Below are 144,179 nucleotides of genomic sequence, written 5' to 3'. Positions count from 1 at the left end.
ACAGAGTTAACAAAAATAAAAGAAATACAATAAGGTATTCAGCCCTATTCCGACTTCCGTCGTAATCTCAAATTTTTAGGCAACCCCAAAAAACCTATACCCAAATACGATATTAGTTAAAAAATTTGTACAATTTTGCAAGTTGAATGAATTTGGGGATTCATACAATTTTCCGATTTCGATGGAAGTCGTAATAGGACAGATTTTCAGTTAATGAACCAAAAAAAAAGAATTTTAACACAGACATTTTCTTGTTGTTGAAAAATTGATATTTTAAAATTCTGGTCTAAATTGAAAATATTCTAAAATTAGCGCAGTGGAAGTTACTTTCAGCACCCGCATATGAGATGTGACTCCTAATTATTATTTTTTTTTGATTTTTGATAAAAACTAGTAATAAAAGCTTTAATAATTGTATTCGTATCTACATGGTTTATTGATTAATAAGGCGGTTAGTTTTATAATGTAAGTGGTGTAGTATGTCATTGTAAAATGTTTTTGTTTTTGTTGTATTTTAAAAATCTAAGTACTTTAAGTTTGAGTTTATTTTTTAATTCTTAAATCGAATTGAACATCATTTTATTGCTTTTCTTTTTTTTTAAATGTTAAATTTAATGAAATAAGTACATTTACAAAATTTTAAATATACAAAAGGAGCACTTAAGGCAGTTTTGCTTGTGTGAGCTCTTCTTCTAGATTGATTGATTGTTTTATTTTATTTTTATTCAATTTAATGAACGTTTACTTTTGTTTGTATGTTGTATAACGGTATGACGTATATGAGGCATGTTTGTCCGGAATGTTGTTATTAAAAAATACAAATTCGTTTTGCTATGCCTTAGAAAATAAAAAAAATATATATTATTCTTAAATTTTATTGCTTAGCTGCTCCCAGTTCTTTAAAGATGTTGAAGATTACTTTGACTTTTAGTTTTTTACTGTTTCGCAGCACCACGACTGAAAAGAAGTTATTTTTATTAACTTTGAAATGTTAGTTTTGTATAAGTTGAATGTTATGTAATATGTTTTTTTTTCTTTAGTGTATGCTAAGAATGAAATTATATTTACATAAAGATAAATTTACAATGTTTTTGTGTTGTTTGTCTTTTGTCCAATAAGTTTTTTATTAAAAACTAAAAATATTCGACCGTTTTTAGCTTGAATAATTCATTATTATGAAAAATATTAAGCTTTTAAGCTACGAACGCAGTTAGTTAAAAAAAATTTAAGACAGCTATTGAAATAACCGTTGCAATATTTTTGAAGCTTACGTATTAAAAATAAATACAGAAAACGGTTTTAAAAACAGACTGCAACCTGCAGATGCATAATACCGCCCTCAATTTTGTTTTGGAAACAGATATTATATTTAGTATGTACCGTATTTCCAACTATTTAGAAAAAAAATTTAAAATACTGAAATGTGAGTTCAATTTGAATTTAAAAAAAAAAAATAAACAAAGAAATTATATAATATTAGTAGAATGGATGTGTCCAAAATCAGTTTTGTCAGCTATACCGTTGTGTTCATAAAAATAGCAGTGCTGGTCACATTTTATTAGATTGTCAATTATTTTAAGAACGGAAATTCTTACAAAAAAATTAACATGTTGCTTGCATCTAACGGTCTATCGTTTTCATATTAGAGACTTTTAGCTTGAAGTTATACTCTACTTCTCCCGGTGAACACACATTATTTTAAACTCTCTGGATATAGAGTGTTCAAAAAAATAGCAGTGCTCTTGATTTTATAAGTAAAAAGTGTTAAAAATTATTTTTTTTTATTTTTCGGTAAGTAAATATTTTACTATATAAAGTTTTGAGTATTTGTAACATACTAGAATATGCAAAATTAATAAATATTAGCTCAAAAATAAACGATGGGCCGGTCAAGACACTGCACCGAAGAAAATCGAAAACTGAGTTTAGAAGAAAAAACCTACCAAAATATTCGAGACATCTAAGGCAGCTCAGCAAAAATTTGCAGTAATGCCTTAAAATGGCAAAATAAACCGAAAAACCGAGGCCCAAAAAGGATGAATACTTAAAGAACTGACAGAAAAATTATTCAGCTAACAAAACAGAACCCTTCCATAGGCTCTAGGAAAATAAGAAATGGACTTCAACTGTCTGTTAGTGCTTTTAGAAGCAAGGTTACCAGCCAGTCCACGCAAGGTATCATTCTTGACGAAAAGGCATGTGGCAAAGAGAATGGAGTTTGTTAAAGCGCATAGAGATTGGGCAAAATGCAGGAATGTGTGGAGCGCTGAAAGCAAAGTCGTCGTTTTTGGGTCCAAAGGTCGTCGAGAAAATGTGAGGAGACCCTAAAATGCAGCATACGATCCATTGTACACTATAAAAACTGTGAAACATGGTTTAAGAAAAATCATATTACGGGGTCGGGTCTATTTAACCGATGGGAGGTATAAGGCATGCAACCAAGTATGTGAAAATTCTCGAGGAGGTTATGTTACCCTATGCTGAAGAGAAAATGGCGTTGGTTTGGGTATACCAACAAGACTATGACCCAAAGCACACGTCAAAAAAGTCAAAATCGTGGTTTTCGCAGAAAAAGTTACCCGTTATGGACTGGCCCGCTCAATCTCTCGACCTTAACCCCATCGCAAATTTGTGGGGCGATGTTAACCCTAGAAAGATAACCATATTTCGTAGACCATAAGTGATACACATGATTTATACGATTCGACGTAGGTTATCTTTCTAGGGTTAAGAACGCAGTTCATAAAGCAAAACCCAAGAATTCGAAAAAATTGTGGGAAGCAGTGCGTGATTCTTGGAACGCAATACCATTCGAAAGGTGTCAGGTTTTAGTGGACTCGTTGCCACGTTGATGCGAAGCATCATAAAACACAATGGTTATGCAACAAAAGAACCAATTGTAAGCTAACATTATTTGTATACTTTCAACTTATAACAGTTTTTCTTACTTCTTACTTAATAGATCTAGTAGAACTTTGTCATGCACTGCTATTTTTATGAACAGCCATATATTTAGAAAACGGTTTTTATTGTGACAAAGCTAACAAAAAAAAACGATAATACTTGTTTTCTGTTATTACGAATAAAATATTTTAGTATGCTTTTAGAAGTTTAATGAAATATATATTATAACCTTAATATTGAAGGCCTTTTTGCTTTATTTGGAGAGCACTGCTATTTTTATGAACACAACTCTATATTTGAAATATACAGAATTTGATTGTAGGTTAATAGATCTCAAAAATTTTGAGTTGGCATTCTCTAAAAACAAAGCATCACACTTATTTTAAGACTTTTGAAAGTTGAATATTATATTTGTTTTAGCTCTAGTAGACTTAAGTTTAAAGCTTGTTAATACTTAAAGTATCGAAGTGGATATTATTCATTGTCTAAACAATAAAATGTCTGATCTGACTTTTATTTAATAACTTGTTTTGTCTTTTTTATATTAAGCCTGTTATTTGCAGTTTTATGGAATTATGGGAATTTGAAAATGTAGCTTTTAATTAATAAAATTAATCTACTCTAAGTCTAGGTTAATTTCAACATAAGAAATGTCGTTGAAAAGCACGTAAATAAAACAAAATCCGTTTTCTAAGAATTCTGTTTCTAGTGGATATGCATTAATTTTCTAATTTATTAAATAATTTATTGCTCAAATAAAAAATAGTTATATTTTTTTAGTAAAGTATCGCGTTTTTAACTACATTTGCGGTTTGAACAAGAAAGCTGGGAAAGATATTTGTGGTCTGAGATTTTATTCGAAATGCCTAAAAATAAGCATGCTATAATTTAAAAATAAAACTATTCTACCAAGAACAAAGTATATGTACAAAAACTTTTTTCACACTTAAGAAATGAATTTTAATTGAAAGACAAAAACAATAGTTAACATAAAGTAAAATAAAACAAAATCCAATTGAGTTTTTTAAAAATAGTTTCTTTGTTTTTTTTTTTATATAATATTAATAAGTTTATTTATATATATTTTGTTTTGTTTTTAAATAATAATATATATAATAAAAAAGAATTATAAAAAATAGTAATAAACAAATAATAAAATTACAGAAAAAAATTAAAGTAAAATAAAGTAAAACAATATTAGCAGCGAAATAAAAAAAAATCTTCTTTCAAAAAATAAAAACGAATGTTATATCTTCAACATCAAGGAATTATTATTATTAAATTATAATATTTAAGTTCAGAAGATTTATATATTTAAATTTGTTTTTATTTTTTTTTTGTATCGTTTCGTTTTATTTTAATTTAATGAGAAATCACTTATATAACGATATATTATTAAACTAAACAAATTTAAGAATTAAACAAAAAGTTTATTGTGAAAACGAAAAATGTTTTATTCAAAGTAAATGGAATTATTGTTATTTCGATTAAAATACGTTTTGTTTTTTAAATGAACTCGTGGATGTGTGTTTGTATATGATAATAACTATTTATGTTTTATTTGTTTTAACTGCGATAATCAACAATTACACATTCTCCTTTTTTTTCTTATTTATTATTCAGTAATTATGTCTACACGCTTTGTTGACTTTTTAAATAATTAACAAAATTTTAATTAAATTTAAAGAAGATGTATTATAATGATATGATATATTAGAATTTTTTTCCATTGTGTAAAATTAAATTAATTATATATATATGCAATTTATTATTAGTACTGAATTTGTTGTTGAATTTTTATTTTTTTAGTTTTGTTTGTATAAAAATATAATATATTTATATAATATTTATTTAATTTTGTTAAAAAAATTTCGATAATCACTGTTTTAATGATGAATTAGCTGGAAGTGTTGCTGATCTTTGTACATTGACTGCAAATGGCTTGTAATTGGAACGAGTTGATTGGCTGATAAATGGTTGTGATGATTTATAATAGGCATTGGTTTTGATTTAGATTTTGATTTTGATTACGCGCAAACAATAAGGTGGATAGTTGATATGTTAATTAAATTTAAGAACAGAGATTACCATATCCACATTTTTTTGTTTGGTTATCATTTTGATTGCGAAAAGTTAAAGCATGAAATAAAGAAAGTTTTAAATGGTTTTATTTAGTTTTGTTTGATAAATTTTTAATAGAAGAAATTTATTAGAATGATTTATTTATAATGGGAAATTATTCATGTTAAAAAAAGTTAATGTACAATTAAATAAGTATGACATATAAAACGAATACATATTGTAAGGGAAATACATGATAAAACCTATGTACACTTATTGACATCGTGATCAAAAATTGTTAGAACTTTTTGTAAAGAATGATTGTCTAGGGATTTAAAAGTTAATTGTTGATTTTTTCAAAAAATATTTTGTGAGTTATATTGTAAATAAATGTACTGTCCGTGAATTAAAGTTCGTGACTGCAAGATCTTCATTTTTTTGACTATAATATTATATTATATATGTTATTAATAACATATTCAAATAAATGTTTGAATTGATGTATTTTGAGTACAAAAGGATACAACCTCAAGATATAGAGATATATACTAAACAATATTTAACTTATTGACCTTTAAGAAACCACGAAATGTACGCACAAGAAATTTTAAATCAGGTCGTAATATCACATGCGGGGTAAGTAATAACGACCAACTTATAAATTTCAGTCTTTAACATTAAGTATTCAATGACAATACTTAACGAGTTATGTTTGAGATTTAATCTTGTGTTTCCCCTAACCAAATTGGCAAGCATTTTATTAATTAAAACCATTCAAACTAAGTTACAATTCTATTGAAATTATATTCTTCTTTATTTAATTGTTTTAGGATTGTCTTTTTTTTTATTAATTTTATTAAATTATATTTAGTATCTTACCTTGGTGAAATTTTACTACCATCTCCCGAACAATTATTGTTTGTTGATGAATTCGCTTTATACCCACTCTTTTGGATACGTTTTGACAAACGAGTAACCCAAAGATGCTGCTCATCTGGCGTTACAGCTAGCAATAACATTTCTCTAGCACTAAGAGGATCGTGATGTAATTTACATGGGGCCAATGGATCATTGTTATCTACATGTTCCTTATGGATTTTATTGCGGCATCTATTTTAGAGGGAATAAAAGCACATAATTTTAATTTTGTTTAAATAAGCAACAATAACATTTAACATTGATTTAAAAAAAAAAAACAAACAAAAATTTACCTTTTGCATTCGTAGGCCGCCGGCGGCTTGAACATATGCCAAAGCGGTTTTGGACAAACTTCGCAAGCAGTTGGCATATGGTATGTAATATGGACAAATTCATGACCTAAGAAAATTAAATTATGTAATGTAATTTTATAGTAAAATAATAATTATTTAGTTGCCTTACCCTTGTATAGGATGGTCCCAGGTCGCTCATCCCCAGATCCTCCTCTTAACACACTGATATCTAAATTTTGTTCTTCAGGGCGTCTAGCCTCACCTTCACCAGCGTATAATAGTTGAAATATTCGAGGAATTTCTTTGGCATCCGCACGAATGACATCCCCTTGTGTCACGGAACGTACATGAAATACTTTGCTATAAATGAATTTAAGCATTAATTTAATTTGATAATCATTCAGATGAAATTCGTAACACGAATGGCAAAAAAAAGTGTCATGGCTCTCATTCAAACAAAACTATTTGTCCCAAAGTTTGGAGTTCGGAAAAAGTGGCATTTTTGCTTTCGATATTTTAGTTACAATCAAAGATATGATATTTTTCTTTGCCATACAATATGTACGTTTTTTTCGTCGGGAGCTGTGATAAAGCCCAAGTGTATATTGTAAAATTTACCTTAAGTCTAATATAAGCACAGGATCAATTGTATTCTGTTTGTCTATTTCGGAATTGTAGAATATTATTTTTCTCGATGATACAATAACGAACTGCCGCTTCCATCCATGTCGGCGAATGTTTTGTTTATTTGGCACACTTAACCAGCCTTCAAAGACTGAATCCTATTAAAGTAAAAATGTTTTTAGTTAAATTAAAAAAGGGAAAAAATGTATTCAAATCATTACAATGTGCATAGTGTATTTATATAAATTGTTGGAACTAATTCCATGTTTATTATGATCCGTTGCTACTGAATTTCACTCGAAATAATTTTACTGGGTTCCATTTGCCTCATTTTCTTTGTTTGACTGATTAGCTTTTGATTTGCGTTTCTTGAGTTTTAATTTGTACCCAATAAGAATTTTAAAATATTTGATTATCCCTATAAACTCCTTTTATATTTTTGAAGTACATACGAGTACAACCGTGCATTTGATACCACTTATATTTTTCAAGCACGACTTTAAAGCAGTATCGCATAATCTCTTCTATTGAATTACAAAACTTTCTTCAGAACCAAATACATTATTGGATTGACTTCTTATTTGGTAATGCTACACTGCTTGTTTGAGGTGAAAGGCGCAGGGTAAAAAATAACCTTTAGTTAAATTATTTACCAACTTAAGGCAGTTTAAAGTCCCTGCATTGTTCCATAATACGGGCTTACCATTTATTAGAACAGATTTTGATTGTGGCTTCAAATTTCTTTATAGTAACATTTATCTTATGACATTTTAAAAGGTTCAATAAATACTTACATAACTGGATGATAGCGTAAATAGCCATAAGAGGGACTTAAGTGTTCATAAAAACTATAATAACCTTCTTTAAACATTCGAAAATTATGAATAGCTATAGAATAGAATTGTGAGTAGCTTATGTCGACAAAAAAGAAATCCGTAAACTATGTTAAATGTTACATTTTCTAAGTCCACATAAGCTATTTTAATTCTTAAAAGCTTAAAAACAACATACATATCTGTTATTAGCCGTTTAAATGTTTCTCAACAAAAAAATATATATAAACATTTTTTTAGTCTCACAGACAGTTTTTAGAAATCACCAAACATGCCTTAAGAATCTCAAAACTTTATCTGACCATACTGAAATGAATGATAGAAATTGACTTAAACTGTTGAAACTTATTGGGACAGAATCATGGCAAAATACAAAGGTCTAATCTATATTTTATTATGTGTTTTAGGTTTAATGGAGATAAGATTAGAAGTTGACATGTCTGACATCATTTCATTATATGTGACCCGGCCTATCAAAAGGTGGAATTGGCTCAAAAAAACAAAATTATTTTCACTTTTGAAAATTTAGAATGAAACAACAACAACTTGTGTGTGCTACCACCAAGTTCATAGGCTGGATTTTTTTTCACTTTTGTTTTTGATAGTTTTTGAGACGTTCTTGGTGAAAACCAGAAAGTCCATACTTGCTTAGAAGTGTACTAAAAATGAAGAGAAAGAACAAAACAAATAAAAGAAAAATAGCTGACACGAATTCAAAAATCCCAAAGTAGCAACGTGAAGCAATTAACTAGTGGGATTTTTATGGGTAAATTCAGATTTCCTTAAAAAATTGATTTTTTTTGTGGCAAATGAAACACAATTTTTTTATAAATTGTATTAGTATTAAATCTTAATCTGCCCAAAATCCACATCTACAGATTTTGTCTTAAATCAAAATAAAATCTAAGATATTTTGTTAGGCTCTTTTGGTCTTTTTGTTTTTGGAAATCAAATAAAAAACTTATTTCATTCTTTCCCAAAGTTTCGCAAGTGTTCCTTACTTCTTCAGGGGTGTCTTTATTCAATATATTTTGCCTCAGTAGCTACCTTTTAATATTAATTAATTGAGATAAATAATATGTTTTTATCTTTAACGTCTTCAACTTAAATTATAATTGTACGCATTGTAAATCTACCAAAATGAATTAATAAATACAATACAATACAATATTTTTGTATTAAATCACATTAATTTTATTAATTTTACTACCATTACTGCATCCTTCCAACGACGGCACTGACACAAAATTGAAAATAAGATAACAAAAAGAATATGAAAAAAGAGGCTGGGATGCGAAACACACTGATAACTTCCCATCCCGTTTGTCGATTTGTCTTGTTTAAAAGTTTGTCTATATGTACTCGTATTAATTTTTACCAAATTTGCGTACTATTTTTTGTAGATTTTATTTTTTATGAAAAAACGGACTGTTGGATTTTTATATAAAAATTACTGAATATCGAAAACAATATTTTCTGTGAAATAAAATAAGTTCGAAGCCAATATTTTTAAATTTTTAAAAAGATATTTGAGTCGAAAGTAAATTTTTACCAAGTTTTAGTATTGTTTTTTTTTTTAGTTTTATTTTTTGTAAAAAAAACTGTCAATTCGATTTTTTTCAAAATTTTACTGAATGTTGAAAACAATATTGCTTATAAGAAAAAATAAGTTAGAAGCTATATCTCAAAGTTTGGAAAAGATATTTGAGTCGATGTTGAAAATAATGAACTGCAATTTATTGAATATTTGAATTTGGCAATGCTCTCGCTCGAAATATTATTCACTTAGTTTTAAACTTTTGCTTTATTACTTTCTAACTTTTGCTAACATTTCTTATAAGATAAAATAAGTTTGGAGCCTAAATTTCAAGTTTTTGAAAAGATATTTGAATCAATATTCAATTTTTACCAACTTTGAGTAATGTTTTTTTTAGATTTTTATTTTTCTTATAAAAAAAACTGTCAATTCGATTTTTCCCAAAATTTTATCAGATGTCAAAAACATTATTCTTCGTTGCACAAAATTGTTTTGGAGATGAAATCATATTTAAGTCGTAAAATTTAGGAGGTGACAAATTTTTTTTCAGTTCTTTTGATTTATAAAAAAACCAGTTAAATGGATTTTTTTCAAAAATTCAAAAATTACACTGGTCAACACTGCTTTTGTCACACGAACTTTGATAGATTTTGTTTTGTCAATCTAGTCTCATTATTAAATCACAATTGTCAAGTGTCAATTAGCCACAGTTTTGTTGTGATACGGTATAACTCAAAACTTGTACTACGCAGCAAATTAACAGAAGCGCTTCCAAGTAAACCGTTTTAAAAATATTTGTGGTTGCATTTTAACACCTTTTTGTTTTAGCATTTTTTTGTTATTAACCCTGTGAACATGTCGAGGAAGTGTAACAATGATCCTATCTATTTATGTTATGTTTGCGGAGAACTGACATTCAAAAAACAAAGACGAAACTTTACAAATCTTGTGTTGGAGTGTTATCACCAATGTTTTGGTTTTTCTGTCGCCCATCAAGACAAATCCTGGGCTCCTTATGTCTGTTGCATAACGTGTGTGAAAAATTCAACCGACTGTAAGAAAGGCGCACGACCTATGCCGTTTGCAGTACCCATGATATGGACTGAATAGCGAGATCACGTTTCGGATTGCTATTTTTGTCCCACTGACATAAACGGTATAAAATACAAGAACAAAAATACTGTTATTTACCCTAACTTATCTTCGTCTACAAGACCAGTCTCTAATTGTAAAAAATTGCCAGAACTATTACTAGTTGAAACTACGTCTGTTGAGAAGGACCATTAACACCCGTTCACTTCAGGTAAATGTGTTGACGAGGACGGTGACTTTCAGTTTAAAGGAATCGCAAGCGTGCCACATTTCATAACTCAAGGAGACTTAAATGATTTAGTTCGGAATCTTAATTTGTCCCAAAAACAATCAGAGCTATTAGGATCTCGTCTAAAAACAAAGCGATTTAGAAAAATCTGCATGGAAGGCTTTTAAAAATGTTGTTGCAAATTTGTTGGGTAACCACAAGAGTGACAGCTACAGGGATTTGGTTAGCGAGCTGTTAATGACATACTAAGCATTGGCAATTTAGTGCCTGTCGGCGACGAGCACGATGGGAGGTTCCATCAACGAATTTTGAACATGGAAAAGCGGTACTAGGGCAAATGGAACCCAAATATGTTAGCGGATTACTGCTGGGCAATTAAAAGGGACCAACTAGAAGCGAAACATGGAAGAAAATCTATGATTTATTAAATCATTTATAAAAAAATACAGTTTTGATTAACAAGATCTGTGTTATTTCGCAATATTTTAAATTACTCAATAAAATAAAATCTTTGGCCAACAAATTTTTTTTAACTACATATTTATTTTTTCTTATGATCACCAGCTAAAGCAAAAAATATCAAAAAAGTCCGTGTGGCAAAAAAAAGTAAAAATTTGCTGACCAGTGTTATACTTCTTTGATATCGCGTTACAATATATTATATAAAATTTATTTCAAGTCTCTAGCGTTTTTGGTTCGTAAGATATTTAGGGTTACCCAAAATTTTCAAAACAACAATGCACTTCACATGGTGCCCTTAAGGGGGTCATCCCATGTGATGGGTTCAAAAAATCGATTTTTTTTTTCATAAATTGCTAGTTTAATATGTGTAGAATACGGTAGTAAAGGGATTTTTCAGAATTCGAAGTCGTTTTAAAGATACAGCAGTTAGAATAAGCAGCTGTTCAGAGCACTGAGTTGGCAGTCGACATTGTGTACGGTCGGCTTTATACCATATGAATATATGTATGTACGTTCATACAGTTTCTATAGGCTTAAACAGGAATTTCTATAGTTGTTAAATATTTTACCTTTATTAAATATTTTAAGTTATTTATTAAGTTATTTTAGTCTTGGTTCAACGTCGAAGAGTGCAACAACTCAAAATTACTCTTTTTCATAATGAGTGGACGTAAAGGAAGTACGAGTGGAAATGTTCATCCTAGTCGTAGTAAAAAAAGAAATTTTTTGTGGAAATCGTTTTACCATCCAAAATGAAACGGAATTTACTTCAGCTTCGGCAAAAAAAAAACTCAAAAATGGCATGAACATGGAGGTTCCCATCGCTTCGAATTTCGCGTATTGCATTTTGGAGTTTGTTTCTATGTTTGCTGCGATTTCTGAAAAGGTTATATGCAAAACTTGTAAAAGCGATGTATTTATTTCCCTATCAAGTTTTCGAGGGTTAGGTTTCAAAATTAAATTATCGTGTGAGTGTGAAAAACAGACAGTTATAAACTCGGGCCCGTTGATTGAGAATGCGTTTGAAGTTAATCGCCGATTTGCATTTGTGATGCGATTATTAGGAGTTGGTCACGAAGGAATAAATCTTTTCTGCAGCTTAATGGACATGTGTTCATATATTGCCACATCTTCACTGTGTGAAACTTTATTATCATTCGCTGTCACGGAAGAAAAAACTTTAAATGAAGAAGCAGAAAAACCAAAGGATGAATTGACTGTGTCTGGTGATAGTACCTGGAAGAAAAGAGGCTTTTTATCTCTATTTGGAGCTTCTACATTGATTGTACACGGGGAAAGTCTTAGATGTTATGGTAATAAGTAGTTTTTGTGGTGCATGTAATAAGTGTAAAAGTAAAAACAGCGGATCCTTTAGAGTACGAAATGTGGTATGAAACGCATGTAGATGAATGCACCATAAACCATACCGGAAGTTTCGGTAAAATGGAAATAAGTGCTATCACGCAAATGTTTTTGAAATCTATGGAAAAATATGGGGTAAAGTATATTACATACATCGGCGATGGTGACAGTAAAACTTACAAAGGGATCCTAGACGCTAAACTGTATGGAGATATTGTAGTAATAAAAAAAGAATGTGTGGGTCACGTAGAAAAGAGGATGGGAACACGACTTCGGGCTGTTAAAAAAGATAAAACAAATAAAGGAATCGGTGGAAAAGGACCAGGTAAACTTACTGATAAATTTATTCAGGAAATAACGAAATTCTGGGGATTAGGTATTCGACGTCATCCAGACTCGCTTGAAAACCCTCAACACCAATTTTGTCCAGAAGGCGCAGACAGTTGGTGTAAATGGCGTCAAGCTGAAGCTAAGAATGAGATCGACCAATTACATCATGATAAACCACCTTTAATACTAGAAGTACAAGTTGCTATCAAACCCGTTTTCGAAGATTTATCGAAAGATGAGCTATTAATTCGTTGTTTAGGAGCAGAGACACAAAACAATAACGAATCTTTCAATTCGTTGATTTGGACTTTTGTTCCTAAGCATCTCCATTCTGGCTCCAAGATAGTTGAAATTGCTAGCAACTTATCACTTATTATCTTTAATGAAGGTTTTGGAGGTATTTCGAAAGTAATGTCGGTTATGGAATACCCTATAGGCCACGAAGCCCATACTTATGTTGAGAGACGTGATGAAAAGCGAATCTCACGTTCTGAACGGCGCGTAGGTGATGCGGTTAAACAAGCCAGAATTGATTCAAGAGCTGAACAATATGCTTTAAAAGAGTTTCAAGAAGAAGAGGAAGGAATACTCTATGGACCCGGCATCGCCGATTGAAAGGTAAGTTGATATTTTCATAGTTAAGAGGACTTGAAACTTTAAGTTTCAAGTTTTTCTCAAAATTGTGTTTTTAAAACTTTCCTCCATCGTATCTCAAAAACGGCTTAACCGAATCACTTGAAATTTGATGGGTTGGATTCAGCATATGTAAACCCATGGAATGAACTATCCACAAGCAAAAATTCCAAATATTTCGATTTTTTTATAGCATAAAAACAAAACAAAAAAAACGCAAAATTTCTCCTAAAAGTCCAATTTTTGGTATATTTATTTGATTATAGTTCATTCCATGCATTTAGGCTCACAGATTAAAACGCTGTTTACTTTTTTTGTTTAAAATAAGCCAATCAGCCGGAATCGTGGAGGAAGTGCGAGCCCATTTTTTCGTGGTGGAGTTGTTCACACCGGTGTAACTCGTGTTCTTTAAAATATTTTTAATTCAAATTTTATATTTATACTGTCGAACTATGTTAATAAATGATAATAAACTTAATAAAGTTGTATCTATTTACTGGTCGTAAAAAAAATCCTAAAAATTCCTTAAAATACAGGACGTCACATGGGATGATCTCCTTAAACAACGAGATACACTAGATAACGAATGAGATGGAAGGAGAACAACTACCGATAAACTGACGAAATGCATTGTTTATCTTTAACAACTGATTAATCCAAATTTTATGTTTTTATCTTGCATATTCGTTAGAATAAGAGTAAAAAGATATTTTTTACGGTGAAGAAATTAATTGCACAAGTTTAACAAGTTCTTTCGAAGTACCTACTTTTTATTAATTTATTTTTTAAGTTCGAGAAGTAATAGAACATTCAGAATTTCCCTCCCATAGAATATTCACTGCCTGTGAATTTGATTCCTTTCTTTTATTTTTATTAAAACAAAAAAACGATAACAAACTTAAGTGATTTTTGCTTTAAACTTTTTTTCCATCTTATTTCAAAGGTAAACACTTTAATGCACTAAGAACCACAACTTTTGAGTTATAAAAAAAAAATCAAAATCTTACATTTATTTTTATTCCATAAAACAGCACATTGTTATAAATTAAAATTAAAAATTAAAATTAAAGCACAAACTTAACAATTTTGTTTCTTTTTTTTTTGTGGTGTAAATAAATAAATAAATAAATAATAAATTAACTATAAATAATTTATTTTTTTTTGTTGCCCACCATATTCTTTAAAATACCAAATACATAAATATTAATAACATATGAATAAATGAAAAATTTAAATATCTAACAGTAAGCTCCATTAATTGAATTTCCAGAGCATTAATATTTGTCATATCGGTTCGGCAAGCATAGAAAAAACGTCTTAAAATTGTCAAAGCAGCAAAGGCTTCTTCGCGGGTATGTTGAATTAATGCCATATTATTTTCATTGGTAAAAAGAATTTCATTATAATCACTACTCAATTCACTTTCAGCGTCATTATCATCATCATCATTATTATCATTAGCTTGGTAATTTAGGGCATCTTGTTCATGTACAACTTCACCGTCACCATCACCATCACCGTCACATTCAGGAGTGGAATCACAATCCTCGACACAATCATCATAATATTCGTCTTCAATTGAAATCTCCCTCTTCTTGATTACTTCCATCCCAGGAAGTTTAGGAACATTCTGAGGAAATGCTTTTTTTAAATAATTTTTGATTGTTTCGTTTTAGAAGGGTTAACAAACTCTGGTGACACAATCATTAAAGCCTCAAGACTGTTAATACATTTTATTTAAATTTGTTTTACTTTTTTTTTGGCAAATTCAATCAAAGCGATGAGAATGTTCCTCTGTCGGTGCAGTGTGAATTTACAGAAGAAGAGAACGCACAGACAGAAAGCGGAGCGAAGTTTTACGAAAACGTGAACAATTGTTTTCTTTTTGTAATTTTTTTTATTTTAGTGCGCATAGCAAGCAGATAGATGTTATAGATGACGCGAGTGAATGTTTTTATTTTTTTTTGTAGTAGTAGTAGTGTATTATTTAACATTTTCATTTTCTGAAAAATTACAAAAACATAGTTCTGTTGTTGTTGTTGTATTCAAATTGTGTGTACTTACAGGTAGGTATTCATTTATAAGTTTAAGTTTTTTTTTAATGAAAGAATGGCGCAAAAGTTGATTTGAAGTTACAACTTTAAGTTTACATACCGTTAGCGAGATAAAAATCACCGAGACTCAACCGACTCAAATTCGACCGTTTTTTCTTTTTGCACGAACACGATATTTAAATATTTGTATTTAAATTCAGGCCAGTGTTGATCTTTTTAAGGTGCCGCTTGAAATTTCAAAAGCAACATTGTATTTGCTTGTATTATCATTAAGCTGAGGAGGACAGCTCTGCTTTCTGTCGATGCGCATTGATAACACTGCCTAATAAGAGTTTTGTTATAAATTTTTTTTGTTACAGATTTTCAGCACATACTTCGAAATCCAACAAGTTAATAATCTGAATGATATCTTTTATTTGATTTGTATTTTGTCATATATTTTATAAAGCTTTCTAAATAGCTAGGTTTAGAAATTACAGCTGTGTGCAGAGCACATCCTTTTGGAAAGTATATTAAGACAAATTTGACTTTATAAGTTTTATTACTACGCTCTCTAAGGTTCCTATCTGAACCATTGGGAGGTCAATTTCGAACATATTGAATGTTATTCAATGCATATTTTTACAACAATCCTTAATTAAAAATATTCAATGAAGGCTTTCTGCAGACTACATTCATACTGCTTAGTCCGACTTTAGTGCAGCTTATGCTGAGTTTGGTGTAAGCAATGTTAACTTGAATAGACCACCACATACGAAGTAAAATCTGCGGGGTTTTGTCGCTTAAAACAAGCTTCTTTGTCAGTACTAAGTTATTGCAGAAAAGAAAGTTGTCATATAAAAAGTATCAGTGATTTTCCTATGACGAGCTCTTTTTGCAGACATAGTTCTGTTGTGATAACCTGAATAAAAACAATTCAATCGTGGTCTTAACTTTATTTGAATTCCTTTTATCTTAAGCTGGGCAGTGCATTGCAACAAAAGACACGTCTTTCCTATGGCATTACAATTATATCATTCACATTATTAAATCGTTTGAAGATTTTGAAGCAGCAGTTATTTTTGTTCTGTACAAAAGTTTTTCTTTTTGAAAAGCATTAACAAAGCATTTCTAGCACTTTCAAAACGGATTTTAGGATAAATAAAGAGCACACACTTTATACAAATACACACTATTAGATTAGTTTCATTTCAATAGCATAAATGCAACACGTAAAGGATAAATTATTTAAAATATATTTTTTGTGGTTCCAAGCTTGCTCATTGCATTTTTTTTAGAGCTTCTTGTCCGCTAAAATAGGGCTGCATTTCTATGCTTTAAACACGAGGAAGGGGATGGATTACACAAACAAATTTGCTTTTGCTCAGTGCACATAATATTTAAGAAAAAAAAGGTTATAATTTAACTTACTTGATTATCCTCAGGATCATTATCGGCAGATGAAAGCGAGGCTGTTTCATTTAGTTTCGATTGCAATTGTTCGATCTCCGTTGCTTTACAGTCGATTTCCATTTGCAGCTTAGTTCGTGCCTGGAAGCAACAAACAAAGCAAGAGTTTATCAAAAACCAAAATAAGAATAATTATAAAATTTAAATTAAAATCTCACATGACTTTCTTCAATGAGTTGACTTTGAAGGTCTTGGAATTTGAGCAGCAATTGATTGTATTTATCACGCTCCTGAGTAAGTTCTTGTTGCAGGCGTCTACTCTCTTTTTCTTTTTTACGTAAATCAGCTGATGAGCGAACTTTTGCTTTTTGTTTGCCTACAAATTTAACAAAAATTAATAAAACAATAAAATAACTGTTGCTTTCAATTTTCAATTCAATTTAAAAAAAGAGTAAACTTACTCTGCAAATCAGTATCCTTGCGATTCATCACTTCGGCTAGTTTATTAACAGCCACTTGTTTAAGTAACATCTCAGTCTTCCATTTTTCTTTAAGTTTAACAATTTCGTTGTCTTTGTCGGCCTTAACTTGTATCATCTCTTCCTGCATAATTTTATTCTGTTGCAGCAATTCCTCGCACTCATCTATTTTCTTGTTGAGTTTCTTCAAGAATTCAACTTCAGTTTCTTTGATAGCCACCAGGGCAGCTTCTTTAGCTGCAATTTCGTTACGATGCTTCGTCATGAAATCTTTAAGTTCAAGCTCCTTGATTGTTTTCTCTTTTTCTAGATCGGCCACAGTTTCTTCAGCAATTGATCTTGCGAGTGCTTCTGAATCGGCTCGCGCTACAGCAACTTGAACTTGATGTTTAAGCGATACACGCTCTTCCTTCAGTTCTTGAATTTCCCGACATCGTTCGTTGATCTCCTCGCGATGTTCATTACTCTGGGTCTTGTAGAGACGAGAGAAATATTGTTCGGCCTCTAGTTGATCTTGTAGTTCCTTCATTGAAAGAATATCTTTATTGTGAGCATTTTTGATCTGAACGATATCCTCTTCGAACTTTCGCTTTGTCTCTCGCAACTGATTTATTTCCTTCTGCAGTTGTCCTTCGCGAGATTTGAGTTGAGCAACTTCGGAGTTCTGTAAATTCAATTCCGACACGAGATTGTTCTTTTTGCTTTGTTCTTGGTCCAGTTGGCTCTGCAGGACCATTGCCTTCTCGGACTCTTGTCGCCATTCTCCTTCGAGTTTTTGCAGCCTCTGTTGTATTTGCCTATAGTCCACAGAGAGCATTGTTATTTGACGCTCCTTCTCTTGCGAACTATGGTCGGACTTAATGCGTGCCGACTTTTCTTCGTTGAGTTTTGTTTGCAGAGCTTTAACTTCCTGCATATTTGCCTCTTCACGACTCAGCATTCGAGATTTCTCTGTTTCTTGATGAGCCTTCACTTCTTGTTGATACCTCCCTTGTGCGGCTTTCAGCTCTAGGTCTAAGCTGGCATTGGACTTTTCTAGGTCCGAGATCTTCTCATTCAGAGTCTGATTATCCACGATGGCTTGTTGCTCCCGATTAAGGCAGCGATCTAGGTCAGTGGATACAGTTTGTAGTTTACTTTCCAGCTCTTTTTGTATCTCTTTTATTTGTGTGCGGGCATTTTTCTCTTGAATAAGTCGTGTTTGTAGCTCGGCTACTTCCTGTTGCAGGTTGTCACGTTGAATTTGAAGGTTTGATAAAAGAGCCTGTAGCTGATTCACCTTTTGTTCGACCTCCGTTTTCGCCAGACGCAGCTCTGCCGCTTGTTTCTTTAGTTTCTGGCTGTTTTCCGTTTCACTTTTAAGATTTTCTTGCATGTCAGCCAGCTGCTTTTCAAGTGTATTAATTTTATCGTTGTGGTGTTGATTATTGTTCATTTCACGTGTACGGATCTTATGCTCATCGTCGAGATTCTTTTGGGTTTCGGCAAGTAGAGCTTCGGTCTTCTTGCGTAATTCCATTTCTTGTTCCACCTTTTGCATGGCCATCTTGTAGTTATGTTTACGAATAGCCAAATCCTTCTCATAATCGCTTACTAAAACTTGCAATTCGGCTTCTCGTTTGGTAATAACTTCAATTTGCTGACGCAAAGCCGTGTCTTGCTTCTCTAGCGTATCGGAATGATTGCGTTCGCGTTCCAGCAACGCCTCGAGTCGCTTAAGTTCATTGGAGTTAGATGGGCGATGGCGGTGAATATTGTTGTTTGTAACGGCACTTTTTGTGTCTACAGTATCTGTACCCAGAAGTTGATAGTCACCACTGTACGTGAAACCAACAAATGGCAGGTGGTTTCCATCGAAGGTTTTGGGCACAGGAAACACTTCTTCTGGGCTTTCGTCACGTTCGATATCTTCAAAATTGCGCGTGTCATCATCACTACTAAGCTCCGGCACAACGGGTGGCACAGATTCTCTAATATTTTCAAAAGTCCACGTGTCGTTCTGAAAAAACGGATGTGTTTTGATTTCATCAATACCATGACGACCCAACCGATGCAATCGATCAGTTAGAAAACCACGTATCAACGACTTGGCATTTTCGCTTATTTCAACTTCAGATGGAAATGAGAGGGAATTTTTGTGGTCCATAATCTTGCCGTAGGTGCCGACTAGACTATCTGCATAAAATGGAGTATCGCCAACCAGCATTTCGTACAGAAAAATTCCCACCGACCACCAATCACATTCGCGCCCGTACTCATTGTCAACCCCTTGTGACTGCAACACTTCAGGACTGATGTAATCGGGAGTGCCAACTGCATTGCTTGACACCACCAAGCCATCTGGTCCCATTCGCATACACGTTCCAAAATCAGCTAGCTTTAAGTGACCATTTTTGTCTAAAAGCATATTGTCTGGTTTCACATCTCTATGCACAAAACCCATGTTATGGATTGTGTCCACAGCCAGGGCCACTTCCATTGTATAGAAAATTGCCCATTTTTCGGGAATTTCGTATAGGGACATTAGACTGACTATATCACCGCCAGGCATGTAGTCCATCACCATGTAAAGATACTTGGTATCTTGAAATGCATAATGCAATTGCACAATCCACTCGGAGTTGGCGTGCGCCATGATGTGACGCTCCTCCCAGAAAAATGCCGAATCTGGCCGTTTCATCATGTCAAATTTTGATAGACGCTTCATAGCATAAACTTGCTTAGAGGATTTATGTCGAACAAGTTGCACTTCGCCAAATGCTCCCGCACCGATGAGCTTGATGAAATGAAAATCGTCTACATTCATTCGCAGTTCAGCTATCTCTTTTGCAAGTCCTTTATCTAAAGGTAACAAAAATGAAAGGCATGTGGATGGGTTGTAGAAACTATTACAAAATACTTACATCGTGATGCATACGATTCTATGTTTTTAAGGATCTTAAGCGAATCGTGGTCACAATCTGCAACCAGAGCTGTGACCGTATCCAATAAGCAGTCGACATTCGCATGGCTAAACGGATCGCGCATTCTCTCCTCCAGCTGCGCCGCTCTGAAAAAGAATTTTAATTTTAGTTTTTGCAGACGGTCAAAAAGATCTTATTAAATATATATCTTTCTAGCACAAACTAATACACCAAGGAAAGCTAAAAATGAAAAATTGTTTGTTGTTCATAACTTTTAGAGGAGATGTTTGTACAGGGAAGAGTGTTGAAGTTGTACAAAAAAAAAATGGTAAAACATCTTGCATTAAAAGTGAGAGGCCTATTCTATTGGCGATAAAGGATCAGCTGCCAGAGTGCAGGATCGCTTGCAAGTTTCCAGGGTGCAAATGTGAGTAATAAAGGACAGCAGGTGTTCTTGAGTTATTGCATCAGCAAGTATAGAAGAGAATTTCGTGGATTGAAGGATGTAGATACTATGGTGTACCTAAATGGCTATGGACAGCTGATTCACGAGGAGCTAAGACACCACTACACTCCTACGGCAGAAATGGCGATCTCAAGGCAACCTAGCCTGAGATCCAATTAGCGCTGTAGTGCGCCCCACTACACTCCTTACAAGTACCAAAAAACCTTTTAGTTACAAAAAATGAAAATTCTAAACCTGAACCAAACAAAGGCTTTTTCAAATTTATTAATTTATTAGATAGTAAGACATCTTATTTACTCCCTAATAGAATTGTAATTATTTATTCAAATACCACAATCAAAAAATTGTTTTCATTGAATCGTCTTCGTCATTGCCCGTAATGATTGTCTTTTGTTTTTCTTCGATTTGCATCTCGACGTCGTCGTCGGCCGTCGATCGTCGTCAATACCGCCATCTGGGTGGAAATTCCCATAAAGATCAAACATTCAAAGCATTCCTTGATCACAACGATCCAGTTGGCGACACAATATCTACGCAAAGTAAAATCAAATATTAATCACATCCATTCAATTTTTTATTTTTGTTATGTGTTTTATTTATTGTTGTTGTTGTTGCTGTTGTTTTGTTTTTTTCCTTATTTTTATTATTCAAATGAAAATAAAGTACTAGAGATCATTGCCAAATATCAGGAATTTTTATAGATACAACAGTTCAATAGCACCACAAATAAAAAGCTTGGACGCTTTGAAAACAACAATTAAATGTGATCTAGACGCTCAACAAGAACGACCCATCATTTCGGGTAGAGTATTTCTATGTAGGTAATAGAAATACTCTACTCTCTGAGGTCGCGGTTTCTTTTTTCGCGTACTCTTGTCTTCCTAATTACATCATTTGAATTCCAACGAATTCCACCTTGCGTCTGACGCCGCGCCGTCTTCGTATCCATCGATGTTTTTAGATATTGGGATATTTGATTTAGAGCTCTTACGAGCTTCCTAATGTTATTGAGAGTGGCATGGCAAGCCAATTGTAATAATAATAAAGCAATATGACGTACATTAAAACTAATAGATATGTGAATACAATATTAACCGCTTGATTTCCAACTAGCTGTTGATCATTTTTTGGGGGTTGGCGAGAAGTAGGAAGGGAATTGGGAATGTGTAAGACGTTAATATTGTTTTTTCGTTTTAGTTTGAAATTATTTAAATTGAAAAACGGCTAAACAAACTTAAATATTCCACCTACACAAAAAAATAAGCACGAGATAGCGTCACAACTTTTTTTCTTTATTGAGGATGACTTGTTTAAAAAAAAAACTTAAACGAAGGGTTTACAGTCTGGGGCTGATGTCATTTCTTGGCAAGCAAAACAAATTAAAAATATATATTATTAATACATTTTTATTTACATTATTATTCTGATTATGGTTTTTTACGTTTGTTTAGCTTTACATGAATCACTCAAATCATTTTTGAAGATTCAAAAATGTCAATTAGAGTGAAAATAAGCTTTTTATACACTCATAAATACAAATTAAAACGCAAATAAAATTTGAATTGCTAAAAGTGCATTCAAAAACATATTTTTTTTAAATTTCCATTAAGAAAGTGTTTCAAGGTATGTAAATTCATGAAACCTGCTATAATCGTTCTTCAACGATAGGCTTTGTTTATATTAGGATTTCTGTGGACAACTAATTAGAAACATTACTTGCTTCTAATTTCCACATTCACTTTATCAAGTGTGATTAGAATAGCGGTATACAAAACGGTGTAATGCAAGCGTTATTGGATAATTCTTTGAAAAAGCATCATTTGTGCATAAGTTTTTGCAAAGTACACAATAAAATCAAGGCAGAGTGTAAAAAATGTTCGAACGATGATTTAAATATTTGATCCACTATTTGACTAGAAACCATCAAACAACCGGTGGAACTATTGCTACAAAAGCAATACTGCCGGGCATTGAGAAAACACTTTCTTCTAGATATTTCTTCAAAAAAAAATCAAATGGGGTGGCGCAACAGTCCGTTGTGAACCAGGGCCTAGTGACTTACAACTCTCAACCATTCCTGTGTGCGAGTACTGTTGTCAGGAATAGAAGGGACCTACAATTTTATGCCGAATCCGAACGGCTAGTTTTTTTGAGAAGCACTTTTTCATGACAAGAATTACTCTTGAAGGATTTGTCAATTCCTCGCAAGAGGCAGTACCCGCGAAAATTATTTTTTTTAAATTAAGGTGGCACAGGCAGTGATTGAACCCAAGACCCCTTGCATGACTGTCCAACGCACTAACCATCATGCCAAGGGTACTACTAGATATTTCTTAAGCTGATGAATTATCAGCGTTTCCATGACTTCGGAAAAGAGACATGAGTGTAATTGGACGATAGTCAAAGAAGGAGAGGGTTAAACATATTTAAATGACAGACTGGAAAACCCCTGCTTTCCCTCCATTCGCAGACGTGTGGGATAGAAAAGGTACAAACAACTTATCAGCGTTGAAAAACACCTCTTCAAAACAATAGCAGGGATACTATCCGGCCAAGTGAATTTGTGTATGCCAAGTATGACTCACAATTAACATCGTGAGTCTTTATTTAAACAGAATATCAAAAACTCATTTAAGAATTTCCATATACTCAAGTAGTCTTATATAATGTGTTTAAAACCTGACGTGTTAGAATTATTTCTTTGAAGTTAGATTCGAACTAAGTTCATCAAAACCCTTCGATAAATTATAACTTGATTGCCGGCATCAAAAACTTGTAAACCAGTATAATTATTGCTCAATTAAAGTTCAATCGGTTCGAAATAACAACGCCTATCAAAAATGGAACGCGTTTTCCCAGACTACACCTATCTAAAGTAATGAACAAAAACCCAAATTAAATGTTTCCAAAACAAAATTAACGCTCTCTTTAGATTACATACTCGACGTACATACATATTCTTTGTATTGTTTTTTGTGTTAATTTGTAATTTAGCTTACTCTTGCCAAAAGAAAAAAAAAACATAACAAAAACGAAGCAACAACAACAATACCAAAAAATGTGAACCTATATATTCTTTTTATTTTGTTGTCTTTAATGGATTACTTCTTGGTTATAGACTATAGGAGTATAGTGGGAAAAGAATTTATCCGTAGTTATTTTTGGGATCGCGCATTAGATTTCATTGAGTGGTCTTGAATTTTGTTGACTTGGGTGTTTTTTTTTAACTTAATTTTTGTTCGTTGGTAATTCGTTTCCGAATGAAAAAATATCACAGGTCATAGATTTTATAGAGAAGAGATACAGACAAACAATTTCAGGAAGTCAAATTGGCATTAAACACATGTTTGGCATTTTGTGTTTTTCTTTAAAGGTGTCACTGGTTCCAGAAATAGAAATAGAAAAATTTGGGTTCAACATTATATTTATTTGGCATTTTAATTTTATTATGGGTTATTAAAAGAGCAGCCAAAAATATATTTTAAGCTTTTTATAGTTCGAAAATTTTAAATATAAATTTTCTAAATAAAAATTAAATGAGTAATCCATTTCCTGTTCAATTTAAAAAAAATGGATTCTTTCATGAGGTTTAAAATCATACTTGTGGAACTTTCAGAAGTTTCAATTTAAAACAATGGATTCTTTCATGAGGTTTAAAATCATACTTGTGGAACTTTTAAGTTTTGGTTTTAAATTTATATACGGAATTGCTTTTAAAGAATTTGTTAACTATAAGAAAAAAATTCAAAATATGTTTTAAATAGATGGCTGTAAGTTGAGCAGGTTGGGGGATTGTTTTTTGCTTAGGAGGTGTGTCTGAGTCGAGGTTTAGTGGAGTTAGTTATATTTTGTTTCGCACAGAGGTGGGATAAATCGGCGTTGATATTAAGCTGTTTATATTTTTGCTGTGATGGTGACAAAGGCTCCAGTCGTGGCTTTTAAAAAAGATGTCTTTCTTTTTTTTTTAAAAATAAACACACACTCAAGGGGATATTACTACCCTTATTATGGAGAGGCACAGTGTGAGCACTAGGAAGAGGAGAGAGGGTTTAAAAGGAGATGTCGGTGCACTTTGGTTTTGAATTCCTGAATATTGCAATGACTAGGAAAGACAGAGTGTGGTAAGGTATTCCACATTCGCGTAGTACGGCTAAAGAACGAATCTCTGTATTTGACAGTACGGCCGAAGTTAGGCTCGAGGGTATACCGATGAGCATTCCTAGAAGCGCGAGTATTACGGTTGAACTGTTTAAGGGGAGGAATGCAACTAGAGCATAAGCCATTAAAATAACGGTAAAAAAGGGTCAGACAAGAGACCTTACGACGACGTTCAAGCGAAGTAAATGAACTTATGATGATATTATCATCTATCAATTTAAATGATCTTCGTTCAATACTATCCAAGAGGCTTGAGTAAGTTGCAGGAGCACCAGGAAACCCAAACACCTTTCGGCATTTTTGGCGATATCGCGTATGTGATTATTCCACAAGAGGTGGTTGGTGACACACATACCGAGAATATCGAGGTGTTCAGTCTCATTGATGCAAGTGCCATCCATGGATAATGGCAAAGGGGGTATATCTCACTTTAACGATACAAGACAGCATTGGGTTTTCGAAGCATTAAATTCCATGCGGTTTTTTAATCCCCATTGAACAATGCTGTTGAGGTCGGAATTTAATGAGCTTATCACATAATGAGTTCTACATGCGAAGAAGAGGGATGTGAGTATGAAAAGCTAAGAGTACTATCGTCAGCGAAACAATGTATTGGATTAGATGATACAGACAAGAGATCATTAATAAAAATAAGAAAGAGTGTTGGAGATAAAACAGAGCCCTGGGGCACACCAGCATTTATTTTATGGTTTTCAGACTTGAATCCATCCAATACTACTTGCATTGACCTTTCAAAAGTAAATTACTAATCCAAGGAAGGAGGGATTCATGAAAACCTAAAGCACGCATTTTCGATAAGAGAGCCTGCTGCCAAACCCTATCAAATGCATATCAAGTGCAATAATCTTACTTTCTCCAAAACTATGTAAAGATTTGTTCCACTGTTCGGTGAGATGAACCGTGAGATCACCAGTGGACCTATTGCTACGAAGCCGTATTGTCGGTCATTAAGAAGCTTTCGAACTTCGAGATATTTCTTGAGCTGACAATTAATCAGCGTTTCCATGACCTTGGAAAGAAGGGACGTAAGTGCAATCGGTCGGTAGTTAGAGGGTGAGGAAGACTCGCCTTTTTTGGGAATAGGCTGGACAAATGCCGTTTTCCATTTGCTAAAAACGAGACCTGAGGAGTATGACAGATGAAAAAGCTTACGCAGTTGTTTTTCCAGCGATGAAGAACACCTCTTCAGAATAATAGCGGGGATACCATCCGGACCAGCAGATTTATGTATGTTAAGATCTTTTAGTGCGAAAAAAGATTGGGCCCATAGAATCATTAACTCGCTCAAGTACAGGCGGACTCATAACACTCACTGGCAGCGTAGAATTGGCGGCGAACTGCAAAGCAAAGAGATTAGCTTCGTCTAAAGAGCTAACAAAAGGAGTGTCATTGACAACGAGCGTAGGAACCGAAGAAGAGGAAGAAATCCTCATGTTTTTTATAAATGACCAAGAATTTGTAACTGCCTTTGGGACATTGCAGTATTTTTTGCCGTAACTTTTGGTCATGTAAAAATTTGGTCCGTCGAATATGGGCGTTGCAGGGCTTCCTGGCTTGTTTGAAATTTTTCCGGCTTTTTCAGTAGGGTTAGCTTTATAGCAACGGAAACTAACCTCATTGGCCCTAATAACCTCTTTACAGCTCGCATCAAACCAAGCGTTTTCCTTGATGAGATCAGTCTTAGTAAAGATTTTGGATGTGAATACAGGAGCTTTTATGGCCGAGTTTGCACAACTGTTGTTCATTTCCGCACTGACAGGAGTCAACATTAGTTTATTTTTTAAACTTTTATGAGCTGATATTTTTTTACTGATATTAATTTTGTGTTTTTGTTCGTGTTTTGTTTCTGGTTCGAGTCTTCCTTTTAAAGTTATTGTGTTTTCAATTTTATATTTCCGGCTATTTAAATGGTTACAATGAAATCTCCCTTTCGCAGTAAGAGAAGGTCATAGTATTTGTTTCCAATAAAGGGAATTGTCGTCCGTCAAAAGAAAAAATTAAAAACGTAAAATTTTAAAGTGCTTTAGTTTTACTTTACAAAAATCATTTCAAGGCCCACGGTCATGGGAAATTGTCTGCTGAAGAGGATTGTCCGTCTATAATAGGTGTTCGATTATAAAGCTTTTTATTGTATATTGTACTATTTTATCAATACATTTTTCAAAACGTTCTCACCATTTTTCACCAAATCGTTGTCCACGAAATTTATTGTTCGTGTTTTAGCAATAACAAATTCTGCATACCATTCTGAATTGACTGTTCTACCTTTGTCAAGTGGAAAGATGACCGCATGTCTTGTTATGGCGAGGAAACAAGCGAGATTTTGTTTGGAAGTGGTTCAAACACGAACATAACTTTTGTTGGATTTAATTGATCTTGGAATATACATAAAACTGAACTAATTTGTTTGATTTGAGCGAACCCCTTTCTTTTTATATTTCATCCATGTTTTTTTTAACTATAACTGATTTTGGACAACTCTCACGAACTTCTTAATTAAGCGAAGGATCGAGTCTCACGAACTTCTTTATTGAGCGAAGGGAGTCCAGTATTGAAATTGTTATCAAATACCAAAACAACTTTAGGATAGTTTTTCTAAAAAAATTACTATTTTTTTTTCTATTCTTACTGAGAAAACCTTTTCTAAAAGTTAATTTTAAAATGAATAAAAAAATGCAAAAAACGTGAATTAGTTTAATTCAAATTCTTAAACAATATTTTTTGTTGAAATATTTGAATATAATTTTGCGAATTTACTAAAGTAATAACAGGTTCAAAGTCAGAATACTACGGCTCATGATAGAGGCCGTGGGTAGTGCACACTTTGACCAGTTTAATAGTCCATTGTGATACCACATTAATCCTTGAGGTTTTCTTCGTAGCTCCATGAAAACAGTTGGAGTCTCTTACGAAACGTGAAAGACTGATTATGTTATTACAACTGAAATCGTTCAGATTGTTTTAGAAGAATTCTCCAAGGTAAGTCTTACGTTTTTATGCTAGCAGGGAATGTACAAGGGTGTTGAAGAGCTGTTTCCTCCTCTTCCTCATCATCTTCTACAAGTCATTTCACAAAACACCTAGTTGGGTGGCGTGCTTGCCTATTAGACAGTGCCCAGTTATAACACCGATTAAGCTTATATGCGATCGGCTTTCTGACTTCTTTTATCGCCAAAAGTTGCACCTGGAACACGCTTCAATGTTACATGCTTCCACCAAACCTGTTTTTAAAAATTAAAGTGAAATCTCATTCAAAACAGTCCTATCAACGTTATTTTTTCATCTCTTTGCCCTTTCTTAGATTTTAGCTTATTTTTTATTTTCTAAATGTTTCAAAACTAAAACAAAACAAACTAATAATTATTGGGGTAATTTTTGAGCATTTTCGACCTCGAATTTGGAAGCTTATTGTTAGCTAGGATTTTCTGGTAAATTTGTTTTACTTGAAATAGCAAAAGAAAAACTAAAAACTTGTTAACACTCTTAATAACCCTCTGCTTCTGACTTTTTCCGGGGAACTAAATTTTATCTCTGTTAAGCATACAAAAACCCAAACTTCAAGATTATTGATAATAAAAAAAAGGAATCTGCATCAAGTATCATTATAAGTATGGTTAAGAAAATATAAAAACTATCCAAATTACTTTAGACCTTCATTCATGCTTAATTTCCAACCCATCCTCCCAGACTATTATGTTTCTGTAAATGACTCAACTTTATAAAACTCAACTTAGTCATAAAATTAACATACTTGGTTCTATAAAAACATTTAAGTAAATAATAATGAAATAAATTAAAACAATTATATTTTGCCAAACTATCAGCCCACAGTTGAAAAATAACAACAATACAAATAATGCAGTACCTATAAAGAGCACAACCAAAGAAATGCCATTTTCATATTTCTTATTCTTTGAGGTTTCATTATTATTTTTTCCTTTTGGACATTTTCCAACTTTATTTACGTTTTCGGGGAGAACATTTTTGGTTCAATTCAATATAAATATTAATAATTTTTTGTCCCAAAAGCATCATCATCGTCATCATCGGGAAGAAAGGCACTCCGGTCGGTCGGCCGGCCAGGCCATACGCTGTAGCTCATGTAGGTTGACGGAATGTGTATTATTGCAAAATTATGGCATTGATGTTTGTTCAAATTTGAAAAACAAGACATCAGTGTTTTATTTTGGGTCAAAAGTTTTGAACAAATCTTTTATGAACGTTTAAATGAATTCTATGGATATTTAAAAGCTATTTAAAAATAATAAATGCAACACACGGGGAATACGAAGGAGCAGCAACGTCTAATGATCATAAATTATATGGCGCCATATTGAAAGGGAAAAATGAATTAAATGTTTTCGAAAAATTAGAACGTAGTCTGGAAATATGAATAAGACTGTACTCGTAAAGTAACATTTTATTACAATTTAGTAGTTTAAATAACGTTTCGATATCTTCTTTCAACGTTATGAACTACTCTGAATACCAGCAGTGAGATCGTCTGTGCAGGGGAGGGCTAGTTGAGGTTTTTTGTATGGTGTTAAGAAAGAATTGAAGAATGTAATTTTGTAAATGTAATGAACAGAGAAATAATCAAAATTGGCAGCAAAGGAGGAAAAATGTTTATAATACCAATATACTTAAACTGCAACAAATGGATGGATGATTTCACCAGCTTATATAACTTCTTGTTGGAATTAGAGAAGGAAAATATTATGCTTATGGGAGACTTCAATGGTAGGGTTGGAGACAACCCAATAATTATTAACGAAGAGAGACAAATAGAATTAAAGGCACAAATGATTAAAAAAATCGACGGAAATGGCAAAAAAATAATAGAAATGTGTGAAACCATCGGACTAAAAGTACTAAACAGTCGCTCAAAAAGTGATAAAGAAGGAAGTTTAACTTTTATTAGGGGTGCTGCGTGCTCAACGATAAATTACTGCTTCATTAAAGGGAAATGGCTTGAGTGTGTCGATGATTTTAAGGTGCATGATTTAACTCATTCAGATCACCAACCAATATCTTCAAATATGATATACAGCTCTGATGATGGCAACACCATCGATCGCAGTTATCTATTACCAAAGCTGCAATGGAGAGAACAAATAAAAGAGAGATACAGATCAAACCTAGATGAAAAACTTATGCTAGTAAATCAGAGACTGATCGAAACCGTCAACGGAACAGACGAGTTAACAACCTGTATAGTCACAGCCGCAAAACCACTCATCTCGAGACAAAGGGTAAACAGCCTTGATATGATTGGAAATGCGAAGCAGCCAGAAAAAAGTCGTTCGCATTCTTAAGGATACTGAACAAAACTGGAACCATAAACATGAAAAAGCAAATAAAAAGTACAAAACGCTGTGTGAACAAAAACAAAAGCATACACTCTCACACTAGCATTGAAACTAAAGGATGTTAATGAAAGCAGATCCTTCTGGAAGATCATGAAGACAATAAACGGCACAACTCTTGGGCAGAATATTAAATTTGATGCTTCATGTTAGCAACCAGTTTCGAGAAACTCCTGAACAACAATCTCAACGAAAACGAACTTCACTTTGCGCTGCCATTTTTAGAAGTAGAAGAGCTAGATCGCTCAATAACTGCACAAGATGTAAGCAGAGTCATTTCCCGCTGCAACACTAACAAAGCTCCTGGTGAAGACCGTATTCCATCAGAATTCTTCATAAATTCAACCGAAACTTTTCTAGAAGAGCTTACAAAGGCTTACAACTCTATTTTTAATTTTGAAAATGCACCGGGAAGCTTCAAGAAAAATATAATATTTCCTTTACTAAAGAAGGGTGACCCAAAAGATCTAAGCAATTACAGAGGAATCTCGTTCCTCAATACAGTGACCCAAATATTTACTGGGATTATGTTGGAGAGACTGACGAACTGGATCGGAGACAACGATCTACTCAGTGAGCTCCCAGCGGGTTTCCGAAAAGACTACTCCACCGTGGACAATATTTTTTCCCTTATTGGCATTGCGCAGTCGTTCCTGTATAGAGGAAATAAACTTTACGCATTCTTCGTTGACTTTAAGGCTGCCTTCGACTCGATAGATAGGAAAGCTCTATTTTTTAAATTGAGTAACCTAGGGACGTCAACGAAAATGCTCAAGGTATTGCAAAATCAGTATGAGGATAATCTTACGGCGGTATGGGATGGAAACGCTTTGTCTAGTTTGTTTCAGACGAAAACAGGAGTCAATCAGGGATGCCTTCTGAGCCCAATACTCTTCTCAATTTTTCTTGATGATCTCAAAGATTCCCTACCTGGTGTTATAATGTTTTATGGTCTTGCAATAAAACTGATATTATATGCTGATGACAACATGATCAACAAACTACAGCAATATTGCTACTTATGGAATCTTCAACTCAATACGAGCAAATCGAAAATCATGATTTTTCGCAACGGACGAGGACGATTTGTTGGAAACGAAAAATGGACTTGCAACAATGAAGATCTCGAAATAGTCAAGGAGCATAAATATCTTAGTGTACTCATCAAAATCGATTAATCAAAACGCGCGATTAACAGTACCTGGAATAGAGTGTTGAGCAAGGGGAATATCCCTCCGAGCTCGAAGTATAAGATTTGTGATGCAGTTATGAGATCCATTTCAACAGAAATTTCCAGATTTCTATACCTACCAGATCTTTTTGGGATGATAGGACATTCTTGGAGGATGAGTCAATCCATTTTTACACAGATGGCTCAAAAACCAAAGAAGGAGTTGGTGGAGGTGTGTACTGTGAACGACTGAAATTAAGTCTCTCATTCCGCCTTCCCAATCATTGTAGCGTGTTCCAGGCGGAACTTTTGGCGATTAAGGAAGTGTTGTCTTGGCTCAAAGAAAACGTGATATCAACATCTGATATCCGTATTTTCTCTGACAGCCAGGCCGCTATCAAATCTCTGGACTCTGTCTCTACAAACTCTATAACAGTCCATAACTGTCGATCATCTCGTGCTTAGTTTCCACAGAAAGGAATAGTGAATTAAAAATTACTGATCATGAAACAATAATAGTGAAATTGAAATCGAAAGAAAAAAATAAAGTTAAATTGCCACAAAAAACCTTTAAGTTCATGAAGTACAACAAAGATGCGTTTATAAATGACATCAGACAAAGTCAGTTAAGAAACATATGTTTTCCACTCGTTGATGTACATTATTTAAGTAATCTTTTTTCAAGTGATATGTTAAGAATCGTAAATAACTATGTCGAGACAAAAGTGGTTAACGAAAACTCGGTAGAGTGGTTTAATGATAATTTGAGAAACTTAAAAAGAGAAAAGATAGCTTGTTACCATAGAGCCTTACTAACAGAAGAAATTAGTGATTGGGAGTCTTATAAGCGGACGCGAAATCGGTATAAAAAAGAATTAGTAAAAAGCAAAGGACTTTTCGTTCAAAATAAAATTCTTATGCAATCGGACCAAAAAGCTATGTGGAGAACCTTAAAAAAATACGTGTTGGGATCAACAAGAGTTGAAATTGAAGAGAACATTATTTTTAATGGAGTAGTGATTAATAATTCAAAAGTGATCGCGGATGAATTCAATACTTTTTTTATTAATAGTGTATCAGAAATAAATCAGTCAATTGAGGTTATTCAATATGTTAATCAAATTGATGAATATCCGTATCGCTTTAAATTCAGTCCTGTGAACAATTCTGATTTATCTGAAGTATTGACATCAATGAAACAGAAAAAAGATTTTAATTATATGAGTCCAAAGATGTTTTTGGATGCATTTGGAGAAATAGAGGACGTTCTTACGGAAATTGTAAATAAATCTTTACTCTCAGGATGTTTTCCAAGCTCATGGAAGGAATCGTTGGTCTCACCAATACAAAAAGTGAAGGGCTCAAGGCGGTGTGAAGAATATCGACCAGTAAACGCATTGCCATTGTACGAAAAACTTATAGAAAAAATTGTTAAAATTCAACTGCAAAAATACATAGACAACAAAAATATCTTAATCGAAAGTCAGTTTGGATTTAGAAGTCACCATTCCTGTGAATCTGCATTAAACTATGTTCTCATAAATTGGAAAGAGGATATGGCAGCAGGATCTACCATTATTGCAGTGTTCTTGGACCTAAAGCGGGCTTTTGAAACGATCGACAGAGGTATATTAATACAAAAGTTGAAGCAGTATGGTATCCGAGAAAAAGAAATTCAGTGGTTTAAATCATACCTTGAACAGAGAACTCAGAGAACATCAGTGAATGGGAAACTTTCGGAGATAACTCAAACGCTTTTGGGAGTGCCTCAGGGCTCAATACTTGGGCCAGTTTTGTTCCTACTATACATAAATGATGTATGCAAAGTTTTGAAGCATTGTAAAATAGTCATGTTTGCCGATGATGCCCTAATATACATCGTGGGTAGAGATGTGTCAGCTTTAACTCAGCAACTACAAGAAGATCTCGACAGCATAAGCATCTGGTTCAAAGCTAACAAGCTGAAGACAAATGTTCAAAAAACGAAGGCGATGATATTTAAAACGCAGTGCAATATAGACTTAAGTATAGACAATGAAAACATAGAACAAGTAGATCAAATAAAATACTTAGGTGTGATAATAGATCAGAATTTAAAGTTCGATAAACATGTGGACTATATTGTTAAAAAAATATCCAAAAAAGTGCAATTTTTTCGAAGAATCAAAAGTAAATTAGATTTCAATGCATCTATTAGAGTATATAATGTTATAATAAAACCACATTTTGAATATTGTTCATCTGTATTATTTCTGTTAAGTCAAAGTAACATATATAGACTGCAAAAACTCCAAAACAAATCAATGCGAATAATATTAAATTGTAATCGTTATACAAGTATTTTAAATATGTTAAATCGACTAGAGTGGTTAAGCGTTAAACAACAGTTAGTAGTAGATGTTCTATTGTTTGTTCAAAAAATGAGAATGGGAGATTTGCCTAGCTATTTTAGTGATTTAGTTAGATATGTGGGTGAAGTCCAACCATATCAATTGCGAAATGTAAATAATTTGCGACTTCCTAATTATAGAAACACAATAACACAAAACAGTGTAATATACAAAGGCTTTCAAATTTTTAATTCCTTGCCAGAACATGTTAAACTGGAAACAAATTTTAATATATATAAGTGCAATGTAAATGAATTTGTCAAAACTAATTTTTAAGATATATAATAATTGTATTATAAAGTAGCTTAATTTATTTACTATAAATGCTAAATAAAATCAAATCAAATCAAAAAAAAAAAATCAAATCAAATCTCTAATGGAGATGGCGCAACAGTTTAATATTCACCTTTTCTGGGTGCCGGGCCATAGAGATATTCCAGGTAACTGTAGGGCAGATGAACTCGCCAGGAACGGTACAGCCCATCCTACCACGTTTGGAAAGTACTGGCATACCAATCGCTACTTGTAAACTGCTGCTAATGCAAGACGCTGTGAGGAGGGCAGGCACCAAGTGGAACAACATCACCACGTGTCAAACCACAAAAAACATCTGGCCAACTCTGGATTTAAAACGTTCAAGGTGCTTGCTGTCTCTAAGCAGATCGCATATCAGCTCGATAATAGGTGTCATAACCGGACACCGTCTAATAGGAAAGCACGCCACGAGACTAGGCGTATTCTCAAATGACTTTTGCAGAAGTTGTATAGACGAAGAAGAGGAAGAAACGGTTATTCATCTTCTCTGCACATGCTTTGCTCTAGCTCGAAAGCGCAAGAATTATATAGAAGAATTCTTCTTTAACGATCTAGATCATATCGGTATAATCAGCCTCTCACGTTTTATAAGGGACTCAACCTGGTTCCATTGAGCTTAGGAGGAAGCCTCAAGATTCATGTGGTATCACAATGGGCCATTAAACTGGCCTAAGTGTGTCCGTTTCCATCTTGGACAGCCACTATAACCTAACCTAACCTTACCTATGAGATCCATAATGTGCTATGCGGCACAAGTCTGGTGGATATACCAATATGAAGAGGTCAAAAAATCTTCAGATTATCATACAACACTCCAAACTACATGGCACATCTGGAATCAGGGTTAACCACCACACAGTCTCGAACTTTATTTCAGCTACATATAGAAAGTCATGGCACTACCAAGCAAACTTCTCCCTCACAAAGTACTGAAGTATATCCAAAGGTGAAATCTGCAATTAGTCTATGCATCGTCCACAGCTTCATTTTGGAATACAATAACAAGATGCCTTCAAGGAGTAAGATACAACATCTAATATCAAAAATAGAAGAGTCTGCCCGAAATGAATTTTAGAACCAAAGCGAACAAAACCAGTCAAGAACAACATACAGACTATTGCAGCATGACCTTGGTCCGAACAACTATTTTGATGATAGATTTAACCTAGATATTATATCTACCACTTTTAAAACCAGGGTAGAACTACTATACTTAAATTACCTGCCATACACCAATGAAACAGATGTGGAGTACACTATGTGCAACTTAAGATAAAGGGAAGATGTACAACACCTCGTGGGTTCCTGTCCCAGACTAAGCCCAATAAGAAGAGCAATCTGGGACAAAAATACACTGTCGTTGGACGAAATCCTGCAAATCTTAAACTGGGAAAACTGGAGTCTTCTATATAACTTCTTAAAAACTGCACTAAAATACCGGCAACAAATTATGAATGAAGCAAATAAACTAAATAAATACATTTGGTACAAGTTTTTCTTTTATCAATCAGACAGTTAAAATCTAAATTTGTCCAAAAAGCAATCTAAAAATTGTTGAAAGAATAAAAGCTTTGGACAAATTATACGATGATTTAATGGACTAAGAAATGAAAAGTCAATTGTAATAAAATTGTACGACGTTTGAAGAAATCAAGTAGGCAGTCCAAAAAACAATTCAAAACAAATAGCAAACACCTATAACATTGCCCAAGATAAAATATGTAAACAAAATAAATAGACAAGATTCAAAGAATCTATGAAATAGATCAATTTAAAGTTATTTATAGAATATTTTTAAAGTGGAGCAATAATTTATACTTGTTTTTGGATTGTTCTAGTTCAAATTCATTGTAGAGCACTTACTAAAACAATAGATATGCACTTTAAAAGTTGTTTTGTTTACTAAAACAATATCAATGCATTTGTTGTCTTTTGTTTATAAGTACATATTTATAGAATTTACCGTTGGAAGCATTTTGACATTTATTCCTTCACACTGTCTATCGTATTCGTAAACTTTTATTGGGCGATAGTTCGGTATAGGTATTTCTTTTCTAAAAAAAAAAATAAAAGGAGACCTATAAAAACTTTTTATTAAGATGAAAAGTCGATAGGATGTTTTAATTTGAGTTATTTAGTCATATTGTGTATTTAAGTATTGAAAGTATGCACTTCAATATATATTTCCTTTAGAAATAAAAACAACGACTTCTTTCTAGTAACGATGATTATGATTTAATAATTTTAATTTAATTTTCATAAAAGCATTTAACGAAAATTTACCTGAAACAATATATAAAAACAAAGTATAAATTAATTCAAAGTGTTGAACAGTCTGAGAGCGCAGTTTCAACATTAAGAAAACCCGATGAGACTCAAATGGTTATGTGAGCCTGTCGATTTGATAGTTAACGATTGCAAGAAAAAATAAAAATGTTTCCAGTTTCTGAGTTCCATAGATTCAAATCTGAATATCGCTAAGATCTTGTCAATAGATCTAGAGCTACCATAGAGAGAAGTATTACGGATAATTATTTTCAACGTATGTGAGAAATAGCCATGCTAACTTAACTAGTTGGGAACAGATACAACGTAGCACGATTCCATAGACGTTACAACCAGGAGCTACACGCAATCTGCATTGAAGCAGTTACTGTGCAAACACTTATTTCGGTATTTTCCTAAAAAGCACTCATAAAAGAAGGGAAACTGGATTGAAATAGTACGACAACGTGTTAGTTATTGTTATTGGTCATTTGCTCATATGTTAATTCAATAATGAAAACCTTTTATATGTCGCATACGAATTTTTTAGCTGTTACAATTCTGAAAAAAGGAGACCCTCTAAACTGCACCAACTACAGAGGAAATCTTCTCTGCCGTAATATGTAAACGTCTAAAGCCCATCGTCAACAACCTGAAAGGTCCTTATCAGTGTGGTTTTAGACCAGGAAAGTCCAGAGTCGATCAAATATTCACGTTACGACGGATCCTGGAAAAACCCCAAGAACATCAAATCGATACCCACCATATTTTCATCGATTTCAAACCCCATATAACAGTATCTACAGAGACGAACTGTAGTCCCGTATGCATCGAAGTGGAGTGGAGGAGAAGATGGAACGACGAGCTGTACGGGCTGTACAGCGACGTAGACTTAGCCATAAGGGTAAGTCATCTTAGTCCAACGACTAAGATGGCTGGGTCACGTAGAGCGCATGGAAACAAATGCTCCGGCCCGGAAAGTCTTCAAATCCATACCCACAGGACAGCGCAGTATAGGAAGACTGTAAATCAGATGGCGCGCACAATCGGAAAGTGACCTCACCTAACTTGGAGCGCGAAAATGGAGACATCTAGGTAGGGACTGAGCTTGATGGAGAAGTTTGTTGGGTGAGGCCCTAGTTCACACAAGACTGTAGCGCCACCTTAAGTAAGTGAGTGTTATGATTGCTTATAGTATCCGTGGCGTGATGGTTGGGCGTAGGACTGTTATGCTAGACGTCTTGGGTTCAATGATTGCGGTTACTGCCTCTTGCGAGTTGCATATAAACTTTACTAGCTTTTGCGGCGGATAATTTTAATAATTGCTCCAACAATTCAGAAGTCGTAATAGCTTAGCATAACATAACCTACCTCAAATGCAGTTATCAATAAGCGACAGTGAATCCAGGTATCCTAAAAGCTTGTTTTTCTATTAAAAATTATAACATATGTGCCAACCATTCTGTTAATTGTTTAGAATTTCTTCGATGATGTAAAAGGTTTTTCACGTCTTTAGGAAAAAAAAAAACAAAAGACTGGTTAAAACGTGAAAAATACAGAACTATAACCTGTAACATTAAATTGCTCGAGCATTCCCGCATTGTTTCATCTTATTCATTGTTTTATCCTCCCTTTTATAATGTTTTAGTGAAATAGCCGCATTCATTTTACCCTCGAAAATGTCTGGCGAAATTGCAGCCTTTCTAGAAATAGTCATTAGTTGACCCTTGAATTACATTTTGGTCATACAGTCAAAAATATTTTTGTTTCCTGGTCACAGATCAAGAATGCTTTGATTAATTCTTTGAGTAATCACACAGCCGACGCTAGACGGCTACAATTGCAAGAGACTGCCATGTCCTTTTCCGATCGAGTCTCTCATAACCTCTTAAGGAGTCCTACGCTGCCTGCATTAAGCATTGAAAACCAGTGGCAACATTGCCTTGCAGCCATCAGAGAGAGGAATGAGGTTCGTAAATTTTACCAAAAGGTAAAAAAAACCTCCCAAGGGTACCAGCCTCGAATCGAAGCCTGTAAAGACGATCAGGGGAACATCGTAGTAGAACCGCAGTCGATGCTGAGAATATGGAAACTTCTCCAAATTATATAACGGCGATGACGAACCGAATTCCGCTGTAAGGGAGATAGAACTACTCAACCTCGGCGACGCAGATCAACAATTCCGCCTACCCGACCTTGACCAAGTGAAGATAGCTATATCTAAACTTAAGTCAAACAAAGCTGCTGGAGCTGACGGCATCGCTGCCGAACTATATAAAGCAGCAGGCGATGACTTGGTAGGGAGCATGCACCAACTCATTTGCAAAATATGGTCGGACGAAAGCATGCCCGATGAGTGGAATTTCAGCATAGTGTGCCCGATACATAAGAAAGGAGACCCTTTAAACTGCGCCAACTACAGAGGTATCAGTCTCCTTAACATTGCGTATAAGATCCTCTCTGCCGTATTATGTGAACGTCTGAAGCCATTCGTCAACAACCTGATTGGTCCTTATCAGTGTGGCTTTAGACCAGGAAAGTCCACTATCGACCAAATATTCACACTACGGCAGATCTTGTAAAAAACCCAGGAGCTTCAAATCGATACCCACCATCTCTTTATCGATTTTAAAGCCGCGTATGACAGCATCTATAGGGAAGAGCTCTACCGATCAATGTCTAGTTTTGTCATCTCTGTCAAACTTATCCATTTGTGCAGAATGACGATGGAGAATGCACGCTGCTCTATCAAGGTCGGAAAAGATCTCACACATGCATTTGATGTTAAAAAAGGTTTTAGACAAGGCGATGCACTGTCATGCGACTTCTTCAACATCGTTCTGGAAAGAATTATGCAAAACTCAACCGTCAACACTAGAGGCACAATCTTCCAAAGGTCCATCCAATTACTTGGATACGCAGATGATATTGACATAATTGGAAGATCAAAGCGTTAAGTCAGTGGAACGTTTTTGAGCATTGCAACGGAAGGGAAGAAGATGGGTTTAGTGGTCAATGAGGGCAAGACCAAGTATATGATGTCATCAAAAAAGGGCACTGAACAAGACGTCTTAGACAAAACGTCACCATGGACAGCTATAACTTTGAGATAGTTAAGGACTTTGTCTACCTAGGCACGGCTATTAATGCAGACAACGACACCAGAGCTTCTTTGGACTTAGTAGGCTATTGAGAAGTAAAGTCCTCTCTCGAGCATGTAAAATCACCATCTATAAGACACTCATCATCCCGGTTCTCATTTATGGCGCTGAGGCCTGGACCCTGTCAAAGAAAGATGAGAGCGTCTTAGGATGCTTCGAGATGAAAATTCTTCGGGTGATTTTTGGTCCCGTACGCATAGATGGAGAATGGAGGAGAAGATATAACGACGAACTGTACGGGCTGTACAGCGACACTGACCTAGTTAGCAGAATTAAAGTCCAACGACTTAGATGGCTAGGTCACGTAGAGCGAATGGACATCAACGCTCCAGCCCGGAAGATCTTCAAATCCAATCCCGAGGGACGGCACAGTAGAGGAAGACCGCGACACAGGGGGCACCCAAGTGAGAGAGGACCTCAACCAACTTGGCGTGCGTAACTGGAGACAGCTAGCTAGGGACCGAGCTGGCTGGAGACGCATGTTGGTTGAGGCCCAGGTCCGCCCCGAACTTTAGCGCCACCTTAAGTAAGTAAGTAAGTAATCATACATTTAGTAAAAATGTTGGTTCAGAAACATTTTATTCTATCAGTTTCATTGAATAAGAGCTGAGCAGAGAGAAAAGGATTCTTCTTTATTTAGCTATAAAACTTCGGTAACATGTCAACCCATATTGCCAAAAATATACTTCAGTTCTTTAGGCTTTGTTTTCCTTTTTTATTATTATAAGTAGATCAAATGTTTCCAATATTATTAACAATTAACTTGTCCTTTTTCTCAATTTTAAACAAATAACGTCGTTAGTTGTCATCTAAGATATAAAAGTGCTACAATCAAAACGACATCTACCGGCTAGAAAACCTAGTTTTGTAATCTAACCTCTATTTAATACAAAATAATTTATCTCGAAGTTACATAGAAATCGATTGAGTTTCAAGGTGCACCGGTTGAAATTATACATAGCAGGGGACATGACCCTTAAGCAAAAGACCGGTGAATGAAAACTTTACTCTATTTTCATACCTATGAGAAGAATTTTTAACTAGATTTAAGGATTTTATTGATCTACTGCAGCCACCTCCCTAAAAAAAAAACAACAACACAACTTGCCACCTCTGCCAAAAATCATAAACCATGATAGGCAGACAGCCACAACAACAATTACCTAAATATACGAAGAGGGAATATGAAGGTATAAAAACAAACATCGCACGCCACCGCAAAATCAAGGATGTTATGTGCAACTACAAAATCAATAATATGCATTATGAAGTGGAAGGTTGTCAGCAACTAAGGGTTCCGTCACACCGCACCTTTCCGGCATTTACATTAATGCATAATTATTGAGCTCAGAGTCGGCTGCACATTTTTCCACATACATTATGTACTTATTTTCCAAGCTTAAAAGCTTGAAACATTATAAATTAATAAAAAAAAACATAGAAAATGGGACAAAAATGAACATGAGTATTATTTTTGTTTCCTCCACATTGTGACCATCAACCGAAGAAACCAATCAAAACAAAGCCCACCGACAACAAGAAGAAAAAACAATTTAAACAAAATAAAGAAAAAGAACCTACTGCCAGATGCACAACCGCAATCGGAAGCTACCGCCACCCGCACCACGTTTTCTTGCTTACCATTCATCTATTTAATTTCCTGGTACCTACATATAGGTACCTACCTATCTGGCTATCTACCAAACTAACTCCTAGCTACCGCTAAATAGCTGGCTATATAAATCTTCTTTTACTACATTTACATGCACATTAATAATAAATAGTTCTGGTGTTATTTTTATTTTAAAATAAATAAAAAGAAAATCAATTATGTAAGTTTCTTTGAAGTCCACTTAACACAGGAACATTTAGAAGCAAAGACACAGGCACAGAGATGTTTGGATGGTGGTGGATTGGTGGTGCGTGGTGTGGTAAAGAGTTTAAGCTATTTATGTATGAAAATGTACCTATACGAAGAAGAGGAATTACCTTTTCCTGCGATCTTCATCTATTAGGCCGGACATCTTCACTACTATGGTCCTGCTGTCCCGCTGCTCCAGGCTCCGGTTATCTCCCGATTTAGTACAATTTTGCTGGATGGCTGTGTCGCTTTGTCTAGGCAAAGGCAAAGAAGTTCTCTACTTCTTTCTCTTCTTATCCGGGGCAAATGAGGAAATATTGGGAAATTCCTTAAGGAACTCGCGTCGAAAACATTAAAAATGCAATTTTTTCTTTTTTATTCAATTTCAAAATTTCTTGTTATTCTTTTTCGTATTATTTTACTTTTTTCTTTTTCCTATTTTGTTGTTTCTCATTCAAAGAAATTCTCACTTTTGTGTGAAAAAAGTGAATTTGCACTCGCTATCGACATTTTTTTAACTGCAACGCGACAATTTAATGTAAATGGTGGCACAGCGGAGCGCCTCCCGGATTCGAGTTCTCGAGATGATTTGGCTATAACCGCGGCGCCTGCGGGACGACTTCGCATCCAAGGAGCTATATTTGCACGCTTTTCTGAGTTCAAGAACAAAATTGACAAGAATCGGAATCAGACTCAAAGAATTAATCACAACTCTGTGCTTTTGTTATTTTTTTAATTCTTTTGCCTAAACCAAGAAAATAAAATTCTTTTTCTCTGGAACTATTTGGCAAGGTGGGTCTTCGTCGACGAGACTTTTCGAGTTTTTCTTTTTTTCTTTTTTTTTTTTAATGCGGGCGACAAAGGAAAAGAATTGTACGACAAGAAAGAGTGAACGAGAAAATGAACCGACTAAAAGTTAAGAAGGAAAAGGAGAGAAAAGGAAAGAAGTACAAGAAAAGAAAAACGTAAAACACACAGCGATCGAGATTTTCTTGTGTCGAAGGTGATTTTTTTTTGTTGAAACTTTCGTCGGATTGAAAATTTAACTTTGGCGAGGGATATTTATCACGAAATCACATTGCAATTGATTGAAAATTTATCTGCGTTGAATAGTTTGATGGAAAATTAAAAATTAATAATAGTTGATTTGATGTTTTGTGGAAAATTATAAAAATGAAAAAATTCGTCCAAGAGATTTTCGCGTATCCGTGAGGAAGACACAACACACACACATACACATACATACGTCAGCGGTTTTGCCTTTCATTAGCAGTGGTACCAACCACGAAGAATGGAAGTTTTTTTTGTTTAATCGCTGAATACATTAGGTTATGGAATCGAATGGCAAGCTTCAGCGGGAACTATATAAGATGTATGCACTGTTCACACTACGATTTGTGATCTTTTAAGTAGTTGAGAGGACCAAAGTTTTATTAAAATTGCTAAATTGAGACAATTAAGGAAATATTAATTGCAGAAATATTTATTAGTTTAAAGATTTATATTCATAGCACCTGACATACGTAAATACTGGTAGCGATGGTAGAATTACTAAAGTCGTGATTTCTTGATCAATAGTTTAAAGTACTATTCACATGAGCACGACCAACGAATGAACATATATTCATCGATTTTGACGTTTCTTTCACATGAGAGTTTTTAGTTCGTCGCGAATGAAGCCACAGCCGAACACCATTCATCCAAATGATATTATTCATAAAAATTATTGTCCCTTACTTCAAATGAATTGAACCGTATTTTGTATATTTTCCTTTTTCTTTTCCAAACTTCTCTAAAATCAAACTCAACCTCCTCTAAGAAATCCATATCTTCTTAAATTGCGGTATCTTACTTACTTAAGGTGGCGCTACAGTCCTGTGTGAACTAGGGCGTCACCCAACAAACTTCTCCATCTAGTTCTGTCCCTGGCTAGATGTCTCCACTTTCGCGCTCCAAAATGGGTGAGGTCACCTTCCACTTGTGCGCACCACCTGATCCGTGGTCTTCTTCTACTGCGGTTTCCTGTGGGTGTGGATTCGAAGACTTTCCGGGCCGGAGCGTTAGCTTTCATGCGCTCTACATGACCCAGCCATAGAAGTTGTTGGACTTTTACCCTTCTGGCTAAGTCTACGTCGCTGAACACTGAACAGCGATGCATACGGGACCGACCCAAGGTGCTTTCATCCGATTTTGTCATAGTCCATGCTTCTGCACCTTATAGCAGGACGGGGATTATAAGGGTCTTATATAACAACACTTTGGTCCCTCGAGAGAGGACTTTACCACTCAATTGCTTTCTTAGTCCAAAGAAACAGCGTTTAGCAAGAGTTATTCTGCTTTTGATCTCATAGCTAGTGTTGTTTTCTGCGTTTACAACGGAGCCTAGGTAGTTGAAGTCCTTGACTACCTCAAAGTTACGTCCGTCGGTTGTGACGTTTTGACCAAGACGTAGGTGTTGTATGTCCTTTCTAGACGACAGCATGTACTCTGTTTTGCCCTGATTAACCGTTAAACCCATTTTTGCCGCCTCTGCCTCAATACTCACAAAAGCCTAATTGACATCACCCTGAGTTCTTCCGATTATGTCAATGTCATGAGCATATGCCAGTAATTGGACAGACTTTTGAAAGATAGTGCCTCTAGTGTTGACGTGTGAGCTCTGGACAACTCTTTCAAGCACGATGACATCGAAAGGTTCTGTTAAGTTGTTTCCAACCTTGAATGTGAACCGTGAATTCTACATGGTCATCCTGCACAAACGGACGAGTTTGGTAGGGATGCCAAAACTAGACATGGCTCTATACAGCTCGTCCTGTAGATGCTGTCATATGCGGCCTTGAAATCGATGAAAAGATGGTGAGTGTCGATTTGGTGTTCTAGGGTTTTTCCCAGGATCTGCCGTAGTGTGGATATTTGATCAACTGTGGACTTTCATGGTCTAAAACCAAACTGATAAGGACCTATCAGTTTGTTGTTGTTGATGTTAAGTAGACTGATTCCTCTATAATTGGTGCAGTTTAGAGGGTCTCCTTTTTTCAGGATCGGGCAAACAATATTGAGGTTCCATTCATCGGGCATGCTTTCTTCCGACCATATCTTACAGATAAGTTGGTGCATGCTCCTAACCAACTTATCTCCAGCTGCTTTAAAGAGCTCGGCATTCAAGCCATCCACTCCAGCGGCTTTATTAGACTTCAGATTAGATATGTGGAATGGATCATCCTGCCTGACATCGGAGTTCGATTCGTCGCCGCCGTTATACAGTCTGCAGAAGTGGTCCTTCCATATCCTCAGCATTGACTGCGGTTCCACTATGATGTTTTCACTTTCGTCTTTGCAGCATTCGGTGTTAGGTTTATGAGGTTTATGTACCTGTGAATTTCGTTTCACCTGTTCATAAAACTTTCGAACTTCATTCCTGCTTTTAAACCTCTCAACATCTTCGACCGCACGCTTCTCATGCCCTCTCTTTTTCCTTCTGAGAAGTCAGCATTCCTCTCGCCTCTTTTGCTCATAGAGCTCTCGTCCTTTTATACAGCGCCGCTTTGCGTGCCTGTTGTTTGGCTGCATTTGCCTGCCGACATTCCTCATCAAAACAGGGGTTAATTGTTGGTGGCTGTTTGAAACCCAGCACATCAGACACGGCTTCTCTGATTGCATCTTGGCAATGTTGCCACTGGTTTTCGATACATTGTATTGGCGGCAGAGAACTTCGAGAGAGGTTTCTTGTAACTAGGTCGGAAAAGGATTTGGCGATCTCTGTCGATTGTCGCCATTCGACGTTGTACCTTCTCCCAGCACCTCCCTGTTCGGGAGAAATCCGAAGTGCTACCTTGGCTACAACGAGGTAGTGGCACGAGTCGATTTTAGCTCCTCGGAAAGTTCGTACATCCATGATGCTGGAAGCGTGTCTGGCGTCGATCGCAATATGGTCAATCTGGTTGTCGGTAGATTGATCTGGAGAAGTCCAAGTCCCTTTGTGGATGATGAGGTGTGGAAAACGCGTACTGGCTACCATGACGTTTCGCCCCACAGCAAAATCTATGAGCCTGAATCCGTTGTCGGAAGTGTTGTCGTGCAGGCTGTTCTTCATGATTATTCTACCAAAGATGTCTTCCCTACCTAAGTGTATCCTACTGCATCCCTGACAGCCATTTTAATCGAACCTCACCTACTATGTGCTCCTGATGTATTGGCCATGTTTAAATGTTTATAACTTTTAACCAAGGCTTCTTTAAATTCTGCAAAAGGTTCTCCAAATTTGTTCAAATGACATACAAAAATTGAAATTAACGATTCACATGGCGGCTTGGTATGTGAAATTTATAGTGTTATCACGGAGCTGTTTTTTTACGTTTGGCATAGCTCCTATAGTTAGGACTATAGGACTATAGTTTTTATATAAAAAGGTGGTATTTTAAAAACCAACATAACAAATTTACTTAAAACCATAATCTCTATATATGTATTGTCTAACTGGGTTTTCCATGTAAATTCAGATTCCTGTCAAAAATTTTTTTGATTGTCATTGAATATACATAGTATAACTTCGTGTACGTCTTAATGAGTGCGGTTAAATGGTCAAGTTTCCAGCTATTTTTTTTTTTTAATTTTATAAATATTAGTGCTGAATAAATCTTCCGAAAAATCCAGATCTGAAAATCTAATCTTAAATCAATTTATTTTGGCCCATTGACTGCAGAAAATCGATCTAGATCGAAAATAAATGATTTATTTTACCCTCAAAAAACCCCATATTAACCATAATCATTCACGGGGTAGATATGGACTGCTATAAGCCAACTTTGTGTTGATGTTATCACAACCTTAAAGCTACAGGCCCTCCCGTAGGTTCCCCGGATTTTTAGAGCAACTTTGTATGTTGTTTATTTTTTCAAACTCTAAAATACAAATATAAAATTAAAAACCTGTGGCATGATGGTTATGGCTGAATCACAAACACGCTTCAGCTTCAGCTTCGTCTGCGTTACGGTGGGCCTGCTTTGGGGTTGCTTTGAATGACATTTCTATTATTTCATCCCTCCAAAGAGCAAATATTTTGTTTGTTGACATTTTTTACAGCCGTTGAGCTGTCAGACAAAGCAAATGTTCAGATAATTGAACTAGATCTTCGGTTTGGAGTCACATTACGTTAAATTACGTTCTTTTCTTTACGATTGTCAAACGAAACGTGAGGTCGAAGCTCCATTGTGATAGCATGCATTCAATTCTTATGGCTGAACTCGTAAACGTCAGGTGAAGCCGAAGCTGAAGCGTGTTTGTGATTCAGCCATTAGTGCGTTGGATTTTCGATTTATTCATGGGTACTGCCTCTTGCGAGGAATTGACAAATTCTCCAAGAGTAATTCTTGTCATGAAAAAGTGCTTCTCAAATTAGTCGTTCGGATTCGGCACACAAACTGTAGGTCCCCTCCATCCCTGCAATTGTTTGCACACAGGAATGGTTGAGAGTTGTAAGTCACTAGGCTGTGGTTCTCTACTTACTGTTGCGCCACCCAGTTTATTTTATTTTTACATTACAAATATACGATATTGTTAAAAATTAATTTTAATTCTTACATCAAACTTACAAAAGCGCAAAAATAGCTAAAGTGGTGAAACTACATTTTAAAGAACTTCTGAGAATTAAATTCGATTAGTAGTCAATATCTAGTAATTCAGTTGATATTTTCTTTAAATAATAATCCAATAAATTGAAACTATCAAAATTGTTGAGCATGAAAACATTCAAAACTTTGTATTTTCTTTCAACTTTGCTTTCTAAAAATCCAGAAAAGTTCTTCGTTTATTTTTGAAATACAATTTTTGTGAAAAGCAATCTACAAGAAATAACAACTGCAATCAAAATATACTTACAGAATTATACGAGTCTTTTTGTGTAGATAACAGAATACATAACATACAAACGTATGTGAAACATTAATTTCAGGACATTTTGCTTAATTTTGACAGATAGTGGATATATACAGTAGGGAACTTCTTAGAGCTTAAATGATTGGCAACACATTAAGGAGAATTTTGTTTTCTCGACGAATGAATTTACAAACTATGGTTATACAAAAAAATTGCTCCCAATAATTATGTCTATTTCATTGCTTTTACGAGTCAGAAGTAGGGTTTAAATGTTCGAATCTCAACCAAACACATCCCTATTAATTTCACTGCGTTCAGCCCCTAAAACTTTACCTTCGATAATGTTATCGCCTCCATGCACATCTCTAAATCGAATTCAACCATTTACGAATTTACGAACATATCCCGCCGCACACACTCATCCGTATTCAAGTCAAATTCGAAAAGTCGACTCGGCCAGTCGAGACATCTCTGTTCTCCGTGTCTGAAAGTGTAAATAAATCTCAAAGTCATTCTGCAAGAATAAATTAGCTGATTACTTAAATTTTCGCTTTGAATTCTACGTGCTATACAATTAAATTCGAATTAAGTTGAAATTCCAAATCAACAGGTAAGTCGTGTAAAATCTAATTACCAATTAAAATCGATGAAATTTAACGAAAATCCCCACCCAAACGGTGTCATAAGGTAAACCTCTTCGTCTTCATAGCTTTTGCCTTTTTGCTGATTTTATCTTATATTTTTTTTCCACATATTTTCTTTTTTCTGCGCTACCCGGTTATGTCAAGTGATTCAAGTGAAATTTACCTGTTCTTGGCAGCAATAAGCATTGACCGAATGGAATCAAAAACTCCATTGAGCTTTTTGTTGGAAGAAAAGAAGAGAACGAACTGAAAAAATCAACTAAAAAACGCTGATTGATCAAAGATTTTTGTTTCTGTTTACAACGACTATGAGACTGTAGTCAATGTAAACAAGCTGTAAACTTTCCTTCACTGCGCTGTATTCTGTCTGCACTCTGCTGTCAGAGTCAGTGTCAGGCCAGGCCAGGCTGTTTCTGCTCTGCCAGGTTCTACGATACGATAACGATTGCAATTAAGCTCTAATTGTTGTCACAATCACAACCCAAAATTTAATTGCCTGCGGCTGCGGTTATAAAAAAGTTTCGTATCTAGCAAAAGCAACAAATTAATGAAACCACCTTACCTACATTTTATTTAATTTTTTATTTGTATTTTTCCACTCTATGTGAATTGAAAAATAAAACAAAATTGATGTTGATGTTGACTATGGTCGGTCGACGGTCATGCGTCATTCCTCATTGATCAGAAACATTTAAGTCGCTTATGTTACGCTGATTCGCTTAATTTTGCAATACAAAGGTCACGAGACTTGTGTCTAATAAAAAAGTTCGTAGTTAATGGCAGAGTTAGTTAAATTAGAACGACGAGCGAGCTGAGGAAGTGTACATTGTAGAGTGTACACGGCACGAAGATGTGGATGTCGTTTTCTTTATCAAAGTTTAAACAGTTGTATCAGGTTTATTAATTGATACTGCCGATTAGCGATGTACCTACACCACACAGTGGACCAACAAGTCACAAAAAGTAGACTAAAATAAGCAAACAAAAGAAATTCGAATGAAGGTTTTATTAACTTCCCATTGGAAGTTATTGTAATTGGTCCGATTTGTCAAATTGAAAATTTTGACATTTCTCGACGTTTCAAGGTCCCTAGAGTCGAAATAAAAGATAATAAAGCCGAAAGATCCAGAAAGGTTTTTGACATCTGATAAAATTTTGGGAAAAATCAAATTGACAGTTTTTTTTTTATAAAAAATAAAAATCTAAAAAAAACATTACTCAAAGTTGGTAAAAATTGAATATCGATTCAAATATCTTTTCAAAAACTTGAAATTTAGGCTTCAAACTTATTTTATTTCACAGAAAATGTTGTTTTCGATATGCTGTAATTTGTATATAAAAATCCAACAGTCCGTTTTTTCTTAAAAAATACAAAAAATAGTACGCAAATTTGGTAAAAATTGATACCTACGAGTACTATAGACAAACTTTTAGGCAAGACATCCCAGCCTCTTTTTATTATTATTATTATTATTATCTTTATTTTTTTATTTCAACACTTTACAAACATAAAACTAAAGATTACAAGCATGGCTCATGGGCCGTCTGCCGGTATATTTTTCTAAAGTAAATATTTTGTGAGAGAAAGCACAAAAATTTGGTTTTATTAAGAAAATAGCAATTGAAAAAAGAAAAAGAATAATGCCAGAGGGAAGAAAAAAATACCGGCATCTAAAACACACTGATAGGACCCTCTTTTGCAAATTGTTGGCCGACCTTTGCATTACCCTCAATATATAATCAGCGTAGACTTGGTTCCCATAACACAAACAGATTTTGATAGTTGCTTCAAACACTTTGAACTTAGACGTAGGATCAACAAGTTTGTAAAGTTTGACCACATACAATTTATTGCAGTTTTTGCAACTCTCACCTTATCTTTTATGTGGACAACAAAATTCAGGTTATGAGTTAATGTGTAGCCTAAATATTTAAATTCTTTCACCACTACTAAGTTGGAATCATTGAGGGTCTGGTTGCGGTCGGTTCTAATGCTATGATGTTGGGACCTAAGGACCATAATCTTCGACTTTAAAGTGTCGAGTATGAGCAGCTGCTCATAGATTCGAATAAATTTTGTCGATAGCCCGATAGCTGCAAGTTTAAATAGTAGAGATCTTCTGTTAATGGTGTCAAATGCTGATTTAAAGTCAACGAAAAAAGAGTAAAGATTTATTTTTTTCTCTAAGTAACGCCTAGCAACACGCGTGAGAGTGAAAATTTGGTCGATTGTCGAAAGATTAGCTGGAAAGCCCGCCTGAAAGCAACTTATTAACTTCCCATAGGAAGTTATTGTAATGGGTCCGATTTGTCAAATTGAAAATTTTGACATTTCTCGACGTTTCAAGGTCCCTAGAGTCGAAATAAAAGATTTTTAGAAAGATGTCTGTGCGTGCGTGTGTACGTACTTTCGTACGTCCGTACGTCCGTACGTTCGCGACGTTTTTTTCGTCGTCCATAGCTTAAGAACCAGAAGAGATATCGACTTCAAATAAATTTTATTATACAGATAATAAGGCAGAAAGATGCAGAAAGGGCTCTCAACAAAATTGCGTGGGTGGTTTTTTTACCATAGCAGTTTAAAAAAAAGGTGAACATTTTGGTTAACCCTAAATATCTTACGAACCAAAAACGCTAGAGACTTGAATTTAATTTTATATAATAAACTGTAACGTGATCTCAAAGAAATATATTTTTTGAAAAAAATCTATCTAACGGTTTTTTTTCTAAATCAAAAAAACTGAACAAAAAAAATTTGTCACCTCCAAAATTTAACGACTAACATATGATTTCATCTCCAAAACAATTTCGAGCAACGGAGAATAATGTTTTTGAAATCTGATAAAATTTTGAGAAAAACCGAATTGGCAGTTTTTTTTATAAAAAATAAAAACCTAAAAAAAAATTTATAAAAATTGGTAAAAATTGATTTTCGACTTAAATATCTTTTCAAAACTTTGAGATATTGGCTTTAATTTACTTTTATCTTTGAAAAAATATTGTTGTCAATATTCAGTAAAATTTTGAACAAAATCGAATTGACAATTTTTTTATGAAAAAATTAAAAACCGAACAAAAATTAACAAAAGTTGGTAAAAATTGAATATGGATTCAAATATCTTTTCAAAAACTTGAAAGTTAGACTTCAAACTTATTTTATCTTATTAGAAATATTGTTTTAAGCATTCTGAAAGATGTTGAGAAAAATCGAATTGACAGTTTTTTTACAAAAAATAAAAACCTTAAAAAAAAAATTATAAAAGTTCGTAAAAAATGATTTTCGACTCAAATATCTTTTCAAAACTTTTAGATATTGGCTTTTAACTACTTTTATCTTTCAAAAAATATTGTTGTTAACATTTAGTAAAATTTTGAAAAAAATCGAACTGATAGTTTTTGTACAAAAAATTAAATACCTAAAAAAAAAATTAACAAAAGTTGGTAAAAATTGATTTTCGACTCAAATATCTTTTCAAAACTATAAAATATTGGCTTCAAACTAATTTTATTTTACAGAAAATATTGTTTTCGATATTCAGTGATTTTATATAAAAATCCAACAGTCCGTTTTTCATAAAAAATAAAATCTATAAAAAATAGTACTCAAATTTGGTAAAATTGATACTAGTACATATAGACAAACTTTTAAGCAAGACAAATCGACAGACGGGATGGGAAGTTATCAGTGTGGGTCGCATCCCAGCCTCTTTTTTTGTTTTTTTTTTTTGTGAATAATTTCCTTAGAGAACTAAGCACAGAGATGCCTCTATAGTTTTCAGGTAAAATAGGGTCACCTTTTTTAAAAATTGAAGAGATAGATGAGGACTGGAAAATTCCTGGAAACTGCTCCTACTCAAACATTTTGTTGAAGAGTACTAAAATAAATTTTAAAAACTGCAAGGTGGCGTTTTTGTAGAATTCAGCTGGTATGCCGTCCAGCCCTGCAGCCTTGTTGTTCTTCATTTTTTTTAGCGCAACAACCAGTTATAACATTGAGAATGGAGCGTCTTATTCTTCAATATATGTAAAAGGCAGTGCAAAGCTTATAGACTTCTGGCATGGATCAGCTATGAAAAGTTGATCAAAGTGCAATGCCAGTGATGGGATTCAATGGGATTTATTATTACGGTCACTCAAAATGCTCACATCGGCCCAGAAAGCTTTAGAGTCATGACTACCAATCAAATTTGATGCAGTTTTTTTTTAATCTTTATAAGCGTTGTTATAATGTAGATATAATTTCGTATAAAACACTTCATTTGAGTCTCTAAAGAGTTTTAAGAACTTAAACGATCTGTCTCTACTTTTTCTGCATTCGTTGTCATACCAGCTAGATTTAAAAATGATTCTATTAATATTTGAATAGCTGACCGAAGACAGTCTTATAGTTTAAAAAACAAAATTTGTAGCTACATCTATTGTGGACGTTATTTGATTTAGCAAATTAGCTGAATACTGATTTAAATTTCTTTTGTAAAGTTCACATTTTTTTTGTTCCAACGAAGCCTTGCATTAAAATTTTCTTCGCGAGTTCTAATAAAACTTTCTTGGGGTTTAAACTCACAGGAGACATAGATAGGAAGGTGCATTGAGTAGTTGGCAGGCAATACTAAAAAATCTTTAACGATATTCAGCCATTCACCTTTTACAAGGCAGTAGTCAATGACAGAGCAATGAAGGTGCAGAGCTAAAAAACATATTTTCCATTCATAAAAGTCAATTTTTTTACGCAGTCTTTTAAAACGTAGATTTAAAATAGTTAATTGCTTTGTTGATAGTAATGTCGTTTTTATTTGGTAATTCGAGAACTGGACTGCAATTTTTGGAGGGTGTAACTTAGAAATAAAATTAAGTCGAATTTACTCGACAGTTGTTATTTTTGGTAAAAACTTAAAAAACTTACTTCTTAAAAGACACAGTAGTGCTTAGCCAAGTTCTTAGGCATTACTCTCTTCTTCCAGAAACAAACTCAGCCGTTTTTTGAACAATAAAATTCATAGCACAAATGTTTCCTAAGTTGCCACACTTAAAAATAATCTGAAAAACATTTTCCAACATTACAATTATGAAATTACGCATTTAGGTAGTTTATGTGATGGCAAATAAAGAAAGGCAGACAAAATTTGTGATTCTCGATTTAAAGGGTGTGGTATCTACCCACTTTCTCATACAAGTTATAAATTTGGATAACCTCTTCAAAGTATTAGAATAATGAAAATAAATACAAAATAAAAATTGTGCACTCAATGGGCGTAATAACCACCCACTTTAATGTTTTTGTTTTCCTTTATATGGAATTATTCTGACAAAAATTGAAGAACTGATAAGCACTCAAAGGGTGTCTTTTCCTCCCACTTTTTATATATTTGCTATCATTTACATACAGTCAATCAAACTCATATTCGTACATTAGCTAACAACCTAATTTTTTTCGGATTTGTCAAGAACCACTCATGATCATAATTTTATTTATTTCTTATATTAAAGATCTGAATACCATCTATTGTATACCACAAGAAAACACCATATTTCAACAAAGAACACAAACTATAAAAATCAAATAACAAGTAACAATTTCACATTCGTAAATTTCACTAAGCGCAGTAAAAAACAAAAATATAAGCAATTTTTAATATTTTGTAGCATAACCCTTATTCTTAATAACATGCTTGAGACGATTAGACATGGACTAGACAAGTTTTTTCGTTAGATATTTTGCCCACACTTGCAGAATCTGCTCTTTAAGCTCTCTTGTATTCTTATGGTCAGTTTCTTCAGTTAGTGGTCCAAATGGTCCCATACATTTTCGATAGGGTTAATATCTGGTGATTGGGTGGAGTTTTCATGACCTTAGGGACAATTATAAAGCAGCCATAACTTGATATTATGTTCCTTATGTTTTGGATCATTGTCCTGGTAAAAGGTGAACTGATTTTGCAGACCCAATTTACGTGCATTTTCACCCAAATTTAGCTTTGAAATCTCTATATATTTCATGTGGTCCATAATTCCTTCAATTACATGTAATTATTCTACCCCAGCCGCAGAAAAACGTCCCAAATCATCACTGATCCGCCCCCATGCTTGACAGTTGCGATAGTATTTTCCAGAAGTAGCTCCGTATTGGGTTTCCCCCAAACCACTTGTCTTCCATCTGAGCCAGATATATTGAACTTTGAATCATCGGTAAAAATTACGCTTTTCCAATAGTCGAAATCCTTTGATTGGTGCTCTTTTGCGAAATTTAACCGTTTCAACCTGTTCACAGAACTTATGAAAGGTTTTTTTTCTGGCAACTCTACCGTTATAACCTTAATCGCGAATGCAGTTTCTCAACGTCTCGGTAGAAAACTGTTGTTAAGTTTCTGTCGAAACTTTTCAGCAAGTTTTGGTGCACTTATCCGGGAATTTTTCTTGATTTCGCGCATGATAAGGCGTTGAAAATTTCGCATGTGGTGTTTCTTGGCATATTTTTGATTCGATTTTCCGAACGATATATTTTTATGATTGATTCGATAGTTGATCTTGATCTGCCAACAATGTCGGATACTTCTTTTAACGATTTACCATCATTATGGTACTTTATTATCATTTTCCTCAGTTCAACCGATGTTTCGCACTGTTTTCTCCCCATTTTTTTTAAATGTTTACTTTAAACATTAAACATTGTTGAGAGTTGTAAGTCACTAGGCCCTGGTTCACAACGGACTGTTGCGCCACCCCATTTGATTTTGATTACATTTTATATATGTATATATTATTATTTTGTAATTATGAATTTATAAGAAATAAAAAATTATATCTATCTATCTATCTAAAAATAAAAATAAATAAGGTGGTGAAATAGTCCGTAGAGAACTAGAGCCTAGTGACTTACAACTCTCAACCATTCCGGTGTGCGAGTCATTTCTTGCATGGAAGGGACTTACAGTTTTATGACGAATACGGACGGCTAATTTGAGAAAGCACTTTTTATGACAAGAATTACTCTTGGTGAACTCGTCAACTCCTTACAAGATGCAGTACTCGTGGAAAAAGCTTTTTGATGGCACGGACAAGAATTAAACCCAAGACCTTTGGCATACCACCGTAACGCCACGGAAACTCTCGAAATTAAAAGAAAAGAACAAATTCTGCGTTATTGGATCAAAAGAGCGATGCCTTAATTGTTTTAAAAGCTAACAAAAAAATGATATTATTATTTACCATCTTAAAAACTTACTATTTTACAACTCAATTGTTTATTTTTGTTTGTTTCATACCTTTCATTGGTATTTTTGTACCTTTTTTTCCATTGAAGACAATAATTTTAAAAGAAATTTACCAAATAAACCACTAGATTCTTTTTCGCCCGCTTGCAAAGCTTTCTACTGGGAAAATAGGCATTAGATTGGAATAAAACAAGTTTCTGTTAATTGCGGTAGTTGGTACTTCCACATTGATTTTTAATCATATCGTTAATTAGTTCGTAGATGAATCATAAAGCCTTTTAATATAGCCCAACGAAATTTCGCTCTTCGCTTATTATTATTTGTCACAATACTGACGAACAATCTCATAAACTGTGGGTACCAACCATCCTCAAGTATATTGAATACAGTGGTCTACATTTTTGCGAATTTTGCAGTTGATAGTACTTACTTATGACTTGTTTGTTGCAAATTTACCGTTAACGTTTTTTTAGCAGCTCACGTGACTTTATTTTTGATTTTTTATTTTAATCGATAGTAGACGTATTTTAAGGTGTTAAGATTATTATCTCAAGTTTTTGCGTCATGAGTAGTTCAAAAAGACGTTCAGCTGACGCTTAAAAATATATCTGAACCCTTAAAACAAGACATTGAAGGACCAAGCTCATCATAAAATGATACTGTTGCTAATGCTGATTTTCAAGGTATGTCAAATAAGTCAAAATGCTTTTCCCAAAAGGAGTTAAATGATCTTGTAACAGATTTAAGTCTGTCTAACCAAGCTTCAGAACTGCTAGCATCAAGATTGAAAGAAAAAAATGTGTTTTCCTCAGATACTAAAATAACTTTTTATCGTGAGAGAGATAAAGAATTATGGTGTTATTTTTTCTGAGAAAACGATATTACCTTTTGTTCAGATATTAAAAACTTATTGTTAAAAATGGGTTTAGAAAATACGAACCAAAAGACTGGCGTTTATTCATTGACAGCTCAAAACGAAGCCTAAAATGTATTCTTTTACATAATGGAAACAAATATACTGGCGTAACTATTGCCCACTGTACCAAGTTGAAGCAAGAATATTTTAACATTTCGCTAGTCTTGAACAAATTTGTATCGATTCGGTCAACAAAGTGGTTACACTAAATTTCCCTGTTTTATATGTTTTTGGGACAGCAGAGCTAAGCAAGAGCATTGGATAAGGAGAAACTGGCCGTTGAGACAAAAAATGGACTCTGGAAAGAAAAACATAGTCCAGAATTCATTAGTAGCTCGTGACAAAATTATCCTTCCACCATTACATATAAAACTAGGTATCATGAAACAGCTTGTTAAATCATCAGATAAAAACGGGAACTGTTTTGCTTTCATCTGCCAAAAATTTCCTCGAGTCACTATAGAAATAATTAAAATCGGTATTTTCAATGGCCCCAAATCAGACAACTGACGAATGATACCCAATTTATAAATTCTATGACTGAGTTAGAACTAAAGGCTTGGGCAGTTTTAGTCTCTGTAATTCAAATTTTCTCGAAAATAAGAAATTCGGAAATTATTATGAACTCGTAGAAGACCTTCTGCAACAGTTAAAAAATATGGGGTGCAATATGAGCATAAAACTCTACTTCCTCCACAGTCACCAGGACAGGTTTCCAGAAAATTTAGGAGATATGAGCGAAGAGCAGGGAGAGCGTATGCATCAAGACTTACGCTTCATGGAAGAGCGCTACCAGGGTTTCTCTGATAAGAACATGATGTCTGACTATTGTTAGTCATTAATGCGTCACTTTACAAAGTCTACACATCACCAAAAAGTTTTAAAACGAAGCCTTTTAGAACTCAACGATTAATTCTTTCTAATGAAGTTTTTTTTTAATACCTACAAAGCTGAATCTCAGAAAATAGAATAATAATAATAAATAACATGGCTCGATTTTTTATTTTTGCCACAAAATCTGAAGAATCCGATACACGCCTTAAAATTTATAATCTTCAAGCTGCTTTTGTTGCCGTTTTTTAACCTCCCTTCACTGTTTTTCTATACAAATCTTTATATTGTATGAAAGAATTTTCTTTTTTAACTAAAATAAGACTTCGAAGTAGTGCCCGTGGTATGATGGTTAGCTCGTTAGACTGTCAGAAGTATTGGGTATAATCCCTGCCTGTCTCTTGCGAGGCATTGACAAAACCTCGAAGAGTAATTCTTGTCATGAAAACTTCTTTCTCAAATAAGCCATTCGGATTTGGAATAAAACTAGATTCATTCCATCCCTGACAACAGTACTCGCACAAGATTATAAATTTAATTTCACTGAAAACACTGGAGACTGGAAGTGTTGATTTAAACTTGAAAACGCTCATAAACAACAAGTAGGAAAAAACAAAATTGAATTTTTTTGTGAACATCTTTAAAGAATAGATAGTATCAACATATGACAGAAACACCCGCAATATTTTTGAAAAATGCACAAAGTATTTTGAAAAAATATTTGTGCGTATTTATATGTAAATCCTGCTCTTACCTCCCAAGTCGGTCGAGTAGTTACATGAATTTGTGACTCAATTCTATGAATTCTTTTGAATGTATCATGTCTTTCATTAACTTTGATAGTTTACTCAGTTCTATTGGAAAATCAAATTATAACAAATCTTGATATATGTATGTACATTCATTATGTATGCTTCTTTTTTATGTTGCATAAATATTTCTTCCGTAATAAAACAATCAATATTGTTTTTTGTTTTAAGATTGTATCGATTAATCAAAAATGCCTGCCAAATCAAGACTTATCGATGAATCAGTGTGAAATGTTGTATGGTTTTGTTTTGTTATTTATGGTAAGATAATATCGTCCTACCAACCAATAACGCCCCTCTCTGTCAGCACATGTGCAATATTTGCATTATCTCTCAGCGCGTTTTATTCACCAAGATTGATTTTGTTATAATCCTTTTTCTTCGAAAAAAAAACAAACATGCCTCCACATTTTTATAACATAATTAAGATTGCCGTAGAAACGGATGGCCTAGCCAATAATATTATTTAAAGGTAAAACATTCAATATTCAAAGCTGCAGAATAATTTTTTTCAGTATTTCTGTTGCTGAATAATCATCACGTCTACTTCAAAATTATGTACTTTTCTTTCAAGCAACTGGACATTACCCTCTTGAATCTTAAAAAGTAAATCAGTGCAGTTTATTGAACTGTTGCCTTGTGTTCAATTGTGGCCTCAAGGAATTAATTCTTTTAATTTTTGTTTTAATGAGGCTATGTCTTATAGAGGATCTCAATTTACCTCCTAAAGCATCATTTTCCAGATATTTTTCTTTTATTTATTAAATTATATTCCTAATGCTTTTGTATAAAAGAATTGGTTTTTAACGGAGATTGCTGATTTCACAATTAAAATAAAAACAAAATGCAGATATTTGTCATCTAAAGTTGATTCGTATTTAAGTCACGTCAAATGTGATAAGTATGTAGTATGCATGTTTGTATTATAATAAATAAAATGTGTGCTGAAAATTTGAACTTGCAATATGAGCATCTTAAATTATTACCACATATCAAGGTAATTCATGTATTCGTATTTTCGTAACCCCGCTTCTCCATATGAGTATCATCAAATCAACTGTTTATTCAAATTCTCTTTCCACATTTTGTTAAATTTTGTTTTGGTGTTCAAATTATTTTACACTATGGGGCAAGAATATAAGAACAAATGTTATTATATTGGCATACTTCTATAATAGTAAGTATTTAAAAATAAACTCACAAGTTAAAATGAACTATTACCTCAAAAAGTATTCATGCAATTTTGTATTGATGGTTAGGTTAGGTTGAGGGGCTGACAGTTGATGTCTTTACCGTCACACTTAGATCAATACCTATCCATTGTGATACTCGTGAGTATTGCTACTCAAGTTAATAAGAAAAACCTATGTGTTTAGTTAGTCAAGCCGTTTAGAGGCTTTGACGAAGTTCAGAATGTTCGTACCTGGCGTACTAGAGAGTTCTTCTAAATCCCCGAAGAAATAGTTGCCAAGCAGTTTCTTAATTTGATGGGAGAGTTCGGGACAGTGACACAGAAAGAGCGGAGTGTCTTTATGCACCTCCTCGTCACCGCATCCTCTGCATAGATCACTTGAACTGATTCTCATCTTTTTCATATGATAACCTAACAGATTATGTCCGGTGATTATGTTTACAAGAGATCGAAGTGATACCTTGTGCAGCTGCATAATTCTTTCCGTTCTTTGTTTGTTAAAACAGGGCCAGGTCTTTCTTGTAGTGCTGCAGGTGTCAAGAAGGTTCCACCTTTCATCGGCCTTGATAGTCATTCTTTTTGAGATTTCCACTTTTAAATAACAGGTAGGGGTGCTAACTAGCTGAGCTTGGCTTACGTCAAGCATTGACCCTAACCTTGCTAATTCATCAGCTTTCTCGCTGCCTAGTTTATCGCTGTGGCCTGGGCAGAGTCTAATGTTATGCTGTGCACCAAGAAGCTTAAGCTCTTCGCGGCAGCATGAAAGAAGCTTTGATTTTACCTCAGTTGCAGTAATCGCTTTTATTGCCGCTTGGCTATCAATGTAAAAAGTGATATCAGCTCGTGTTATCGCCATCATTGATACCTTTTTAGCAGCTGTTGTCAATGCCAGGACCTCCGCTTGGAAGACGCTACCGTAGTTTGGATGCCTAAGCGAGGCGGTTAAACTGAGAGCTTCAGAATAGAAGCCTGTCCCTACACCAGTGTCCATTTTAGAGCCATCAGGATAGATAGCTATTGTCGACTCACTGGAGTATGTTATATTATTTATCCATTCCTCTCTGCTTTTGATGGTAGCCCGGAATAGTTTATGAAAATCAAGTTCGGGTATTTTATAGTCTGTTGTAGTACTATGACCCATATGAATTATCTGGGCATGTCCCATGGAACTGTTTATCCAGACTTTAGATTGATTAAGTCTCAGGGTACTTTTGGCCGCAGATTCTTGAACAAGGAGGTCTAGGGGAATTAGATTGAGCATAACTTCCAGTCCAGCAGTTGGAGTGGATCTCATTGCTCCCGTAATGGCAGTGCAAGCAAGTCTTTGAATTTTTGTCAAAGTTATCAGGTTCGTGCTCTTTTATAAGAATAATCGTCGTTCTTATCAATAACTTCCATTGGCGTCCATTAAAAATTGGCAGTTAGGGTAATTTATTTACATGTTAACATGGTCTCATCGCCGAAGATGACTTCAATAAAAATCCTGATTATTTTGATGCAATTAAAGAACCTTACTTATTTACTTACTTACTTAAGGTGGCGCTACAGTCCGGGCGGACCTGGGCCTCAACCTCTTCTCCTCCATTCTCCATCTATACGTACGGGACCAAAAATCATCCGAAGAATTTTTCTCTCGAAGCATCCTAAGACGCTCTCGTCTTTCTTTGACAGGGTCCAGGCCTCAGCGCCTTCAATGGGGACCGAGATGATGAGTGTCTTATAGATGGTGATTTTAGATGCTCCAGAGAGTACTTTACTTCTCAATTGCCTTCTAAGTGCAAAGAAGCAGCGATTTGCAAGAGTTATTCTTCGTTTGATTTCAGCGCTGGTGGCGTTGTCTGTGTTAATAGCGGTGCCTAGGTAGACAAAGTCCTTAACTACCTCAAAATTATAGCTGTCCATGGTGACGTTTCTTTGCAAGACGTCGTTGTTCAGTGTCCTTTTTTGATGACAGCATATCCTTGGTCTTGCCCTCATTGAGCACTAAACCCATCTTCTTCGCTTCCGTCGCAATGCTCAAAAATGCTCCCCTGATATCAAGCTTTGATCTTCCAATTATGTCAATATCATCTGCGTATCCGAGTAATTGGATGGGCTTTTGGAAGATTGTGCCTCTAGTGTTGACGGTTGAGTTTTGCACAATTCCTTCCAGAACGATGTTGAAGAAGTCGCATGATAGTGCATCGCCTTGTCTAAAACCTTTTTTGACATCAAATGCATCGATGAGATCTTTTCCGACCTTGATAGAGCAGCGTGCATTCTCCATCGTCATTCTGCACAAACGGATAAGTTTTACAGGGATGCCAAAACTAGACATTGCTCTATAGAGCTCTTCCCTATAGATGCTGTCATACGCGGCTTTAAAATCGATAAAGAGATGGTGGGTATCGATTTGAAGTTCCTGGGTTTTTTCAAAGATCTGCCTTAGTGTGAATATTTGGTCGATAGTGGACTTTCCTCGTCGGAAGCCACACTGATAAGTACCAATCAGGCTGTTGATGAATGGCTTCAGACGGGCACATAATACGGCAGAGAGGATCTCATATGCAATGTTAAGGAGACTCATGCCTCTGTAGTTGGCGTAATTTAGAGGAGAGGATGAGTTGGTGCATGCTCCCTACCAAGTCATCGCTTGCTGCTTTGAATAGTTCGGCAGCGATGCCGTCAGCTCCAGCTCCATATTCTCAACATCGACTGCGCTTCTACTACGATGTTCCCCTGAGGTTTTTTACCTTTTGATAAAATTAACGAACCTCATTCCAGTTGTGACATCCCTCTATCTGATCGATCGCGCGCTTCTCATGCTCTCCGGTGTTCCTCTCTCCTCTTCTGCTCGTAGAGCTCGCGAGCAGCTCTGTTCCTTTTGTGCAGCGCCGTTTTTTATGCTTGTTGTTTGGCTGCGTGCGCTTGCCGGCATTCGTCATAAAACCAGGGTTTTCGTACCTTGCCGTACCTTGGCTACAACGAGGTAGTGGTCCGAGTCAATGTTGGCCCCTCGGAATGTTCAGATATCCTGTATACTGGAGAAGTGTCGCGCGTCGAACGCAATGTGGTCAATCTGGTTGACGGTTGATTGATCAGGAGATTTCCATGTCCCCTTGTGGATGTTGAGATGTGTGAACTGCGTACTAGCTACTAGAACGTCTCGCCCCGCAGCGAAATCAATCAGCCTGAATCCGTTGTCGGAGGTGGTGTCGTGCAGGCTGTATCTCCCGATTATTCCACCAAAGATGTCTTCTCTTCCTAGCTTGGCATTAAAATCTCCTAAGACAGGCCAGGGCACTGCTCATATGTCTTGTCCAAGAGCTCGAAGAATATGTCTTTGGTGTCTTCATCTTTCTCCTCTGTTGGGGCATGCGCGCATATGAGGCTTATGTTGGTGAATTTAGCCTTGATGCGGATTGTCGTGATACGCTCGCTCACACTGTTGAAACTCAAGACTTTTTCCCTGAGTCTAGTACCAACAACAAATCCACACCCAAATATACGCTGTCTTTGTTCTCGGTAGCATTCGCCGTAGTATACATCGCAGTCTTTTAGTTTGTGTTTGCCCGGTCCATCCCATCGTACTTCTTGGATGGCGGTAATATCTGCCTTGCATCAGTTTAGGGCTTCCGCTAATTGTTCGGCTGCACCGTGTCTGTTTAGGCCCTAACATTCCACGTACAGATTCAAAGTTCGTTGTCCTTATTTCGTTTGCGTTGGTTGTCAACAGTGAATCCGTCCGTATCTGAGGATTCACTGTGCTTCGCAACTAAAGGTATTGTTTACGTGGCCAGGAAGTCACCCCGACGGCACAACCCCCAACCTGGAGGTCCAGATCCTTAGTATAACTCCAAGGGCGTGGAACCGGATAAACCGCTCCTTACAGGCCTGGGCTCCGAATATGTCGAATAAGGCCTATAAAGTGTTCAATAAGTAGTTCAACCTTACTGGAACTGTAGACGCCACCGTTGATTCCATCTCGATAATTAGTCCGCTGCCGTCCAGATAAGGAGAGGTGCCTCAGTGGAAACACCTAATCATCGAAAATGCAACGTTGCTAATGGTTGACCGGCTTGAGTTCTTGAGTTAACTGAACTTTAAAAAAGACTAAAGGCTTTTCAGGGTCTTTTATCTTCACATCACTCAATTGCCCCAATAGCGTCACCTTTTGGGTGCTTTAGTTTTGAGAACTGCTGCTGTGAATTTTGTTCCATTATTTGAACATTCATAAATTTATACCAATGCAACTAGTCCATTATTTTGTATGATAATCAAATAATATTCATTCATCTTCAAATAATATTCATTCCTTTTCCAAATTTATCGTTCCTGATATTTTGTACATATGTAAGTACACTTGGCTAAATTTAGATAGACTAAATTTCCAGTCAACTTTTCAATGGACAGATTCAGACAACGTAAGGTAAATTTTGACCAAGACAACTATGTAGTTAGTTTTTCAAGTGTCATGAATTTAAAAGGTTAGGGCGTTCCGTATCATGTTCGCCGAACAGCCAAGAAGTTCTTGAACCATTTTATAGGTTTTTGTAACAGGACTTACTTTTTATCACTTTTGAAATAAAAAATTAAATCAAAACACAATTATTTAAATTACTGGTCCATTGAGCTTAGGAGGAAGCCTCAAGATTTATGTGGTATCACAATGGGCCATTAAACTGTCCTAAGTGTGTCCGTTTCCATCTTGGACAGCCACTATAACCTAACCTAACCTAACCAAAATAAAGTAGAGTTGCGAAAAAGTGTCTATGTTCTTGATTTATGAAAAATTAGAGGTTCTTTCCTATTACACTGCTATTATTTTGTTCGCCACTGTATGTCCTCAGTAGAGAAACGGTCCATTTCCACCTCAAATCTCCTGTCGTTGCATATTCTGAACATATGACAAGTGTTCTTAAATCGAAAATAAAGAAAAATCCGACTTACGAATAAAGTTGTTCTCAAAAAAAATAATAACACACTGAAAAGATTTTACTGGAAGCCAGATCTTTAATAAAAAAAGAGGCTGGGATGCGACCCACACTGATAAATTCCCATCCCGTCTGTCGATTTGTCTTGCTTAAAAGTTTGTCTATATGTACTCGTATCAATGTTTACCAAATTTGGGTACGATTTTTTGTAGATTTTATTTTTTATGAAAAAACGGACTGTTGGATTTTTATATAAAAATTACTAAATATCGAAAACAATATTTTCTGTGAAATAAAATTAGTTTGAAGCCAATATTTCAAATTTTTGAAAAGATATTTGAGTCGAAAATCAATTATTACCAACTTTTATACATTTGTTTTTAGGTTTTTATTTTTTGTAAAAAAAGAACTGTCAATTCGATTTTTCTCAAAATTTGTCCTAATGTTTAAAACAATATTTCTTATAAGAAAAAATTAGTAAGAAGCTATTATCTGAAATTTTTGAAAAGATATTTGGGTCGAAAATCATTTTTTACCAACTTTTTTTAATTTTTAAAAAACTGTCAATGGGATTTTTTTCAAAATTTTAGTGAATGTTGTCAACAATATTTTTTGAAAGATAAAAGTAAATTAAAGTCAATATCTCAAAGTTTTGAAAAGATATTTGAGTCGAAAATCAATTTTTACCAACTTTTATTAATTGTTTCTTAGGTTTTTAGTTTTTGTAAAAAAAAACTGTCAATTCGATTTTTCTCAACATTTTTCAGAATGTTAAAAACAATATTTCTTATTAGATAAAATAAGTTTGAAGCCAAAATTTCAAGTTTTTGAAAAGATATTTGAATCGATATTCAATTTTTACCAAATTTGAGTGATGTTAGATATTTAGGGTTAACCAAAATTCTCACTTTTTTTTTAAACTGCTCTGGTAAAAAAAAACACCCACGCAATTTTCTTGGGAGCCCTTTCTGCATCTTTCTGCCTTATTATCTGTACAACAAAATTTATTTGAAATCGATATCTCTTCTGGTTCTTGAGCTATGGAGGACGAAAAAACGTCGCGAACGTACGGACAAACGTACGTACACACGCACGCACAGACATCTTTCTAAAAATCTTTTATTTCGACTCTAGGTACCTTGAAACGTCAAGAAATATCAAAATTTTCAATTTGACAAATCAGACCCATTACAATAACTTCCTATGGGAAGTTAATAAAAAGCAACATGAAATTGGTTTCGGATTTATTACCAATTTCAACAACATTCTATCCCACTGTTTGGCGGGGCGACAGACGACATGTGAACGCTTCTCGCAGCCAGCCACAGATCACAAGGGATTCCTGTAAACATTCTCATGGAATCTATCTCGCGTGACTTAATGTTGTTTTTATTTTTTGGTTTTTTATTTATATTTTTGTGAACTCGACAACCAGTTACTTAACGCGAAAAAACAGGCTTCTGAATAGCTAAATAAAAATCAAGGTAGAATAAAGCTTTTTGCAAATGTTTCTTAGAATAAGCAATCAATAAACAGTCCGTCTGTTTAATAAGAATCAGCTGGCTCTAGACTTTGGAATTGATTCGATTCGATTCTATTCATTTATTTATTTATTTCTGTCTTTCTAAGCAAGCATGAGCTAAAGCCTGTTCAAGTGTAATAATTACTCGCGGTATTGGTGAGGGAATTAAGCGTAGGAAGTGGGGGCAAGTGTTGGGTGATATGATGACATCACACTCCTTGTCATTGATAACGTTAAAAAAAAACACACTGTGCTCTATTTTATTTGTGTAAAAACATACGTTTTTTTGTTTTTATTTTTTAACGTGTTTGGAATTCGTATCTTTTTTTTATTATTATTTAGTTGTTACGTTTTGTTGATTCGCTCGTATGTTTTTTTTAAAGAATTAGAAATGTGTTTTATTTGTGCAATTTGTGTTTTATCAAATTCTTCAAAAATTCCAAAAGAGTGTGAAAACAAAAAAACTTAAGTAGGTAATTTACCAATGACTCAAAAAATCGATCATGAATTTTTATTTCGAAACTTTTCAATATCATTTTCCTTGTGGTTAAGGAATTTACATTGATTTCGATAAACGTATAATTATTTTGTTTATAAATAATGTTTGATGTACTTTAAGTGAAAATAAATCAGTTCGACATTGAAAACACATTTAAATTTCCAATAAATCAATTCAGATAAATTTTTTTATTTGAATCAAAATGATTAAAGTTAATAAATGAAATAACGCACTTTAAATCACATTTCGCTAGGACTAAATGATTTTAAACATTTGGCTGTCTTTGGCTTTCAAAATTTCTATTAAAGAACAACAAATTATGTGTATATTGTTTTTTGTTTCTTGTTAAATTCCGAAATATTTATTTTTGTGTTCTTTTTTTCTTGTGCTTTTGTTTTTGTTTTTGTTGATCAGTAATGACCTTGTCTCTCGACTATAAAAATACTTTTAAAAAAACAGGCAAACTTCTAATTAACGTCGTCGTTCTCCGACAAAAAGATTTCAATTGTTTTTATGGACTCACGTGCCTCAATTAATGTCTCGTGGTGTCGTTGTAATAATTTTGCGACGACAACATCGTGGTTGATTTAGAGAGAACTGGAAATTACGAGTAAGTACCTGTAAAACGGCTTGAAAATAAAATTCTCTTGTTTTTATCGGTTGTTTCTTCTCCATGAGAATTCTATCTCGACTGTATACAGATTTGGAACACTATCTGAAGCGTTTTTTTGGTCGTCAGATAGAAACTATCCAAAGGCAGATACAATTTAAAAAAAAAAGAATACAAATTGATTTTGATTGAACATCATCTTGCTACATAAACTTGCTTCCCAGTTAAGGGTAAGCGATACTACGAGTATTTACATATTTAATTAAGTATACGTCGCGTGTAATACAAACAGTTATTTTATAAATAGTCAGAAACGAAGAAGGTTAACTTAAAACTCTTAAATCTGAATTGAATGGACTCGTAGTCTCATTGTAACCTGAGATGCAACTAGCGCTGTAGTGCGCCGTTTTGATACCAAAAACTGGTTTGACCTGTGATAGAAAGGGAAAGATGTATAGAGAAGCTCCATAGCGATTATGTTAGAGCCATTTTGTCGTATTGAGAAAAAAGATTAAGTCTCTAATCTTTGTCTCAGATAGCTTATCAAGTTCTTGAAAGAATGCTTTTCCAAAGTATTTCACTCTAGTGTTTGCCAAAGCAGGACATTTGCAGAGGAAATGTCTTTCTCTTTGGTCACTACAACTACAGGCAAAAGGTGTTTTAAGAGATACAAAACATCTCTGTATGAACTCCTATAGGCCAATGTCCGGTACAAACCGCAACAATCCTGGTTATGCCTTGCCTTGGCCTGCATAGAAGATCGTTTGTACGGGTTTTATTATAGGTGGGAGATATCTTCCCGTAGCATGATGGTTAGTGCGTTGGACTGTCATGCAAGAGGTCTTGGGTTCAATCCCTGACTGTGCCACCATAATTTAAAAAAATAATTTTCGCGGGTACTGCCTCTTGCGAGGAATTGATAAATCCTTCAAGAGTAATTCTTGTCATGAAAAAGTGCTTTCTCAAACTAGCCGTTCGGATTCGGCCTTAAATTGTAGGTCCCTTCCATTCCTGACAACAGTACTCGCACACAGGAATGGTTGAGAGTTGTAAGTCACTAGGCCCTGGTTCACAACGGACTGTTGCGCCACCCCATTTGATTTGATTTTGATATCTTCCTAGATATAATGCAGTTGGGTAAATTGCTCCACCTTCGGTTTGGTTTAGTTTGGCAGATAGAAAAGATTTTACCCTTCATAGCACCAAGAGGAATGTTAACCATTTCCGCAAGTGAGCTATGAAAGGCCGATCCTTGCCTGGCTAGCTCGTCAGCCCGTTCACTATACCAATATGGCCCGGAACCCAGATCAGGGTGACACCGAGGTTAATATTCAGGCTCGCAAGCTCATCGCGACATTGCTGAACCAATTTATATGAGGATATGGCTGAGTTAATGGCTTTGACAGCTGCCTGACTGTCTGTAAAGATAGCCGCATTTCGGTTTTGGTTTGGGTTTTGTTTAAGTATCTTACATGCCTCCCTTATTGCCAGCAGTTCAGCCTGAAAAACGCTAGCAAATTCAGGAAGCCTAAAGGATTTGCTACATTTAGGGACTCAGAAAAGATCCCAGAACCAACTCCGCACTCCATCTTTGAGCCGTCAGTAAAGATGGTTGTGTCGAAACCTATCGACACGATGTCATCCTCCCAATCTTCTCTAGATGGGAAAATAACCTTAAAACCCTTACTAAGGCTCAAAGTAGGAGTGCAGTAGTCAGTGTCTACCGAGATAATATCTGAGGGAATCAATTTCGTTGTGTTGCTGTGACCATAAGGTTTTGACAACCAGCTGTTTGATTCCTTCAGCCTAATAGCGCTGCAGGAAATTATGTATTTAATAAAAAGGTCGATTGGTAGAAGATCCAAAATAACGTTTAAGGCGTCCGTTGGGCAAGTACGCATGGCCCCTGTGGTGTCCACGCAAGCTGTTTTCTGAACCTTCTTTAGCTTATCAATATTATAGGCTTTGCTAAGAGCAGGCCACCACACAATCGACCCATCGACTGAAGTCCCCACTTTTTGCCGAAAGTTTTGCTGCAGGCACAGAAGGCAACACAGGCCTTCTTAACCCGTACTTCAAAATTTAGTTTCCAGTTTAGTTTAGAGACGAGAATAACTCCCAAATATTTTGCACTGGAAGACAATGATACGATTTGAGTCGAGGTAGCGTGAAGGGCGGTACTTTAGTTTTGGTGGTAAAGAGCAACAGTTCAATTTTACTTCGGTTAACTCCTAGTCCACAACTCGTGGCCCAGCTGCTATTTTTCTTCAAAGCTGACTCCTTGATTTCACTAATCACAGAGGTGTACTCTCCTGTCACCAATAGCACCAAATCGTCCGCATAGGCTACCCCTTCACTCCACATCTCTCTAATTTAACGAGAATTGTATCCATGACCAGAAGACATAGAAGAGGCGAAAGGACACCACCCTGAGGTGTTCCCCTACTCACGTGTTTTGTTGCGATTGTATTGCCTAGAATGGCTCGAATCTTCTAATTAGGATTTCTCTAATATGGTAATCAAGAATGCTCTTCACGGTTTTAAGCACAAAAGATGTTAAGCTTATTGGCCTGAAATCCTTCGCGGATTCGTGACCCCGCCTACCCACTTTCGGCATAAAAACTACTTTGACATGTTTGAGAAGGAGGCATCCCTTGAAAATTTGTTTCAGCCATGGAGCTGCCACATCGTGCAACTTTTGAGGCATAACTGGCAGTATGCCATCCATGCCTAGGGATTTATATGGAGGAAAAGAATTGATGGCCCACAAAATATTTTCTGTGGTTATAACGGAATTGACTTGCTCCACATGAGCTACGTTTAGCTCTGTGGTTTCAAGCGATTCAGGATTATCACTCTCGCAACCCGGAAAGTGCGTCTACATCAGTAGCTCAAGAGATTCGGCTGGAGAGGCTGTCCAGGTTCCATCAGGCTTTTTAAGAAATGAAGGATTACAATGTTCCTTCGATAAAACTTTGCTGAGCTTTGCGGAGTCCTTTATGTCTTCGATTGATTTACAGTATTCTCTCCAGCCTTGTCTTTTGGCTGATGACAGGGCGTGCTTGTTAATTTTAAGAGAGGCTTTATACGGTTGGTAAAACTTATGTTTGTGGCAGATATTGAAAATTGTCCTCGTCATTTTACTAAGACTTGACAGTTCTTCATTCTACCAAGAAGGAAGGGGTTTACGGCTATATTTAACTGGGCAAGAGGCTCTAAAAGCTTTACTTATAGAAGTTTCAAAGGTTTTCACCTTTGATTCAAGGTCTCCTATCGATTCAGTGAGATTCGGTTAGTTGCTTAGTTTGGAATTAGCAATTTGACTGAATTTCGTCCAGTCAGTTCTTTTGGGATTTCTATAAGGTGGATGGTTTTTCGACTCGAAATTAATTTGAAAAAGAATCCACTTCTGATCCGAAAACGAATTCAAAAAGAAAACTCTCCAATTCTCCACTAATAAATAAAAGTTGTTTACTAAAGTAACATCAAGCACATCCTCCCATCCATCATAATTGTCCGAGCTCGGAAAGACAAAAGTGGGAGTATTGCCTCTGTTACAAATGGTCATTTTTTCAATAATAAAATTAAAAAGTGACTCACCTCGTTCGTTGATCTCAGAACTTCCCCAAAGGGTATGCCGAGCATTTGCGTCGCCTCCGATCAGAAGGTTTGCCTTTTTGATGTTAGCTTCTGTTATGATTTTGCACACCTCTTTCGGTGATGGTGCATTATGGGCAGAGTAAAAAGAGGCCAACTGTAAACCCTGTGTATTCTTATCTTCAAATCTGACAACTGTCAGATCGGGAGTGCTAAAATTGGGACATAAAAAACCTTTTAAATGTTTATTAGCTAAAATACAAGTTCTGGGTTTACCTTGGTCTTTATCTGCGGTTTTATAAAAGAGGTCGTATTGGTTGTCTTGGAGGCTTTGTACCTTGAGGCCGTTTATCCACGGGTCTTGGATAACGCCAATGTAAAAGTTTCCTCCCTAAGGAAAACTCTCAGATTATCTGAAGCACATTTAGAGTGCTCAGACTAATCTGGATGACCTTCAGCGCGTTTTTAATTATTTTTAGCTGCAGAGCTGGGGCCCGGCCATTCGCTTGGGACCTCGACTCTGCTAACAACATCGTCAACCTCGACGTTGTCATCAGCTTTGTCGGTGTCTGTTCCCCGACTCTGCAGAATTTTGTACCCGGCCTTTTCGAGAGCCCCTAGACTTGTATGCATTGTTAGTTAAAGAAGTCTTTAACATAATTTTAGTTTGAGAATTGACAAACTGTTTTTGTCCTTAATTGAAATCTCACCTCATAATCTTTCTATTGGATCACAATTTTTAAAAAATACCTCTTTGAAAATGCAACAAAATACATAAAGCACTGTTTTTAAGGTTAGGTTAGAAAACAACCTTAATCTTAAAAAAAATATTGAACGCTGTTTTCACAAAGTAGAAATCTTCTAGATACGGTTTAATTACGACTGTTGTTGTTTGGTCTCTGGTGTGTTGTGATGGACGCATGTTTCGTCCACGGTTACAAAACGGTGCAAAAACTCCTCCATATTGCGATTAAACAACGCCAAACCTTCCTGTGTAGTTGTTAAACGATTGCGTTTGTGGTCGACTGTGAGCAAACGCGGCACCCATCCAGCGGAAAGCTTTCTCATGCCCAAGTGATCATTCAAAATTGAAACCACTGAGCCATGCGTGGCTTCCAAAATCTCTCGCACTTTCAATCTTCGGTCGGCCAACACCATATCGTGAATTTTTTCGATTGTTTCGGGTGTAGAGACCTCAACTGGGCGTCCAGGACGTTCGGCACTTGTACGGCCACAACAAAATTCAGTAAACCACTTTTTTACCATTGAAATCGATGGTGCAGAGTCCCCATAGTATTTATCAAGCTTAGTCTTGGTCTCGGTAATGGTTTTTACTTGCGACATATAGGAACTATATGGCAAGTTTTGCATTCGTGCAAAATTTCGAACTCGAGATTTTAATCAAATATGATATTACGATGGTAGACAAGTCGAAAAAAGTGGGTCCCTCGATTCCGTCCGGTCGGTTTTGTCTGTCTGTCCACGCTCCTACAGCCTAAACCATTGGGTCGATTGAGTTCAAACTTGGAAGTTAAGGTTTTGAGCAGATTCGCTTTAGGCGTTTTTTTCATTTTGTTTTTAAGATCAAAACTAACAGTGGCCACCATACAATTTTTTTGGTCAAAAAACGAAAATTCGAATTTTCTCAAAAACAAACCGATAGATTTTCTTTAAATTTTCTCTAAAATTTTATTTCTTAGTTTGGCTTCTTTTAATAAGAAAAACAAATTTTTGTATTGCTCAGGAAAAGTACCGCTCATAGAACCGTTATTTTGTTTTTTAATTTTCTCAGCAACTTATAAACCGATTTTAATAATTTTTTTTCTGAATAAGCTCTTATATTGTCTTAACAATATTTGATTATCAAAAGTGCAATTTTTTATTGTTTGGATTTTTAAAAAAATACTGAATTTTATTTTTTCAAAATTCTATATCTCAAAAACGGGTCAACATTTTTTTACGAAATTCAAACGTATAGCGTATACTAACTATCTCTAAACAACTGCGTACCAAAAATATTTTTAGAACAAAATTGGAAAATTTTATATATAAAAAATTAATTTAAAAAAAAACCGCTCTAACGATTTTCAAAATAAAAATTTGAAAAATCAACGGTTTTTTTATTTATAAAATGGCATTTAAATTTTTGAAGACAAACTTATTTTTCAGGTAAAATTTTGAATCTTAAAATATTATTTTTTAAATTATTTTTAATGTGCATGAGCCCGAAAGAGCGCATTATTTTGACAAAATTGTAATTACATTCCTATCTTTCATCCAAATTAATGCATTTGGTACACATTTATATGATACGAGTATATTTAATCAACAATCTATTTTAAAGAGTCTATCAAGAAGTATTATCTTGGTAACTTTGTATATGTAATTTTAAAATATTATTCTTTACGAATAAGGTTGTCTCACACATGAATAAAAAATATAAAAAAATAAATACTTAGTACCTACAAGTTAAAGAAACTGGCCAGAGAGAGTATACATTACATATGTATTTTCTATTAGAATCACTTTTTCAACGCATACACATTGTACCTATTTATAAAGGTATTACGTACAACTTCTACAACTACTGCTTACGTGTCACTTCATAACTAAAATCCAAAACGCTCAAAAGCCTGACCTTAAACAACACATGAATAGCAATTTCTTGTACCTGTACGTATGCTTGTTATTTTTTTAAACTTTAAAAAAATAAATAAACTGAACGTAAAAACTCCATGTTAGCGCTGAAAACTTATAGTAAAGAAGGAATATAGTATGTACCTTTTAGCTACCAATAACATTCCTTCATTATCATCATAAACATGTCCTTATCTATCTATCTGCATAAAGCTAAGCTCGCCAATGAACTATTCTTTAGTCGTTTTAGACATCTACCTGCTATCTCGCTACACAACCAATAGGCGATCGCTTTACAATTTAAACATTCATGGTCATGCCTCTTTCTTATCTTATTTATTTTCCATCCTGGTTCTTCTAATATGAAATTACAATAAAGCTATCCAAAGGAAAAAAGCTTTTAAGGAACAAGTTGAATCTATATGGAGAACGCATAGTAGCTTTATAGAAACCATTTTTCATATACAAAGATCGTACCCAAGTAAAAGCAGACTTATGAATTAAAATTAAATAAAAACAAATATCGGTAAAAGATCCTAAACAGCTGACGTAAGCATGCAAAAGTTTGTTTCATCCCTTTTTTAGATACAATATTAAGCCATTTTGTTTTTTATATAAAATATAATGAAGAAAATTGTGTAGACTTTTTGGGTCGAAAATTAATTATCTCCCTTTTTCTGCTGTCTGCTTATGTGAATGGAAATAATATTTTTCTCTCGCTCCCGCTGAATTTCTCCACTTTCGATACTAACGCCACGCCAACGATTCTGCATCTGGTCGCCCTAAAAGTTTCTGCTCATGAGAATACTATGGTTTTCATTATGTACAATTGTACATATTGGTATTTATATCTTTGAAGACAAAGTTATTTTACATGTATATTTTTAAATCTTATATAAGTACTTTTTTAAACATACTCTTAGCCTACAGGAGCAAGTTCGTGCGACCCAGTCGTGCATTTTATTTTTCCTGCCTGCCTGTTGGCAGGAGCAGTGTTGCTGTTTCAGTAAACAGGTTAGAAATTCAAAAGTCACGGACTTATTGACCCGACCTCGTAGTTAATGACTTATAACCATGGGTCTTCATTCGAATTAACCTAAAGTATTAAGACATATTGAATGTAATTCCTTTAAATTTTTGAGTAGTTTCTTTTAAAGTTAATTTTTAGTGCTGATACTGAATCCCAACTTCGTTCAAACTCAGAAATACCGGTTTTCAAAATTATTTTTATATTTTTTTTCCAATATAATCCAAGAACTCAAGACTACGAATTTTTAAGCATAACACAAACTTGCTTTTATAGGGTTTTTAAATTGGCGCGTATAGACTTTGGCGCACGTGGTGGCCAATTTATTTTGGTGACATCTATCAAATCGTTTGTTGTTGTTGTGTCAGTTGATCACATCACGTTGAAATGAAAAACCTTTATTATCAAAATGAGTTTTCGTTAACGCAAACGTTACGCGCATGGCACCCTTTATACGACAGACGTGGTAGCCCATCAGAATCGACTCTTCAACACTTGGTGGCCAAATTTTAGACGACCGATTTAGTAAACCATCAGCCAACACCCTTACGTTCAAGGAACTCAAGAACATCGCCGCGGTCCGTGAAAGTGTACAGAAGAACCCGAAGCAGTCTATTCCTCGCTGTGCACAAGAATTCGGCCTTTAGCAGACTTCAACTTGGCGGGACTTGGGCCTACAATTGGTCAAGATCCAATTGACCCAGGCGCTTAAAGTTGATTTATTATTAAGAAATGTCAAATAAAATGCAGAAAAAATCTTGACGTTTTGTTGTGGTTCACTTTCAACATAGGCCCTTAAAATTTAACCACACTTAATTTTTGACTGTTTATATTATTTTTTTGAATTATATTTTTTTTAAACTAACGGCTGTGCTGCGTTTTTGTGATAATGTCGTCTTTTTAAGGGTCCACATTGAAAAATTTGAATTATGTAAAATAGTACATATTCAAAATTTTAAGAAAATATCCCTGACTGCTGTTAGAACTTTAAAAAACGACTTCTCTCGGTGAAGACTTAAAGATTAGATTTCTGTCGAAAAATCACTTTATTTTCTTTGATATAAAAAAAGCTTTCAGCAGTAGTTACCTTCTAATTTTAAAATATATACGGAAAATGTTCACAGATTTTGAAAAGGCTGTTTTAAAAAAAAAAAAACGGTTAACTTTTGACACAGACCGTAAACAGTGAAAATGTTTGTAACTCACCTACAAATGCAGGGACTGTGGTAAAATTTTATAGTTTGAGAAACCGTCAAAAACAAAAATTTGATTCTTTCGAAAATTCTGACTAGATTTTGCGCATAATACTTAAATTTTTTAAATCGAAATCTCGAAGATTTTTCCAGCCATACAATTTTGAAACACAAATTTTGAGGGGCCTAAGGACTATTCTAAGATTTTTCGATTGTTATTAATAGTGAATTGAATATTCGACTCGATAGAGAACGTTTGGAAGATTAGAAAGGTTGACATTGAAGTTCTAATAAAATTTGGACAGAGTCAATCCATAGTGTAGGCCATAGCCTTGATTTTTTTTGTATGTCGACAGTTGAGCTTGCATCATTTATTTTTATCTCTCAATGCCAAGACTTATTGTTATCTAAAATAACAATTATCTAAAAAGAGTTTCTTAGAAAGATAGCCTGAATTTCAAGTGTGTAGCATGTGTTTGTTATGTATGTTAGGCAGGGTCTATAAAAAGTCGGTATTGAGGTCATCAACCCGCATCGCTAAACTTAATTTTTTATTTTTACGGAAAGTTTGCGATTTTTCAATTTTTTTTTTTTTTGTTCGTGTGTTTTATTGTTTTATTATTTTCATAACGATGTTCTTGTTCGCATCTTCGTAGAATTCTGATCTCCAAAACCTGTATAAGTGTTTAATGGGCGATAAGTGTCCCACATAGATAAACTTTAATTGCTATGAAAAGTAGATTTTTATAATCAATTGCATCTTCCGTGTCATAAAATTGTATAATAACTTTAAGTCTATTGATATTGAAATATCTATAAGTCTTAACTACCATATTGCGTTTATACTTTACCTACTTCTAATAATTTTTAAATTCCTTGCCTTTTGTTTTTACATTGAAAAGAGATCCCCGTTTGCAATGTCATTCAATAAAATGTTCATTAAACTCAATCACTTAATAATCTGGTAGTGCACGTCGAGCGACGACCAAGACGACCACGACGCCTCCGACGACCGGAGCCTAAGCCACACCTCAGTCAGTGTTGGTTTATTGATAGATTAAAAATAAGTTTGTTTTCAATGCAAAGTTAGCGGTGTTTTTTTTTTTAATGTCATTTTATTTGTATAGGTACTCTCTATATAGACCGTCGTCTGCCTGAGTGATGCGTCCTTATTACTGTGCGATGGCACGTTTTGTCATTTTTCCACCTTGAAAAGTGCGGCCGCTTTAACGCTATTGTTTAATGCACCTTTTTGTTTATAATTATTTGAAAAAAAAATATTAAACAAAATATAATTGTTTACTCAATTTGGATTCTTCTTCTATAAATTCATTAAATATTTTCAATGTTTACCTAAATATGATGATAAAAAACAATACAAAAAGACAGGCGGTAGCAGACATTCCCTTAACGAGTATATTATCATTTTAATTGGTTTTATTTTAAGAAATCAAACAAAACAAAAATTAACAATCAAACATTTGATTTAAAAATATTTACAGCTGTGGACAACTAATTAGAAACACAAATTAAATATATTTTTGTTTTTAAAATATATTTTTTAAACTTAAAACAATGTTTCCCAAACATAACATTTATTTCATATGGCAGTTTCTGCGAAACACAGCGTTTATTGGTGGACAACTAATTAGAAACAAAGAGAAAAATCATATCTTATTATAAAATGTATAACTTTATAATATCATTTACTTTATATTTATCTTTAATACTTTGTTGCGAAACCTTTTTGCTTCAAAACTTCCCGACATCTTCGTTCCATTGATGAAATAAGCCGCCTGCACTGCTCTACGGGTATAGCCTTCCAAGCAGCTTATTATTATCTTTAATACCTTCGAAAGAACATCATTGTTGGAGGTATTTTTGAGAACAACAGCTCTTTTAACATCTGCCCCAAGATGCTCTATGGGATGTAGGTCTGCACTTGATGAAAGCCATTCCAGAACTGTTATCGATTGGTCCCTAAAGAACTGTTTCGTAATTCCAGCAGTGTGCTTGGGGTCGTTGTCTTGTTGAAACTTCCATATCACTGGCATGTTTTCATCGGCTCAATCCACTAATCGTTCCTTAAGAATATTAATGTATTTAACGGCTGTCAGCGTTCCATAGATTCGATGGATTGGGCCAACTCCACACCACGAGAAACAACTCAAAACGTTAAGCGAGCCGCCTCCATGCTTAATTATTGGAAAAACGTATTTTGACCTTCGACCATAACGTGCACCATCTTGGCCGATTCTATTTATTTTAGTTTCGTCACTCCACACTATGTACTTCCATTCGTTTGTTGTCCAGTGATCTTGAGAATTCTATTCTAAGTCTACGTTACTAATGGTTTCTTCCGAGAAACACGACAATGCAACTCAACTTCCACTAACCTTCTTCTGATTGTGTGTGGCCCTATCGGGACATCGAATGCAACCGAGACTTGGCGTTGTATCTCTGTGGAGCTTATTTTTGGGTAATTTTTGGCCAGCGTACTAATTGCTCGATCTATTTGGCAGCTTGTCTTACGGGCCCGTTTTTTACGAGGTACATTTTCAGTAGTCCCGAAGTTTTGAAAATTCTTAATTGCATTGAAAACTTTTTTTACAGAACAGTTCATTTGAGATGCAATTGCTCTATAAGACATTTTAAGCTTCCAAAGCTCAAGAATCGCATTCCTTGTAGGACGATCACAACTCTTTAATTTTCCCATTGCAATTACCTCCAAGATTTAAAAATTATTCTTTAAAAACGTTTGCAGACAATTCCGAATTTTCTACTTACCAATGCAAATCAGTTGAAACGAACACTTTTTACACTCTACCTTGATTTTATGGTGTACTTTGCAAAGACTTATGCACAAATGATGCTTTTTCATTACACCGTTTTGGATATAGCTATTCTAGTCACACTTAATAAAGTGAATGTGGAAATGAGAAGCAAATAATGTTTCTAATTAGTTGTCCACAGCTGTATAACCAGTTAAAAAGTTAAAAGCGACTGATATTTTGACGTAAACTTAATAAGGAAGTTATGTATGAATAAGTTATTGTTTTTTTTTATTGATTCTAAAATAAAACATATGGTACAGGTATGTATTTGGTTAAGGTGCCAATTGTTGTTATCACTAGCATTTTGGGGAATAGTAGGAATCTATGGGTTGAATACTACAAAAAGTGTGTAATGGTTTTATGATTTTATTAATCTGAAAACTAAACAATAACTTTTCAAATATCTGAATTTTTTAAAGCCTCTGATTGGCCAGCAGTCATAAAAAAGAAAAATGATTCTTAGTGACATTTAATTTATTTTTTGTCAATTTGTATCTAAATTCTGAATATTATTCACATCTAGGGTAGGTTAGATTAGGTTAAAGTGGCTGTTGGTTGGGAAGTCCAACACACTTAGACCAAAATAGGGTCCGTTGTGATACCACATGGATCAGTTGATCAGCTTAACTCGTCGAACCAATTGGAGCTCCGAATGAAGCGTAGGAGACAAATAATGTCAGAATTTTTAAGATTGCTTGTATCGTTGAAGTAGTAGTCTCCAAGGTGGATTCTACGTCTTTGTGATAAGACAGGGCATACGCACAGAAGATGAGAGATTGTCTCCTCCTCCTCCTCGTTCATAAAACTCCTACAAGAATCATTTGCAGGGGATCCAAGTCGAACAGCATGCATTCCTATTAAGCAGTGCCCTGTCAGGACACCTACCTCTGCTAGCATTGTGAGCCAGCAGAGGTAAAGTTGTTCAGCTTTTTTCAAATTCGTCAGCTTTGCAATTTCCTGGAATTTCTCTATGGCCCGGCACCCAGAAAAGGTGAATGTTGAACTGTGAAGCCATCTCCGTAAGAGATGATCGACAATTTAGGACTGTTAGTGAGTTAGTGGAGACAGAGTCTGGGGCTTTAACGCAGCTTGGCTATCCGAGAAGATGTGTATATCATTAGTTTATATAACGTTTTCTCTAAGCCAGTATAGGACTTCTTATATAGCCAGGATTTCAGCTTGGAACACAATACAATGATCGGGTAGACGAAAGGAGAGACTTAAGTTTAGTCTATCTGAGTATAGGCCTCCATCAACCCCATCCTTCGTTTTTGATCCGTCTGTATAAAAGTTTATAGGATCATCGTTCAAAAATGATGTATTCCCCAAAGAAGACCTGGGAGGTATGATCACTTTGAAGCTAAAGTTATTAAACTGAGGATGGGGTATGGTGCAGTCAATATTACTGTTTATAGTTCTGAACGAGTTCAAAATAGTGGTGTGGCCAATTCAATTATTGATCCACAGAGAGGAGGCTTGAAGCCGTATGGCTGAATTAGCGGCCGTTTGCTTGCTGAAAACGTCCATCGGTATTAGATGGAACAGAACATAAAGTGAATCGGAGGGGGTAGAGCGAAGTGCTCCACCCATACACAGGCAGAGTGTTCGTTGGACTTTGCTGAGTTTATTGCGATTTGTCGCTATATCTAGCGCCGTCCACCATACCGTTACTCCATAAGTAAGGATTGGCCTTATGACCGAGCCAGCGTCTCTATTCAATATTGGGTTTCCAACTTAATTTCTTATCCAAAATGAGACCCAAGTATTTTGCTTGTTCAGAGAATTTAAGTGGTACACCGTTTTTGAGGTTAGAGTCAATGAGTGGGACTTGTATTTGATTGTGAAGAGGACAAGGTCGGTTAACGCCTAGTCCACATCGATTTGCCCATCTGGTGAGCTTATTTGAAGCGTTTTGTAAGAGTTCTTTTAGTATATTGGGATGTTTACCCTTTACTGTAATAGCAACATCGTCCGCGTAAGCAAACACTCTGTATCCCTCTCTTTCTAGAGTAATTAGTAATTCATTTATTACAAAGTTCCAGAGTAGAGGGGATAGGACATCACCTTGTGGCGTACCTCTGCTGACACCCCTTTGTGCAGTAAAATCACCCAGTTTTGAATTGATAATCCTGCTTATCAGCATCTGATTAATCAATTCGCTGATCGACTTATCTACCTTCAGAGATGTCAATACACGTGCAATTGCAGATGTGTCGACATTGTTAAATGCACCTTCTATATCTAAGAAGGCAACTAAGGTGTACTCTTTATGATGGAGGGAATATTAGATTGTTCGTACTATACTGTGTAGAGCCATTTCAACTGATTTCCTTTTGATGTAAGCGTGTTGAGCCTTTGAAAGGAGGGACTTATCAATACTTGCCCTTAAGTGCATATCGATCAAACGTTCAAAAGTTTTGAGAAGCAATGATGATAAGCTTATAGGTCTTAGGTGTTTAGGGTTAACAGCTTTTGGAATAAAAACGACTTTAACTTGTCTCCAAGACATCAGGATGTATGCCAGTTTAAGGTATCCCTTGAAGAGGTTTTTTATGATGGGTATTAGAAAACTTGCAGTTTCTTGCAGTTCAGCTGAAATTATACCATCCGGACCTAGTGACTAGACCTTGTGGGGGATATAATGTATTGTCACAACTATTTAGTACAGTGTTATTAATAATATTAGAGCTACCAGGAAAGTGAACGTCTAGTAGCAAGTTGAGCGATTCTTCGTTTGAATTGGTGCAGAGGCCAGAGGCGTTTTTCAGACAGCTTGGCATGATTGGATTTTTGGAGAGGATTTTGCACAACCTGGATGCTTCAGAGCATTCTTCCACGTTGCTACAGGAGTAACTCCAGGACGATCGTTTGGTTTTTCTCAGTTCTTTTTTATATATCTTCAGTGATTCTTTATATGAATCCCAGTCAGACTTGTCTCTAGAAGCTTCGCTCTGTTAAAGAGTTTTCTGCATTCTTTTCAAAGTGGATCTAGCCCTTAGTTCCATCAGTGTGGTTTCTTTTTACCTCTTACTTGTATAAGAGGACATGCAGTATCTAGAGATATATTTCGGCTTATGTTAGATTATTGACTTTGTCGTCAAGATCTTCAGTGTTGGAGGGGGTATTAAAGAGTTCAGGTTTTAATAAACTATTTAAAGTTCTCTTGTATTTTGGCAAATTTGTGCATCGCCCCATATTTTTGGTAGACCCTAAGCGGTATTTCATCAAACCCGAACCTGATCACACCTTTCGATTGCGCCAGAGGAGAAAGGGACTCTGCATTGATGATAACAATTGCACCCTTGTAGGAATATATTGTAGCTAAATCGGTTTTAAATCTTTATTTAACTCCTATGTTAGATCAAACTTAGAATACTGTTGTGTGATTTGGAATCCTTACTACAATATTTATTCAAATAGAATTGAAATGATCCTACAAAAATTTACAAGGTTTATAATTCAGAAATTATGTTGGAAAATCGAAATCCCGTCGTACTCGGGATGGACACATGAAAGCTTTTACCGAATACCATTTTTGGGGTGGTATAGTCTAAGCGATCTGGGATAGATCTGAAATTGTCTAGAATAGTAGTATGTCCAGTATTGGTACTGTTCCATTGAGAGGTGGCTCTAAGCCTCACACATGTCAAGAGGCGTTAGGTTTAAAAGCATTTCCAGTGCTGCCGTTGTTGTTGAGCGAAGTGCTCCTGTGATGCACATACCTGCTGACCGCTGGGCTTTGATGAGCTTATTTAGATTTACCATCTTGTCTAGTGCGGTCCTCCATACGACACCTCCATAAATGAGTATCGGCCTGATTACCGAAGTGTATAGCCAATGGGTTATTTTTTGGGAGAAGCCCCATTTTGATCCTATAGTCTTTTTACAAGTAAAAAGCGCTACATCAGCCTTTTTTACTCTTTCATCAATATTTGCTTTTCAGATTTAGTTTTTTGTCTAAAATGAGGCCTAAATATTTAGCTTGGTCGGAACAGAGTAATGGTGTTCCTTTAATCTTGCGTAGGCTAATCTGAGGAATTTTGTATTTACTCCAAAAGAGTATTAATTCTGTTTTATATGGATTGACGTCCAAGCCACATTGCTTAGCCCATTTTGTGAGCCTATTGAAGGCATTTTGTAGGAGTTCCGAGAGAACTTGGGGGTGTTTCCCAGATACGGATATTGCAACGTCGTCAGCATAGGGAATCACCCTGAAACCCTCTGCTTCCAATGATGTTTACTACCATGTTCTATAAAAGAGGTGAAAGGACTCCGCCTTGTTGAGTGCCTCGATTCACCGATCTGGTGGTAGTAAAACTTCTCATGTTAGAAATTATTGTCCTGCTTTTGAGCATAAGACTTATAAGATCTATGAGTGACTTCTTTAATTTCAGCTTATCCATTGCTGTTGTGATCGCCTGATAACTGACGTTGTTGAAAGCTCCTTTAATATCTAGGAACGTTACTAAGTTATATTCTTTGTATTCGAGGGAATGTTCAATAATACGTACCAGCGAGTGAAGTGCTGATTCTACTGATTTCCCCTTAGAGTAAGCATGTTGAGCTGTGGAAATGAGACATGGTTTTAAATTATGTCTGATGTAAATTTCAATCAATCTTTTCAAGGTTTTAAGAAAAAAGGATGATAGGCTGATTGGTCGTAGATCTTTAGGGTTAACGTGTGAGGGTTTCCCTGCTTTAGGAATGAAGACTACTTTTGCCATTCTCCAGGCTTTGGGAATATATCTCAACCTTAAACAGCTTGCCAGAATGATTTCCAATGGTGGAATGATCATGTCTGAGCATTTTTGTAGTTCGGCCGGAATGATTCCGTCTGGTCCTGGAGATTTATATGGATCAAAGCTGTCTATGGCCCATTGCAGTTTTTCCCGCGTTATTAGATCAACTAAATCACTTGTAGAAGCTTGAGCCTCTGATGTTAAGTCGTTGAGTATGTTAGAGCTACCTGAAAAGTGGGTGTCTAATAACAGATTAAGAGATTCTTCATCTGTGATAGTCCACATGCCTGCTTCTGTCTTTAAAGCACTGGGTATTGTTGGACTTTTTGAGAGAATTTTCAATGAGATGATTCACATAAAGGTCTAGTTCATCTTTACTGGAGGAGCTTTTAAGAAGGTTGTGATCAAGCAGTTGTGCTGGTACCTCCATATCGCTCACAGTTTGTCTTACGGTGATTGCAAAAACCCGTAGATGTATTTGTCACATCTTTGAGCTCAAACTGAATGTATCTGTGGTCAGAGAAGGAATTCTCTTTTGGGACATGCCAGTTTGGTGAAAGAAATCAGATTGTGGATCGAGTCAGAGGTAAATGTAATATCAAGTACCTCTTTCCTTGGTAAAAATTGGTTTTCGTTAACTAAAAATAGATTTCGAAATCAAATAAAATCAAACATTCAAAAATGATTAGAAATAACTTCAAATGTGTGTATCGTATATCGAAATGCAATCTCTTATTGGAAACCCCTGCTTAATTGACAATAAAAAAATACTATTTTTTTTCGCTTCGTTACAAATTCATACTAATTGTAAATGAATTCCATGTTTAACTTAATCTTAATCTTTTTAATTGATTAATTCTCGGTGTAAAGCAGTTTTAAACTATGAACTGAGGTTTAGCTTCAACTACGGAATGAACCTAGTTCAAGGTTTAAATTTACTTATCAAATTGAATACCTTTGAGTAAACATACTTCCAATATAATCAGGTAATGTGTTTGATACAAACTTAAAGAAATTCTTCTCTGACGATTAAGATTAAGTAATCATTCTTCCATAAAATCTACCGCAACAGATTACGCTTATTTTGCTTTGTTAAATAAGTTTAACTCGTACTTATAAATAATGTATGATGCATATCAATTGAAGGTAATTTAACGTACTCTTTAATAAAAGATCATTCACCTTAGTTGTTTTTTTGAATTCGAAAATATAAATAAACACACAAAAATAAGCCTTTTGTGGGTTTTTGTTTGGCGTTGTGTATAGTAACATTAGTTTACTCAAGTTTCCGATTCCAAATAAGTGGTTTTTTTCCCAATCTTAAAAGCTCACATTACCAACCCTGATGCATTTCAATCGAGAAAATAAAATGATACTAATTTTGTTCTTAAAAGTTTAATAAATTAAACAAGTATATTACATCATATCATGTTGGCAGAGCGGGGAGGGTATTATTTTCGTATGCATAAAAACGATTCGCTTTTGATATTTATTCTGATTTATTAATTTGAAGCTATTTATTATATATGCAACAATATAAACTGGTATTTGTGAGTGATTTACCTTTAAGGAATACAATTAAATAATTTTAACTGCTTCGTCATTTTTCTTAAATTAATTTTGAATATATTTCACTCATGCCATTTATGGAATAACGTTAACGTTAACGAGGATGTATATTCTATATTTGATCGTTTTGTTTTATGTCAGAAAGTTCTTTTTTTAACATTTCAATTCCGCATGGAAAGCAAAAGATATGAATTGAATTTATGTAAAATAAAAAAAAAATTCTTATTTAATTGACGGATCAGATTACATAATGACCCATTATGCATCACATGCTCAGTGGTAGGAAGATTCGAGCCACTCTTTTTTTTTTTTTTTTTTTTATATAATAAGCGCACACTCAAGGGGATATATTACCCTTATTATGTAGACACAGTGTGAGCACTAGGAAAGGGAGAGAGGGGTTGAAAGGAGATGTCGGTGCACATTGGTTTTGAATTCCTGAATATTGCAATAGCTGAGAAAGACAGAGTGTGTCAAGGCATTCCACATTCGCATAGTACGGCTAAAGAACGAATCTCTGTACTTGGTAGTACGACCGAAGATGGGCTCGAGGGTATATTGATGAGCATTCCTAGAAGCGCGAGTATTACGGTTGAACTGTTTAAGGGGAGGAATGCAACTGGCTATTTCTCTAGAGCATAAACCATTAAAATAACGGTAATACAGGGTGAGACAAGAAACATTTCGATGATGTTCAAGTGACGTAAATGATCTTATGATGGTAATATCACCAATCAATCTAAATGCTCTACGTTCAATACTATCCAAGAGGCTTAAGTAAGTTGTAGGAGCACCGGCCCAGATATGGGAGTTATACTCAAGCTTTGGACGTATATAAGTCTTGTAAATAACAGTCAGATCAGAGGGTGAGAAAAACTTGTTGCATCGCCTTAGAAAACCCAAACATCTTGCGGCATTTTTGGCGACATCGCGTATGTGATCGTTCCACAAAAGGTGGTTGGTGATACACATACCAAGAATATCCAGATGTTCAGTTTCCTCGATGCAAGTGCCATTTATGGATAATGGCAGGGGGGTATATTTCGCTTTAACGATACAAGACAGCATTGCGTTTTCGAAGCATTAAATTCCACGCGGTTTCTTATTCCCCATTGTACAAAGCTGTTTAGGTCGGAATTTAATGAGGTTATCATATTTTGTCGTTGCAGTTCCACATCCGAAGAAGAGGGGTGTGAATCTGAAAACGAATATGAAAAGCTAAGAGTACTATCGTCAGCGAAACAATGTATTGGATTAGATGTTGCAGACAGGAGATCATTAATAAAAATGAGAAAGAGTGTTGGAGATAGAACAGAGCCCTGGGGCACACCAGCATTTATTTTGTGGTTTTCGGACTTGAATCCATCCAATACAACTTGTATTGAACGATTCGAAAGGTAATTACTAATCCAATGAAGTAGGGATTCATGCAAACCGAAAGCACGCATTTTCGATGCCAAACCCTATCAAACGCTTTTGAAATATCTAGTGCAATAATCTTACTTTCTCCAAAACTATGTAAAGATTTGTTCCACTGTTCGGTGAGATGAACCATGAGATCACCAGTGGACCTATTGCTACGAAAGCCATACTGTCGGTCATTAAGAAGCTTCCGTTCTTCAAGATATTTCTTGAGCTGATAATTAATCAGCGTTTCCATCACCTTGGAAAGAAGGGACGTAAGTGCAATCGGTCGATAATTAGACGGTGAGGAAGATTCGCCTTTTTTGGGAATAGGCTGGACAAATGCGGTTTTCCATCCGCTCGGAACGAGACCTGAGGAGGAGGACAGATGAAAAAGCTTACGCAGTGGTTTTGCCAGCGATGAAGAACACCTCTTCAGAACAATAGCGGGGATACCATCCGGATACCATACTCTAGGCGATACAATCGCAACAAAACACGTGAGTAGAGGGAACACCCCAGGGTGGTGTCCTTTCGCCTCTTCTATTGCTTCTGGTCATGGATACAATTCTCGTTAAATAAAAGAGATGTGGAGTGAAGGCGGTAGCCTATGCGGATGATTTGGTGCTATTGGTGTCAGGAGAGTACACCTCTGTGATTAGTGAAATCACGGAGTCAGCTTTGAAGAAAGTTAGCAACTGGGCCACGAGGTGTGGACTAGGAGTTAACCAAAGTAAAACTGAGCTGTTGCTCTTTACCACCAAAACTAAAGTACCGCCCTTTACGCTACCTCGACTCAACGGTCAAATCCTATCATTGTCTTCCAGTGCAAAATATTTGGGAGTTATACTCGACCCTAAACTACACTTGAAACTAAATATTGAAGTACAGATTAAGAAGGCCTGTGTTGCCTTCTACGCCTGCAGCAAAACTTTCGGCAAAAAGTGGGGACTTCAGTCGAAGATGATTTTATGGACGTACACAGCCGTAGTACGTCCAATCTTAACATATGGTTCTATTGTGTGGTGGCCTTCTCTTAGCAAAGCCTTTAATATTGATAAGCTAAAGAAAGTTCAGAGAACAGCTTGCGTGGGCACCACAGGAGCCATGCGTACTTGCCCAACGGACGCCTTAAACGTTATTTTGGATCTTCTACCAATCGACCTTTTGATTAAACACATAGTTTCCTGCAGCGCTATAAGGCTGAAGGAATCAAACAGCTGGTTGTCAAAACCTTATGATCACAGCAACACAACGAAATTGATTCCCTCAGATATTATCTCGGTAGACACTGACTACTGCACTCCTACTTTGAGCCTTAGTAAGGGTTTTAAGGTTATTTTCCCATCGAGAGAAGATTGGGAGGATGACATCGTGTCGATAGGTTTCGACACAACCATCTTTACTGACGGCTCAAAGATGGAGTGCGGAGTTGGTTCTGGGATCTTTTCTGAGTCTCTAATTGTAGCTAAATCCTTAAGGCTTCCTGACTCTGCTGGCGTTTTTCTGAACTGAACTGCTGGCAATAAGGGAGGCATGTAAGATACTTAAACAAAACCCAAACCAAAACCGAAATGCGGCTATCTTTACATACAGTCAGGCAGCTGTCAAAGCCATTAACTCAGCCATATCCTCATATAAATTGGTTCAGCAATGTCGCGATGAGCTTGCGAGCCTGAATATTAACCTCGGTGTCACCCTGATCTGGGTTCCGGGCCATAGTGGTATCGTGGGAAATGAACGGGCTGACGAGCTAGCCAAGCAAGGATCGGCCCTTCATAGCTCACTTGCGAAAATGGTTAAAATTCCTCTTGGTGCTATGAAGGGTAAAATCTTTACTATCTACCAAACTGAATCAAACCGAAGGTGGAGCAATTAACCCAACTGCATTATATCTAGGAAGATATGGCCCACCTATAATAAAACCCGTACAAACGATCTTCTATGCAAGCTAAGGCAAGACATAGCCAGTATTGTTGCAGTTTGTACCGGACATTGGCCTATAGGAGTTTATACAGAGATGTTGGGTATTTCCTACAACACCTTTTACCGTAGCTGTAGTGACCAAAGAGAAATACATTTTCTCTGCAAATTTCCTGCTTTGGCAAACACTAGAATGAAGTACTTTGGAAAAGCTTTATTTCAAGAACTTGATGAGCTATTTGAGACAAACATTAGAGACTTATTTACATTAAGACATATTGTCTTATAAAATAGATTCTTACTTACTTAAGGTGGCGCTACAGTCCTGTGTGAACTAGGGACTCACCCAACTAACTTTTCCATCTTGCTCCAAGTTGGTTGAGGTCACTTTCCATTTCTGCACGCCACCTGATCCGCGGTCTTCCTCTACTGCGTGGTCCTGTGGTTGTGTATTCGAAGACTTTCCGGGCCGGAGCATTGGTTTGCATGCGCTCTACGTGACCCAGCCATCTTAGTCGTTGGACTTTTACCCTTCTGGCTAAGTCTACCTCGCTGTACAGCCCGTAAAGCTCGTCGTTCTATCTTCCCCTTCACTCCCCTTCAATGCATACGGGACCGTAGATCACACGAAGAACTTTGCTCTCGAACCCACCCAAGGTGCTTTCATCCGCTTTTGTCATAATCGATACTTCTGCACCGTATAGCAGGACGGGGATGATAAGGGTCTTATATAGCAACACTTTGGTCCCTCGAGAGAGGACTTTACCACTCAATTGCTTTCTTAGTCCAAAGAAACAGCGGTTAGCAAGAGTTATTCTGCGTTTGATCTCAGCGCTGCACTGGTGTTAAACCCATTTTTGCCGTCTCTACCTCAATACTCACAAAAGCTCCATTGACATTACGCTGAGTTCTTCCGATTATGTCAAAATCATTGGCATATGCCAGTAATTGGACAGACCTTTAAAAGATAGTGCCTCTAGTGTTGACGCGTGAGCTATGCACTATTCTTTCAAGCACGATGTTAAAAAAATCACATGACATCGCATAGCCTTGTCTAAAACCTTTTTTGACATCGAAAGGTTCTGTTAAGTTGTTTCCAACCTTTATGAAGCAGCGTGAATTCTCCATGGTCTTCCTGCACAATCAGACGAGTTTGGCAGGGATGCCAAAACTAGACATGGCTCTATACAGCTCGTCCCTGTAGATGCTGTCATACGCGGCCTTGAAATTCTTGGGTTTTTCCAGGATCTGCAGTAATGTGAATATTTGATCTACTGTAAACTTTCCTGGTCTAAAACCACACTGATAAGGACCTATCAAGTTGTTGACGATGGGCTTTAGACGTTCACATATTAAGGCAGAGAAGATTGCTTATAAGATCATCTCTGCCGTATTATGTGAATGTCTGAAGCCGTTCGTCAACAACCTGATTGGTACTTATAAGGAAAGTCCACTATCGACCAAATATTCACACTACGGCAAATCTTGGAAAAAACCCAGGAACTTCAAATCGATACCCACCGATTTTAAAGCCGCGTATGACAGTATCTATAGGGAAGAGCTCTACAGAGCAATGTCTAGTTTTGGCATCTCTGTCAAACTTATCCGTTTGTGCAGAATGACGATGGAGAATGCACGCTGCTCTATCAAGGTCGGAAAAGATCTCACCCATGCATTTGATGTCAAAAAAAGGTTTTAGACAAGGCGATGCACTGTCATGCGACTTCTTCAACGTCGTTCTGGAAAGAATTGTGCAAAATTCAACCGTCAACACTAGAAGCACGATCTTCCAAAGGTCCATCCAATTACGTCAATCAGATGATATTGACATAATTGGAAGATCAAAGCGTTATGTCAGTGGAGCGTTTAGAAGGCAATTGAGAAGTAAAGTCCTCTCGAGCATGTAAAATCACCATCTATAAGACACTCATCATCCCAGTTCTCATTTATGGTGCTAAGGCCTGGACCCTGTCAATGAAAGATGAGAGCGTCTTAGGATGCTTCGAGAGAAAAATTCTTCGGGTGATTTTTGGTCCTAAAGTAAGCAAGTAAGTAACTTTCAAAGATCACAAAGGCATGTAAATCAGATCATGTCTTGAAAAAGCAGGAGCAATGATTTGATCATGAAATTAAAAATAAGTTTAATTAATAAATTTAAACAATAAAGACAAGTAATGAAATAGTCAAAATATGAGAACGTATCTTAATGTTATCATTGACGAAAATTGTACGTGGATACGCTCACAATGAATGTGATTTTTTTTGTTGGAATTTATCAAAGTAATTAATTAATCATGGAATTATGGAGATTGACATTATGATAGTTTATAACAACTTATTACTTTTTTTTAAGGGGCAATTTCGGCATTGCTTTGTATTTGTTCAGTTTGATGATCCAATTTATTTTTATCAGCATTTCTTTTTATTTGTCGCTGATTATACAAAATTTGATAATTATGACATTTGATCAAACACAAATCCGCACGGTACAATAAATGTCATTACGATAAATTAAGTATATTTCTATAGTATATTAAACATTTAATCTTAGCAGAACCAAAGACTAATTCAAATTGGGAGATATGTGTTTGTATCAAGGGAAGTCGTGTGTCTTCCACAATAAACTTAGATTTTTTTCGTCTAGTACCATAAACTTAACAATTAAAAAGTCATCTTGGTCATATTTTACAGCCTAAAATGTTGTAAAATTGTCAGAAGACGACTGAAACCTACAACGCATTTTATTATGAAGACAGTATTTGATACTGCTGATTAATTGTAAAATAAATATTAACTTAAGTAACACGATTGTAAAGAACTAAAATGATTCACTTCCATATTGTTTAAATAGATAAATGTTTACCTAGCAGGTGAATTTAATTTACTTTAGAGTTATTGATAGCCCTATGATGTAAAGTTGGTAGCTTTGAGCTCTAAACTAAAAAAAAAGCACCCCAAATTAAGTCTAAATGACGACTACTATTGTTAGTTTCCTATTTTTTTGTGGGAGTTATTGTTTATTGAACTAAAGTTGAATGTTAATTAATAACAAGTGTATTTTGTTTTGTATAATACGCCTCTTCACTTTGCATTAAAATGTGAGGGTGGAAAAATATTTAAAAAAACTATGAACATAAAGAATAAATTGTTTACAATTGGTAAATAGACTTTGAAAATAAAACGTCAAACTGAAATGATGCGGTCATGGCGTTCACCTTAGTCAACAAAGATTGTTTTTTCTTTTCTTTTTAATTTAACTTCCTTTTTAAGTTTTCGTGAAAAAAAAATTAATTGGAACTTTTTTTTTAAACACAAATTAGTTTAATTAAATTGGAATGAGTCGGCACTTTGCCCCAAATTTTTAAACTCTATCGACTTTAAAAATAAAAAAAAATTCTTAACGAAAATTAGTCCAATTTCTTATTGAATTAAGGCCCAACTATAACAGGCCCAACGAAAATTCACTTAAGTTTGTGAAATTACTGCGGATCGCCATAATGCAATTTTACTTACGCATCAGATTTTACTTATGTGGCGAGCGACTGGAATCGCTCTTGCTTAAGTTAACGAAACTGAGAAAAATTGAACGAAACGGATCTAAACTCCATTATGTTCACTCGTATTGAGATTCTTTGTATTCGCACGTTTACTTATGCTCGCATATGCTAGCTTATGCCTATTATAGTTGGGCCTTTACAGTCAAACTTCTTTATAACGAACCTTTAAGGAAACACAAAATTGCTTCGTTATAAATAAGCAAGACTTTGGTTTATTAATGAAAAAAAGAAATTTAAAAAAAAAAGTTTATCAAATTTTCTCGAGTTTGGCGTTTTTTGTAGATAATGTTACATTTACTAACTTACCTTTTAACAAATAAAGTATTTTATTTAAAACAATATAAATATGTCTTGAACAAAACACTAGTTGAAGAACCAAACAAAGACACAAAATAGTAGTAAAAATGGGACCGTTAAAAAAATAAAAAACAAAAAAATACCATGAAATCGAAAGTTTTTATTTTGCGTTGCGCGACCCCTAGCGGTGGAAATAAAAAATAAAAAAAATCTTAAAATTAGTTTTAAGACCATATGCAACTTTTGCGGGTGGTATAATTTTGATTTTGCAAAATTTTGGACATCGCTCCGGTCTTATGGACAATGTCCTGATTTTTTTCATTAAGGAAATCAAATTTTCGATTTGATTAGAAATTAAAGCATTAGACCTTAAAAAATCAATCATTTAAGTTAGTTCTAATATCTACGTTAATTTATTTTTGTTCCAAAGATTACTCACATTGTTGGTAACTTTTGGGATTCCTAAGCAAAATTGTAGCATAATATTCCACCAGAAAGTGAAGACAATTCACTTATTTACTTACTTATCCGGCTCACAATCCATGAAGGGTCTCAGCATGAGATACTGCAGTCTTCCATCGTGAACGATTCCTCGCATGCACTCTCCAATCACCGAGACCAAGCGCTCTGGCATCCGCAGTCACTTGGACCTTGTACCGTAGGTTCGGTCTTTCTTGTCGTCTTGAACCTGGGGGCTGGGTTGAGAAGACTTTCTTGGCTGGAGCGTTGTCGTCCATTCGCTCGATGTGGCCGAGCCAATGTAGTTGTCTTTTCTTGGCCTTCGGAGTACATCCACATCTTGGTACAGCTCATACAGTTCTCGGTTGTATCTTCTTCTCCATTCGCCATTGTCGCATACGGGACCAAAAGTCCGTCGAAGAATTTTTCTTTCGAAAGTGCCCATTATCAATTCCCCTTTTTTACTTATCGTCCAGCACTCGGAGCCGTAGAGTAGGACTGGTAAAATCAAAGTTTTGTATAGCAGACACTTTGTCTTTCCAGTGAGGAGTTTTGAACCAAGTTGTTTGGCCAAACCGAAGCAGCAGCGGAAGAACTGCGCAAGTTTGGAATAACTCGGATGAGCTGTTACCCATTTGCACACTGCACTGCGTATTGTTTAGCGTCATGCGGCACAGCTGGATCAGTTTGTTCGGGATCCCGAATTCAGACATCGCCATCATAAGCTCTTGGCGGTGGATGCTATCATAAGCAGCTTTAAATTCGATGAAAAGATGGTGGGTTTCGACTTTAAATTCCTTGGTCTTTTCCAGGATCTGCCTCTGCCTGGCCTAAAGCCACACTGGCACGTGCCGATATTTGTGTTGCAGATAGGTTTAAGACGCTCACACAGTTGGATAGGATTTTGTATGGAACATTAGCAGGGATATCCCACGGAGGTTTTTGGATAACATGAGTCGCCTTTTTTGTAGGTGGAGCTTATCGACCAGTCAGTAGGTATGCATTCTTCCTCTCACACTTTGGTGATGACCTGGTGCATGCGGTTTATCAAAACACTTCCTCCATGTTTAAAGAGTTTCGCGGGTATGCCATCCGACCCGGCGGACTTCTTATTTTGTTAGCTTTTGGATTGGGCTGGGACTGGGTCTTCATTGACTGGTCTTGCTTCTCTTTAGTCATTATCTTGCTCGTCATTTTGCGCATTTAGCAGCTGTTGGAAGTGCTGCTTGAAAACATATACAATTCTCTGTGCTTCGGTGAGTCCTTCACTGTTTCGAAGAGCATACGTGGATTTACCGTCTCTCTTTTCAATATCACGCACTCATCATCATACCACGGGTTCTTTTTCGGGGGTGGCTGGTAACCAATGGTGGTCTCAGCTACATTTTTTTTTTTTTATTATTTCGCGATATTGGCTCCACAATGTGTTGACGTCTGTAGTATTTGGGAGGACGGCGGCGGCGGAGAGTGGCTCGCTCAGGCGCTCACTGTAGTCTCTGGCATTCTTCAATGTGCTAAGGCAACCGATGTTGAACTTCTTTCTTTGGGCCGCACGTGTTTTTTTGTCCTTTGATATTCGAGCTCTAAACTTAGCCACTACTAGAAAGTGGTCAGAGTCGACATTTGCTGCTCGGAAAGTGCGCACGTTCAGGATGTTGGATGCGTGCCTTGAGCCGATTACCACTTGGTCGATTTGGTTGGTGGTTCGACCATCCGGAGATCGCCAGGTAGCTGTGTAGAGCTTCCGTCTTGGAAACCTTGTGCTCCTTGCTCGACTCCTCAGCATCATCGGTAGGGGCGTGTGTACATATTATACTGATGTTCTGTAATGTGGCCTTGATGCGGATTACAGCCAGGCGATCACTTAGTGGTTTGAAATCCAAGACTTTCGATCTAAGCCGTTTTCCCACGACGAATCCGCGTCTAAATGTATGCAATCTTTGATGATCTGATCATATCCATCGTATTTCCAGGATCGCAGCAATATCTGCCTTATACTGCGAGAGGAGAGATTCAAGTCTCTGAGTTGCACCTGGAGTGTAGAGGGTTTTTACATTCCAGGTACAAACTCTCAATGCGTAGTCCGTTGTCGTTCCGGATCTGATTACCATAAAAGGGGGTTCAATATCAGAGGCTGGTATCTCTCTCATAACTTTCAAGTTTTTCACAGTGGAGAGGTTGTTAGCCCCTCGCACTTTTTCCCCAATTTTGCACCCGCGCCTACAAGTTTCGCAAATTATATATATTTTTTTTTATATTATACGCGCACTCAAGGGGATATGAATACCCTTATCATGATAAATCACAGTGCGAGCAATTAAGAAGGGAGGATAGGATTAGAAAGGAGATACCGATCCACATTGGTTTTGAATGTCTGCATATTGTAATGAGTGGGAAATATTGAGTCTGGTAAAGCATTCCACATTCGTGTGGTGCGACTGAAGAAAGAATCTCTGTACCTTACAGTACGTCCGAAATTGGGCTCAAGGGTAAACTGATGAGCATTCCTAGAGGAACGGGTAATACGGTTGAATTGTTTGAGGGGAGGAATGCAACTGGCTATTTCATTAGAGCATTGTTTATGAAAGTAGCGATAAAATAATGACAGTCATGAAACCTAACGACGGTGCTCGAGAGATACAAAAGTTTCAGTTAGACAACGGTCACCTATCATCTTTAGAGCTCTCTTTTGAATTCTGTCTAGGAGACCCAGATATGGGAATTGTACTCGAGTTTCGGACGAATATAGGCTTTATAGATCATAGCCAGATCAGTAGGAGTAAAAAACTTCTTGCACCTTCGAAGAAAACCTAAACACTTAGCAGCATTTTTAGCGATGTCAAATATGTGATCACTCCACAACAAGTGGTTTGTAATGCACATACCTAAGACTGAAAGCTGTTCGGTCTCCTCGATGCAAGTACCACTCATGGATAGTAGCATAGGGGAAAGGTTACGCTTTTGTGACAGTAGACAGTATTGAGTTTTCGAAGCATTAAATTCTACACGGTTTTTGATTCCCCATTGGACAATGCTGTCAAGACCAGAATTTAATGAGCTCATTATACGCTGCCGTTGGTAGTCCACATTCGAAGAACAAGGATGAGAATCTAGAAACGAATATGAAAAGCAGCGAAACAATTAAGTGGGTTAGAAGTTTAAGACAAAAGTTCATTTATAAAAATAAGAAAAAGTGTCGGAGACAAAACGGAGCCCTGGGGAACACCAGCGTTTATTTTGTGGATATCAGATTTGAACCCGTCCAAGACTACTTGAATTGAACGGTCCGAAAGGTAATTTCTAACCCAACAAAGAAGGGATTCATCAATACCAAATGCACGCATTTTCGATAAGAGAGCTTCGTGCCAAACTCTATCAAATGCCTTTGAAATATCAAATGCAATAATCTTACTTTCTCCAAAACGATGTAAAGATTTGTTCCACTTTTCGGTGAGATAAACCATGAGATCACCGGTGGATCTATTGCAACGAAAGCCATACTGCCGGTCATTAAGAAGCTTCCGTTTTTCAAGATATTTCTTAAGCTGAAAATTTATCAGTGTTTCCATGACCTTGGAAAGAAGGGACGTAAGTGCAATTGGACGATAGATAGATAGAGGTAAAGTAAACACTTGGCCTGTAGGAAAAGTTGCAACATAAGCCCCCAGATCCTACAACACCCCACCACCTCGAAATTAGTTCACGTTAGCTATTTTTAGAATAGCGATTCATGATAGCCCTGAATAAAAAATGATTGCTCGACGTCAGAAAAAAGCTCTTAACATTTTATAAAGTTAATAATAAATTACTTATTTTCTTAAGGCTGTGCACCTATTTCTTATAGAATATATAATTAATCACTTAACAGTGCCAATTAAGGCAATCGTAATTTATTTATAATGGCAATTAAATATTTATTTATACATTTTAAATAAAATCATACAAAAAAACACAAGCAATATAAAATTGGTATATGGTACAATTCCAAGATGACAATTACCAATATTAATTTTCGTCACTGTCGTAAATAGTTGATATTTGGTTTTCCGGTTGTAAATTACACGACGAAGCACAAACGCCTCTTTCATATCTATTAAAGTTTACGGTGCGATTAGTATTCAAACATTGAACTGGTCTTGAATTTCTAATAATTTTCGAAGTACCGTCCGATGAAAGAAGAGATCTAAATTCTAAAAGCTGTTGATAGAAAGAGAAATAAATATTATTATCATAAAAATCGAATCGAATGTTTTGATTAAAGTTTTTGTATTAGCTGGATTGAACGGATGTTGTATAGCGGTATTTGGCGCCAACAGACGACTGACAACCATTGACCGGCCTTGTCGGTTTATCGCAATATTGTATTGTTTACACTTTATAGTTTGAACGTGCGTTGATTAATATGTATGCGTATAAGTTTTTGAGGAACCTAGTTCAAGATTATTATCATAAATTATATCAATTGGTTGAATGAGCTGTTTTATTAGTGACAATATTAATGTCTGTACAGTCGTGTGCCAGAAAATTATACAACAGTCAAGTTCAATGAAATAAAAGATTGTTTGATTCTGGAAATCAATTCATATACAGATTTAGATTGATGCATTGAAAACTGTACTAGTTTTTATTATTTTCGATTTCTTGACTAGGGCTTTGAAATTATTTTAGATTGTTATTTTAAGCTTTCTTTTTTTCAAGAAATGGATTTTAATAAATTGTGTTCTTAATTATAGATCCGCGTTAAAAGGCTAGAAGCATTTGATGGTTTTGTACCAAAATTTGAACCTTCTTTGAAAACAACGTATGCAAGATAAAGAGGCTACAAATTTTGTTATTTTAGAAAAAGTGAGTATACATTTTGTCAGTACATTAATAAAGACTATTTCTTCTGACACAGAGTGTAAATGGTGTTACTTTGTATTTGGTTCATATTTCAATGCATCAGTGAGTGAAACAAATCTATGGATAGCACTCGGTCTATTAAGACCCAACTTTGCGTAACTCGGAAACAGTATCCAGTATCATTTAAAGCGTATTGAACAGTAGAACTATTTTCATATCTTTGATTTTGTCTTGATCCTGAAGTGTGATCGGTTAAAATGTTAAGTGATTGACAAAAAGGATTGTCACCGGAAATGTGTGAAACCATCGGACTAACACTACTAAACGGTCGCTCAAAAAGTGAAAAAGAAGGAAGTTTAACTTGTATTAGGGGTGCTGCGTGCTCAACGATAGATTACTGCTTCATTAAAGGGAAATGGCTTGAGTGTGTCGATGATTTTAAGGTGAATGATTCAACTCAAGCAGATCACGATCACCAACCAATATATTCAAATATGATATACAGTTCTGATGATGGCACCGCCATCGATCGCAGTTATCTTTTACCAAAACCGTAATGGAGAGAACAAATAAAAGAGAGATATAGATCAAACCTAGATGAAGAACTTATGCTAGTAAATCAAAGACTGATCGAAACCGTCAACGGAACAGACGAGCTAACAACCTGTATAGTCACATCCGCAAGACCACTCCAATCGAGACAAAGGGAGAAGGGAAAACAGCCTTGGTATGATTGGGAATGCGAAGCAGCCAGAAAAAAGTCGTTCGCATTCTTAAGGATACTGAAAAAAACTGGAACCACAAACACGAAATACCAATACCAAGAAGCAAACAAAAAGTACAAAACGCTGTGTGAACAAAAACAAAAGCATACACTCTCACACTAGCATTGAAACTAAACCATGTTAACGATAGCAGATCCTTCTGAAAGATCGTGAAAACAATAAACGGCACAACTCTTGGCAGAATATAAAAGTTGATGCTTCTATGTTAGCAACCAGTTTCGAGAAACTCCTGAACAACAATCTCAATGAAAACGAACTTCACTTTTGCGCTGCCATTTTTGGAAGTAGAAGAGCTAGATCGCCCAATGTAAGCAGAGTCATTTCCCGCTGCAACACTAACAAAGCTCCTGGTGAAGACCGTATTCCATATGAATTCTTCATAAATTCAACCGAAACTTTTCTAGAAGAGCTTACAAAGGCTTATAACTCTATTTTTAATTTTGGAAAGGTTAAAAAAAATATAATACTTCCTCTACTAAAGAAGAGTGAGATCCGAGACAACGATCTTCTCAGTAAGTTCCAAACGGGTTTCCGAAAAGACTACTCAACCATGGACAATATTTTCTCCCTTACTGGCATTGCGCAGTCGTTCCTGGATAGAGGAAAGAAACTTTACGCATTCTTCGTTAACTTTAATGCTGCCTTCGACTCGATAGATAAGAAAGCTCTATTTTTTAAACAGAGTAACCTAGGGATGTTAACGAAAATGCTCAAGGTATTGCAGAATCTGTATGAGGATAATCTAATGGCGGTATGGGATGGAAACACTTTGTCTAGTTGGTTTCAGACGAAAACAGGAGTCAAGCAGGGATGCCTTCTGAGCCCAATACTCTTCTCAATTTTGCTTGATGATCTCAAAGATTCCCTACCTTGTGGTATAATGTTTGATGGTCTTGCAATAAAGCTGCTACTATATGCTGATGACATTGTCATAATAGCAGAGAGCCCCAACATGATGCAGTTGATGATCAACAAACTACAGCAATATTGCTACTTATGGAATCTTCAACTCAATACGAGCAAATCGAAAATCATGACGAGGACGATTTGCTGGAAACGAAAAATGGACTTGGAACAATGAAGATCTCGAAATAGTCAAGGAGTATAAATATTTTAGTGTACTCATGACACCACAACTCTCTTTCAAAAAACACTTGCAAGAAAAACTAAAAGAATCAAAACGAGCGATTAATAATACCTGGTTTGAAGTGTTGAACAAGGGGAATATCCCTCCGAGCTTTGCGGCACAAGTCCGGGGGATATACCAATATGAAGAGGTGGAACAACTTCTAGGATATTTTGTCAAAAAAATCTTCTGATTACCATAAAACGCTCCAAACTACATGGCACATCTGGAAACAGGTTTACGGAAACTTTATATACACACTCTCGAACTTCATTTCAGCTACATCCAGAAAGATATGGCACTACCGAGCAACCGTCTCCCTCACAAAGTACTGAAGTATCTCCAAAGGGGAAATCTGTAAATTTTTAATGAATGGGCATACAATAACGAGATGCCCTCAAGAAGTAAGATACAAGATCTAATATCAAAAATAGAAGATTCTACACAAAATGAATTTAAGAACCAAAGCGAACAAAGCCAGTCAAGAACAACATACAGACAATTGCAGCATGACCTTGGTCCGAAGAATTATTTTGATGATTTAACCTAGATAAGATATCTACCATTTTTAAAACCAGGGGAGAACTAATATACTTAAATTACCTGCCATACATCAATGAAACAGATGTGGAGTGCACTATGTGCAACTTAAGAGTAAGGGAAGATGTACAACACCTCGTGGGTTCCTGTTCCAGACTAAGCCCAATAAGAAGAGCAATCTGGGACAAAAATACACTGTCGTTGGACGAAATCCTGCAAATCTTAAACTGGGAAAACTGGAGTCTTCTATATAACTTCTTAAAAACTGCACTAAAATACCGGCAACAAATTATGAATGAAGCATTCTAAATAAAAACATATATATATATTTTCTTAATAGTAAAACTAGATGGTCAAAACTTTACTTAAATATTTATTTAAAGAACACACTCATTTTGGGCTGACGGCAAAAGCCAATACTCTATTGTGAATTTTGTACTCAACACTGAAACTATTGAACCAAATAAATCACTACTACTAGTAATAAAGTTCAGCTTTCAGTTGAATGACAGACTAGCTGTCATTTTGACATAAGTGGAATTGACCTGATATCCAATTTTTTGGTAGCTAGCCAATAAGATGGTAGAGACACCTGCATTACTTTCAAGAATGAAAGACTAGTTGTCATTTTGACATAAGTGGAATTGACCTGTTATCCAATTTGTTGGTAGCTAGCCAATAAGATGATAGAAACCTGCATTACTTTCAAGTCCCTTATGTCGTCTAAACCAAATCATAACCCTTATGGCTGAAACACAAACACGCTTTAGCTTCGGCTTCGCTTGACGTTTACGAGTTCACCCATAGGAATTCAATGCATGGTATCACAATGAAGCTTCGACCTTACGTTTGATTTGACAATCGTAAGGAAAGAATGTAATGTTACGTAATGTGACTCTTAACAGAAGCTCTAGTTCAATTATTTGAACACTTGCTTTGTCTGACAACTCAAAAGCTGTAAAAAAATGTCAACACACAAAATATGTAATCTTTGGAGGGATGAAATAATAGAAATTTCATTTAAAGCAACCTCGAAGCAGGCCCACCGTAACGCAGACAACGCCGAAGCTGAAGCGTGTTTGTGATTCAGGCATTATGTTTTCATTGTTTTGACAGAAAAACCAAAATACTGTATAAGAAACTTGTTCATATTTCTTAGGATTAAATTTTTGATGTCAAATATTTATCTTATAACCCCCTTATCCAATTTCATCGCAAGTTTTATAAATGTATTTAAATACTTTACATAACTTACTTGGCTTTCGGCAATTGTCATTGTCTCTGGATTGATAAACCATTCAACACCTTCTTCACAAGGCGGGCTTGTATTTGATCCACCATAACTATAAAATCCCGACTTGAATGGATAACAAAGCCAAGCTAAAGGAAATGGAGGAATTTCAACACTGGTTCCGGGCTTTGTTATAAGATGAAGATTATGAATTATCGGATCAAAAAATGGATTATAGCTTGAGATCTTAGAAAGAGATATAATTGTATAATTCATTTACACTAAATAAATTTTTAAAATACCTGAAATACATAAGCAATGATGAGGCTTTGACAAGTATTCAAACACGGCAATACAGGCTCCGTCTTATGAATTGCCTTAAAAAAAACAAATATTTATTGACTTATGCAATCATAAGATTTTACCCCAATAAAATTAATTTCACAGTTCCCATACACAGAGTTTCACTCGGAAAATTTTTGATATAATTTCCTCTTTAAATGCTATTATTTCGTTCGTTATTGATGCTGTTTAATTTTTGATTCAAAGCGAAATTTTGCTTTAAAGTTAAACTCATCATAGCTTTTCAAATTCGTGGCGAACAAAAATATTTCAGGTGAAATATTTTCCGAGTGAAACTGAGAATAAAGTTGAAAATATCTTTTTTACTTGTATTTCCATGGCATATTTGCGATTGTCAATGGTATGTTCTGATCCTTCAGCATTTGAAAAACTCCAATGAAAACAAAGCGAATCGAAGCTGTAGCAATGAAAAAGTTCAGCACCACTAATAGTTGGTACGTTTGCTCCATATTGTGCTTTTAATATCACTTGAAAAGATGTTAAATCAAATCAATTTTTCAATTGGCTTACAAAATTATAAATATTTAATTTTATACCAATTTTTCCATTGTTTTCAATTGTAACCTTAGCTGGAATGTCATTGTAATGATTCCACATCAATTGTTCACGTATTATTCTTAATTCAACTTGACTTGTATCGATATCGATGGGTGATTGATTTGGTCCGGTGATTTCCCAGGAATGAGGTCCTCTTTCTGATCCATAATCATATTCGAGCTGAGTAACGCATACAAGTTTGGACAAATATGCATGTCCCATTGTGACAGTTATGGCGATACTTAAAATAAGTGTCACAATTGGATGGTAATAAGCAAAATTAGCTAAGCTTGAAATTACAGAAAATACGAAATTATCCATAATATAACAGACTGAATAATCGACCATAACTAGAATTGATTAAGTTTTAGTGAAGTTTTTTTTGTTTTAATTGATTGACATATTTTCAAAGCTATTTAAGTGAAATATATTTATTTTCTAAGAGTAAGTGCTTTTTGTAACAGACGAAGTTAGTACTCGATTGAATTCATACCGTGACTACCAAATCACTGAAAGAAATTACTTCGGGATTTTCCAATAGTATTTTTAATTTTGAAAAACCCGGTATTTGGGCTGATACTGTTTAAGATCTTTTTTCAAAATATGGGTTAAGCGCCCAGTTCTTTCACGAATATATAAAGAGGGGCTAGCGAGCGAAATGTCTAAAGGGCTGCAGTTCGTGTAGACCTCATGCCATTACTAGCCCCTATACATGCTGTTCTGTGAATTGTTGCCTATAACTTAAATGTTACGTTTATCTGTGAATATTAACAGTTCCGTCATAAGGGGGTTCACATTGAGTCTACCGTTACTGGCTGAGTTACTGAGCTTATTAATACCTAAGTCAGGAAGTTCACAAAATGTAGGTAAACATTCTGCTGAAGCAATGCGGCGTCTTTTAATCAATTTCTGCTCAGATCGTCTAGGATTTTTTTTTTTATAATTTACAGGCACTCAAGGGGTTATTAGTATCTTTTTATGTTTATATTTAAACACAGTGCGAGCATTAGGAAAATAGGGAAGGATTTAAAAGGAGATACCGGTGCATATTGGTCTTAAAGTTCTGAACATAAAAATGGGAGGGAAAAGCAGAGTTGACTAAAGCATTCCACTTTCTCGATGTGCGATTTAAGAAAGAATCTCTATACTTGACGGTACGCCCGAAATTGAGCTCAAGGGCAAACTGATGAGCATTCCTGGAAGTGCGAGTATTACGGCTGAATCGTTTAAGGGGTGGAATGCAACTGGCTAGTTCAACAGAACTAGCTTTTGTTTGTAAAAATATCGATAAAACAACGTAAGGCATGAAACATTGCGGCGTTATTCTAGCGATGTAAATGTTTCGATTATAGTTCTATCGCCTATCATTTTAAAGCCCTTTTTTGTATTCTATCCAAGAGTTTTAAACTTGTTTTGGGTGCACCTGCCCAGATATGCGAATTATATTCAAGCTTTGGACGGATGAAGGCTTTGTAAATTACAGAGAGATCAGAAGGGGTGAAAAATTTCTTGCACCGTCGGAGAAATCCTAAGCACCTGGCAGCATTTTTTGCAATATCGAATATGTGATCATTCCATAAGAGGTGATCTGTGATATTCATACCGAGTACTGACAGTTGATTAGCTTCTTGGATGCAAGTGCCACTCATAGATAGTGGCATCATGGGTGTGTTACGCTTTAACGACAATAGACAGCATTGAGTTTTCGAAGCATTAAATTCTACACGGTTTTTGATTCCCCATTGGACAATGCTGTCAGAATTTAATGAGTTTATCATACACTGCCGTTTAAGTTCCACATCCAAAGGACAAGGATGTGAATCTATAAACGAGTATGAGAAGCTGAGGGTACTGTCGTCGGCGAACCAGGTTAATGGATTAGAAGTGGCAGACATAAGATCATTTATGAATATGAGAAAGAGAGTCGGAGACAAAACAGAACCCTGGGGAACACCAGCTTTTATTTTATGAACTTCAGACTTGTAACCATCCAATACAACTTGTATTGAACGATTCGGAAGGTAATTTCTAATCGAACGAAGAAGAGATTCATCAATACCAAAAGCACGCATTTTCGATAAGAGAGCTTGGTGCCAAACCCTATCAAATGCTTTTGAAATATCAAGTGCAATAATCTTACTTTCTCCAAACCGATGTAAAGATTTGTTCCACTGTTCGGTGAGATGAACCATGAGATCACCAGTGACCTATTGCTACGAAAACGATACTGTCGGTCATTAAGTAGCTTTCGTTCTTCGAGATATTTCTTGACCTGATATTAGCTAAAAAGGATATCAAATATCTCCTTCGCTTCATAAAAAGCTCAAAATGGTTCGACTAGTGGGAAGTAACTCTCTGATTCATGTGGTATCACAATGGGCCTTTTCTTTTGGCCTTAGTGTGTGGATTCCGCAGCCAAGTTAACCTAACCTAACCTAACCTAGTTCCTTTGACCACCATAAGGGGTTGACCTTTCGATTATCTGTAAATATGGGTCAAGAACTTTAAGGTTAGCTTATCAACTTTTAATTCTATTTCCAAAGATTGTTCTACATAGTTAACAAAAGAATTGTTCAATATAGTTTTGAAGGGTTCCCAGTTTGATTTCTTTAGGGTTTTTAATTTTCAATTTCTTGCTTTATTTGGAATGTTACTAATCTATAGTCTACTCTACACTTTCCAATTATAGACCTGGATGGAATCAGAGTTGCTAAAAGGTGTCACCTTTAGCCCTTCTCTTCTATTCTCTGTTTAAGATCACATGTTTTTCCACTGTTGTTCCAGAGCAATTGGATCAGGGAATGTCAAAATGAGGATAAGTTAGCACCTTTATATTGTGATCGGTCCGAATCAGCGTTTCCATGACCTAGGAAAGGAGGAATGTGAGTGCTATTGGACGATAGTTAGAGGGAGAGGAGGATTCGCCTTTTTTTGGGACAGGCTGGACAAATGATATTTTGCATCCGCTCGGAAAGAGACCTGTAGAGTAGGAAAGATTTAAAAGTTTACGCAGTGGTTTTGCCAGCGATGAAGAACAGCTCTATAGAACAATTGGGAAGATACTATCCGGGCCAGCGGATTTGTGTATGTCAAAAATTTGTACTACATTTGGGACATTGTAGTATTTTTTGCATTAATTTCTAATCATGCAAAAATTTGGTTCGACGAATATGACCATTACATGTCTTTCTAGCTTGTTTGAACTTATTCCGGTTTTCCTCAGTCGGGTTATCTTTGTAACACCGGAAACTTATATCTTAACTTATAGTAGTCAGAGCAAGGTAGATTATACACCACCTTGCGGTGTGTCTCTACTTCTCTTAACTTTTTAATTATACTCACCACTTCATGAAGGGCTGTTTAAACAGTATTGCTAAAGTAAGTGTAGCATGTTGGGTCTGTGGAAGAGCATTTTTATTTAGTTTTTGTCGAACGTGCCTTTTAGTTAGTCTTGCTATAGTCCTTAAATAGAGATAGGCTTATAGGAAGACTTTTGGCTAAGTGTAAGGAATAAGAAATATTGGTTATTTTCGGAAATCTCCTGAATACATTCAATAGAATCGAAACAGTTGTGTCTTTAGAAGCATCATTGGGATTATTTCATCAAGCACTGAAGAATTGTAAGCTAAGAATCCGTCAATCGCCCATGACACGTTTACTTGTATCTGCTGTATGATCACCTATGTTTGAAATTTCCCTTTGTTTCTGGGAAATGATTATTCATAAGAGTAACAGAGCTCGGTCCCGCCCAGTTTTGTTTCTTTTTTTTTTTAAGAAACCTGGAGAAATGTATGCCTTTGACTCGATTTTTCTCGAGCCTGGTAGCGTCACTTGTTGACTCAATGTTAATACGGAAATTACGCTAGGCTTTTCTTTTTGCATGAAAAGTTTTTTTTTGTATTTGTTTTTATTGTTTCTACATTGGCCATACTCATTAAACTGATACTTAGTTCATTTGACCACCATAAGGGGTTGACCTTTCGATTGTCTGTGAATATGGGTCAAGAACTTTTTAGGTTAGCTTATTAACTTTTAATTCTATTTCCAAAGATTGTTCTCAGTTTGTTTTCTTGGGGTTTCTCTAGGGTTTTTAATTTTCAATTTCTTGCTTTATTTGGAATGTTACTAATCTATAGTCTACTCTACACTTTCCAATTATAGACCTGGATGGAATCAGAGTTGCTAAAAGGTGTCACAATGTCACATTTAGCCCTTCTCTTCTATTCTCTGTTTAAGATCACATGTTTTTCCACTGTTGTTCCAGAGCTATTGGATCAGGAAATGTCAAAATGAGGATAAGTTAGCACCTTTATATTGTGATCGGTCCGAATGTCAAATTGAAAAAAATTAAATTTCTCGACGTTTCAAGGTCACTAGAATCTTAATAAAACATTTGTAGAGAAAAGGCTGTAATACTTGTTGTAAACTGAAATCAATTGGTTGAGGGACTGCTTTTACCATAAATTGATCTGCTTGATATAGGACGTAAAGGAACATGTCTTCTAATACTTGAATGGCTATAAATAAAGTTCAATTGTTCCAAAATTGATGGTGATGTGACTGACCCATTGATTAATTTTATAATAGAGCACAGCTGAATGTACTCTCTGTGTTTAGAAAGCGATGGAAGATTTATGAGCGTGAGCCTATGATTGTACTGTGGAAGTTCAAGCCCATTTGACCATGGGAAGAAACTGAGGCCGAAGCGCATAAATATTCTTTGTACTCCTTCTATTCTGCTTATATGGACTGAATAAAAGGGAGCCCATATTATGCAGCCATATTCCAATATTGGTCTTAAAAATGATACATAAAGAAGTTTAAGAATATCATGTGAAAACCGTTTTATAAATCCGAGTGTCTTATTTGCTTTTTTGATGATATAGTCATAATGATTGTAAAAGTTAATTTTGAGTCAAGAATAATACCCAGAGAAGAAAAGTCGAATTGAAAATTGAAAGTCAAAACATTTTGTTTGTGTGTAAAACACATTGATTTACATTAGTCTATGTTTAGTAAAAGCTTATTTATAAAACACCATTAGCGAAAAATATTTAGATCATCTTGTAGTAGTGAACAGTCGTCAAGTGAGTCAATACGTTTGAACATTTGAATGTCATCAGCGTAAATTATAACAGATAGATAATAGAAGGTACGCAATAAACAGTAAAGGTCCTACGTGGCTACCTTGTGGTACACCAGAGTTGGTATAAAAATATGATGACTGCTCATTCCTAAAAACTACGCTGTATGATCTATTATATAAGTACGACGAAACCCAACTATCAAATTTATCGTTAAAGCCTTGGGATTTAAGTTTGGAAGTTAATGTTTTATGGTACAACTTATCAAAGGCCTTACTGAAGTCTGTGAAGATTTTCTTTGGAGCAATTAGGAACATTACATACATTTAAATAAAAAGATAGGTCTAATGCTGGGTGATGTTGGTCTTCTTCGACAATTATGGTATTGGCTGAGTTTACATCAATGTGTCCGAGAAGAATATAAGTTCCAATATTTTGTAGAAGTTGTTGGCAATCCCATTAAATTGGCTTAGTCCACATGAGGAAAGACCGTCATTTGTCAAGAATTCCTTGGTAGACGACATGTTAATAGGAGATAGATATTCTCATGCGTCTTTTTAGTCCAGATCAAGTTTGGAAGATTGAAATCTCATAAGACTAGTAACTCGTCTTGTGGCTTAATTTGTTCGTTTATTTTTTCTATGCAATTAATTAAGTTTTCATAAACGTTGTTAGGAGAGCTTCGAGGTATATATGTATGTGGCGATAATGTTTAGCAGTCCTGTCTCAGTTTTAACTTCTATGCAAATCATTTCTACATCAGATTGATGAAAGTCCTCAACCAAAGTGCATATCAAGCAATTTTGTACGGCAAGCAAAAGTCCACCTCGTACAGTGCTGATTTCATTTTAGCAGCGTCTATCACGTCTGTTATCACTTGATAATTCTAATCGGAGAGTTCCGAATCCAAGAATATATTGTTTAGCCAAATTTCAGTCAAAATGATTATGTTGTGTGGTAGAATGGTTATATTTTTGTATACCTTATTGATCTTTGTCCGTAGTCCGTTGACATTTTGATAATAGTTTAGAATTTTTTGAATCTGCTTCTTTTATTTTCAAATTCGTTGTCTATTTTACCACTAGGCCACATAGAAACGGAGTTGATAAGTCCAAAGACAGAGTCGGGCATTTTTAGTTTGAAAGATGCATATTTCGAATAGTTGCGGTGGATCAATTTCTCTACTTTCATCGTTGTCGAGAAACCAAACTTTTTTTTGAATATAATTCTTAATGTCTAGAGCATTTGTTGAAGGGTCGAGTTTTGATATGAATAAAGTACAGCGACCTTCGACTACTTTTAAACCACTAGATATAGGAGATATATTTCGAACTCCCTGTCCATTTGTATTCAGGATGGCAAGTTATTAGTTCGGGTCGCAATCCTAGCATTTTTTGACAACCGTTAAAGGTCTCATATCTTTAACTTATTTATGCCAATGCACAATTTATACTCTCTAGATGGAAGTAGGGCCATTGTTTCGTAATTAAGCATTAAGTACCATAGCTTCCTGAAGATTTCCCGTGGGCTCTTCCATTTTCATGACTTGTCAATCTGTATTCGAAAAGTCTGGGTTGAGTCTTTTTATAAAGTTTTCTAACCTTTCTTTCATCATAAGAGAGTGATGTTGATTCGAACTTTGGGTCTGGTGTCGGAGTCTTTTTTAAAAGCAACTTTTGAGGCAAGGAAATCAACTAATCTGTTTCACTGTGATGTAGAGTTTCCCCTACTTTGAACCACTGCACCTTGCTAAGCCGTTTTTCAAGGCTCTCTTTGTCATGTCAGCTAGCGTGTTCGGATTGTTGGTTGTCTTGACCCCTAACGTTATCAACATTAATGTCAATCAACGATGTCAAACTAAAACGGTTAAAAAATCAATTTCACCGTTAATGAGTTGATGAAGAAATATTAAATCATTATTAACACGCCTTTGATGAAGAGATTGCAATTGAAGAAGCTGAATACGATGTTCATAGGGAGGCAGATCATAAGGATCTTCCCAAGGGAGACCCTTTAGGGCAAAGCGAATGAAATTATGCTGAATTGATTCAATACGTTTTCTATAAATTTCGTAATAAGGAGTCCATACCTGCGAAGCATATTCAGCGTTTTATAAAACCAAGCATAGAACTTGCCTTATCGACAATAAAATTAATGTGATGTGTAAACTCTAAGTTGGAACTGAAATAAACAGCTATATCTTTAAATGTGGAGACGCCACAGAGTTTTTGCTGTGATATACAATAATGAAATACACTTACGATTCGGTTTTTAGTAAAACTTATCGTCTGGCATTTTAAAGGGTTGAGGGCAAGGCTATTTTTTTCACACCAAAATGTGAAACTATCAATGTCGGCTTGTAAGAGAATACGATCATGGGTGGACTTTATTACTTTGAAAATCTTCATTTCGTCAGCAAAAATGGGAACTCCACTTGAACATGGACATGACGATACGTCGTTAATAGACAGGATGGACAGAAAAGGGCCAAGATAGCTTCTCTGGGGTACACCAGATTGAGCAACAAAAGGTTCGGAAAGACAATTTCTAAATTTTACCCCTTAGGATCTGTTTTCAAGGTATGACTTAATCCAACCTAAGACAAATTGTGCAAAACCAAGAGCCTTAAGTTTAAATAAAATAATTCCGTGGCTAAGTTGGTCAAAAGCTTTAGAAAAGTCAGTGTATACACAGTCAACTTCATAACCTTGTTCTAAAGCGTTTGAACATATGTTTGAGAATGTGAGGAGATTTGAAACGGTTGACCTTTTTTCACAAAACTAAAAAATGCTACACTTTCACAAACAACAAAATTTAGTAATGCAAGAATGCTTTGCAATGGGTCTGTAGTTTATTTTATCTGCCTTATTACCTTTCTTGTAAATTGGTGTAAGAAATGACTTCTTCCATATACTGGGAAATGTGCCTGTTTTTAGAGAAAGTTTAAATAAGAACTTAAGGGGTTCAACTAAAGCATTACTTCACTTTTTTAATACCATCGGGACCGGACGAGCAGTCATCATTCAACGCACAGTGACAACAGCTAGTTTGCGAAAAGGAGTGAAGGTTATGAAAATATACTTGCATCAACTTCTTCAGAGATATTAACAAATGACAAATGAAGTTAACTGGAAAGCCATCTGATTTTTTCTTTAAATTTACAAGTTTCCATTTTTTAGGATTCTCTTTCAAAGAGGTGCCCATATCAGTAAAAAAAAAAGAGGCTGGGATGCGACCCACACTGATAACTTCCCATCCCGTCTGTCGATTTGTCTTACTTAAAGGTTTGTCTATATGTACTCGTATCAATTTTTACCAAATTTGCGTACCTACTATTTTTTGTATATTTTATTTTTTTTTTGAAAAAACGGACTGTTGGATTTTTATATATAAATATATAAATTACAATATTTCCTGTGAAATAAAATAAGTTTGAAGCCAACATTTTTAGTTTTTGAAAAGCTATTTGAGTCGAAAGTAAATTTTTACCAAGTTTTAGTATTGTTTTTTTTTTAGAGTTTTATTTTTTGTAAAAAAAACGTTCAACTCGATTTTTTTCAAAATTGTATCGAATGTTGAAAACAATTTTTCTTATAAGATAAAATTAGTTTGAAGCCAATATTTCAAGTTTTTGAAAAGATATTTGAGTCGAAAATCAATTTTTACCAACTTTTATACATTTTTTTTAGGTTTTTATATTTTGTAAGAAAACTGTCAATTCGATTTATCTCAAACTTTGTCCTAATGTTGAAAACAATATTTTTTATTAGTAAAAATTAATAAGAAGCTATTATCTCAAATTTTTGAAAAGATATTTGAGTCAAAAATCATTTTTTACCAACTTTTGTTAATTTTGTTCGGTTTTTTATTTTTTGTTAAAAAACTGTCAATTCGATTTTTCTCAAAATTTTACTGAATGTTAAAAACAGTATTTCTTATACGATCAAATAAGATTGAAGCCCAAATTTCAAGTTTTTGAAAAGATATTTGAATCGATATTCAATTTTTACCAATTTTGAGTAATGTTTTTTTTATTTTTATTTTTTATAAAAAAACTGTCAATTCGATTTTTCTCAAAATTTAATCAAGTCAAAAACATTATTCTTCGTTGCACAAAATTGTTTTGGAGATGAAATCATATTTTAGTCTTAAAATTTTGGAGGTGACAAATTTTTTTTTTTTCAGTTTTTTCGATTTAAAAAAAAAAAACCGTTAAATGGAATTTTTCCAAAAAATATACTTCTTTGGTATCACATTACAGTTTATTATATACAATTTAATTCAAGTCTCTAGCGTTTTTGGTTCGTAAGATATTAAGGGTTAACCAAAATTTTCACCTTTTTTCAAACTGCTATGGTAAAAAGACACCCACGCAATTGTCTTGAGAGCCCTCTCTGCATCTTTCTGCCTTTTTATCTGTACAACAAAATTTATTTGAAGTCGATATCTCTTCTGGTTCTTGAGCTATGGAGGACGAAAAAAACGCCGCTAACGTACGGACGTACAAACGTACGTACACACGCACGCACAGACATCTTTCTAAAAATCTTTTATTTCGACTCTAGGGACCTTCAAACGTCGAGAAATGTCAAAATTTTCAATTTGACAAATCGGACCCATTACAATAACTTTCTATGGGAAGTTAATAACAAGCGTATACAAAATTAGAAAGAGACTTAAATTCATTAAATAATTCAACATAAACAGAGAAGTTGATGGAAGACAGAGTTTTCAGATAAGTTTTCCATGCCTTATTTCTTTTTTTTTAAGTAAACGCAATTTTTTCGTGTACCAATTGTGGTTAAATTTAGTATTTCTTGATTTCTTAAAAGGTACATTTTTTTCTAAACAATTATTAAGGATCTTATAAAAAATGGAAACTGCTTCGTCCATATTAAAAAATGCTAAAGTATCAGAAATTCCAGAAATAGTTAAATCTTCAGACAACAACTGGAAATTAGCTCTTATAAAGTCAAAATTATATAAGCAATCAAAGTAATTACTGTTTTCAGTAAGTTGATTACTTAATTCAAGAAAAATGTCCAAAGGGGAGGGGGGGGGGTGATATTTATCAATATTAGTAATTCCTGATCTAGATTCTAAAACAAGAATACTAATAGCGTCTGAAGAAAATACTAAATCGAGAATTCGATTTTTTTTAGCTTTTTAGCTAATTTTTGTTTAATACGAAACGATTTGTGGGCAGCCATTTCGTCCGCTTTTGGCAAAGATTGGAAAACGTTTAAAATGAAAATAGTCTTGGTATGTACCATTATCTTTACACATACCAGTTCAATTGATAATTCAAATGGAAAATATACAGAAGTAGAGAAATATGTATTTTTTAACGCTATGAGAACACCTCCACCTAAATCCTTTGCATTACCAACATGACGATCATTTCTGTAAACTTCGAACTCTTGTCTGAAAAGTTCTGTGTCGGAAAAGCTTGAATTAAGGCAAGTTTCAGTCAAAACGAATACTTCATGTGGAAATGATTGGGAGTTGAGAAAAATGTCAGCAGTCTCACTACGAAGTCGACTTACGTTTTGGTAGAAGAGGGCAAGTCTGTTGAGTTTTTTGGCTTGGTTTTCAAAGAAACACCTCGTTTTTGACGTTGTGTAAATTCTTTGACTAAAGTCTCTGCGGGCCATAAATTTCTATTGCAAATTGAATCGAAGAACGTGATGACAATTCCGAGAAACTACTGGAAAAAGATCATCACTTTTGGCATTGTATGTAAAGCAGCTGATAGAAATAACAAAACCAGTTCTCCAAGAAAATAAAAACAAAACGCCATTGTTAAAAGAGTGCATCATTGCAAACATCCGGAACACACATTGAGTAAAACCGTTTTCTGTTTCAGTTTTTTATTTAGAATAATTGAAATTGTAAAGTTTTTAAAATAAACAATTCAATTATTCGCATGACGGAAAGCTTGTGTATTCTATGGAGAATTTTAATTTTTATAGGTTTTCCCGGAAAGGCATGAGAAAATAAAAACTTCATGTATTGTACATACGTCAACGTCAGCATTTCTTGTTGTTGAAAAACCATAATCAGTAAAAATTGAATGTGTATAAAAATCTTCATTGATTTGCAATATGTTTTTGTTTTTATAAATAGGTACACATGCATAGAATTCAAAATGTTTCCTTACAATTTTTTTAGTACACACTATCAATGTCATTAATATCAAACCATAATAAATAAGCGAAAGGGTAAAATTCAATTCCATTGCAGGCAGGTCAGAAATCAATAATTAAATTGATAGCAACTATAAATTTAAAATCGTTATAAATTAACCAGTTGATATATTTACTTTATGTATACAATACATCTACGAGTATCTACGTCGCACAGTGGGGCAGCCACATAGAGTGCCATGATAAAAAGGCCACATTTTTATTTGAAAGCAATGGGAAGGATTTTTTTGAGAGACAAAAATTTGTTGAAGTGTGTATTTATAGTAAGAAATTCGTAGACAAATTTGAGGTCATCGAAAATTTCTTAAAAAACTAAAACTTAATGCTCTGAACAAACAAGTCACTTAAAACTCAAGCTTAAAGATTTTAAACATCAGTTCAAAGTTAAATAGGAACGGTCAAACTGAACTAAAAAGTCGTTTTTAGCACCCTAAGAAAAATGGCTCGATGAAAATATTTCCTTTAAAATGTATCGTCAGTCAAACTTTTCAACCGGGCCAAAGCTGCAAGACTAGCCTCTCATTGGGACTAATACAAGGAATCCCTAAGAATCTACAAGAAGGCACTAAGGAAATCCAAGCGATCTTCTTGGCGATCCTTCTGTGGCATGATAGAAGAAACTTCTGAAGCCTCTAGGTTACGGAAAATTCTTTCAAATAATCCAGCTATGCCAAGCTGCTTGAAAAATACGGACGGCTCCTGGACAAATTCAAGTAATCAATCGCTGAACTTACTATTGGACACTCACTTTCCTGGTAGTTCTCTTACCGAAACTTGCAACAGTTTTATACGTTCAAGTTCAAATTCAACATATCCACAAGGTCTAATCACAAAGGATAAGCTACAATCGGCTCTCAACAGCTTCAAACCATTTAAAGCTGCAGGACCAGATGGTATAATACCAGTCGAATTACAAAAGGCTTCTGATATAATTGCACCAATCCTTGAGGCAATTTTTACCAGCTGTCTTTTTCTGGTCCATGTTCCCTCGGCATGGCGAGAAGTTAAAGTTGTTTTTATACCTAAAGCAGGTAAATGCTCCCAAGTCAATCCTAAAGATCTACGACCTATAAGTCTATCATCATTCCTTCTTAAGACCCTGGAAAGATTGATTGATATCCATTTAAGGGCACGTATCGATACAAGACTTCTGTCTTCGTCTCAACATGCCTACTGTAAATGTAAATCGGTGGAAACAGCGTTACACACTTTAGTACGCACCATCGAATATTCCCTCCATCATAAAGAGTTCACTTTGGTTGCTTTCCTTGACATCGAAGGTGCCTTTAACAACGTGGACACATCTGCAATCACATCTGCACTGACATCTCTAAATGTAGAGAGTTCGCTTCGGGAGTTAGTTCATTTAATGCTTACTAGCAAAATAATTAACTCAAAACTGGGCAACTCTTCTGCAGACGATTCATTAGTAGAGGGACACCGCAAGGTGGTGTTCTATCCCCTCTCCTCTGGAACCTAGTGGTGAATGAAATCCTAACTAGTCTGGATGCGGAGGGTTTCAGAGTGATAGCCTATGCGGACGACGTAGCTATAGCAGTTTCAGGAAAGCATCTAAACATCCTAAAAGAACTCTTACAAAATGCCTTGGACAGACTAATACTTTGAGCTGATCGGTGTGGACTGAGTGTTAACCCACACAAAACCGATCTGGTCTTATTTTCGAGGAGATACAAAATTCCATTTGTCAACCCTCCTTATATTAAAGGAATCCAATTAAAATTCTCAGACGAGGCCAAATACCTAGGTCTTGTCTTAGACAAAAAACTAAATTGGAAACGCAACGTACAGGAAAGAGTCAAAAAAGCTACTGTAGCTCTCTTTTCTTGCAATAATGGGGTTTACAACCCAGAATCACGCATTGGCTATACACATCGGTAATCAGACCGATTTTAACGTACGGTGTGGCAGTATGGTGGACTGCTTTAGAGAAAGGTATAAACAGGGATAAGTTAAATAAAGTCCAACGTTCAGCCTGCCTATGTATAAGCGGATCGCTTCGCACGACCCCGTCTGCGGCACTGGACACCTTGCTCTACCTTACACCTCTTGACATATTTAGCAAACAAATAGCTGCAAGCTCGGCTATTCGCCTCAATGCTTCGTCGCAGTGGACTAACAACAACATTTTCCACTCCGTAATTCTAAGGTACTTAGAATCAATTCCAAATCACACAGACTACACCATCCCCCAACTACAATTCGACAGGAATTTCCAGATTTCTATACTTACCAGATCTTTTTGGGAGGATAGAACATTCTTAGAGGATGAGTCAATCCACTTTTACACAGATGGCTCAAAAACCAAAGAAGGGGTTGGTGGTGGTGTGTACTCTGAACGACTGAAATTAAGTCTCTCATTCCGCCTTCCCAATCATTGTAGCGTTTTCCAGTCGGAACTTTTGCCGATTAAGGAAGTCTTGTCTTGGCTCAAAGAAAACGTGATATCAACATCTGATATCCGTATTTTCTCCGACAGCCAGGCCGCTATCAAATCTCTGGACTCTGTCTCTACAAACTCTATAACAGTCCATAACTGTCGAGCATCTCTAATGGAGATGGCGGAACAGTTTAATATTCACCTTTGCTGGGTGCCGGGCCATAGAGACATTACAGGTAACTGTAAGGCAGATGAACTCGCCAGGAACGGTACAGTACAGCCCACCCTACCACGTTTGGCAAGTACTGGCATACCAATCGCTACTTGTATACTGTTGCTAATGCAAGACGCTGTGAGGAGGGCAGGCACCAGGGGGAACAACATCACCAATTGTCAAGCCACAAAAAACATCTGGCCAACACTGGATTTAAAACGTTCAAGGTGTTTGCTCTCTCTAAGCAGATCGCATATAAGCTCGATAATAAGTGTCATAACCGTACACTGTCTAATAGGAAAGCACGCCACGGGACTAGGCGTATTCTCAAATGACTTTTACAGAAGCTGTATGGACGAGGAAGAGGAAGAAACGGTTCTTCATCTTCTCTGCACATGCCCTGCTCTAGCTCGAAAACGCAAGAATTACCTAGGAGAATTCTTCTTTAACGATCTAAACGATCTAAATCATATCAGTATAATCAGCCTCTCACGTTTCGTAAGGGACTCTAACTGGTTCCATTGAGCTTAGGAGGAAGCCTCAAGATTCATGTGGTATCACAATGGGCCATTAAACTGGCCTAAGTGTGTCCGTTTCCATCTTGGACAGCCACTATAACCTAACCTAACCTAATCTATCGTCAGTCTGTTGGACATGGACTTCCTTTACTTTAGAAGCACGGTCTCTACTAGTGAGCTCGTTTTTGCAGCCCAAATGAGCTTACGAGCCACGGGTAAGAAACAGAAAGCTGATTTGATAAAAGCTCTTTCAACTTCCTCAAATTTTCTTCAAAATTCGATAAATACAGACAACAATCAAATTATTTCATCTCGTAATCCAATATAAATGATGATGGAAGCAAAATTTTCACGGCATGGCATCAGTACAACGTTATTAGAAGCTATGCAAAAAATGTATTTCCATCATTCAAAGAAATTCAGAAAGAAAAAAAGAATTCTTATCCACAAAATGTTCAAGTTCAAGAAACTTTTGCAGAAGTTTTTTTTGCAAAACAAGCAAGCAAATGTACTGGAATCCATCAGCTCAGAAAAAAATTAATTCAACCTCATATCAAAGTGGTGTTTTGATGGCAGTTCGGGGCACAGCCAATACCATGAAACAATTTTGGAAAGCCATGTTGCAACCGATAAATTCCTGTTTATGAAATGTTGCGTTCCTTTGCAATTAATTGCACAGGCAGACATTAAATTTATTTGGAAAAATCCTTGATTTTCGAAAAAGAATCTGACGAACTTGTTAGAAGGGAAAAACAAGTAACAGAATCTCAAACATTTGAATCTTCATAGTTCGAATACCAGTACTAAAAATATTGATTACGCCGTACATCATCAGACGATCTTGTCAATGATATAGATGGGAAAATTTGGAATAGTTTGGCTGTCACCAAATCATCAATGAGGTGCTACTTATGCCATGCAACTTAAATTATTTCAATGATATCGACAAAATGATTCAATTATCAATAAACGTTTGCAGTTTTCTCACAAACCGTTTTGTGAGGAAAATGCAAGACATTTTGTATCATTACACCCTTGGTATTATTTGAGCAATACAGTTCATAAAATGTTAATTCACGGTCATCATATTGCCACCAAATGTTTACTTCCTATTGGTCAACTTAGCGATGAAGCTTTAGAATCTCGAAACTAAGATTTTAAGGTTAAGAAGTCAAGAAAGTTTTCATCATGAAGCAATTCAAATGTTTGAAATAGAAAATATTGTTTGTTATGAATCTGATTTTTAATAGTAAGTTTTTTGAAAAAAAAACACACCCTTAACTAAACGAAGTGACACCCTTAACTCCAATTTTACAATATATATCCCAAACTTTATAAACTTTTTTGAAAATGTTCACTTTTTCTTGTTCGTTTCGCTATTCAAGATGACATATGTACTGTACATATACAGCTGCGGTCAAAAAAATAGCAGTATTCACAAAAATTAAGGAAATTAACAAAATGTTGATAACAATTTCAAGAAAATTTATTAATATTTGGTTGTAGACCCCTTATTGCTTATAACGGCCTCACATCGTCACTTCATAGAATCAACCAAAGCCTGACATCTCTCAAATGAGATACTTTTCCATGCATTCTCAACTTGTATCCAAAGCTGATTATTGTTGGTCGGTTTTGATGCTGCAACCATTTTTTTAACATCTGCCCAAAGGTTTTCTATTGGGTTGAGGTCAGGTGATTGGGGAGGCCAATCTAAAACAGAAATATTATTGACCCGAAACCACTCCTTAGTTTTTTTTCTCGTGTGCTTCATTGTCTTGTTGAAAGACCCATCTGATTGGCATTTCCTCCTCTGCGTAAGGTAGCATGGTTCCCTGAAGAATGTCAACGTAAACATGCTGATCCATCACACCATTTATTCAGTATATCGGACCTACACCGTGGTATGAGAAGGAACTCCATACCATAATGCTAGAGCCACCATGTTTAACGGTTTTACGCGTATACCTAGGCACGTATTCAGCATTTGGTGGGCGTCGCACATATTCACGAGAACCAGGGCTGCCATACAAAACGATTTTGCTTTCATATTTCGCCAATCCTGAAGGGGCCTATGAACATGGGTCTTGGCAAACTGAATTCTTTTGGCAATGTGTTTTTTTTTGTCAAAAGTGGAACTTTTCTGGGGCTTCTGGCGTTGAGATAATTTCTTCTTAAAATTCTTCTAAATGTTTCTACACTTGCATTCAAATTTAATTCTTTTTTTATCTCAGTAGCAGGCAAGTGGGGTAAGGCTTTCGAGCATCTAAACAATTCTCCTTACCGATTTCGGAGATAAAATTGAAAGCTTACCTTGAAACTTGAGATAATTATAATTTAAATGTGCACAGTATCAAAAAAACTTTACAAATACCATAAGCTTGCTAAACTGCTATTATTTTGACCGCTAAGATATACACTTTAAGAGCATTCGAGTAACATTTGGGAAAAAAACCGTTATGTCATGGAATTTTTTTTTTTTTTTTTTATATACGATGGAAATCTTTAAAAGACACTCGGTAAGAATCGGTACCGAGTAGTGTGGGACTCTTACCGCACTAAAACCACCGGTGAATCAGGACCAATCCCGTAGCTTTTAGCCCATCAGCTCGTGAGGCTTGGTTCTTCTTAATCTCCGAACTCGTACATTTAATACGGTCTCCATTTCAGAGTTAGTATGACTTTGCAGTCGCTGATTGTGTGATACAGCGTGTTTCTTAACCACTTCTGTAACCATTTCAATTTGAAGGTCACGATGTAGATCGCTATTTCTTATATACCAAGGGGCATTTATTATTCCACGAAGGATCTTGCTTTGGAATTTTTGGATGGGTTCAGCATTTGTTGGATGCCATATGTCCAAACGGGTTTCAATACTTGCTTATATAACATTAGTTTGTTCTGGATAGATAGGTCAGAGTTCTTTCCTATTAACCAGTACATTTTTCTGTACTTCAAGTTTAGTTCTTCTCTTTTCTTTTTGATGTGTTCTTTCCATTTAAGCTTTGCATCCAAATTCATTCCAAGGTATTTGGCGGTATTGGAGTAAGGTACTTCTGTACTGTTTATAAAAATTGGAACATTGTTTATGTTTTTGTTTGTAAAGTTTATATGCGTCGATTTTGTTTCGTTTAATTTGATACGCCATTTGTGCGTCCAATCACTAACTTTATCGACTGCATTTTGCAATTTTTGTGTAGCCTTCGTAACGGATTTATCTGGCACCAATATTGCAGTATCATCAGCAAAGGTGGCCATGATAGCGTTGATGTCCACTGGAATATCCCTTGTATATAACAGATACAGGGTTGGTCCTAGGACACTTCCTTGTGGTACACCGGCTTCAATTTTCTTAGGTTCCGAGTAATTTTGGTCGTACCGTACTCTAAATAGTCGGTTCGTAACGTAGGATTTCAGTATTTCGTAGTACTGCCTGGGGAAGTCCCTATGCAGTTTGTACTCAAGTCCCAAGTGCCAAACCTTGTCAAAAGCTTGAGCAACATCTAAGAATACAGACGAGCATACTTGTTTTTCTTCAAGTGCCTTTTCCACAACATCCGTATTTCGATGCATTTGGTCTATCGTGGAATGTTTATTTCTAAATCCAAACTGATGGCTCGGAAATAGTCTTCTTTCTTCAATTATTTTGCTAAGCCTTTTCAGTAGCAGTTTTTTAAAAACTTTTGCCATGATTGGTATAAGCGATATTGGTCTGTAAGATGTAACTTCTGTTGGTGGCTTACCTTGTTTAGGTTTAACAATGACTTCTGCAATTTTCCAATGATGTGTCACATATCTTAGTTTAAGGCATGCGTTTATTATAAATTGGAGTTTCTTGAAGGCTATAAGAGGCATTTCTTTCAGAACCTGAGCAGTTATAAGATCGTACCCTGGTGATTTTTGTTTGACAACGTATGTTGACACATGCTTCTTACTTCTTTGAGCGTAACAAAAGGTATTTCACATTCGTCGTTTCTGTCAACAAACTGTAAGGGATCTGTAGCTGTGCTTGCTGGGAATGGCTTGAAAACATTCGCGATATGTTCAGCGAAGAGATCAGCCTTTTGTTTCGGGTTTCCGATCCATTTACCATCTTGAGATTTTATCGCCGGGTTTTGTGTCTGAGGTCTTTTTAGGCGCTTAGCTGCTTTCCATAAAGAGTATTCTGTAGAAGCATCCGTCGTCAGACTTTTCAGGAATCTACTTAGTGAATCATTTTTAAACTCACAGATTCTTTTTTTAATTCGTTGTTAAGACGGTTAAAAACTACCTTATCATCTGGGAATCTCGTGGATTGCCATTTTCTTCTAGCTCTTCTTTTTTCCAATATCAACTCCTTTATTTCGATAGGATATTTTATTTTTTTTTTCTCGCATTCGAAATAAAGGGTGATTTTTTTGAGTTTAGGATTTTCATGCATTAGTATTTGACAGATCACGTGGGATTTCAGACATGGTGTCAAAGAGAAAGATGCTCAGTATGCTTTGACATTTCATCATGAATAGACTTACTAACGAGCAACGCTTGCAAATCATTGAATTTTATTACCAAAATCAGTGTTCGGTTCGAAATGTGTTTCGCGCTTTACGTCCGATTTATGGTCTACATAATCGACCAAGTGAGCAAACAATTAATGCGATTGTGACCAAGTTTCGCACTCAGTTTACTTTATTGGACATTAAACCAACCACACGAATGCGTACAGTGCGTACAGAAGAGAATATTGCGTCTGTTTCTGAGAGTGTTGCTGAAGACCGTGAAATGTCGATTCGTCGCCGTCCGCAGCAATTGGGTTTGTGTTATTCGACCACATGGAAGATTTTACGCAAAGATCTTGGTGTAAAACCGTATAAAATACAGCTCGTGCAAGAACTGAAGCCGAACGATGTGCCACAACGTCGAATTTTCAGTGAATGGGCCCTAGAAAAGTTGGCAGAAAATCCGCTTTTTTATCGACAAATTTTGTTCAGCGATGAGGCTCATTTCTGGTTGAATGGCTACGTAAATAAGCAAAATTGCCGCATTTGGAGTGAAGAGAGAAGCTAGAAGCCGTTCAAGAACTGCCCATGCATCCCGAAAAATGCACTGGGCCCTTATTATGAATTACGAAACGAACGGCAGAAAAAACGAATCTCGAAGAAACGAAAGTCATGGGGAAGAGCGATTATAAGATACGAAAATAGAAAGCAAAAAAAGTTGCCAGGGAAAAACGAAAAATGATAATTTTTTAAAGGAGCAACTAACTTCACTCCTATTAACAAATGTCAAAATATAAATAAAGTCGAGGAAGTTTCAAAAATAAATGTAATTTGCATAAATTCTATAAAATGTTTTTTCACTGCGACTATTTCCTTGAAAGCGAAGATAAATCGCAAACTAACGAAGAAGAGGAAATGCGTATAAAAAGAAGAGTTTTAAGAGATTCATCGAACCCAATGAGCCTTCCAAGTTCAACGTAAGTAAAGTGAAATCCTTTCCATCTAGTATTAAAAAAAAACGCCTTAAATATTTGCCAGGTTTAAGCTTCTTTATCGTTTGAACAAGGACGCATTCAAATATGTATTAGAAGAGATCGATCCTCACCTTCCAACTTCGATGGAGCAAATTTCCACGCATTTTGCGCTTAAGATTGTACCTAAAATCTTTTCATACCTAACGAAGAACAGAATTAATCATAAACGCAAAGTTTTGTTTTAAGGAAACCTACACTTTTCCAACCATCCATTGGTTTCTTTGGAGGACCGCATGCATTTAGCTTATCAGTCAAAGCCTTCCAAAGAATTTTGTATTTGGCTTGGCAAGTAATTTTTTGCTATGTTTGGATTGGTTTCCATAAAAGCTACCAGCAAATCCAACTGCTTAGCATTAGTTGTAGGCCTAGAAGGTTAGAAATAACTTATTTGTATGTTTTTGACAATTTTATTTATTATTTACTAACATTTTTTTGCGCACTTAACAAAACAAAAACCAACCAAACAAAAACAAAAAAATAAATGACATTTGACATCTAGGTACCCCCAAAACGAAAGCTGAACGAGAGCTGAAGGCACTCGTAAATAAAAATACGAGTATCGTCATTTTTACGATTCTCGTTTTTCTTAATCGCAATTTGACGATTTAGTGGCACTACAATCGTTTTTTCTAATCGCAATTTAACTAATAAGCGTTATTTTGAACGAGTTTCGTTTTTCATAATAACACCCCTGTTTGGTGTGGTTTGTACGCTGGTGGAATCATTGGACCGTATTTTTTCAAAGATGCTGTTGGACGCAACGTTACGGTGAATGGCGATCGCTATCGTTCAATGCTAACAAACTTTTTGTTGCCAAAAATGGAAGAACTGAACTTGGTTGACATGTGGTTTCAACAAGATGGCGCTACATGCCACACAGCTCGCGATTCTATGGCCATTTTGAGGGAAAACTTCGGAGAACAATTCATCTCAAGGAATGGACCGGTAAGTTGGCCACCAAGATCATGCGATTTGACGCCTTTAGACTATTTTTTGTGGGGCTACGTCAAGTCTAAAGTCTACACAAATAAGCCAGCAACTATTCCAGCTTTGGAAGACAACATTTCCGAAGAAATTCGGGCTATTCCGGCCGAAATGCTCAAAAAAGTTACCCAAAATTGGACTTTCCGAATGGACCACCTAAGAAGCAGCCGCGGTCAACATTTAAATGAAATTATCTTCAAAAAGTAAATGTCAAATAAAGAATCGATGAGATTTTGCAAATTTTATGCGTTTTTTTTTTTTAAAGTTCTCAAGCTCTTAAAAAATCACCGTTTAGTTGGAGTACTTTCTTCTGCAGCCTGCTGCACATCAGCAATAAATTGTTCTACTTCATGATCAATTTGTTCAATTGTTTGCATAGGGGATCTTATAGGTTTATAAAATTTTCAAGTTTGTCTCTGAATTCGTTCCAGTTTGTTCTGTTATTCACGAGCTTGGGATTCCTTTTTTCTATTATTTCTGTTTCGCTCAGTGATAAAATTACTGGAGTATGATCTGATGATAAATCGTAATTACCTTCGACACTTATATGATTTCGTTTAATACCTTTAACTACGAAAAAGTCGATAAGGTCTGGTATTTTGTTAGTATCAGATGGCCAATATGTTGGCGAACCAGAAGAATAAAATTCGCAGTTGTATTTTCGGCCTGCTTGGTAAAGCCGTATTGCATTGTACTAGAATATATTAATAGGGAGGTTACACTGCTATTATTTTGACTGACACTGTATGTTTTACAAAATACACCCAAATTTAAAATAACATATCGTTTCAATTATAAAATAATAACCACTTATAAAACAACCATCAATTACTATTGAAAATAATTAATATCATAAAACAACAATCTTGCCCCACTGTGCGTCGTCGATCGATATATCCATTCCATCCAACAAGTGTGTTGTATTGACCCTCGAGAACGTCTGACTATAAAATTCCGGCAACAACATTTTACTGGCCAACCCGCTCCCGCGCTCGCGCCGGCTCTGACACTGGCACTGGCTATGGGTGACTGGACTGGAGCTCTTCCTCTTTCCCATTTTAATTCAACCCTTAATAAAAGTATACTCGTACATTATTCATTTCTTAAGAAATTACATAAATGGGGACTTTTTTTTTTTGTTATTTAGAGCATTCAAATAAAAAAGAGTCAAGTGATAATAAGCAAACGAAGGTTATTATAAAAATATATCTACGTTTAGAACGTGTTCAATTTTCTAGTATAACGAAAGGTGTTAATGATGATGATTGTCGTTGTGTAAAAAACGTGTTTATGAGAAATTTATGATAAATAATACTAAATAAAACAAATACAAAATCAACAATTATAATTGCAATTATTAATCTTGAATATATGTGCAAACATCCGATTTATTAGATGTTTAATTGTTTTTTAGTTAATTTGATAACCTAATGATAACTGCTAATAAAACAAAAATTCAAATTTTACGGTGCAATTAAGATTGTGTAACAGATTTATTTATAACTTAACACAACTTAAGTTGATATTTAGTGGTTTATTGTTAAATTAATAATATTGAATGCAATCAAACAAGTTGAGAATGATAGCTGTGAAATTAATTATAAAATACTTAGTTACATTAAAAGTAAGTACACAACTACACTTAATTGGAAAACTAAATATATTGTCTTTTTGAATTGCGGGGGCTTGGCAAAGCAAATAGTAGGGGTTGTATTTTATTTACAGAATAACAGAATCGACCCTTAAGGCGGCAAATATTGGTTTAAAATAAAAATTGGTTGTGCGAACAAGTCGAATTAAGTTGCTTATTTTTACTGAGTGAGTTTTTAGTGTATAAGAGATCAATTGTGGCATGAGCTGGAGGAGGATGTGCATGACTACAATTTTAGTAACGCCCACAGTTCGAGCCCCAAATGCGACTGTTATGTTTTGTTAACTTAGTGCTTCTTCAGAAAAGAAGATCAACAATCGTCCACCCAGAGCCTTTCCACGATACGGTCTTTGGAAAAACAATACTGTGACGTCATAGGTGGGTTGAATTCTCTTCGTTTAGACATTGACGATAAGTTAAATGTGCTAACTTGGTCAGCAAACGATCTGAAAAAAACTTGTCTGATCAGTTAAACCTACTGAAATCGGATATTGATTGCTGTTTGTAAAGTTCGTCATTCCGTCTCTCCCCCTCCTCCAATCAAATGAGTGAAGTTACAAACATTAATTGTATGCTTTCTCGGGTTTCAACGGCACTCATATCTATTGCTTACGATATAAGCAATCAAGAACAGATATATACAAGTGTGTACCGCGAGCTTGAAAGCCTAAATGTTAAATCACAAAAACTTGAACCGCTTCTCTACGACATCATTAAACAACCCGGCATACCGTCGTGTGATATCGCGAACATATCCATTAATGATGAAATTCATGCGGCAAACCAGGCTGCTGACTCTCTGCAACAAACCACCTCAGTAAATAACATAGCGGAGGGCCAAATAATCAATAAATGTGGCCATTCCTTGAATCTGCTAATAATACATGGTTCGTGCTGAATAATTGTCTCGGATATGCTGATGCTACATAGATTCGCTCCTATTTTAAACGAGAATTCTGTGTCAATATCTGCGAATGTATTCAATTGTCTGGAAGACGATTCAAGTTCCTGATTCCCTCCAAATATAACTGGATGTTTCATCACCAAAGAGGATATATATGACTTGGTCGAATGCGGCTTTCCAGAATGAGTAGCAATAATAACTTAATTAAGTCTAACAAATCCAAACCCAATTTCAAACCTAATCCCAAAAAAAAATATTAAAACCAACTGGACTCTTAAAACACAAATCTTTCCAAACTTTTCTCTCTCTAACCAACTTTCGTCCTACCTCTGTAAAATCCCGTGCCGATATGAAGAAATACTATCGCTGCTAACCTGAAGACCACTAAACCTAAATGTCTTAGCCTTTACTAGCAAAATGTAAGACGGTTAAGGTGTAAAACGTCTGCCGTCTTTAATAACTCCCAAAACCTTCCCTATGATATCTTTGCTCTTACCGAAACCAACCTCAAACCTGATATCCTTAGTACTGAACTCTTCACTAACGCTTATTCCATCTATTGAATGGATGGAATATGCGAGTAATACACACGGTCGTGGTGTGCTTTTAGCTCTCACTAGTAATTTTGAAAGTTCATTACTCCGTTTCCCACTTCAATCGAATATGAAGATGTATCAGCTAAGGTTACACTCCCTAAGTTTTGTCTTTTTGTCCTTTGTTGTTATAGTTGACCAGCCCAACAAATTAAAGCATACCAAGCAGCTGTTAATGCCAGATTTAATGCAACCTAATGATTTGATCATCGTTCTTGGAGACTTTAATCTTCCCCATCTCAATTGGTCCACCTCAGATACTGTATTGAAGAATCAGTACCGTTCTCTCGTAAAAAACATTTCACCTCTGCTCCCTCTTGGTACAACAGAGAGCTCCGTAGCCTAAGAATTACCCGTAACAAGCTTTGGAATATGTATGCATTCCCTGTCAAAGCCTCTAACTGCACTCTTTGAACTCTCTTCTTCCCAAGGTGTGTTTCCTCATATACGGAAAGATTCATTTATATTACCTATTCATAAACAAGGCAATAAAACTGAAATTAACAATTATAGACCTATTGCTAAACTTTCATGCATTCCAAAACTTTTTGGAAGCTTAGCTTATGATTCCGTTTATTTCCATTGCAAGCCTTTATTCTTCCCCGCTCAACATGGTTTTCTTAAAGGTTTTTTTAGTTTAGTTTTGTTAGCCCTTGGGAATGGCAAAGAAGTTGATGTTGTATACACCGATTACAGCAAAGCCATTGATAAAATATCCCATAAGATAATTTATCTCAAACTAAGAGCCCTAGGCTTTCCATCTATATTTATAAACTGGATAAGCTCCTATCTTGCTAATAGAACTTAGAGAGTCCTTTTCCGTAACCCAGTCTCCAGTCCTATACATGCAACAACTGGAGTCCCACAAGGTAGTCACCTTGGCCCTCTTCTCTTCGTCTTATCTGTTAACGATGTCTGTCTTAAATTAAAAAACTCAGATATCCTAATGTTTTGCGGATGATAAGAACATTTTTAAGATTATCTCTACTCCATCTGATTTCTTACTTTTACAAAATGATCTTAATATCTTTTTTGTTTGGTGCATGCATAATTTCTTAGAAATGTAAACAAATGACCTTTTCGTACAAACAAATCCCATCTCATAGAGTATACTGCTTCCTTAATGACGATGTCAACGTAGGGTACTCTATTAGAGATATTGGTATCATGTGTGACAAACACCTGAATTTCCATTCCCATTTCGACCAAATTATTAATAAAGCTAATAGATCTCTCGGTTTTATTAAGAGATGGTCAAAAGAATTTTCCAACCCCTATGTAACTAAAGCGCTTTACATTTCGCTACTCCGTCCTCATCTTGAATATGCATGCCAAGTATGTTTTCCCTTTTATGAAAACTATTCAGAATTGAAAATGTTCAAAGACGTTTCGTTCGATTTGCCTTACGTGGCCTCCCCTGGGATGATACATCCAACTTGCCTCCTTATGCAGATCGACTAAAACTGATAGGTTTGCACCCCTATATATATTAGACACAAAAACGCTGATATGTTATTTGCTCATAATTTTATAAATACAAAGATAACGCTGTAACGATTTTCAAATCAAAAATTTAAAAAATTGAGGATTTTTTGAGAACTCAAATAGCATTTAAATTTGTTTGAAAACAAACTTTTTTTGCAGGTACAAATCTTAAAATACTAAATAAGAAAGTTCGTACGAACCGGTCGTGCATTTTATTTCTTATTCGGATGGCAGTGCGCCTTCAATTATTGAGTCAATTGGATCTTGTGAACGAATAATCTGAGTTAAGTACAGAGGATAATCCTATCCTCCTTTCCTAATTACTCGCACTGTCTTTAATCATTATAACTGTATTCATAACCCCTTTAGGTCGCGCACAATATTTATACAAAATATATGTTTTACGTTTTTTTTCCTCTTATTTATTTAATCGAAAATTCGAATTTTTTCAAAAACGAACGAACGAATAGATTTTTATTAAATTTGCTTTAAAATTTGTTTTCTTAACTTGGCTTCTTAATATAAAGAAGTACTTCATAAGTACATTTTGTAATTAAAATAAAGTAAATTGGGTGGCGTAACAGTCCGTTTAGAACTAGGGCCTAGTGACTTACAACTCTCAACCATTCCTGTGTGCGAAATTGCTGTCAGAGATGGAGGGGACCTACAGTTTTGAGCCGAATCCGAACGTCAAATTTAAGAAAGCACTTTTCATGACAAGAATTACTCTTGGACAATTTGTCAATTCCTCGCAAGAGGTAGTACTGGTGAAAAAAAAACTTTAGATGGCATAGAATCGAACCTAAGACCTCTGGCATGCCAGTCCAACGCACTTTTTTTTTGTTTTTATTATAAATTCATTGTCTTTAATAATTCAATCTTAAAGCTAGACATAAAAATAGCCTAATTAACCATTTCTTACAACTAACTTACTGATCCGATACGGACACTCTTAGTTAAAGAATAATACTTAATTCTAATGCCTTTGGGCCCTTATACAGTCCAGCCATGCCATGGGGACTTTTATAAGATCAAGTTCGTGTGATTCAGTGCACTTTATTTGTTTTCCAGAATTTAATTCCTTTTACAAGAGAATTATTTTTTTCGGTTAAATGTTTAATTATTGCCACGTCGCCGTCGCATCTTGCATAAAGTTGAATCAGATTCAAATAAAATATTAATTTGCATTTGTTCGACCGCAAATCTTTGGCAAGCATTTTATTGAACTTTTTGTTCGAAAAGTTATTTAATGGAAGTTTTGTTTACTTTTATAATCTGCATTGGTGATTTATTCATATGCGCGTTTTATTGGTTAACTGTGTGGTTGTGTTCAAGACGTTCAATTTTCTTTCAAAATTTAATATTCATGCAAAAGCCGGATAATAGGTTCAGAGTTTTTCTCTATCGAATTGAAACGTAAGCAAATCTTAAACCATCTAATAACTGACTCAATCATACACATATGTATGTTTATCTGTGCGTCTTGATGATTTATGAATCGTATTATAATGGTAAGTGAGTGTTTAAATGAAGTTTTTGGCATTTATTAAATGACCGTTGCTAAAAAACATACTTAAGAGTGAAAAGAAGTAAAACTTTCAAATTGCTAAAGTCTTAATTTAAGCGCAAATCTAAGGGATCTGTAACGATCATAAGACAAATATATACAACTTCCGCATATCGTGTCAGTTTGGCCAAAGCTTTAGAAGGTAACAATCTGTAAACATACTGTAATATTTGGCTTGGTCCGACAATTAAAACTTATTCACACTTGCAAATAAAACACGATTTTACTCTATTTAAATTGTTCCAAACTTATTTATTGAACACTTTTAATTAATACTTGTCAAACACAGTCTTTACTCAGTTATTACTTTTCAAACACAGTCTTTACTTTATCGCAGTTCACAACCAATAATAATCCCGCTTCGCTTATGAGCGCCTATTTATATACCTCAAATCGGTTCGAGAAACTACTAGGTTGTTCTCGATGCTTAACAAAGCTAGTTCTCCTCTTAATCACTAGATACTTAACGAAGCACTAGATGTTGCCCCTTATTTTATTCTATAACACGAAACTTAGACATAAAGAGTGCATACATATTACATTGCCCCTCCTTAGGATTGATCGTCCCGAACAAATCCATCGTTCTCATCACCAATGAGCGATGAAATCAATCGCGATGTACAACTTTAGGTTTTCCTCTGACTCCCTTTTGTATCCGGTACACGACATCGTTGGTTTTTTTAATGTCTGTATATGGATCTTCCCAGTCCCGTCGAAGTTTCGGTGACAACCCTTTTTGTCGATGGGGATTGTAAAGCCATACCCGATCTATAGCTTGGAGCTCTGTTGTTGTCGCTCGTATATCGTAGCGTGTCTTCATTCGGTCACTGAACATCTTTATTTTCAACCTTCTATTGTCGTGGATCTGAAGGAGTCTTTCTCTGAGGTCATCAATGTATAGTCATCCTCGGCTTTCGGCTCCGACGTGGGACATCCGAATTTTATTTCGCTCGGCAGTCCGATGCTCCTTCCTATCAAAATCTCAAACGGTGAATGGCCAGTTGAGCTATGTCTTGCACTTCGATGCACCGTCAAAAATAGTGGAATGTGTCGATCCCAATCTCGCTGGTTGACGTCCACAACTTTGCAAAGATGTGCCATCAGATTGTGGGTGAAGTGGTGTTGTTCTTGTCTTCTTGATGTCAAGAAACCCACAAACTTCCTAAAATATGTTTTATTCAAAATTCCTTCCCTGGTCAGAATGCAGTTCTAATGGAACGCCGAATCTGCTCTGTTGAAGACAATTTGGTCTGCGACTTTTTTGGCTTCTTGGTTTGGAATGGCGTATGCTTCAGGCCACTTGCTGAAGTAATCCATGACGACTAGAATATAATGATTTCCATTATTTGTTTCTGGAAATGGACCCGCCACGTCTACTGCAATCCTTTCGGATGGTGCTCTGACATTATACTGCTGCATTTGGCTGTGGTTCTTTTTGTTCGGGCCCTTGGTGGCAGCACAGGTATCGCATTTTCGGCACCACTTCTCGACATCTTCCCTTGCATGTAGCCAGTTAAATCGTTGTCGAACCTTTTCTAGCGTCTTGTTCACTCCTAGATGGCCTCCCGAAACTCCACCATGCATCTCTCGCAGAACGTCCATAACCTTCGATCTCGGTAAGATTAGCTGCATTACATAAGACTTTCCATCTGCTGATTCCCATATACGTCGAAGGACACCCTTTTGAACATGAAACGAGTCCCACTGTGCCCAATAGGCCATCAAAGTCGGACTTCTATCGGAGATATCAGTCCATTCTGGTTTTTCCTGGTGTTCCTTCCATGCGAGGATGGGTTCGATATCTGAGTCTTCTTGTTGAGCCTTCCTCAACTCGTCGTTGCTCTAGCCATAAATGGGATCGGCTCTGGTTCGTTGGACAGTAACCACTTCTTTTCCTTCTTGTCGTCTGCAATGGTTACACTCTTGCCTATACGGTCTGCTCTTGTTGTCACGTTTCGTTTAGTAAACCTGGATGTCGTTCCTGGGGCCATCGGTACCAGAAACCAACTACGGCCCCTTAAAATTGGTTCTTATTCGTTCTACCGGGTTGAAAACAAATTCGGAAGCAACGTTGTTGGTGTTACTTTGACCAGTTGAATACTTTCTTTTTCCAAAGTGTTGTCATGCGGTTCCTCTTCGCGGTAATCTGCACTGTCGCTGTAGATGCCCAGGCTTAGTGCAGTTCCAGCATCGTACTAACCCGCCTCGCTGACTCCTTTCCACAGTAGCCTTCTGACAAGAGCATTCTTGGACTTCTAATTTTCTTACGCGATGCACGTTTTGGGAAGCTGCAGCTCCCATCGTCAGACCGAAAGCCAATGCTTCTGGTAGTGTTCGCTTTCCGGCAGTGCGTATAGCCCTTTGGAGATTTATGTTGCCCACAGCTCTCACAAAGGCTTCAACAGCAAGTTGATTTATTATTTCGTTACCAGCTGTTGGCTACGCCAAGTGAACCTATCGATCGATATCTGCCTGAAGCTGCTGCTGAGTTTCACCTCTTTCCTGTGTCCTATTGTTAAGCTGAACTCGGAAGACTTCTGTCATGTGGCTATCCCCAAACCGCTGTTCGATTGCGTTTACAAGAACTGTTAAGTCACCACTCTTCTCTGCTGGGATGATTTGGAGAAGTTCAGCAGCAGATCCTCTTAAAGCAACTTAAAGCAAGCGTAAGCTGTTTCTTGTAGATTGACCACGGAATCTGCCCATCAAAGCTTGGAGGAATCACTTCCCTCTTCCTTGAGCAAACACCAGAAGATTCTGGAGCTTTCATCTTTCGCACTTTTTCTAATTCAATTGTGATAGTTTCAATTTGTTCGTCAGTTTTCTCGAAACGTGCATTTTGTTTTTCGACGCGCTCGTCGACAGTTTTGATTTTCTCTTCGAAGTCCGCAAACCTGCTTTCTAAAAGGTTTTCTGTTCGTCGAATCGCTCTTAAATATTCTGCTGTTCTAGCTTTTGTTCGCTTCTCTGGGCTTCTAGTTGTTTGAGAACATTCTGCTGTCATCATTTTTATTTTCTTCAAATTTGGCTAACAGAACTGACACCATGTTAGATAAGGCAACATTTGCATTTACCTCATCCACTTTTGCTTGCAATTCGAAAGCAAACGTATCTGGGTCTTTATTTTGCTGCTTCAGATATTCCTGCAACCGTTTAACGAGTTCGGTTTTTACTCCTGTCCCACTTAAGCCACGTTTGCTTAGTTCGGCATTTAGCTAAGGCACAGTTAAGTTTTTTTTTTTAACTTCACTACTTTACACAAAATAGTTTAATCACTGCTCACTGTTCTTATTCTCAATAAGTTTTAATCCCACTTCTGACACCAATGTAATATTGGGCTTGGTCCGACAATTAAAACTTATTCACACTTGCAAATAAAACACAATTTTACTTTATTTAAATTGTTCCAAACTTATTTATTAAACACTTTCAATTAATACTTTTCAAACACAGTCTTTACATTATCGCAGTTCACAACCAATAATAATCCCGCTCGCTTATGAGCGCCTATTTATATACCTCAAATCGGTTCGAAAAACTACTAGGTTGTTCTCGATGCTTAACAAAGCTAGTTCTCTTCTTAATCATTAGATGTTGCGCGTTCGAGGTTTTTGTATGCGCTGAATGTTCTCGAAGTTATACTAAAAGAGATAAGAGTGTATACATATTACAATACTAATAAAATATACGCCTTGTCTATACCTACTCCTATTTATGGCAATAAATGTACACGAGTTATATGCTATCAAATTAAAACCTAATTTAAATAATTGAAAAAATTGTCTTATGATAACCCGTCTCATGGGGGTGTCATGCTAGAGGTTTTGGGTTCAATTCCTTTCTGTGCCACCTAAAGTTCTTCCACGGGTGCTGCCTCTTGCGATCCTCCAAAAGTAATTCATAGAAAGTGCTTTCTCCAAGTAGCCGTTCACATTCGGCTTAAAAATCGTAGGTCCTCTTCATCCCTAACATGATTCGCACAGAAATGTTTGAGAGTTGTAAATCCCTAGGCTTAAGTTCCTAAATGTATTAATTTATTTGTTTATTTATTTATAATCTAAAATTTAAAAACACCTAATAAATATAACGACCACCCTAATGTATTCATATGTATTTCACAGCCAAACATAATTTACATTAGTTTTAAAATAATATAGTTTGACGCAACTTGACTCTTCTCTTTTCTGAAAAACAAAAAATGAATAAAGATGGTTTCAAGCACGCAAAAGTACGTATGTACATAAATTAATTTAGTTGGAAGAACCTTCAAATGGACAGTTAATTGCTTAAATTTCATTAACTATTATGACTTGCAGAAATATTTTAACTTAAAATATTCAGTTGTTTTTTGTTTCGTCTGCATATTATAATAATTTAATTTATATTTAGAAAATAACTAACTAATAATTCAAATACTTGAAAAAAATTACAATAATTTGAAAAGAACCGATTCTACAAAAAGAAGAAATCAAAAGTAAGTTTTCTAGCGAAATTTAAATCACCATGTCATTTTTCAATGAATTTAGAGGTCTTAACCACCTTAATACTCATTTCCAATTATTATTAAAGTTTTCAAATACACGTGACAAGTTCGCACAAATACAGTTAGTTTGTCTTATTTAATATTTCATAGTAAATGTTAGTATCGTGATTTGTTTTCTTTTCATTGGAACAGGTTAGTACTTGTGGTGTTGTACCCCTTTATATGAGTAGCTACACCTACAGTTTTCGTTCGTTATGACCTTCAAGTTCAAATAGACGTTTTCACGTGAAGCTATATGAAAAATATTTGCATAAATTAAGAAGAAATAGATTTAATTGAGGAAGAGTTGTTTTAAAAAGTTGAATTGATATAAAGGGTTCATCAGAATGACATGTATAAAACTTTATAAAAATGACGAAAAAGAATTTTGCAAACTTCCTATAGACTGTTTAAAAATAGGCCTTTAAATCTCAATCACTACAATGTCGTTCATACTCGTCATGTTTGAAAGTAATAAGAGCCTTCAGGGTAAACCCGATTTCCAGCATGATTAAACTGTTTCAGAACCTAGGTAGTCTTTTCTGACCTTTCCGTAAAGCACCATTATTCATTGATACAATTCTCTTAGCTAAAATAAATTATCTAGAACTTGTAAGCTCACAAGGCTTATTTGCATAAAGCCGGAATAAGTAATTTAGTTTTTTTTTATTTCCTTGAAGTCGTTATAAATTTTCTCTAAAATGTGATTTAAAGTCCACACGATCAAGTGATTAAGCACGGCACTCAAACCGTGGCTGAAACAGACAGAAAACAAATAAAATATTATCAGACGAAAAATATTGTAATTTCATGTCATAGACAATAACAAAATGTCTCACAAAATCTGCTTTTATCTAGAAAGTGAAAAAAGTATTTTTATGTTTTGTAGTATTTTACAATTTTCTCACGTACTACAGAGCTTTGTGTATTTCAAAAGGGTCTTTAGACTAATCTCTTTTAGAGCAACTCCACTTACACTACAAGTGTCAGGTGGTAAAAACTTAAAGATTAAATTCAAGGAGGAGGCTATAATTTATAATCTTAAACCAAACAAATTTCTCTCTCAAGTACGAAATAAAATCTACCTATATGACTTGTATATATGTAATTTTAACATACCCTATAAAGTATAGAAAATTCACGTGATCAAATAATGCACTAAGGGAACTTGAAAAAATTATACATATTTATCTAATTTGAAGCTAAAACCAGAATAATTTTACTTATCTAAATTTATTTTTTTGTCTTTACAGAATTCATCAACATCATAATCATCTTAGGTGATTATTATTCTTATTTAATTCGAATTTGGTCCTACATATTATAAAGAAGAGTTGCAAGATGCCAGTTCAATCACCTATTGAGATCAGCAACCGTGCTATTGAACATCGTGACGATGTTGATCCACTTGAGTACCATGGCCATTGGGAGCCAGTTGGTGTGGCTAGAGTTGCTAATACAGGTACCTCAGCAATGGTAACATTTTCCAAACGTCCCGAACAACCATTCATAATTGGTGGAGTATTAGGCGATGACAAGTATATATTCGAACAAATACATTTTCATTGGGCCGAAACCGATGATTCTGGCTGTGAGCACACTTTAGAAGGCATGACATATTCAATGGAGGCGCATGCGGTGCATTATAATTCAAAGTATGAAAATTTTGCTGAGGCTAAAAATAAACCAGACGGCCTTGCGGTCGTTGCGTTTTTCATACAGGCCTGTGGAGAAAAAGACTGTCCCGAATTTCAAAAAGTCACCGAGGGAATACGGATTGTGCAGAAAATCCATACAACCGCATCATTAGATTCAGGTTTGATGGTTGGTCATATGTCTGATAAAAGAATGGTTTTACTCAATGAAAAAAAATATGTGTTTTTATTTTATTTTTTGTTGTTGCTATCTTGAAACGCTTGCCGCCATGATGATGAATGTAATGCGCACAGACTGTTTATCCTGGATTGGATTGCAAGAGCTGAGCAAACACTATTACACATATAAAGGATCTCTGACGACAGCACCGTATTTTGAAAGTGTGACGTGGATTATTTATAGAACACCGATCTATGTATCGCGGGAGCAGGTAAAGTTCAATTTTGTATATAATTCATCATTTTTATTTTTGTAGGTTTATGTTCAAAGGGTTTGTGGATATAAAAGTTAACTTTTGTATTAATTTCGCTTTTTTGTAAGAACAAACATAACGTTGTTCAAGTGGCTGCCTCCAATGCCTTAAGAGTAGAACATTCTATAAGTCCAAATTGCCAAGACCTTGTTGATGATTTAGTGGTTAGTGGGTAGAACTGACTTGCTAGATGTCTTGGGTTCAAGTGCCACAAACAAAATTTTATACATTGGCATAGTTCCCTCAAAGATGTCGGTCGGGTTACTAATTGTTTATTTAGATTTTATAAACAAAAACATGTAGATCGTAAGCTAAACTTAAAAATAAACTAAAGTTCCCATGGAGGCCCATAACGTAAAAACGACTATCTGATGCCGCAATGATCGAAATCTTTCTTAACTTTCTTATTTGGTATTAAGTCATGGGCTTTGATTTGATTTTCCTTCCAACAATTGTAAGAATTTTGCTCTGCTAAAGAAAATATATCAGCAGTTTTCTTAACAGATTCCGTCTTATTTCTTACAAGATTTTAAAATTTGTTAGTTGCGTCAATGATTGCTTGTGTTCAAGCAACATGAAGGACTTGAAAGTAAGGCAAGTTTCTAGCATGAGCATCTGATTTGACAGTTGCCAAAAACTTGCCTTCAAATTAAGGAAACTTTGAGCGTTTTTCTTTTTTAGTTCAGAGCAGAGCTCGAACTGTCAAAAAATAATTGTGTTTCTTTTTGAGCTCTGATCGTTCAGAGCTTCAAATTCGTGTTTCTTTTTTAGCTCTGAACATGTTCTGAACGCGCTCTGTGAGCTCGGAATAAAATAACAGAGTAAACGGAGTAAAATGCTGAACACAAATAATTTTATATTTGAAAGCAGGGATATTGAACAAAAAACATCGTCAAAACAATAAAAATGACGGAAGAGGCTGGTCGCTTTAGTGCAGAAGGAAAGATAATTTAGAAAAAACTAATTGCATATAGCATTCAAACAGACGAAATTTGAGATCATGACAGTTTAGTGCTCAAGTTGTTTCACAATTAAATCAGAGAGCTCTGAACATACTCTGCTCAGAACTCTACTCTACTCTACTCTGCTCGCTCAGACTCTGCTCAGAGCTCAGCTCTGAACTAAAAAAGAAAAACGCCATTTATTGGAAAGTTGACTGGAGAGTTAGTCAAGAAAAAACTCTTACTGTCAAGTCAAGTCAACTTTTGTCTAAATGACAATTGATGATGTTTTTTTCATTCCACTGAAAGCCACACATGATTACTCTATGATTTTTTTAAGTTTCTACACAATTCCATTCAAGGTTTTGTATAAATGGTTCCTTTTCAAATTAGAAAATGCAAGTCTTGATGTCCTTTTAGCTTGCCTGAGGAGCATTTTGTAGACTGTTATGTTTATACAGTTTTTTTTACGATGGTAGAGGTTAGTGAAATTAAGTTCCAAGTTTTAAATTTATGCCACTATGAAAAGCTAACTAGCTAACTAGCCTTTGACAAAATGAACGTTGACTGCAAATGAAGTCCCTTATGTTGTTTAAACCTGCCCATTATCTGTGTCTTTTGTACACTTATGTCCTTTGGACTACTTAAACCCATTTTATATTTAATTTAAATAAACACAAAAACATAGCACACATTAACAAAGTAATATTAGTGTATCTGCATTTAAGGGAAAAAAACGATGCTTTAACCAGGGAAACCCGCCACGACAACAACCTTTTCTTTAAAGCTAATATATATAATGCTCTCAATAGCTAAAAGAAATCTTCACTTCTTAAAGCTCAATAGCAAAAACCAAAGAAAAGATATTATAATTTCTATCAACGAATGAGTATGGTAACTCTGAACAAAATGTGTTTTGTAATTGAATATAAGAATGAAACAACAACAACTTGTGTGTGCTACCACCAAGTTCATAGGCTGGAGTTATAGCTATTTCACGGGGGCCAACCCGATCATCAGCCTCCTTTAGTGGTGCTTAATCGCTTTTTGTTCAATTTAATTTTTGAAGAACTGTTTTTATATTTAACAAACCAATAAGCGAGAGATAAAATGACGATCAGTCAAATCAGAGAAAGAACAGTTAATGTAAGAAAAGGCTCATGCCCATTGTAAAATATACGTACACTGCTCCAAAGTTTAATACGCATAAATGTTGATGGTTTGTGAAATCTGTTGATGCTTATAATTTTCTTAAGATGTTAAAAAAAGAACTATCCAAAAACAACCACTACTTACTTACTTACTTACTTATCCTGCTCACAATTCATGAAGGGTGTAAGCCTGAAATACTGCAGTCTGCAGTCACCGAGACCAAGCGCTCTGGCATTCGCAGTCACTTGGTCCTTGTACCGTAGGTTTGGTCTTCATTGTCGTCATGAACCTGGGGGCTGAGCTGAGAAGACTTGGACGTTGTCGTCCATTCGCTCGATGTGGCCGAGCCAATGTAGTCGTCTTTTTTTGGCCTTCTGGACTACATCCACATCTTGGTACAGCTCATACAGTTCTCGGTTGTATCTTCTTCTCCATTCGCCATCGTCGCATACAGAACCAAAAATCCGTCGAAGAATTTTTCTTTCGAAAGTGCCCAGTATCAATTCCCCTTTTTTTACTTATTGTCCAGGACTCGGCGCCGCCGTAGAGAGGGACTGGTAAAATCAAAGTTTTGTATAGCAGACACTTTGTCTTTCGAGTGAGGAGTGTTGAACCCAGTTGTCCTAGTGTCCTCCGTGCTCACACCTGCCTTACGCTCTATCTGCTCCAGGACTATGTTGAAGAAGTCACATGAAAACGCATCTCCTTGTCTAAACCCTGCGCAAGTTTGGAATAACTCGGATGAGCTGTTACCCATTTGCACACTGCACTGCGTCATGCGGCACAGCTGGATCAGTTTGTTCGGGATCCCGAATTCAGACATCGCCATACTAAGCTCTTGGCGGTGGATGCTATCATAAGCAGCTTTAAAGTCGATGAAAAGATGGTGGGTTTCGAATTGAAAGTCGTTGGTCTTTTCCAGGATCTGCCTCAGTGTGAATATTTGGTCTATCGTTGTTCTTCCTGGCCTAAAGTCACACTGGTACGAGCCAATATTTGTGTTGCAGAAAGGTTTAAGACCCTCGCACATTTTGTATGCAACATTAAGCAGGGATATGCCACGGTAGTTTTTGCATAACATCGGGTCGCTTTTTTTGTAGATGGGGCATACGGAGCTTATCGACCAGTCAGTCACTTTGGTGATGATCTGGTGCACGCGGTTTATCAAAAAACTTCCTCCATGTTTAAAGAGTTCCGCGGGTATGCCATCCGACCCGGCGGACTTGTTATTTTTTAGCTTTTGGATGGCTCTTTCTACCTCTTCTCTGCCGGAGGCTGGGACTGGGTCTTCATTGACTGGTCTTGCTTCTCTTTCGTCATTATCTTGCTCGACATTTTGCGCATTCAGCAGCTGTTGGAAGTGCTGCTTGAAAACATCTACAATTCCCTGTGCTTCGGTGACTAGGTTTCTTTCACTGTTTCGAAGAGCTTGTGTCCCTGTTCTGAAACCAGAAGCTAATTGCTTCGACCTTTTAAAGAAACGTCGGGTGTTGTTCTTGGCCCGAGACTCCTCTAGATCTTTGAGCTGAGAAACTGCGGATGGTCTTTTCTTCCTTCGCAGGGTCTTTTTCTCATTTCACCTTTTCGTGCGGTACTCTTCCCTTGCTGCTCCTGTTTTCCGTTGCAGCATCTGCACACGTGCATTTTCCGTCTCTCTTTTCAATATCACGCACATCATACCACGGGTTCTTTTTCGGGGGTGCCTGGTTTCGGCTATATTTTTTTATTATTTCGCGATATTGGTTCCACAATGTGTTGACGTCTGTAGTATTTGGGAGGACGGCGACGGAGAGTCGCTCGCTCATTCGCTCACTGTAGTCTCTGACATTTTCCAATGTGCTAAGGCAACCGATGTTGAACTTCTTTCTTTGGGCCGCACGTGTTTTTTTGTCGTTTGATATTCGAGCTCTAAACTTAGCCACTACCAGAAAGTGTTCAGAGTCGACATTTGCTGCTCGGAAAGTGCGTACGTTCAGAATGTTGGATGCGTGCTTTGCGCCGATTAGCACATGGTCGATTTGGTTGGTTGATTTGATTTTGCACTGCTTTAAGAGCTACTTTCTTGACCAGTCGGGAATCAGGCATCTTGAAAACTTTCAGTAAATAGTCCGATTGCAGTTTAAGGGTTTTGACGAATAGAGGTGAAAGTCCTGTCTCTAGCATAATAACATAGTTTGGTGTGTTCAATGGCACACGAAATATTTTTTTCACGTAAATAGTTAGTAGGTTCTCCACTGTGAGAAACTTTTAACATCCCCAAACTTGGGCGCCGTATAAAAGAATACTATCCGCTGCAGCTTCAAATATATTTTATACTATGGGCTATGTTGACGTGCATAAAAGCTCTTTTCCATGCTATATTTTGCTTTTTGCAATTTTTCTACCAGAAGATTTTCCATGTTTAAGTTGCTCGAAAAGATGACGCCTAGGCATTTGTACTCCTTGACGCATTCAATGTCTTCTCCGTTAAACACCCACTTTTCATTCCATGTGTTCCGTCCACCTCCTATTTTATCATCATCAATCATCACCTTGGATTTTTGAGTGTTGACAACCAAATTCCATAAACAACAGTAATTGTCTTCTGGGGAGTAAGCAAACAAGACTAAATCATCCGCGAACATCAAAGTTTTAATAAGCTCTCCCGCAAAGTCAACTCCTCCAGAAAGAAAATCAATTAGATCATTTATGGAGAGCGAAAAGAGGGTAGGACTCAGTGTGCATTCCTGCCTCACTTCTGACGAAGTTGCAAACCAATCCAAAAGTTCCGCTCCATTCCAAACTGCAGTCGTGTTCCTCTGTACAACTCTTCGAGTATTAAGCCGAACTTCAACGAAAATCCCAGATTGTACAATTTGTAAAATAAGGCACTTCTGTTGATCGTGTCAAAAGATGCTTTGAAATCAATGAAAAATACATACAACTTTTTACCCTGCATGCAAAAGCTTTCTGCAAGGCTCCTGAAGACAAAGATATTGTCGATTGTAGAGTATCCCGATCTAAAACCAGCTTGACACTCGTTTAGCACATTTTGCGTTGTAATTCATCTTGTAAGTCGTTTCTGCAATTGCATTGTTGTGAAGATCTTATATGTTGCATTTAGAAAAGAGATTCCTCGATAGTTCGCTGCATCCATCAAGGATCCGTTTTTGTGTATAGAATAGAAGGAAAAGTGAATTTGCACACAGTTTTTTGTGTATTACTGGTTGTTTTCCATTTAATTCCCAAGCCAGTTTCCAAAAGTACCTAGCGTTTTTACAAGACAGCAATCTGCATGCTTGTTTTTCTTCACATTTCAACTTTTTGGCTTTGCATATCTCTTTAAATTTTCCTATTGGCCTCTAAGTAGTTAATCCTAAATGAGCTTTAGGAGGAACTCCGAAAATTTTTCAACCATGTTTGTTTGTAAATACTATAAATCTTCCTAGCTTTTCGGCATTCTTGATCAAACCAAGGCTCATTTCCTGAATTCCATCCTTTTCCGCGAGGATGCTGTTGGGGGTAAGATTCCTTTATAATTTGCTCTAACGTTTGAAAGTGTGGTCTTTGATGTGCTTGTGGTCTACCATCCAGTTGTTGTATGTATGCTGAGGCTTGAGATATCTTCCAGTCTTCTCCTAGGATTGCATTAATCAACGATGCTCCTTGGCCTCCAATAAATGTGAAATTGCTCGAGGTGTCACTTGCACTCGTTCCATTCTGAATTCGAAGTCCAAAAGAATCGCAAAGAGTTTCTTTCCTCTTGCATTACAAACAGTATTCTTTACCTGCCTATAAAAACCGTTAAAAACGTTCATTACTCCTGCCTTTAGCCCGATTCTCGCGTTCATGTCTCTAATAAGCATAACGTTCGTCGATCTCATGTGGCTAATTAACTCAGTTCTTTTTTTCAAAAATTAATTTCAATTATTACAGTTGAGGTACTGAGGAAGTATCCACAGGTGTTTGGTATTAATTTCTAAGTAAACAAACCATATGTTATTGTGCATCCGAAACTCGCATTTCAAACTTTGAAGCTTTTTTTTGAAACCAAAGTAGCAACCTCCACTTGCTCTTCCACGCTCATGAGTCCGCATTGCCGGGATCCACTTAAATACAAAATCTAACAGCTTATTAATTAATTTTAATTTTTTTAATTTCAACTTCTGAAGATTGATGTCACTGGTCGATAAAGTTTTGTTATTGACAATCAAATTGTATTTTTCAGTTTTGATAGCCTAATTCAAATCCAATTTCTAAATCACTCTTATCAAGTTTTTGAGATATTACTTTCTACATTTCAAAAAAAAATATAAAATGCCTTTCAAGGTTCTCTTAATTCATAAAGTAGCTTTTTTAGATTATAATCGTGATGGTTTTCAAAATATATAATCCCTTTCTTTGATATTCAGTTAATAAAAACGCTGAACCATTTGTGCCAAACGGTTTACAACAGGAAAAGGCAAAACGGATTGAAAGTAATTTTTAAGTATAAAAATAATGTTGAAAGCGAGTATTTTTAAAATGGAAGCAGATAATTCATACCAAAGGTCGGGCTCGAAATCGCAACAAAAATTAATTTCAAAACGTATTTTTTGCATGCATTTTCTTATTTTTTGGAGGCAAGTTAAGCTTAAAAGTGAATTTAGTTTTATTTTTTCAATTCGGCTCATTATTTTTAAAACATTATCTGAACATAACTTTATTTTATTAAGTATTTTTGTTTGAATCTAATATACTTAAAAATAAGATTAACAATTATTTCTATGTTTTTATCTTTCAGGTCTCCGTGTTTAGAAATCTTCAGTCGTGTCCCAAGGACGAGAGCAAGAAGATTGTAAATAATTTCCGTGAAATCCAAAAACCTCATAAGAATCCTGAAGTATTTTTTGCTAGGAATGCAAAACCAAAATCAAAGTTATGAACTCAATTCCATGATAACAACAGCTGCGGCATCATCACCATTAATCCTTATTTTCTATAAAGCTCTATATATATATAAAGAAAAAACAAAAAAAAAAAGAACAACACTGTCCTTCCTACTCTGGCATTTCTTTGGGTTTCTTTGGTTACACCTGTTGTTAATTAAATACATAAATAATATAATTATTATTAAAAGATATACATTTAAAAAACTTACTTCTTACACAAAAATAATGTAAACAAAAATAAAGTTGTTACGGTGCAATTCCAAAGCAGTTTCTTTATAAAATAAATGAAACTGTTTTATTTGAAACTAATAACGGTTATTCTAATAGTACATGTGCATATTGAGTCTTTATTTTTTTAATTTTATCTTTTATTTTTTATTGTGCGTGTGCCCAATGAAAATGCCTTCAGAAAGCAATTATTCATTAAAAAACAAAAACAAATAAAAAATAGAATGCATAGGCGAAGTATAGATATGGTATCACTTAATATAATATTTTTGTACTATTAATCGAATTAAAGTAATATTATATATACATATAGAAACACATACATATTTAAAAAAGAAATTAATAATAAAATCTTTAAATCTATCTAAGCTCAAGACCAATTTAAGAACTATCCACAGTTCCACTTTGATTACGTTTTTAATAAAATAAACGTAAACGTAAACGTAAACTTGGCTAAGTATTTCTATTTCGAATACAGGCGTTTTTGTTTTGTTTGTTTGTAAATAATACTATAATGTTTGTTTTGCATGCGTAAATATTAAGTTAAAATGTTTTTTGTTTCTATAGTATTTTTGGCAATCAAATTTATTTTAATCTTTTATATATAACTCTGTTATACCTATTATTAAAGAAAAAACAAAACAAAAAAAAATTGTATTAATTTAAAAAATTGAAAAAAAAAACTTTAAAAAAATATAAGAAAAATAAATTTTCTATGTAAATTTAAAATGATTAGTTGTTTTTCCTTTTTGTTAAAAAAATTGGCTAGTTAGGTATAGAAGTGTGATTAAAGTAACATAGATGATTATTTGTTTTTCTAAAACATCAATTATAAAATTATAGTCAAAATAGAATGAGAGAAGAAATAGCATTATTTCATTTGAGTAGTAGTTATTTTCAAGTAGTAATTTAAAACCGTATAATATAAGAGCCGGACTTGTTTATTGTCTTCATAACAAAATGACTGAAAAACGTGAAGGTGATAGTTGACTTTTACCTTTTCATGAGATGGTTCAGCAATAACACCGAATGCGCTATTTCATTTCAACACGACAATGGTATATATTTATTTTCTTCAAAAACTGAGCTTAGTTTTAACAAAATAAAGTTGAAGAGTTACGTTTCAAGTAAGAAAATATAAAATTCCTCAGATTAGCCCACCCAAGATTAGAGGAATACCATTAGGCTTTTCCGACCAAGCTAAATATTTGGACCTCATTTTAGACAAAAAACTAAATTAGAAGGCAAATATTGATGACAGAGTAAAAAAGGCTGCTGGGGCTTCTCCCCAAAAGTAACCCACTGGCTATACACTTCGGTAATCAGACCGATACTCATTTATGGAGCTGTCGTATGGTGGACCGCACTGGACAAGATGGTAAATCTAAATAAGCTCATCAAAGTCCAACGGTCAGCAGGTATGTACATCGAAGGAGCACTTCGCTCAACACCAACCGCAGCACTGGAAGAGCTTTTAAACCTAACACCACTTGTCATCTTCTCCAAAAAGGTGGCTGCCAACTCATGTGTAAGGCTTAGAGCCACCTCTCAATGGACCAGTAACAATACTGGACATACTACTATTCTAGACAGTTTCAGATCCATCCCAGGGGCCTGATTAAGAGGTTCGCGGCGGATCGTTTTTTATTCGACCTTTCGACTCGCTTCGTATTTCCTTATTAACGAACTCGCGGCGAAGCGAAAGTAGTTCTTCCTATATTCCAGTGATTTGACACTTTGGTTTGACTTTTTCTCTCTATATTCCAGTGATTTGACACTTTTGGTTTGACAGCTTTCCACAAATTTTGTTTTGTTGTGAAATTTGCGGTGATTTATTTAATAAACAATATTAAAATTAAAAAATGGAATCAATTATGGTGTATATTTATTCTGAAAGTGAGGAATTTGAGGAATCCCAGGAATCCTCAAGATTACGGGTGTCCAGGAGACTACTAAAAAAAACACTTCAAAACACTGCGATTGCTGTGCTTCAGAAAATGCTTGTGTTTGATTTTGCAAGTATTCATTGTGGTGCAGTTGTAGTTGCACCAAAGGTTTTGAAATTGGTGTCGAAGGCACGAATGTTTCACAATTCCGAGATTGCTTGAGGTTCTGAGATTCGGAGTATTCTGGTTGTTCATCACCTTTGACATTTTGACTAGAAATACTTCGATAAGGACTTGAATCCTCATTGGAGTGATATGCACTCGTGTCCATTTGTTCG

At 35.5% G+C, this 144,179-nt stretch overlaps 3 protein-coding genes across 11 annotated transcripts in view; 1 reads left to right on the top strand and 2 right to left on the bottom strand.

Annotated features, from left to right (window-relative positions):
• LOC129948210 (rho-associated protein kinase 1) overlaps positions 1 to 42,516 on the bottom strand; it is a 42,544-nt gene extending 28 nt beyond the window's left edge. Inside the window, exons 1-11 of one of the 5 annotated variants that reach the window (XM_056059110.1) lie at positions 41,406 to 42,515; positions 20,104 to 20,249; positions 17,183 to 20,041; positions 16,940 to 17,097; positions 16,743 to 16,862; positions 6,795 to 6,958; positions 6,346 to 6,536; positions 6,177 to 6,282; positions 5,845 to 6,075; positions 4,787 to 4,870; positions 1 to 957 (exon numbers count right to left, since the gene is read on the bottom strand). The exon at positions 1 to 957 is cut by the window's left edge and continues 28 nt beyond it. In XM_056059110.1, the coding sequence (XP_055915085.1) occupies positions 936 to 957; positions 4,787 to 4,870; positions 5,845 to 6,075; positions 6,177 to 6,282; positions 6,346 to 6,536; positions 6,795 to 6,958; positions 16,743 to 16,862; positions 16,940 to 17,097; positions 17,183 to 20,041; positions 20,104 to 20,249; positions 41,406 to 41,440 (4,116 nt within the window). In that variant the 5' untranslated portion in view covers positions 41,441 to 42,515 and the 3' untranslated portion in view covers positions 1 to 935. Of the gene's footprint in view, positions 958 to 4,786; positions 4,871 to 5,844; positions 6,076 to 6,176; positions 6,283 to 6,345; positions 6,537 to 6,794; positions 6,959 to 14,279; positions 14,920 to 16,742; positions 16,863 to 16,939; positions 17,098 to 17,182; positions 20,042 to 20,103; positions 20,250 to 41,405 lie in introns of those variants that run through there. The other 4 variants (XM_056059112.1, XM_056059111.1, XM_056059113.1 and 1 more) reach the window with 4 other exon arrangements.
• Positions 42,517 to 47,615: 5,099 nt separating this feature from the next.
• On the top strand, positions 47,616 to 142,403 carry LOC129944510 (carbonic anhydrase 2). 5 transcript variants are annotated; one of them, XM_056053983.1, is made up of 5 exons: positions 47,617 to 47,761; positions 96,268 to 96,379; positions 133,850 to 134,412; positions 134,546 to 134,682; positions 141,580 to 142,403. In XM_056053983.1, exons 3-5 carry the CDS (start codon positions 133,938 to 133,940, stop codon positions 141,718 to 141,720), a joined length of 753 nt encoding a protein of 250 aa, XP_055909958.1. In that variant the 5' UTR covers positions 47,617 to 47,761; positions 96,268 to 96,379; positions 133,850 to 133,937; the 3' UTR covers positions 141,721 to 142,403. The 5 variants fall into 5 exon arrangements, with proteins under 5 accessions (XP_055909959.1, XP_055909958.1, XP_055909961.1 ...); XM_056053985.1 differs by lacking the exon at positions 47,617 to 47,761 and adding an exon at positions 65,731 to 66,298; XM_056053984.1 differs by lacking the exon at positions 96,268 to 96,379 and having other exon boundaries at positions 47,616 to 47,761.
• On the bottom strand, positions 95,392 to 101,385 carry LOC129944509 (carbonic anhydrase 1-like). The gene is made up of 5 exons (XM_056053981.1): positions 100,958 to 101,385; positions 100,728 to 100,888; positions 100,361 to 100,435; positions 100,083 to 100,304; positions 95,392 to 95,731 (listed from the first exon to the last, which is right to left on the bottom strand). Exons 1-5 carry the CDS (start codon positions 101,304 to 101,306, stop codon positions 95,540 to 95,542), a joined length of 999 nt encoding a protein of 332 aa, XP_055909956.1. The 5' UTR covers positions 101,307 to 101,385; the 3' UTR covers positions 95,392 to 95,539.
• Positions 142,404 to 144,179: the final 1,776 nt, after the last annotated feature.

The sequence above is a fragment of the Eupeodes corollae genome, chromosome 2, assembly GCF_945859685.1.
Source record: "Eupeodes corollae chromosome 2, idEupCoro1.1, whole genome shotgun sequence".
NCBI lineage: Eukaryota > Metazoa > Arthropoda > Insecta > Diptera > Syrphidae > Eupeodes > Eupeodes corollae.
This window is presented reverse-complemented; position numbering and strand designations above follow the sequence as displayed.

Bases quoted from the DNA above. Each gene is read 5' to 3' on its own strand.
- LOC129944509 (XM_056053981.1), bottom strand. From the start codon at position 101,306: ATGGTCGATTATTCAGTCTGTTATATTATGGATAATTTCGTATTTTCT. The intron at 100,889-100,957 runs GTATAAAATTAA...CATCTTTTCAAG, and splicing joins TGAAAACAATGGAAAAATTG to TGATATTAAAAGCACAATAT. The intron at 100,305-100,360 runs GTATTTTAAAAA...TCTCTTTCTAAG, and splicing joins TCATTGCTTATGTATTTCAG to ATCTCAAGCTATAATCCATT.
- LOC129944510 (XM_056053984.1), top strand. From the start codon at position 133,938: ATGCCAGTTCAATCACCTATTGAGATCAGCAACCGTGCTATTGAACAT. The intron at 134,413-134,545 runs GTTTGATGGTTG...TAATGCGCACAG, and splicing joins AACCGCATCATTAGATTCAG to ACTGTTTATCCTGGATTGGA. The intron at 134,683-141,579 runs GTAAAGTTCAAT...TTTATCTTTCAG, and splicing joins TCTATGTATCGCGGGAGCAG to GTCTCCGTGTTTAGAAATCT.